General features: G+C 41.0%; 5 protein-coding genes and 3 long non-coding RNA genes across 22 annotated transcripts in view; 4 read left to right on the top strand and 4 right to left on the bottom strand.

Annotated features, from left to right (window-relative positions):
• LOC111946404 overlaps positions 1-1,884 on the bottom strand; it is a 3,332-nt gene extending 1,448 nt beyond the window's left edge. The window contains exon 1 of the long non-coding RNA XR_002872113.1: positions 1,589-1,884. This is a non-coding gene — a long non-coding RNA (uncharacterized LOC111946404). The remainder of the gene's footprint in view (positions 1-1,588) is intronic.
• A 15,523-nt stretch (positions 1,885-17,407) lies between these two features.
• LOC105353799 lies at positions 17,408-28,517 on the bottom strand. 9 transcript variants are annotated; one of them, XR_002872159.1, is made up of 8 exons: positions 27,239-28,517; positions 23,099-23,287; positions 22,557-22,715; positions 19,405-19,472; positions 19,180-19,325; positions 18,362-18,564; positions 17,975-18,028; positions 17,408-17,825 (listed from the first exon to the last, which is right to left on the bottom strand). XR_002872159.1 is itself a non-coding variant. In XM_023949650.1 (2 exons), the coding sequence occupies exons 1-2, from the start codon at positions 28,263-28,265 to the stop codon at positions 23,261-23,263; spliced, it is 417 nt and encodes a 138-aa protein (XP_023805418.1). In that variant the 5' UTR covers positions 28,266-28,517; the 3' UTR covers positions 23,211-23,260. The 9 variants fall into 9 exon arrangements, 1 of the variants encoding a protein (XP_023805418.1); XR_002872160.1 differs by having other exon boundaries at positions 17,949-18,028; XR_002872156.1 differs by having other exon boundaries at positions 17,975-18,182.
• Positions 28,518-31,814: 3,297 nt separating this feature from the next.
• On the top strand, positions 31,815-85,456 carry fmn2 (formin 2). 5 transcript variants are annotated; one of them, XM_023949328.1, is made up of 22 exons: positions 31,822-33,457; positions 36,175-36,416; positions 57,304-57,482; positions 67,012-67,162; positions 67,755-67,810; positions 68,049-68,947; positions 70,115-70,259; positions 72,136-72,223; positions 72,322-72,383; positions 72,719-72,810; positions 73,222-73,351; positions 73,876-74,022; positions 74,163-74,222; positions 74,319-74,439; positions 75,160-75,252; positions 76,379-76,430; positions 76,510-76,659; positions 76,819-76,900; positions 82,649-84,309; positions 84,661-84,809; positions 85,213-85,294; positions 85,387-85,456. In XM_023949328.1, the coding sequence occupies exons 1-19, from the start codon at positions 32,058-32,060 to the stop codon at positions 82,673-82,675; spliced, it is 4,176 nt and encodes a 1,391-aa protein (XP_023805096.1). In that variant the 5' UTR covers positions 31,822-32,057; the 3' UTR covers positions 82,676-84,309; positions 84,661-84,809; positions 85,213-85,294; positions 85,387-85,456. The 5 variants fall into 5 exon arrangements, with proteins under 5 accessions (XP_023805098.1, XP_023805097.1, XP_023805096.1 ...); XM_023949327.1 differs by having other exon boundaries at positions 85,213-85,290; positions 85,387-85,436; XM_023949329.1 differs by having other exon boundaries at positions 31,821-33,457; positions 68,052-68,947; positions 85,213-85,449.
• Positions 85,450-87,085, top strand: LOC105353802. Its single transcript, XR_908530.2, has 2 exons — positions 85,450-85,500; positions 85,586-87,085. It is a non-coding gene; the product is annotated as an uncharacterized LOC105353802 (long non-coding RNA).
• An 18,285-nt stretch (positions 87,086-105,370) lies between these two features.
• LOC111946463 lies at positions 105,371-106,308 on the top strand. The gene is made up of 3 exons (XR_002872185.1): positions 105,371-105,420; positions 105,783-106,093; positions 106,220-106,308. It is a non-coding gene; the product is annotated as an uncharacterized LOC111946463 (long non-coding RNA).
• Positions 106,245-109,452, bottom strand: LOC111946462. Its single transcript, XM_023949821.1, has 4 exons — positions 108,698-109,452; positions 108,051-108,269; positions 107,707-107,932; positions 106,245-106,351 (listed from the first exon to the last, which is right to left on the bottom strand). Exons 1-3 carry the CDS (start codon positions 109,189-109,191, stop codon positions 107,722-107,724), a joined length of 924 nt encoding a protein of 307 aa, XP_023805589.1. The 5' UTR covers positions 109,192-109,452; the 3' UTR covers positions 106,245-106,351; positions 107,707-107,721.
• A 1,108-nt stretch (positions 109,453-110,560) lies between these two features.
• LOC110014870 (zinc finger BED domain-containing protein 4-like) lies at positions 110,561-113,083 on the bottom strand. Its single transcript, XM_023949780.1, has 5 exons — positions 112,824-113,083; positions 112,445-112,568; positions 112,093-112,232; positions 110,939-112,004; positions 110,561-110,859 (listed from the first exon to the last, which is right to left on the bottom strand). The coding sequence occupies exons 1-5, from the start codon at positions 112,920-112,922 to the stop codon at positions 110,837-110,839; spliced, it is 1,452 nt and encodes a 483-aa protein (XP_023805548.1). The 5' UTR covers positions 112,923-113,083; the 3' UTR covers positions 110,561-110,836.
• A 986-nt stretch (positions 113,084-114,069) lies between these two features.
• LOC110014869 lies at positions 114,070-122,138 on the top strand. Of its 3 annotated transcripts, XM_020702034.2 has the most exons (8): positions 114,070-114,412; positions 115,442-115,479; positions 115,613-115,667; positions 118,207-118,299; positions 118,445-119,492; positions 119,576-119,731; positions 120,550-120,642; positions 120,960-122,138. In XM_020702034.2, exons 5-8 carry the CDS (start codon positions 118,455-118,457, stop codon positions 121,269-121,271), a joined length of 1,599 nt encoding a protein of 532 aa, XP_020557693.2. In that variant the 5' UTR covers positions 114,070-114,412; positions 115,442-115,479; positions 115,613-115,667; positions 118,207-118,299; positions 118,445-118,454; the 3' UTR covers positions 121,272-122,138. The 3 variants fall into 3 exon arrangements, 2 of the variants coding, with proteins under 2 accessions (XP_020557693.2, XP_023805500.1); XR_002872178.1 differs by having other exon boundaries at positions 115,613-118,299; positions 120,960-122,137; XM_023949732.1 differs by lacking the exon at positions 118,207-118,299.
• The last annotated feature ends 22,041 nt before the right edge of the window (positions 122,139-144,179 follow it).

The following is a 144,179-nucleotide window of genomic DNA, read 5'->3' on the forward strand; positions in this document are numbered from 1 at the left end:
TGATCAGATAAGGTGGTGAGGTCCGGGGAGAGAAATAATTTTGCTAGAAACAGAAACTAAATGTCCCAAAAAATTTTAACCTGTGCTTGGGCCAGCTGGAGGTTAGCCTACTGCACTTATTCCCCTGAGAGTTAAAACTTCGAAAGATTAGCAACATGTCCATTAAAAAAAATGTAAGGCGAGTTAGTGGACCAGATATCCTCAGGAATGCTTTTAAGGGGTCAATCCTGATTTACAAGCAGAAATGCAGGGACCTGATTAGTGGGGTCAGAAGGCTGCAATCAAACTTTTATGAGCAGGGAGAGTGAACTAAAAAAAAGGAAAGGCTGCACCAGCCATCCGAGTCTGATCATGTTTATACAAGTGGGAGGTGTGTCCTGCACAAACTGATCCACATCTGCTTTGTAAGAAATGATACTTTCTATAGCTTTTTTCTGAACATCTACCTTAGTCCATGTCCTAAACACTAAAATACACACTAAAATACACACTAAAACACGTCCTATCATTATTCTGAGAGCATAGAAAGCCGTTACATCTGCTTACAACGGAGAAATCACCCCTCCTTTCTGCAAGTTTTCATCCGCCTGTCTGCAGGCTCGGGCACGCGCACTCTGATCTGTGAAGCTGTTCCCCCTCCTTCTACTCTGTCCTGCACTTTGAGGCTGCTTAACTTTCTATGAAATCCATAATCTTTAACCCATTTATCCAAATACTTGATTAATGTCTGATCCTGACTTTCCACATACTTCCAAACTTTATGAAAAGCTTTCTGGACCTGAGCAATGTGCCATCTTTCTTTTTAGTGAGATTTTGAGAATGAGTCCCACCCATCTTTTTGAGGTTTTTTGATCGACGATCAGCCACAACGTTCTCAATTTCAATCACAAACCAGAGTTCCCACCCAAATAACCCGTTTTATGGATTCTCCAGCGCTGAATCTAATCAGCAGAAAAAGCTTGGAGAATCAGAAAAGAAACCTAATTATTTGTCAACTGAGTCACTATTTTGTTTTAGAACGAGGCATTAATCAAAGTGAGCACACACCACAGGGGCTGTCGAAAAAAGGGCAGACTCAGACACAGACAGAGAGACATAAAAAGCGTTTACACACACATTTTCCCCGGAGCTCCGTTTCGTCTCAAAAATCATACTCAGCCATCCCAAGGCTCTATTTCTTCGGCCTCACTCGCCGCGGCTGCACCTACACTTATGCCTACACTTCCGGCCTACACTGACGTCCCTACACTTCTTCTCCTTCCCTGGAGGACTTATTTCCCTACACTTGTGCCTACACTTCCATCCCTATTCTGCCATTCCTCCGCGGAAGGAAGGCGGCTACAATGACGGCCTCGCGAGCCGAACCACACTTGTCCCGTCTGCGCAAGATGACTCGTGCACGCGCAGCACCTTGCCTGCAAGCGGAGCCTGCAAGCGGTGCTCTGTTCAGCGTGCTCGCGCAGCGGACTGCAGCCGTTTCTCTATTCTTCCCCCAACATTGATGCACGCACATACAAAGACACAGACACAGTCAACATAAAGCCCTAACAAGTAAAGAGAGGACAGACTTTCTGTGTGGCGTACTCACTTCAAGCAATGAACCTCGTTATTTGATGAGGGTCAGACATCACCGGGGGCACCACCGGACCCAAGGGCGAGGGCCGCCGATCCTGTAGGCGGATGTTTCAATGCTGAGGCTGTGATCTCAGACCGAGCTCGGTTTTCGGGCAACCCCCCCAGGGGCTCCAGCGATGTCCAAGGCGTGCCGGCCAGCTCGAAGGACCAAATGTGAAGAAACTGGATTTTCTAGAAAGGACTGTATTAAATTTTAGTTCGTAACCCCGTCAGTTTCTTACACACAGAAATAATGAATAATGACTCAGAGACAAAACTTAGCTTTTGTGGAGGTTTTACTTCGCACAAACACGAAGGGGACAGACAGATGAACATGGTACATTCAAAGTCCGAACCAACGAGCTCAGGGATGGGCTTTGGTATAAAAACCCTGCATTTGCATATTCAGATCGTCCGATGGACCTCGTGTGAAAAACACGCCCACAGGTTACTGCTGGAGAGAACCTCCAAGGCTAAAGTGAAGATAAGTCTGAGGCCTGCTCAGCAGAAAACATGCACAGAAAAGAGGGAGTATGGGAAGAAACTGTTAGAACAATAGTTTGGCTGTGCTTTCTTCAAATGTAATATAATTTTGAGATGACAATACATGCTCAGTGAATAAAGTTTAAACCATTAGTGTAATAAAAGTTAAAGGCAGTTTCTAAATATTCTTCACACTGGTATCCATGAATTACATGAAATCCTCTTCACCTTTATCCACCTTTGTCATGGTAGAAAGAACACGTCAATGTAAGGGTGGGGTCATGTAACATAGCACAAGGGTTAAAGAAGCATGTTTATTTACAATTTGCATAAAACTTGTCTCAAAAAAGTCCAGGATTATTCTACATCTGGCAACAGACCTGTATTCCTCCAGTTAACTGCAGACAAATCATGGTGATATGCTTGTTGATTAAAAAGTTTGAGATTTTTCTTATAAATGATGTGTGGTTTATATTTGGGGATTTTGGTGTTCCTAACAGCAGCTACCACACAGTGGTCACTCAAATCATTGCAGAAAACACCTAAAGATGAGAATTTATGTGGTACATTTGCTAAGATTAAATCAATTAGGGTGGACTTATCAAGACACTTAAGATTTGGCAAAGTGGGTAAATTGACCAACTCAGTAAGATTAAAAGAATCACAGAAGGACTTAAATTAATCAGAAACTGGATTAAGCTAGTCCCAGTTCAAATCTCCCACCAAAACAAGCTCACTGTAATTTATTTTGGCCAAAATATGCTTTAGGGATTGTAATGCATCCTTGGAGGCAGATGGAGGCCTATAACACCCAACAACAGTTATGCAAAGGCCCTTTGCTATTTCCACATTCAATATCAAAAATTCCATACGTTTACAGATATATTCTGACAGACCTATTGATACATCAAATCTTGATTTAACAAAAACAGCAACACCACCACCTTTTTTAGGTCTGTCAGTACAGAAAACATTGTAACCATGTATATTAATAACCTCATTAGATATAGGTTTAGACAGCCAAGTTTCAGAGATTATTGCGACATCAGCGTCTGTTTATTTAACCCAAATTTTGACCATGTCCATTTTAGATAACAAGCTGCGCACATTAAGATGGACAAATTTGAGCCCTGACATGGCTTTAAAGTCGGATGGTGTCAGCGTACACTCTAGCTCAGGACCAGGGTTGGTTGCAGATTGCCAGACAGAAGTAAAAGCAAAACAATCAACAATCTCTGCCTCATTGCCTTACATTTTGAGTCTGTCTTGTGGGAGGATGATACCAAACAAAATCTCTTGTTAAAAAGATGCAAAGCTAAAACACTTTGAAGTTTGGGTAAATCTTTGGGCAGAACAGATGATAAGTTCATGTCCTGTGCCAGGTAAATTGGTAATTGCGCAGGTTGAACAGCAGGATTAGCTTGAGTGCATCCAGGACCAATGTCCCACAGGATAAATGCATTGTTATTAGTACTCACCCAGGGATGATAACTCACCCTCTAATCCCACACAACCAGGAAACAAAATAAAGTTGTAACTAATGCCATTGTCCACATCTGAACAGCAGATGTTTGTCTAGCTTCAACACCTTCCACCTGCAGTTAGCTGTGGTCTTTGAAAAGAGGTGGAAATAAGCACATCTAACACATTCTAATACCTGGATCTACTGGTCAGTCAGAGAGGGGAAGCTCATTCTTGGCCTACATCATAAAATTGTCTATTTATTTAAAAGTAAATTCTGCCCTACTAACATTATATGAATGAAGGAATAAATGAATGAATGAATGAATGAATGAATGAATGAATGAATGAATGAATGAATGAATGAATGAATGAATGAATGAACGATATAATAAAAAATATTAAACTCTGTAAAACTGAAACAAGGAATGTGGTGTATAATTGTGTGAAATGTATGATGAAAATCAAGCAAATTTGCCAAGCAAATATCAAAGAAATAGGTTGCAGCAGTTTTTATTTGGACTGAACTTGGGAAATCTGCGATGGGATTGAGCGAATAGCTTCAGTGATTTCTTATAGGACAGAATCGCTGTCAGTCAAAAGGAGATCCAGTCTTTCGACAGACCCTCCAATCATCGCGCAGAAGCTCGGAGTCCGGGCCAGCCCACTCCCCATTCACCCCCAGAGACGCTGGGCAGTACATAATTGCAGCGTTTATCCAATGACCGTCTAGTTTCGAAGCGCTGAAAAAAAAACTTTCAAAGTAGTCCCATTTAAGTCAATGGACGCTGGGCTTCAATGCACTTTGACGCTGCAGGAATGAGAAGGAAATCGGGTCAGCTATCTCTTGCTTGCTTGCTATATGTAACTGATTCTGAACAAACTTGTCTTTGAAATTAACATTTTTAACGCATTTTTAGTCAATAAAATGTTAATACAATAGTACATATTTGACCATTAATTTTGTGACATTATAAGGGAAGCTGAGCTTCCCTTGCAGTCTTAAAGAAATCACCGCTGCTGGATATGTTTATTGGTGAACCATTCCATTGTAGACTTTGCTTTTTGTTTTGGATCATTGTCTTGTTGGAAGACAAATATCTGTCCCAGTCTCAGGTATTATGCACACTCCATTAGGGTTTCTTGCAGAATGGTCCTGTATTTGGCGCCATCCATCTTCCCATCAATTCTAACCAGCCTCCCTGTCCCTGATAAAGAAAAACAGGCCCAAACCATGATGCTGCTCCCACCATGTTTGACAGTGGGGATGGTGTGTTCAGGGTGTTAATTAGTCATTTAAGTCAACATTGGATCATTCAGAGATCCTCACTGAACATCTGGAGAGAGTTTGCTGCACTAAAAGTAAAGGGGCTAAATAATTTTGCATGCCCAATATTTCAGTTTTTTATTTGTTAAAAAAGTTTAAAATATCAAATACATTTCGTTCCACTTCACGATTTTGTCCCACTTGTTGGTGATTCTTCACAAAAAATTACAGTTTTATATCTTTATGTCTCAAGGGGGTGAATGCTTTTGCAAGGCACTGTAGCTAAACTACAAGATAGACTTGAAAAAGAAAGAAAATCTAAAGAAAAATAAAAAATAAAAGATGCCACGTTTAACGTATTCTGATTCACCACGTTCAAAAGTAAAAAGGCTAACTTCAAATTGCGTCATTAATCCCCCCCCCCAAAAAAACCACGTACTTTACTTGTGTCACTCATTTCAGAAATTAGACATAAATACAAAAAAGCTACCAAGACAAAGAAAAGCAGCTGATTGCCAAAGTCATAACAGTAAAAATAATAATAAAAAATACAGGTTGCAAAAATTTGGAAGTGACTCACTTGGATTCTCGAACAACAAAATTAAAAATCATGACAATCTTCTTTTTGAAAGGAAGAGATCCAGCAGGGTTTCTTAATCAGTAAAATAAAAATCAAGGGATGCTATCTTAGAGATGATGTGAGTACAGTGATCATAGGAACCAAATAAATACTAACGAGGAAAAAATTATACATTCAGAAAAGGTACTTACTTGTGTTCATATGCTGTTGTAGTTGTTCTTGATTATTATCTTTATAAACACCATTAAACTACAATTTACATCTAATGTTGCTGTGGATGAAAACGCTCCTAGAAACTCATAGAATTGAATTTTAGAGTATGGAATTACAAGTAAATCTGTATTTGTTCCTTCAACCCTGTCGCCATGTTCAACCCAGTTATGCTTGTTTCAAACCTGTAATAAAACAATTGCCAGATAATATTTATTAAAAAAACAACAACATAATTGTTTGTTGATTTTTGTCTAAAATTAAGAGAACTATCTTAAAGTCTTTATTTTGGATTGCAAGTCTTCCAATAAATTGCTTATTTCATGAAAATGACCACAGCGAATTTCGCCTGTTAGTTACATTTTAAGATTTTAGAGAAGAAAAACCTTTATTTAAGGGAAATTTTAAGTTTGAAATGATTTAATTAGAACAGGGGACGTGAATAATTAAAAAATATTAAAATTCAGGGCTCCAGACTGCGAGCAATTGGTCGCATTTTGCGACCAAAATTTGAGAGTGTGCGACTGAATTTTACATCCAGTCGCACGTGTGCTACCAGTTAATTTGCCTCCCCCACCCTCCGTATTTTTTATACATTAAACGTGGAAGGGGCACGTCAATGATCAATGAAATAATCAATGAGACGCGAGCGCACACGCATGCAGGCAGACCACACACTCGCGCACATACTCATGAAACGCGAGCACGTACACTCTCGCGTGATGCCTGTGTGTGAGGCGGCCACTGCGTGTGAGAAGAATAGGGAAAGCCACTGTGAGTGGCTAAAATGCGTGTAGGGGGAGGGGCCTAGAGATAATCGAGTGCGCGTAAACATCTGTGTGAAGGAAACGGAGACAAATATCACAACCTGATATGTGCGTCTGAACTATGGGTAAGCGAACTATTGATTCGTTCTTCCGACCTGCGGCTAGTCTACCAGTGCCAGAGTGTACAGCAGCGGTCTCAAACTCGCGGCCCGCAGGCTATTTGCGGCCCCCAAGATGATATTTTGCGGTCCCTGCCTTAATATGAAGGTTTAATGTTTCTGCAGCCCGCCAGTTTGTATGAATGACACTTTTTCATTGTCGTGCGCGGAGCTGACAAAGCACCAATCACAGTGGGGTATATGACTCCTGGGGGCGTGACAATGACCGGGCTTGAAAGCAGGACACCTGACAGCCCCCTCCCCGGACCACATTAAGGAGTTCCTTACTTTCCTTTAGAACGTATCTATTCGCTCGTAATTTTCTACATACATGCATGCAGTCCGTGCCGGAGGAAGGTTTTGGTTACGGTTACGGCGGCGCATCAAAGGGTTATGCACGGCTGTTACGGCAGCACACCGCTCCCGCGGGAGTCGGGTCAGCTGAGGAGAATAAATGTCCCACACCTACATGCGTGACAGCTAACGGGGCTTGAACTTTAAACACGCTCGAGCAAAAACAACATTAGTTTTAGACACACTGAAAATACGTGGGGAAAATGCAACGATAGACGTGTTTGAGATGAACCGGCACCTCGCCTGGATCATTGGGGAGACCAGGCGGGGGGGTCTGCAGTAAGACTGAAGGAGAACAGGAAATTGGAGTTGTCCTTAACATTCAATTTAGTTTTAATATTCTTCTCCCCCTTAGTATGATCTGTGTTATTATATATTTCATGATTATTTTAATGTTTTGTGATGTATGTAGCCTTTTTTAATGAATTGGTATTTTAAATTATTTTAATTAATCACTCCACTACAAAAACCATCAGGACACATGTCCCATAATGCATTGTTTTGTAGTCGTAGGGCAGCTTTCAGTCAGTTCAGTTTCCAGCTGTGTCCGGGTAGGTTTGCCCCTTGCTCCCACCCCTTTCTCGCGGTATTTTTGTGATGATTGACAGTTGATGTTGGAGCAAAAACAAAAATATATGTCACACACCAGGTGATCTGCGCAGCGTTGAGTTCACCTGGGTGATCTCAAACACGCTTATTGTGCATCTTGGCTGCACCTATTTGGTGTCACAAAGATAAATTTCCATCTGTTTTCTTTGCTATTTGTACTGTCATGACAGCGATGGTGCTGTCAGTTTACCTTGTTGTTGCATCTTCAAAAGTGCAGAATAAAATGTGACACTGAATTTGAAACAGCACATTGTAATTTCTGCATCTATTATTAAAGTATTTATTAGTAATACAGTGGAAATTAGTAGATTTGGTTAGAATGTTGATTTACGGTATGCGCCCCTAAATTTTCTGGTTGTGCCCCTAAAATTTTCAGTTAGGGGCCACTGTGCTCCTACTGAAAAAAGTTAGTCTGGAGCCCTGAAATTTTAATAAACAATTTTTATTATAATATTCATGGTGATTCCATAGTGTACATAATGAGGTAGAAAATTTACTTCAACCACAACTAGAAATAAAGAAAATGTGTGAAATCAAAATAATGCCCAAGATGGGAAAATGTTATTTTGTGACCCAATAACTAATAACATATTAAAAAAAGGAAACATTTTGGTTAATAATGAAAAATCTTTCATGTCGAATTGGGCACATTTTCCTGGAATAACCCTTTTTCTTCAACACCGCTCATTCTGTCACTTAATTAAAATGATAAAGACATTTCATTTTCAAAAGGTTCTCTAGTAAATGTATACCAAATTTAAACTAGAAATATCTAATTAGACATTTAAAATGGATTAACAGAAATCCTTTTTATTTTCACAATGTAACTACATCGTTTGACTAAAAAATAAAATTGAAAATAAATCCTCCAAAATGCTTTTCCGTGTTCTACTTCAACAACGCTTTTCCTGCTCTCCTCATATGTTTCTAATGTGATTTAGCAGTAAGCCTAACTCTTGCTGAAAGACGTCGAGTCAGGGAGTAGCATCCAAGCTCTGTTTATTTTCAGCATTCAACAAAGAATAAAACTGCAAACACATAAGAATATAATTGTCAAATAAAATGTCTAAACATGAGTATAGCAATACTCAGCAATATTGTTTTTAGAGTCAACTCCAGCATGACAACACTACGACGGAGTTTTAGGGCCACGGTGAGGAAAAAAAATTCTGGCCAACATGACGAGATTAAAGTCGTCATGTCGACTTTAATCTCGTCATGACGAGAAAAAACTCGACACAAAGTTTCGAGAAAAAACTCGTCGTGTCGAGATAAAAGTCGAAATAAAGTTTCGAGATTAAAGTCGCAATGTTGCGCGAAAGCAGTGAAGCTGAGTCTTTCAGGAGTATTCAGTGTTATGGCTAATGTTAGTGAGCTAGTGGCTTTGTATTTAAGAGTTTACGACAGAGTTTTATGGCCACCAAAAAAAAAGTAATTTTATTAGGCGATAAAATCTCGTAAATCTTTGGGAAAAAATTCATAGATTAACAAGGAGAAAAACCCCGAAGTTGTCTGTTTATCGGAGCCTATCTTGAAGATGAAATATGTGGAGCGTTTTGTGAAGCTTTATTTCCGGATTATAGGTTTAAAACAAAGACATTCTGAGTCTTTTGGCGACTCAAAATCAGATTATTTTCCGTGTAGCCGTCTTTCCAGGGTTCGGTGTCAGTAAAGCGGACTTTCATCTGTAAAATAAGGAGCTCAGAGACACGTTTGGGTGTAGAGGATCGCTGCAGCCTTTATTCTCCTTTTCATTCACATAACCTGAAGTTCATCTGTCACATTACGTCATGAATCTGTCATCCGATCACCAATGCGGAAGTAAACAGTGTTACATACGCCCCCTCCTGCAGATGAAGCGACCCGTTTGATCATTAAAAAACAAAGATGAATAAAAATAGTCTGTTATATTAGCATTACAACGTTGAAAACGGCAAAAAGTGCTTCTCCTCCTCAGATGGAAGCATCACACAAACATAGAGATCTTGTCTTTGGTGGAGGAAGAAAGGATTCAAGCAAACAGCTGCAGGGACACCCGATGGCTTCATCGGGCTGCAGAGATCCTGCAAACCAACCATCAATAAATAAAACTTTAATAAATTGTAAATCAAACAAATGAGCTTCCAGACATTTGGAACGTTATCAATAAACATTCAGCTCACCTGTTCAACTGAGTTTAGTCGGTCTGCTCTGCCGCTGCACGGCGTTCACCTGCTGCTCTGCATGCTCACTTCCACGAACAATCTCGTAAATTTACGAGTTTTTTTCTCTCGCGCGCAGCATTGCGACTTTATCTCAAAACTTTATTTCGACTTTTATCTCGACAAGACGAGTTTTTTACTCGAAACTTTGTGTCGAGTTTTTTCTCGTCATGACGAGATTAAAGTAGACATGACGACTTTAATCTCGTCATGTTGGCCAGAATGGTGGCCCTAAAATTCAGTCGTACAACACAGCTGCTAATCTAACATACAAACTTGAAGAAAAGAGACAAATAAGACTATATTCAGAATTATATTAATTAACTTAAACCAAAACTTACAGACAATGAGGTCTCTGGCACAAACAGAAGCAGGATGGCGACAGTTGACAAAACTGCATGGCAAAGACTGAATTAACATGGCTGACATTGACTTCCTCTCATGAGCTCAAAAATGGCCTTCAAAATAAAAGTATGAACAAAACATGACTTCAGAATAAAGAGAAATCTAATTAAATAGAGGCAAACAAACCGGGGGCAGAAGACTCCCCGCCTGGCATCTGTAATGATGTCATATATTAACTATCATGTCAACAGTCTATTTCAGTTATTTCTTGACGAGCAATACAACCTCAGTAATGGGTCTAAAAAACATTCGAGCAGAACCATCCTGTACAGTTTTGAGTTCAATCTTGCGGACATGTCCTGACACAGTGTGGTGTTTTTTCTGTTCTGTTTCCTGACTGTCTGTGTTTTGCAGGTCAGCTGTCGCTCCTCCTGGATGGCCCCTCCCTTTCCTGCCTGGTCTTCTCTGTGGAGGAGTGCACAGCTGCCTGCACTTTGCAATCATGCTTATTTAAGTTGATGCTACTCAGTCCTCAGTGTCGGTGCGTCCCTGTTAAGTCAGTGGTTTTCCTACTCAGCCGACACTGAGGTCTGTTTTGTCCTTTGGCCTTTTTCTGAGCTTAGTTGTTCCCTTTTTTTGCCTTTTGCAGTTTTCCCTCTCTTGAGGAGTTTTTTGTGTTTTTGTGATCCCACATTGTGGCGCTTTCTGTTAGCATTAAATCGCCCCCTAAGCGCATTCCTGAGTCTCAGCCTGATTTCTATCTGCACTTGGGTTTCCGTCCCTCCAGCCGTGACATGTCCATCGCGTCCAGGAAAGGTTCTTGTCACAAGAGCCATAGACCAGTCGTTTCGGCACGTTCCAGCATCCTTCATCAAAACAACATCTCCTTCTTCAACATTTGGACTTGCGTTTTGCCATTTGCGTCGAACTTGGAGAGTCTGCAAGAATTTGCGTCTGCATCGGCTCCAAAACTGGTCTGCCAAACATTGAACTTGACACCATTGTCGCTTGTACAAATCCTTCTCTGTAAAGTTCCCCAGAGAAGGTGGTACGCTTTGTTTCTGAGTGTCACGACCCTTGTCGTATTTGTGTATGTTTTTTATTTGTATTTAATGTTTTGTATATACAGAGTTTGTGTAGGGGGGTGAAAGTACTTTTGTATGTGTGTAGGTTCTGTTCTTTTTTTTTCAGGCGACCTGGATGGCTGCACTAAGGCCTTGTGGCTGCCCATGATTGGAGGACAAGTGACTAGTGCTGCTGCTCAGGATTGGAGGGAGGATGATTGATGGCGGCACATGATTGGAGGATGAGACTTTAAAACCCTGACATCTCCACTGCCTCAATGGGGGGGGGGGGGGGGGGGGGAGAAAGAAATCTTTAGCTGGAGGTTTTGACTGTCTGTACTCCCTCTCCATTGACAAATCTGTGTGAGGCCTTTTGGCTGTGTAGACTCTTTTGGTGAAGCTTAACTTATTGGTAATTTGTATCAGGATTTTTCTTTTGAGTTAGTTCTGTTTTGTTTATTATTTTGGCCTGTGTTCACCCTGAAGTTGATGCTCCTTTTTCTTTCCTTTTGTCACCTTTACATGTAGGACAATAAACCCTTATTAGTACGGAAATTGGTTTTGGCAGCTTTATTAAATTAGGTGGGAATTGTTTTAGGGCTTACGTTTTGCATTTTTGGGTCATTTTTCTTATTTGATTCATCTTTGTTATGCCCCCACACCCTTAGACCTAGGGTGCATAACACTGAGTAAATAGCATTGTTGGTGTAAGCAACTCCGGAGCATTCGGATCTGATGAAACTGGAACGAGGGGACGAGAGTTGATGATGGCCGTCACTTCTGCCTGCAACGTACAAAGAACTTCATGAGACAAGCTGGAAGAGTGGGTATGCATCAGCATTGCATCCAATATTCTCCTTGTGACGCCTATCATGCGTTCCCATGCACCACCCATGTGTGATGAGTGAGGTGGATGAAAGTACCACGTACAACCTTGGCTGTTTGAATACATCTGGACCTTTGACTCCTTCAACACCTTGCGGAATTCCAGTTCTTTAGAAGCACCAACAAAGTTAGTCCCACAATCAGAATGCAGTTGTTTGGAAGGGCCACGAATGGTAAAGAACCTTCTCAGAGTTGATGAAAGAGGAAGTGTCCATGGATTCAATCACTTCAATATGGACAGCACGTGTACTCAAGCATGTGAAAAGGACTGCCCAGCGCTTAGAGTTGGCCAGGCCTCTGGTTCGCTTGGCTGTAACAAGCCAGGGACCAAAAACGTCCAATCCAGTGTATGTAAATGGCGGTGATACACTTGGTCGTTCCGGTGGCAATTGGACATCTTCTGAGTTTCAGTTTTTCTTTGGAGCTTCCTGCATGCAACACATCCATGCAGAATGCTGCTGATACACCTCTTTCCACCAATCAGCCATGTGCCTGCAGCTCGGATAGCCCCTTCAGTGAAGCTTCTGCCTTGATGCTGCACTTGTTCATGATAATGCCTTATCAGCAAGGGAGAAACGTTGTGTTTCCCTGGTAGAATGACTGGATGTTTCTCACTGTCACTTAGATTCGCTGAGTCCAACCTGCCTCCTATCCTCATCAAGCCATCCGGACCTTTGACAGGGTTCAGCTTGACAAGCTGACTTATTTTATTTATAACTTCTCCCTTGGCAAGAACTTCCCATTCAGATGGAAAGGAAGTAATTTGAACTGAAAGAAGAACCACTGTAGATGCTGTGGACAACTCACTGACAGTGCGAGGCTTCGGACACCAATGCCAGCCATGACAAACCTTATTCTTCACTTTGAAGGAATGCACAATGTGGATAAGGGAAGCAACTGACCTTTGTAGGGATTTCCAGGAAGAAAATCTTGTAAACTTGTCAGGATTGAGAGTCTTCTTCTCAACAAGATTAGTCACAGAACTTGTAACTTGAGGTCGAATTTAGACATCCAAGTCTGGGTTAACAAGCTCAAAGGTCTCTTGGAGCTCATTGGTTAACTGGACCTTGTAAAGAAAGGGTGAACCTGTAAACCAGTTGGTTTCAACAAGCTGCGAGGCTTGGACTGACCTGGAAGCATGATCTGCAGGGTTATGTTCAGTAGGCACATATTCCCACTGTTTTGGCTCAGTGGACTGTTGAATTCTTTGGACCCTGTTGTGCACATACATATAGAAACGTTTGGACTGGTTGTGTATGTATCCCAGTACTACCTTGCTGTCACAATAGAAGGTCACTGCACTAAGGTGGATGTCGATTTCTTCTGTGATGTATTCAGCCATTTCTACAGCTAGTACAGCAGCACACAACTCCGAAAGAGGAATAGTGGGTTCAGATACAGGTGTTAACTTGGCTTTTCCAGCAATAAATCCCACATGAATTTCACCATTTTCTTGGGTTTTTCTGAGATATGCTACCACTCCAATGGCTTTGGTTGAGGCATCTGAGAAGATGCATATCTCATTTTTCTTGGCGTTGAAAGGAATGCCTTTGTGTAGGCTTTTTTGAGCTCTTGAAGTGAATCTCTCCATATTTTCCACATGTTCCATTTGTCTTGTCGAAGAAGATCATCCTAATCACTTCCTTCCTTTGTCACTTCTCTTAGGAGGAATTTTCCCTGAATTGTGACTCGAGCAACAAGACCCAGGGGGTCGAACAGACTGTTCACAGTATAGAGAACTCCACGACGAGTGAATGGTTTGTCATCAATGGATACCTGGAAGGTGAAGGTGTCTTTCTTGACCTCCCAGCTCAACCCAAGACTTCGTTGTGTTGGAAAGACTTCCTCATCCAGAAAGAGGTCTTTGATGTTCTTTGCATGATCCTCTTCTGGGAAGGCTTTCAACACCTCTTTGCTGTTGGAAGTGATCTTATGGAGTCTTAAGTTGGACTTTGATAGAGAGGTTTGAGTTTTCTTCAGCAATGAAAGGACCTCTTTTTCAGTAGGTCTTGAAATCAGCCCATCATCCACATAGAACTCTCTTTCCACAAAGTTCCGGATGTCTGATCCATACAGTTGCTCTCCTTTCATTGCAGCTCTTCTGAGACAAGAAATCGCTACTGCTGGTGAAGGGCTATTGCCAAATACATAAACTCGCATTCTGTATTCAACAATGTCTTTGGTGGGATCATTATTGCGATACCACAAAAAGCGCAGGAAATCTCTGTGATCCTCTCTTACAACAAAACAATGGAACATCTGCTCTATGTCTGCCATGACAGCTACCTTTTCTCTTCTAAAACGTAAGAGAACTCCTAACAGATTGTTATTCAGGTTGGGTCCGGTGAGCAGGACATTGTTTAGAGAGATACCTTTGAATTGTGCGCTAGAGTTGAACACGACTCTGATCTGTTCAGGTTTTTCGAGGGTGGTAAACTCCAAACATTGGTAGGTACCAACACTCCTTTCCTTTAGGCAGTGGAGGGGCCATTTCTGCGTGGTTTTGGTCAAACATCTTCTGCATGAAAGCAATAAACTGATTCTTCATCTTCGGCTTACGTTCCAGTGTACGCACACTGGAACGTAAGCCGAAGATGAAGAATCAGTTTATTGCTTTCATTTTTTTATTGCAAAGAAGAAAGTCGGTTCTTGGCTTCTTCATGGTTGTTTGGCAAAAGTGGTCTTTGTGATTTGAATGGAAGTGGGGCCACCCAAGATTGTGTCTCGTCTTGAAAAACTTCTCTGTCCATTATTTTTAGAAATCGTTCATCCTCTGTTGAGAGGGATAGTTTTTCATCATCTACAGTTCTTTTGAAGACTGTCAGACCAAATGAGTCATTGGCTGCGCCAGCGTGGCAGCGACTGGGGGAAAAGCTGTGGTTTAAGATGGGGCTGATTGATTGGGTAATTAAAGCGATAATGGAAAGAGGGGATTGCATTCTCGTTTTCACATCCACCTCACAAAAGCTGTTGCATAAATCATTTCCAGTCAGCAGTTCCAGGGAGGAAGCGGGGCGATGATGTCAGTGCTCACTCTTCTTTTTCTGTCACTACACTGTCAGAAAAAATGTGCAAGGTCTGAAAAATGAAGGTTGGTTTTGTAGCTGTGAATGATTGGTTTATGGACTTTACCTAAACACACATCACCAACCAACACCCATCCTAGGTCAAGTCTCTGTTCAAAGGGTGAGTTTCCTGGACCATTTTTCCACTCTCTCACCTTGTGGACTTGAAGAATGTCTCTGCCAAGCAGAAGAAGAATCTTGGCATTCTTATCCAATGGAGGAATGTCATTGGCAATAGACTGGAGATGTTGATGGTGTAAGGCAGCCTCTGGTGTTGGTATTTCTTCCCGATTGTCTGGTATGTCATCACATTCGATGAAGGACAACGCTTATTCTGTGATGTAATTAAAGCGATAATGGAAAGAGGGGATTGCATTCTCGTTTTCACATCCACCTCACAAAAGCTGTTGCATAAATCATTTCCAGTCAGCAGTTCCAGGGAGGAAGCGGGGCGATGATGTCAGTGCTCACTCTTCTTTTTCTGTCACTACACTGTCAGAAAAAATGTGCAAGATTTGTACTTTTAGAGGTACAATGGCTTGTCACTGTGGCAGTACCCTCAAGGGTACACCTGTTGTACCCTTTCATATTGGTATGTATCTGTACCCTTTCAGTATGTAGCTTTCAAAGACAAATATGTACCTCTGTGGACTCAATTGTACCTTATAGTGCTATAGTACCATAATGTACCTTTAAAAAAGGTGCAAATTTGTTCTTTTAAGGGTACTACCCCAGTGGCAAGCCTTTTGTACCCTTTGATGGCAAATATGTACTAGATACAGCACATTAAAAGACCAGTATACTGTTTATCGCATTTATTAAACATTCAAAACAGTTAAAATTCTGACATTTTTCACAGTATGAATGTTTTAAGCTCCACAGTGTCACAACAGGATGCATATATTTACAAACATTTGCAATTTTACAATAATGAAAAATCTATATTTTTCCTTCAGTTCACACTGCATTCATTGTAACTATAACTTTAACATTTGATCAATTGTAAACAGTACATAGCATTTCATTAACCATTTTTCTAAACCATGAAATAAAACTTGTGACATCAACAAAAGTAGCACTAGACCTCATTTTAAGTACATATTTCTACTGCATTCTACATTTTCTAAAAACAGTTTTGAACATCAAGAGTTATAAAGCAATATTTTTTCCAACAGTACACATTTCAATAAGTTTCAAAACATTCTTGAGGACAACAAACAATTTGTCATCAGCAGAGTACGTGTCAAGGGCCTGAAAGTCCATCTCTTGTCCTGGTTTCATAACACTCTATTCCAAGTCAACTTTTACTGTGTATGCATGAAAGTGTGAATCATATGACACCGGTATTAAAAACTTGCCACACAGAAACCCTACAGTATTGACATTTAAAATGTTTTAATTTGGAAAAACATAGGAATTTCCTCTGCATGGACATAGTTAACTATGAATACGTCTTTTAAAGCGTACTTCACACTGTCAACAGTCTAATTTGAAACACGCTGAATGTTGAAATCCTCATCTCCATGTACGTTTGAAAAAATTTTCTGTAGGTCTAAAGGGAGCAATGAAAACGGTGTCTCTATACTCCTACCTACTACCATCTCAAATTCATCAAGGATATTGTGCTGGGAAAATTCCCAGCATTGTTTCATTTGGTGCCTCTCACTTAAGGTTCTGGAAATGTTAATGACATTTCTACAGCTGCTAGCAACAGTCTTAAAATACTGATGCTTAGCCTCGAAACGGATGCACCAAAGTAAGGTCCAATCATTGATGTAGCTCACTGGTATTCTCCAGATCATAGTGACAGTCCATGTTTTCAAAATCATTGTCATTGTCCATGTATTCAGTAGCATCCATATCCTCATGAGGCAGAACAAGCTTCCTATGTTTTCGATTGACGTGACACCTGAAAGACTCATATATTGTAAAAGATGACTTACAGTTATTCAGTCCACAAGTGATGCTGAAATTGGGTTCATGGTTGTGAACCAGACCAACACGTTGAATTAGTTTCATTAAAGTGAAGGTTTTTCTTCTACACCTTGTGTATCGATATATTCATTTATTCATTCATCTTCTTGACCGTTTTTCCCTTTCGGGGTCACGGGGTTGCCGGAGCCTATCCCGGCCACTTGGGCGTGGCAAGGGATGCCCTGGACTGGTCGCCAATCTGTCGCAGGGTAGAATATCCTCAATCACACGTCCATTCACTCTCACACTCACACCTATGGTCAATTTAGAGTTGCCAATCAACCTATGAAGCATGTTTTTGGACAGTGGGAGGAAGCCGGAGATCCTGGAGAAAACCCACGCATGCACGGGGAGAACATGCAAACTCCACACAGAAAGGTCCCCCATTGATGTTCTGGTTCAGGTCCCCTAGCCGGGACTTGAACCTTCTTGCTGTGAGGCAGGAGCGCTAACCACTGCGCCACCGTGCATCGATATAGTTGTGGCATTTTTAGCACAGGACATTAATTATTCTGGTGATAGTTATTGGAAGGGGCTTGCCACCCACCTCAGTAATCTTTGCAATGGCATGCTGCAGAAAGGTCAGTGTATTTTTCATGTAGGGTGGATAAGCCAAGTTGAAAACATAGTAAGCACTGAAAGGCTGCAATTATCCCTTCTTCAACTCCTATTGCCATGCATACCTCCACACCATCCACTTTGACAAAGCCTTGAACCCTCTTGGAGAAAGCCATTTTCCAGTCAGTTTCCACCAGCTGTATGGTTGGGTATGGAGTATCTGCATCACACTGTGAAATGAAAAGAAAAAAAAAGTGTTGACATCCATCAGTAAAACAATGCAACATCTGTCAGAAATGCATAACTGGACATGTAGCAGAGCATTACAAAGTGAGAGTTAAACAGTTTCATACCTCTTCAAGTCTGATAAAGCTCTCACCTTTCTCTTTAAAGATGTGGGGCAGCAGAATCATTGCTGCACGAAATTCAGAATCTATTGTAAAATAAAATAAATAAGTAAGTCCTGGCCAATAATTACATTAAAAATAAATAAATAATCATAATAATATCCAGCACAGGAAAAAACATGCTTCTCTTGTGACAGTTTGTGGATGACTTTTCTTTGAGGTGCCAGTCAGGTCTCTCTCCTGACATAAGATACAAAAAAAATCCATTGTCACAAAGGATGTTATCCACACCCTCTGCTCTTTACACACACAAAAGCCCAAAGTTCGTTTAAATTCTTTTATTGTCACTGTTACTTTAGGAGGATATTGCTGAAATGAAGTTAGAAAGCAAGGCCACACAGTCTAGTTCTCCTGAGTACCTTTTGTTTTCTTGTTCAGTCCAGTACTCCTTAGAAATCCGTTCCGGGTTCCTGGGACGTTGGACGTTGTTTCCTATATCCAGTCCTTTGTGGAGGGGATCCGGTCCAGGTTTTCCAACCGTCTTTGTTTTACAGGAGCAGTGCCGTGTTTTCTTTGAAGAGTTGTGGTTTCTTGGTCCGGTTTGCTGTGTTGCAACTTTAATCTGATAGCCAAATTATAATAAGCCACCTTATAATAATGATAATAATAAATATTTAATACATTAATAGGAGAATGAGCCTAAAATTGCCTTGACTATCGACAGACATCTGCTATCTATTATCGTTGATACACAATACTATCATCTATCGCAGTGTTTTTCAACCAGTGTGCCGCGGCACACTAGTGTGCCGTGCGAGATGGTCAAGTGTCCCGTGGGAAATTGCCCTCATTAACTGATCTAAAAACATTTTCCATCTCCAGGAAATCAGCTCTTTGTTCATCCTAACAGGCCCTGTTAAAACACTGAGTAGTTAGGAATATAAAAGATCATAAAATTATTTTTTCTTTGTGTTTATTTGATTCTATTAAATATGTCATGGTCCCTGTCAGACTCCTCCCCCTCCAGCTCTGCCTGCTGCTTCCCTGATTACCACCAGCTGACTCCACTCTCATCATCTGCCTTGCTGTTTTATAAGGAGACCTCATCCTTCAGTTCAACGCCAGTTCGTTGCCCCTTATGGTGACTAGCCCTGGTCAAAGTCATGCTCAGTAACCTCATGCTTTGCTTCGTTCTCGCTCTAACCTTATGCTCCTTGTCCCAGGATCATCAACCTACCACGAGTGAAGTCAGCGTGGATCATCCACTCAGCCGCCCAGGAACCTGGAAGACACCACGGCAAACGCTAACTGCATTAAGCCCTCCAGCCACGCCATCAGTCACGTCCACGTCCGGATCGCTTCCTGCCTCGATCAACCTCATCTCTGGAGAAACAAACAAAGTCTTCTTATCCCAAAATTCACCTGTCCTCGTTCTGGGTTTCAGCATCTGGGTTCCACCCACCTGCAGTATCATGACAGAACGAACTGGCCAACTCCCGGACGCAGCTGACCCAGAAGGACTCCGCCTCGCTGTTAACGAACACGGATTATATTTAGAACTCCTGTACAGCGCCATTACCCGCATCACCTCTGTCCAAGAAGATCTTATTTCTCGTATCAAAGGTATCAACAAATCTTTCATGGATTTAATCGGCCAAATGGCTACTCCTGCATCTCCTATTCTAACAAAAATACCAGCCAAAGCTCGTCTTTAGCGGTGTAGCTTTCCACTGGTACCAGTGAAAATCCACGGTTCTCTGTACCAATTTCGGTTCCAAACCAGATCACAAAACTCAAATTAAATGGTTAAATGCTTGTGAAGTGACTCAGAACAGTTCTGGTGATGTTGTTTATGTATTGTATATCCTCCACAGTCATTCCATCTCTTATCTCCCTTCTTCGCCATGCAAAGGTTCGCTGCATTCAGTCTTTGACCACCAAGGTGTCTGGTCGCACCTTGCTGTACTGGATATGCAGGACATTCACATGACCCTCAACGGATGATGCACCAATAACAGCAACCACCTATTGGATCAAATTTAAAAGTCCATATTAAAAATGATAAAAAATACAACTGCAAGCAGTGATTACTGGGGTTAAAGCACTTTAAGAAAATCTTGGCCAACCTGGATGTATGACTGACAGTAAAACACATCACACTGACTTGCACAAACGCGCAATTAAAGCCATATTACTTTCCATTAAACACTCCTCTCCTTACAACACAACAGCAAGTATTGTACTTGTGTTTGTTTCAAGTTGTATTTTAACTTTCAGTAAAAAAAACAATAATTCTTTAAGATTTTTTTTATTTATAGTTTTATGATAGGTCTTTGTCATGAAAATCATTAGATTGATGGCATGTTTATGAATATTGAAATGACTCAGCTTGTTCACCCCAGAAGCAAAGACACAAGTAGACACAAGACACCTGCTTTCTACTAGCTCAGCATTGTACTTACTTGGATTCAACTGCCAGTACCCAAACACCATGAACCTCACTTCTGCTCATAGCCACCTCACTAATGGTTTTACACCCAAGATTCCCCAATTCCCATGAGGGGCTGAAGGCGGGGCTAACCCCCTGGTCGCCACACTATTCACACAGGCATGCTCAGTCAGGTGTCTGTGCACTTTGAAAAGCTTCAACTTGTTAAAAAGGGAGACAATTTTTGTCAGATCAGGAAGAGTTTTTAATTTTCCCCAGGATAAATCTCAATTTGTAAGTTGAATAAAAAAATTGAATATGAATAAAAGATTTCAACATTTAACCCATTTACTAAGGGTTAGATATTTTTTCTTAAATCAAGACATCTTAAGTAAAATTTACACTGGCAGATAATTTGACTTATTTCTAGTCAATTTCTACTAAAAACAAGTACTTTTTTCAAGAATTAAGATGGTGGTTTTTTGCAGTGTACGTTTTGTTCTTTTCTCCCATGAACAATTTTACTGCTTCCAAAAACTCATGATAATAAACATGGTGACACACACATCAACCGACTTTGCACGATAACAAAAAGGAAAAAGCGAAGTCATGAGTAGTTTGAATTGCCCCTTTCCAACATTGATGCTTGCATACGTTACTACGCCCAGAAACAGTTTTTCAACGAAAACATCTTTGAGATTCCGAATTAAATAAGACGCAAGTAATGTAAGTTATTTATTCTTTCTCTGCGGCCCGGTACCAGGTGACCCACGGACCGGTGCCGGTACGCGGCCCGGGGGTTGGGGGCCACTGATTTAGAGTCTTAGCATTAATCCGTAATACTTTTTTAGGACATTAAATTAGCCTATTATTGGTCTTCCACTGCCATCTAGTGGTTATAATTGCAATTTGTACAACAAAACTGTGTTTTTAACCATTATAACCATTTTAGTGTTAGTTTTTGCCCAATCGCTCTTAAATTTTTGCATGCTTGTTTAGAATGAAATTATGACTAATTTACTACAGTTTTGACAAGTTCTGGGCTTTTTTTTAGGGTTTATAGACTTTTGGGTCCACTATGTAAATGACATTAAAAAATGACCAGTTTAAAAATTTAGTCATCCAAATGCAAATGTTTAACGTTTTTTTTTGAAACATTATTGTCCTAGAGACTCTAGATAATAGTACTGCACTGACTAAAAAACTGATGACTAGTTCACAAAACTAAGTTATGAATCAATCTCAGTACTTATAGAACAGTGTAAACTTCATAGTTACCTACACAATCTGTATATGATATCAATAAAAACGTAGTCAGATTATATTTGTAAGGATCATTATAAACATTTCCTTAGACATCAGCATGTATTTTACAAACTGTAAATGTATGGTTTTGCTTGTACTTATATGTATTTAAATTTATGAAAACTAAAGTAAGCAAAAGGTTAAAAACACTTAGTATTTGTGATGATGACAAACACAGCCCTAATTCAATTACTTTTCAGATGTCTTATTGAATTTGGCTCTTGACTAATAAACGGTTTGAACTACAGGAATCCACTTACCCCTAACTCAGATCTGCGACAGGCTGCTGGAGATTGTCCAGAGAGTCTCACTTTCTTGTGCCCAAACTTCTCCTTACTCATTCTTACCTCATGATCATGGACCAGAGGTGCACGCTAAGCTTTAAATTTGTGTTTGAGGGACTGATCCCAAGTGTGCTAACACATGAGGGAAACATCCAAGAGACTTTGACGTCATTTTTGTGAACGCATATAAACAGAACCACCAATTTTTGATATTTAAAATTGTTGATGTAAACTATATTTAGGATCATATCATTATTGGAACAATGACCTTTTGTAACTCTTATTTACAGTGGTAAAATAATTTCACATGATATAAAGTCCATTGCTTGTAACTTACATAGCCATTCCTTTCAAGATCCTTTAGGAAAGGATATTTCAAGATAAGTGATTTTGCCACCTGCACAAATTCTGCATTGGTTGGATACCTGAACGTTTTAATTAAAAACCAGCTGGCCCATTAGGAACTTCTTTAAATAATACAATTATCTTTAATTTGTATTACTTTTAAATAACAAATACTTTAAATGCATGTCAACAAAGAATTGCTTCATATATGCAGTCAAATTATTTATCTTGCTTTTCAAGTTGCTGACTTACATTGTGTGTTCTATCATGGCTTCATGAAGAACTCTAATAATTCTGTGTCTATCCTTAGAGGACTTATGGCATGGTTCTTTGTTATCAAGCTTGGCCTGAAGATCTCTAGGAAATGGTGGAATGGCAAATCCAGAAGGCAGTCTACCACTTGTTGCATTTCTGCAGAGAGGATGGGGTAGTAGTTAAGAACTTGCATTAGTATTAATATTAATGATTAGCCACCATAAGGAACATATTTTTTTGTAATAACAGCTGAATATAAACAGCGGGATGAATAGACACATTTCTTGCAAGTCCGTTTACATAACCAATTACATTTACACATTGTTCCAGCCTAACCTTAACTGCATCATATATTATAAATATAAAACCCCCACATTTGGAATGTTTAGCACAATATGTTAACTGAGTTTCTTTCTGTGTGCTGCTTGGCCAGCCTACTTTCTAAGATATCGGCATCAGGCATAAAAAAAAAAATCTATATCGGTCGACTAAACATTGGACCAATATAATAAATACATAATACTCAATGTTATACTTACATTTCTGTAGTCGAAGTTTTTTGAAAGGATTCTGCTGGCACGGTTTCTGGTGGTATTGTTACCACCTCCCTCATTTCGTGTACAAATTTTTCAAACTTGGCCTGTTTTTTTAAAAGGAGCTCTGAAATAAATATGAGATCATGTTCTCTGTGAGGCCACATTCTATTGTTTACCCATCCACTTCATTTTCTGAAAAAAGAAGAGAGAAAAAAAGTATAATCATTGTTGTTCAAGTGGCTGAGTTTATATATTTTTATATCACCAACACACTTCACACAGGTTCCGCTTTTATTGCTCTTCCCTCCAGGTACAAATCCACCCATACAAAGGTTCCTACCCCTTTGTGTCACCTGATACTACATCCCCCTTTCTTAAATGAAGAACGTCAGGGTAACATAACAAAAAGATTTCTCAGCAGTAACACTGCACTGCTCCTCTGTAAAGTGTTCATACACATAACCAACATGAAGTGCACATCCTAGTGAACCCATTAACAACTCCATGCATTTCAACATAAAACCACAAACTTCTATCTATGAGGAATGAGATAGACTACTCAGATCCTCAATCTGAGTGTGGGGATTATTCTGCCCCAGAACTCACTCAGTTCCTATTGTTTGAACAAACATAGTCCTTTAGGTACGCTGGCGGCGCCCTGGCTCTTACTGGAAACCGTCTCTCAGACACTGAAGTCTCCTGTTCCAACTCGTTTTCTTCAGGGGCCACACTTCCTCTCGTATCTTGCGGGGGAGAAAGAGCAGGTGTTTCTGGAGCCACAGGAGTTGGTGAAAGGTGGTATCTGTTCCTCCGCAGGACCCCCTTTGGTGTATCTATGACGTACGACCTTGGAGTATTTGCAGCAGAAACAACCGTGCCCCTCTCCTGCAGACCTTTAACCCACACATGATCTCCAGGCTGTAACTGAGACAAATCATGTGCTCTGTGTCTGCTGTTATAATCTTGCTGAAGCTTTTGTCTGTACTTCTGCTCAATCTTCCTCAGCCGCTTCATATCCGCACCTTCTGGATTAAGCTGAGAAGAAATCATAGGAACAGTCGTCCTTATCCTTCTGCCCATCAGAAGTTCTGCAGGGCTGTATCCATTTGCTAGAGGCGCAGAACGATAAGCCATGAGAGCAAGATATGGATCCCCAGACTTCTTGAGAAGATTCTCACAGCTCGTTCCGCCTCACCGTTGCTCTGTGGGAAATGCGGGCTTGAAGTCACGTGTTTGAAGTTCCAGCAGCGCACAAAATTACGGAAGTGCTCAGAACTAAATTGTGGTCCATTATCCGTGCGCACCTCATCCGGAATGCCGTGTCGTGCAAACACAGATTTAAAGTGTTCAATAACACCTTCAGATGTTGTAGATGTCAGCTTGGCCACCTCAAAATACCTGGAATGATAGTCCACCACAATCAAGTAATGCTGTGAACCAAACTGAAACAGGTCTGCTCCTACTGTGGACCATGGTCTTGTAGGAAACTCAGTAGGAATTAAAGTTTCCCTCAGGTTTGTTCTCTCACGAGCACAGACATCACATTTTTCTATCATTTCTGTTAACTCTTTACTGAGACCTGGCCACCAAACTGACTGCTTGGCTCTTGCTCTGCATTTGGTTATCCCCAGATGTCCTTCATGCAGCTTTGAAAGAATGTCCTTCTTCAGTGATGCAGGAATCACTATTCTGCTACCGTAAAGTAGCAAACCGCTGTGAACTGAGAGATCTCCTGAGTACTGCAAGTAAAGGCCTGTTCACACCGGGACGAATTTCGCCGGCGATTTTCGCCGACGTTTAACGCCTCGTGACTAAACAAAGGGCCCCAATGAGAGTGTGCACACCGACGCGAAAAAACGCCAGGCGTTAAAGCGTCAAAAAAAAAAAACGCCTCGGGTACGTTTTTTTTTTTCGACGCGTCGCGTCGAAATCTACTCGACCAATGAGAACGGCGCTTTTGCTCACGTGTCTGGAGCTTCTGAAGTTACAGTAAAACACAACTTGGGGGCGCTCAAACACAAAACTGCCTTGCTGAGCACACATACCAGCGAAGAAGATAGACGCCAAGTAGCGTCTACACAGCCGCGAAGCAATAATGACGGACATTCTAAAACATCCCCGAACCAAGCACCAGTTGGAGCTACTGGTGCTTGAAATATTCATGTTTTCTTTGTTTGGTTCTGACAACCGTGTAAATACTTGCTGTCTTCTTCTGAGTGAAAAGCGACTTTAAGAAGCGTAAAGTTGCGCAGCGCCACCTTGTGTACAGGAGTATTTCTGTTTTACATTAAGCGCCATCTAATGTCAGGGAATGAAATTGCATGTTCACTCCACTCATCGTCAGCGAAAATCGCCTGGGTGTGAACACAAAAAACGTGGCGAAAAACGCTGGCGAATAACGCCTGGCGAATATTCGTCCCGGTGTGAACGGGCCTTAAGGCTGCAGGGATCTGTCAGCTGAGAACTTATCTGGCCATCCTTCCACGCAGCACTTTTTGAGTTGCTGAACCATGACGTCATTCTCCTGATGAGTCTTAATTTGCTGAAGCCTGCTCTCAGTAGCTGGTAGGCTGCTTATGACCGCGTCCACATACAGGTTGATATCTTCCTCCGATAAGTCAGAATCATTCCCTCCAACAGGAGCTCTTGACAGAACGTCTGCCGTTGCGATGTTTTTGCCTGCGACATGAGAGATGGTAAAAGAAAACCTCATCAGTCTCATACGTAAGCGTTGTATGCGGGGTGGCAGCTCATCCAATCTCTTTGATCCCAGCAGTGGGACTAACGGTTTGTGATCCGTTTCCATGTGAAAACATTTCCCGATGAGAAACTCTTGAAACCTCTCACATGCCCACGTCAAGGCCAACGCCTCCTTCTCAATTTGGGCGTAGCGCTGCTCTGTTTCGCTCAAAGCTCTGGACGCATACGCGACCGGTTTCCATCCTCCATTTTCTTGTTTTTGGAGGAGAACCGCGCCCATCCCATAGGAAGAAGAATCTGCAGACACCAGCGTTTCAGCATTTGGGTTATACAGAGCGAGTCCCGGGGGTGTCGTCAGATCAGCTCTGATACTCTCAAAGGCTTTCTGCTGCTGTGAACCCCAGTTCCACATGTTAGACTTCCTCAGCAGGTCTCTCAGAGGGCGTGTCTTTTCTGCTAGGTGAGGCAAAAACTTTCCAAGGTGATTTGCCATTCCAAGAAAACGTCTCACCTCGCTCACATTGGTAGGCTCCTGCATGCCTGTGATGGCTTTAACCTTTTCAGGGTCTGGGCTGACTCCTGATCCTTCAATAATCTGACCCAAGAATTTAATCCTGCTTTTTGAAAACTCACATTTGTCATTTAATGTGACACCTGCCTCTTGGAGACGAGATAATGCTCTTCTCAGTCTCTCATCATGTTCTTCTTGTGTGGTTCCCCAGATGAGAACGTCATCCATCTGACACAAAACTCCGTCGAGACCCTCCAGGATACGTGACATTCGTTTCTGGAAGTGCTCGGGTGCAGACGAGATCCCAAAACACAGACGATTGTAGCAGTATCGTCCAAAAGGAGTTATAAAGGTAGTCAACAGAGAAGAGTCTTTAGATAGTGGAATCTGCCAGAATCCAGCATTAGCATCCAACTTTGAAAATACTTTGGCTCCAGCCAGCTGCCCTAATGTGTTTTCAACAGACGGAAGAGGATGTTTTTCTCTTAACACAGATTTATTCAGTTCAGTTAGGTCAGTGCAGATCCTCACCCTGCCTGTGCGTTTTGGCACCACCACCATGGGTGCACACCACTCAGTTGGCTGGTCTACTTTTGAGATGACCCCCTGCTGCTCCATTCGGGTCAGCTCCTCCTTAACCTTTGGCATAAGGGGAAGAGATATGCGTCTTGGTGTGGACAGAGAGAAAGGCTGAGCGTTCGGTTTCAGCACAATGTTGTACTCTCCCTCCATTTTTCCGAGTCCACTGAAAAGCCTAGGGAACTCCCTTTTAACAGTCGCTGTGGAGTCCAGAATGATGTTCTCTACTCTGGCAACCAGCTGTAGAGCAATAGCTGCTGTCCCACTCAGGAGCGGCATACTCAAACCTTTCACAACATAGATGTCCTCCTTTGTGTTTTTGTTATTTTTGTGAAGGTTAGCTGTGAACATACCTTGGACTTGTAACCGTGAACCTCCTGGTCCTCGTAAGACTTTTGTTGGCTTCTCCAGCTTGCCAAACTGTCCTTTGTACAACGTCTCTGAAACTGCAGTCACATCAGCTCCAGTGTCAATTTTAAACACTGTGCTATGGCTGTTCACATCCACTTCTGTGATCCAAGGACTTATTGTGTTTTTATCAGACATTGAACCTAAAAAAGCAAATCCATCATTTGAGTCCTCTGTCACCATAGCAATTTTCATGTCTTTCCTCTGTTTGGTTCTGCAGACTCTTGCATAATGTCCCTTTTTCCTGCACTGATTGCACACTGCTTCACGTGCTGGGCATTGCTGCATGCTATGTCCTCTTGAATCTCCACATCTTGTGCACTGAATTACTGTGTCCTGTGTGTGTGTCATTACTTTTGGCGGTGCTCTTGTCTTCGCTCGCGCGCCGCCGTGTTGACGCGCGTGCACGCCATCCACTTGCACATCCGCTCTGAAGTTACTGTGAAGCATCTCTTGCTGCCTTTTAACCTGCTCACTCTGTCGTGCTCTATTAACTGCGTTTTCTAACGTCAGCTCTGGATCCATCTGTAGTTGTTCCGATAACCGTTTGTCTTTCAAACCCACAACAAATCTGTCTCTCACCATCTCGCTGTGAAGAGCGCCGTAGCCGCAGTGCTCCGCCAGGCATTGCAGCGCAGTGTGGAAGCTGTCGACCGTCTCTTCCATCTCCTGCTGTCGTTGGTTGAACTTTGCTCTTTCAAAAATTATATTTCTGCGAGCCACGAAATGAGTGTCCAGCCTTGTCTTGACTGTGTGGAAGTCGACTGCCTCCTCCGGACTCAGGTGCAGCGAGACCAGAATATCCTCGGCTTCCTCCCCCATGGAATAAATCAGCGCGTTCACTTGGTTCTCCTCGGCTTGAGTCTCCAAACCAGACGCAATCCGGAACCTTTCAAAACGCTTTATCCACTTAGGCCAGTCATCTGCCTTGAAGGAAAACTTCTGAGGTGGGGGTACCTGGAATCGACTCATGGCGGCCGTCCCGGACTTCGATGGCGACTACGAGCGGCAAAATCCACACTATTATTTTTATCCTGAGTTCTTCAGTTCAAACCCCTCCTGGGTTCACTTCTGACACCATGTTCAAGTGGCTGAGTTTATATATTTTTATATCACCAACACACGAGACACGCTGGTAGCTTCACACAGGTTCCGCTTTTATTGCTCTTCCCTCCAGGTACAAATCCACCCATACAAAGGTTCCTACCCCTTTGTGTCACCTGATACTACAATTGTGAGCTTGGGGGTTTAACATAAAAAAAGCAATGTATTTTTCAATGGACATTTATAAGTGTAAAAATAGCTTTAATTGAAAAATATTTAAAGAAAAAACTACTTTTACAACAGGGGCTCTCACCCCTGACCGCGAGATCCATTTTCCTGCAGAGTTCAGCTCCAGTCCCAATCAAACACACCTGAACAAGTTAATCAAGGTCTTTAGGATCACTAAAAAGTTTAACGTTACAGGCAGGGAAGTTAGATAAAGGTTGGAGCTAAACTCTGCAGGAAAATGGATCCCATGGGCCAGAATTAAGAAACTCTGGCATACACTCTCAGAAAAAGGTACAAACGTGTCACAGGGGCAGTATCCTTAGGTACAAAAGCTAAAAGGTACTAATATGTACACTTAATGTAACGTACTAACGGAGAAATTTACTTTTTTTATGAGAATGTATGATTAGAAGGAAAAAAAACAAAAATTAACAGCTCAAAGACAGAAATAAATTTATTGTTATGAGCTTATCAAGCATGATAAATAATAGTAAAATGTTGCTGCTGTTGCTGCTGTCCTTGGAAGGGCTGTATGCTGACGTAAGATACGTTATGCCTCGATCTGACAGGACACATGACTAGGACTCTCCTGGACTTACGTTTAGAGCATTATTTAAATATGTTCGTTACCTTTCCAAAATAAAACTGATATAAATCATGAAATTCGTAAATTATATAATTCCAGACTGACTGGGAGAGTCGTTAAAATAAAACAGGACAGGAGTTCGCTCGCCCCAGAGTGAACACTGTAGGTAAATAAATCCTCCCGAACCTACAGTGCGTGTTCAAAAATCAGAGAGATCGGAATAAACGGATTTTCAAAACCAACGTTGTCTCTGAGTTGGTATTTATTACAGCCAAGCAATAATTCCATTAACTAGTCAATCAACAACAATAATAATACAGAGCTCTGGGTCCTCCTATAGATTCACAGCTGCATGGAAAAGACGCATGTCTGACCGCTGCGGCATCCAGGGGCGGAAGGAAGGACAAGGTGGGCTTCTCACGCAGGGTTCTTAATGCTCTTCGCTTCGGCCCCTCCCGTTCCTCTGGTACGTCTGAAGGATGCGTCTTCCCACAGATCTTGTGTGAAACGTGAGGGGGGTGGCTCTCCGGAATTCTCACAGAAGAAGGGAGTTATTTTCTTGATACATAGGTTTACAAAAGTCAGGCAACCTTCTTATGAATAGCATCATTCTCCAGCCGGTCCTCAAGGCCAGCTTGCTTCATTCTGTGTGCTCCGTCAGGTTTCAAAGCTGCATGTGCCTCCTAGCTGCAAGGTAAACTCAGTGACCTAAAACACAGGCCTATAATGAGCATACATATTTAAGCAAAATCCACATCTAATTATAAGATAATGTAGAAGTAATATAAAAGTTCTTCAACACGTAATTACGTTAGCGCAACTTAGTAAGAAAATTATATAAAAATGAATTCATAAATATGTGGTAAAAGCTGATTAGCACAAAACTCGACATGTTTGAACAGATTCTATGACCGCTTCACTTCTGTTTTGTCAGCGTCTGAGTACGTTAACCTATAAGTTATGCGAAAGAGTATAAGTTATGCGAAAAGCTATCTTAATTTCTGGATAAATAATTGTAATTATAATAATAACAATAAACGTTAAAATGTAATAAGAATGGATTGGTTTCGTCAGGTCAGTGTTTTCGAAGAAAAGTGTCCCTCACGCCCCACAGGTAACGTTTTCACAGGTCTAGTGTTAGCTAACGTTTCAGATGATTTTCACAGTACTTAAAACTAAACTTACCTCTGAATTTCTGTGCTTCGTCTTCAGTGACATGTATTCCAGCTTCTTCTAGTTTTTCAAGAAGATCCTCCGTCGACAATGTCTGAAGTGAGACAGCCATGATGTCGAATAACCGTCGTTCACAATCTTCTCTTATTCTTTGCGCGCACGACGACATGAATTTAAAGAATGCCTGCTGTGAAGATGCGTTCTTGAACTTAGGCCAAGTTAAGGTACACCATATAAGGTTAAATAAACGTCAAATAATTTTGTCTACATTGTGCTTTTGCTCTAAATTAAAAGCGAATCTTAAAACAGCTCTTATATAAGTTAAAAGAAATACAGGCTCACACTAATTCATGTTTAAGAGTTATTATCTTGATGCTCTGCATAATCAATACAATATAATGTGCTTGTGTACTGTTCAGAACTAGTCATTAAAGATGTGTGGGCTCTTAAATATATTTGGTTATTTTGTGCATCTTTTCCAAATAACCAACAACTCATTAAATGATTTTGGGTGACGTTTCATACACTTTGAATTACCACTTTTGTCACACAAGTGATTGTACCGTTGTATGTGGAATAAATGGTCCAAACAGTTGGAAACATCCCCTTTTTTATCCTTAAATGGTACATATGAGTACCCTAAGGTGTAACTATGACTCACTGAGGGTACAAATTCACCATTTGTACCCTAAGTGTTCACAAACAGACCCCAACCGTACCCTTTTTTCTGACAGTGTACAGGGACTGGTGCTCAAAGCACAGGTTTTAAGAGGATAATTCAAAATACTGCTGTGGGGTTTCTTTTTGTGAGGAATTAACATTATAATACACAAAAAAGCTCAAAATCAATGGCACAAGCCCTTCAAAACATAATTTTAAAATGTATTTTAAATATACTTCAAAATGCATTGAGTAAGTTAGTAAGTTGAATTGTGTTTGCAAAAAGAAAACTTCCTCAACTTGTAGGACTCATTATTATTGGTCTAAGGCTGTGAAGTGTTTTGATAGTAAAAAATAAAATTTAAATGTAATAAAAAGTGAGAATTTTAAGTTTCTGAAATTGTGTGAAAGATGAAGTGTGAAACTCTGATTTAGTTGTGAATTTTAGTGAAGCTCCACCACTTAAAAATTTGTGAGTGAGTGATGGCTTTCGTTTGGGTGGGGCTCAAGATCAAAGTGCAAATGTGCTTAAGAGCAATGAAAGCAAACATGTGAACCTCTGTATTCATGCAGAAAAAAACAGAGCAACCTGTTTTGAGGATCATGGGAAATGTAGGCAAAGAATCTGGGGATTGTGGGAAATGTGGTCAGCATGGTGCATGATTTGCAACAGACAGGCTTTCAACTCCAACAAAGAAGAGGTTGTGCTGGCTCTGCCCCCCACAGCTGCAGCTGAGATGCTGGCAACCTCTCAGCTACTTCTAATCTGCCCCCTTTCAGAGGACCAGTGTGCGCACAGTGCCTGCGTCACCCCTTTTAGCAGATGGAGGGTTTTGGGGGAGGGTAGGAGGGGGGATGGTGCATCATCATCACTGCCTTCGTCACTGGAAGACAGCAAGGAAGACTGTCGCACAGCAGATCCTGAAAAACAAACAGAAGGTCCTACTCCATCAGGAGTCTCAGCCCACAGCGCCACAGCCACACCAACCACAGCCATCACCCTCTAAGACACCCAGACAAGACGAGCGCCCCAGGCATGATTTGAGCAGCTAAAGCGGCAGCTGTCAGCCTACATGGGCAACCAGGAGGCAAAGCAGAGGAAGGCTGCAGCGGCATCAGGTAACGGAAGCTACCCGTCATTGGATGAAGGTTGGAGAGAAGGAGGAGGGGAGGTGACCAAGAAGGGGGGGAAGAAATTCCACAGAAAGCATGGAGGAAAAGGAGCAGGCAGCATGGGCGGAGGGGGGGCCATTCATGGCACTGGACTAGGTAAAAGGAAAAACAATTCTGAATCCAAGTCCTCCGTGTTTTCCATTCGGAAAAGGAAAGCGGACCTGAGGGGAAAAGCGAACCCGTCCTCCTCAGTGGGGGGGTCAAAGGAGAACGTTTTGGACTCTCAGCATGATGAAGACACTAAGACGCCTGAGCTGTCTGCTGACGAGCTGGAACAGTCAGACACTGACACTGCGCTGTCTGAGAGCAAGAAAAAACAAGATCCTGGGAGGGGGGATGGAGCCAGGCGAGAAATGCTGCAGGAGGCAGTCACCTCTCCCATCGAGGAGGGGGGTCCCAAAGGGGGCAGTTCGGGCTCTGACACCGACATATACAGCTTCCACTCTGCTGCAGAGCATGAGGACTTGCTCTCAGACATCCAGCTTGCCATCAGGCTGCAGCATCAGCAGCATGGGGGTTCCCAGTCCGTGGTGGAGACACCAGGAGGGAGCTTAGGGACAGGTGAGGGGAGGAAGGAGCAGTGGAACATGCAGCCAACTTCACTGGAGGTGCTTGACTTGAACATTGAGTTGGAGCTGGGCTCTGATGCCCTGTCATTCCTGGAGGCAGGAACTGAGCTCAGAAACTCAGACCCACCCACAGAGCCACACCTGCTAGCTGAGGGGGGCGACAATAAGATGACAGATGCCAGTCTCACAGACATCTCCATGGTTACCCCAGTCACCCCCTTCACCATGGCAACCTTTCCCAACAGCCTCCCAGATGATCTGTGTGGGAGTACAGAAGGTGAACAAAAAGCGAGACATGAAACTCTCCAGGAGGAGCCAGATGTGGAGGCAGACATTAGCCCCCCTTCTGTGGACAGCAGTAGAAGTCCTGAACCATTGGGCGGAGTAAACTCTACCTCCGTGTTCAAGGAAGAGGGTGGTCAACTGGCCTCTACGACCAGTGCCAAGTTCCTGAAGGATGGTCCCAGCATCAGCTCTGAACCCATACAGCCCACAGCTGTCCACGCGGACTCCCCCATATCTGAGCAGCAGTACACAACTGCTCCTCAACAGAGCCCCAAATCAGCTAAAAGCATCCTCAGGTCCACTCACTCTCCAATCCATGTGGTGAAACCTTATCCGCAGATATTTCCCTCCTACATCAAGACCACCACGAGGCAGCTCAGCTCCCCAGGTCTGTCACCCTCGCACAGCCCCCTGTTCCCCCGCAGAGCTCACCATCACCTGCACAGGTACCTCTTGTCCCCTCTTTTTTTCATACCAACACAATATCCTCACAGCTCCAAAGTCCACACTGCACTTGTAATTATATTAGGTTGTTGTAATTTAGCTCAGCAGATCCGTAAATTGGAAAAAAGGTCCAGTCATTCATTTATTTGAATTTTAAAGTGCAAACATTTTATTGAAAATGCAGTTCCTTTCTTATTCTGTGACAGAATATTTATGATATTAGAAACATGACAGAAATGAACAAAGGATGTGTTCCCTTATCCTTCATAGGTGAGGGGATACAAGGTGAGGGGAGGTGAGGGGATACAATTGTGTTAAAGCTGTGAAAAAGTAAAACATGGAATCCTGACAGTACTTCCAACTCAGACAGACAGCAACCAATGTTTGGTTAGCAGGTAAACTGCAGGGGGTCTATGGATGGGGTGTGGGAACCTTCCTTTCTTTTGAATTTATGAAGCACAATGCTAAAAGCCTGTCGCAGCTGAGGTCAAACATCCAGACAAATCTGGATGTTAACAACTGGCCACTGACAGACCCCACCCAGCTTCCCTTATATAAAGCTTCCAAAGAATTCTCCGCTCCTGTGACATTAGGAGATCTTAAGCTGTAAAGTAGTCAACTTCTGCTCTTCATCTGTCCTTGGGCAAGATAATTAACACCATATGGTGGTTTAACACCCCCAATCCAATGAGTGGCATTGGGTTCCATTTTTTTTGGTATGTATTTGACCTCACAGCTTTATAGTCACAGGGTGGACACTCTTGCATGGCAGCTCCATCTCCATCAGTGTGTGAATGTGCAAATTAATGTGTGAGGGTGTTTTTGAACGTGTATGGTAGTTTGTGTGTGAATATGTAAATGCAGTTTACCTGTATAGTGCTTTCCTACCTTCCTTGAAGTTTACAGTCACAGTCCTATTCACCCATTTACACACATCCACACACTAATGGTGGCTCCGGTGCCGAAGACTGGCGCCAAATTTTCAGCATAGGCAAGGACACTTCGACGTATGGCCGGGTAAGGCAAGAATTGAACCTGCAATCTTCTGATCAGAGGTCGACCACCTATGAAGTGCTAGTGTGCAAATGTGTATGTGTGTATGTATGTGTTTGCATGAGTACATGCATTCGTACAAGTTTTTGTGGGAAGGTGTGTTGATACTAGTGTATGAAAGTGTGCGAAATTGTGTGTGTAAATGTGATTGTGTGTTTGAACATGTGCCAGAGATTGTGTAAGAATGTGTTTGTATGTTACAGTCCAAATGTATGTGTGTAGGAATCTCTGTGAGTGACAATGTGATAATGTACTGTATGTATGAGAATGTGTGTGATTCATGAACTGAATAAGACTGGACTGAGTGTGACATCACCCATCAAAAATGCCTTACTTCCAGCTCCAACGAAATGAAGTCAATTCATTCAGATGCAGTGATTGGTCCAAGTCTGTCTGAATCAATGTTCAATGGCAACTACTGTCGCTAATTAGGACTGAGCTTGTTGGAAGTCCACACCCCTTCCAGTGAAAGCTGGAATCTGTCAATCAAATGCTATGAACGTTCGAGGGGGGGCCCAGTGGGCCACACATACTTTTATTAAGGCATCTGATTGGCCAGTTTATAACCTGAAAAACTTGCAATAAGTAAGGGATAATGCCCGACGAAACATATTATAACAGAAATGCACGCCGTGGAAGCCTGAGCTGTCCAACGCAAAGTGGATGGTTCAGTTCTCTTCGTGCATTATCAGTCCAATTTCTGATAATGCACACTTCAAAGGGCATTATCCCGCTTATACCATGGTCACTTATAAGTATTCAATCAATTTTTAGTACTTTATTAGTGTGGATTTTTCGGTTTAGATCACCTTTTTGCATAAAGCGGTCTATTTGACGTGGTGTGGATTTGTGGTGTCATTACAACGCGCTGCTGAGCCAGCTCCGACCTCGACTGCAGCGGTAAAGTATAGCAATATGCTAATAGTCACGATAGGTCAAACAAAGCATCATTTCAGAGACAAAATTTACCTCTCACCGCTTGTTTTTGTTCAGATGATGAAGTAAATGTTTGTTTAAAGTAGTTACAGCAGCGATATAGAACATTCGGGCTATGTGACCACAACTTTTTTTTTCAGATGTCGTAAATCACCCAGCAGTCAGTCAGAATTGAGTATTCACCTGGACCATGGTGTAAAGAAAGAAATGTAATAAAAAAATATTAGGATGCGCAAGATCATGCTAAAATGTATCAGAGCAAGAATGGTTATTCTGCTAAATATGACTGGGTAATAGCATATTATTTCTCTATGGAAGTCCATGGGATTTTGGCTTCTTGAATCCAGCAGATCATTCCTGTTTGGAATGTTAAGGGGGAGTCTAGTTCTCATATATAGTCAATGCTGTGAATGTTAGAGTGTGAATGCATTGAATTGTGTGTGAATGTTAGAGTGTGAACACATGTGTGAGTTTCAATGTTTCTGTGAGTGTTTGTGTGACTGGGGGATTAGGGCTGTGTCTCTAAATTGCGCCGGGCCTTGAAGAAGGTAGATACTAACCACATGCTTTAAAGTACATAAAATTAAGAGAAGGTTCTAAATGTCTCTATTTTGAAACATGAACACAATCTTATTGAGGTACAATATTGAAAAGATTTCATTCTGATGTAAAGATTTCTGTAAACAAAGAGCAAAGCCGATAAAAAGCTCATGTTCAGCTGAACCCACAGGACGACGGCTGAAGGTCCCCAATACCGAAGACAGCGCTCCAGGAGCCTCGCTGGGCCTCTAAGTCACTCTGCTGACTGGACGGAGGAGCTGGAGAAGAGGCTGAACAGTGGAGAGGAAATAGGAGGCAGCTCTGGAGAGCATCTGCTGGGCTACGGAGGAGGAGGTAGTCAGCCGATCTGTGCCACCAGGAGATCCTCCTGCAGTCAGGCGTCTGTATGCAGCTTCCAGGACATCTTTTCAGGTGACTATACCGCAGGCTGGGGCTGGGGTAAGTTGACCTCTTACAATTCACTGACTCACTTGTTCTAGTCCAGGGGTCGGCAACCTTTCCCACCCAAAGAGCCAATTGGATCTGTTTACCACCGAAATGAAAGCACAGGGAGCCACAACACTAGAGGTGTTAGAAAAAATTGTTTTGCCGATTAATCGCGATAGTCCATTTAGCAATACTTGTATTTATTCAAAATGCTGTCAGGATATTTATGTATTTATTTTAATTATTTATGAGCGTGATGTTTCCTTTGATCTTTTCTCCATTTCCCACAACCTTGAATAGACTTTTCTGTCTAACTCTGGGTGTCAAACACACAGAGTAAACATGAGGGAGATGATGGAAACAAAGTCACTTTGATGCAGACTCGTTTCTATTTTTATTTTTTTCCTTAAATCCAGTAAACCCAATAGAGTATATTAATTTTATTTATGAAAACTATTTTTTACTAGGAAACAGCTGTTAGCTTGTTGGGTCTGGAATCATAAGCGGTGAGTCTAAGCCCCTCCCCTGCCTCTCTACCTGTTCATTGTTTTCCCCCGCGTGCGACCCCCCCCCCTCTAGCATGTTATTCTCATATAACTGCTTTTGCTGTGGCAAGGGATAAGACTAACACACTGGCAGGGAGAAAAAGGTGACTCAGGCTATTTAAGATATTAGGGAGGGAATGATGGGTGGAAACAATCAAGGAGGCTTAGACAATGACACCAGTAGGGAAACACACCAGGGCAGGAAGTGACAAGGCCTTGACCAAAAGTGCACAACCGACACCAGACGATCGAGGACCACAGGACCGTTCAGGAACCCGTTGCCACTCCTCAGAACAATACCACTCCCAGTCCAAGGGTTCGCTAAGCTGTAAAGAGATCGTTCGGTCCGTCTGTTGCGAGGTCTGAGGTGGGGTTCCAGTCTCTGATGTAGACTTCTCTGCATCATTTTTCGAGGCGGAATACTCAGAGCTTCTTTGTCTGCGCCGTTACTGGCCTTGATTGTCTGTTGCCTCCCCATACTATTTGGTCTTCTCGGGAACAGGTGGGCCCCAGATGGTGGGGGGCGAGGGCTGAAAGATCTCCGTTACGGATACAAGAATCTCTGCCTTGGTGGTGGTTGTTGCAAAGTTTGACCACCTTCCTCAACTTGCTCTTCAACTTCACCGTCTGCTCACTAAGAATTTGTCTTCGCAGTCTGTGAAAATGCGCTGCTGATTACATCAAATTCTTGGTATTTCCTGGGACTGTTATGCTTGATTGACATCTGATAAACAAATACATCTTCTTTTGTGTCGGTTTTTTGTTTATTGACGAAGATTAAACCATTTCACTGTGCTTTGAACAGCTGTGGGGATAACTTTACTCTTGGGTTGTTTCCAAATGGGGATGTGATGACGGTGTTTGTCAAATTCTGGTCCCATCCCAGAATCTTTCCGGTACTCTAGTTAACCTGGGGGCTATATTTGCTATATTTGCACAACCATGGGTAACCCAGGACCAGAGTCTTAAAGGGGCATCTGAATGAGTAGAAGTTCATGATTTCTCTGTATTCATCTATAGATAGCTGGAGAGGTTCAGAAATGTAAGTTATGGTGAACAGCTCTTTTTCATTAAGAGCGCTGACCTGGATAGGTTTTTCTAGAAGTTGTGTTTTCCATACAAATCTATTAGCCAGCTCCCAATCCATCAAATTGTCCTCAGCGCCTGAGTCTATGGCTACATTCACACCGCAGGCTGAAATGACCCAATTCTGATTTTTTTGCCCCTATGCGACCTGTATCTGATCTTTTCATGACAGTCTGAATGACACAGATCCGATCTTTTGAAATGCGACCACCGTCTGACCGGCCAGGCCACATGAATCCGACCCGTACGTCATCGATACGCTACAAACTTCATAATTCTACATTGAAGTAAGTGGGAACGAGAACAAAAACATCAACCACGGCGGACGATGCTGCTGAGACAAGTCAGTGGAAGGGACGCGAGGTCACCGATTTGATTAATATTTGGGGTGACAGCTCTATTCAGGCCAAACTCGGGGGCTCTTATCACAACCAGGTGGTTTTTGAAAATATTTCCAGCGAAATGACCGAGCGTGGTGTTGAACCTTCCTCGCGATGACTGTTTTTTCTCCCTTTCCGACCGTGGTCAGAAGCGCTCGGGATCGAAGGCGGATCTTTCTCCGGGTTCACTTCCCCGTTCGGACCCTTAGATTCTCCAGGATTCTCCATAACGGGTTCATAAAGAGTCCATAGCATTCATTCTGGGGGAAAACATTTTTTATTACCATTCTCCTTCCTCCGTAACACACGACATGAATGCGCGCCCCCACTGCCCCCCCCCCCATTCTCTACCTCGCTGCACGGGCTCTTTTCGTCTCTCTTACACGCACGCGGCCGCAGCACATAAACATCCCCATTCCACAACACTGGGTCCATTGCCTTCTTAAAATGAGAAGATTATTATTGTGCTGGCTCCTTCGTGTAAATAAATTTATTAAAGCAAAAAGAGCTCAGCTGTTGACAACACTGTTGTTGACATCCATTGTTAACGTTAGCTACTTTCGCAAACAACGAGTGACGTCATTCACCGTTGAGTACTCTTCTGCGCTTGCAGGTCAATTCTGGGTCATTTCACGGTCACACAGGAGATCACAAAAGTTCAGATTTAATTGGAAATCTGAACGGCCTTTCAAAATAATCAGATTTTTTCAAAAAAATCGGAATTGAGCATTAAGCCCTGCAGTGTGTATGTAGCATTATATGAGTACTGTGAGGTTGCCGTGGTGAGTTACCTCTATGGGCGTGATGCTCTGTGTGGGGCAGAAATGAATGGCGAATTCACACACGGTTTTTTCACCTTCTCTTATATCGGTGAGTTCTCACGCTTTCTCTCGGCTGGTTGATTCCTGATCAAATTTGGTCTGTAGGGCAGCTTGGAAGGCAGTGAGGGATGAGCAGAGAGAAGACAAGAGTTGCAAGCCCATTCTGCCATGCCCATGAGCCCTCCATGACAGGTGCGCGATCATAAAGGCAATCCTTGCTCTATCAGACACAAAGACAAGTTTTCAAAATGAATCGAGCAATCCGTTAGAGATTCCTTACACAATCCTGGCTCCCCAGAGTGAAGTTCTGGCAGGGCGCTCTTATTCTCCAGTCTCCTGGCAGGCATGGTGGAAGGAGGAGCTGATGAGGAGAATTCCGGTGTGGTGAAGGTCCGGGGTTGGCACAGATGGAGTTCCCGAACTTGGGTGGCGAGCTCTACCATAAGGGATGCCAGAGCCATCTTGAAGTCCTCCTGCTGGGAAAGGTGGGCTTCCAAGCTTCACAATATGGCTGTGAGTTGACTGTTCTCTGCTGGGTCCATACTGGCCAGTGTGTACTGTCAGGACAGAATTCAGGGCTGGACTCAGATGCAGAGTTTAGAGCTTTTATTCTCAGGTAAAGGCTTTTGCTGTTGCACGGGATAAGACCAACACACTGGCACAGGAAAAAGGAAGACTCAGACAATCTAAGACACGAGGGAGGGAATCGCAGGTGGGGACAACCAGGGGGGATTAGACAATCACACCAGTAGGGAAACAGCTTCGAAAATTTCAACACCAACTTTGTTAATAAAGCTCTTAAAAACTCAAAATGGTAAACAAGGAGGCAAGAAACTCCTAAGTAAAGCAAGTCTAATATGAACATTTTAAACTGCAGTTTTAATCAATGGAACATTCACTCGTTTGTAGTTGTACACGTGTTTGATGCAATCCTTCATAGATGTTGTTTTCAGGTCATCAGCCCGACACTTCAAGCAGGAATCACGGCTCCTCTTACAATCCCCAAGACATCCTTTACAAACCAATCAGGCTTATGCAGCATGCCAGGAAAAATATGCTTTTTTAAAAGAACCTGCAATTACAAAAAATTTTGACCTTAAGGGTAAATAATAATTGTTGATTTATAATGCACATAAATCTGTATTCCCTTGTAGAGCTGCCATCTTAACCTGCAGAAATAACCCAATTGGGTTCTTTTTGCGCATGCATAACTTTCAGTTAACATTAGCTACAGTTTTCAAATTAATATATAGATGGGAAAATCAACAAATGATTTGTTTTTGATTTTAAGTTGAAAAACGAATGAAAAAATAATGCACAGATTTAATTAATCCTTCTACGACCTTTCCACATGCACACCAGAGTTAAGGCCCGTACACACCGGGACGAATATTCGCCAGGCGTTATTCGCCAGCGTTTTTCGCCACGTTTTTTGTGTTCACACCCAGGCGATTTTCGCTGACGGTGAGCCGAGCGAACATGCAATTTCATTCCCTGACATTAGATGGCGCTTAATGTAAACAGAAATACTCCTGTACACAAGGTGGCGCTGCGCAACTTTACGATTCTTAAAGTCGCTTTTCACTCAGAAGAAGAGAGCAAGTATTTACGCGCTTGTCAGAATAATACAAAGAAAACATGAATATTTCAAGCATCAGTAGCTCCAACTGGTACTTGGTAAGGGGATATTTTAGAATGTCCGTCATTATTTCTTTGCGGCAGTGTAGACGCTACTTGGCGTCTATCTTCTTCGCTGGTATGTGTGCTCAGCAAGGCAGTTTTGTGTTTGAGCGCCCCCAAGTTGTGTTTTACTGTAACTTCAGAAGCTCCAGACACGTGTGCAAAAGCGGCATTCTCATTGGTCGAATAGATTTCGACGCGACGCGTCGAAAAAAAAAAACGAACCCGAGGCCTTTTTTTTTTTTGACGCTTTGCCGCGTGGCGTTTTTTCGCGTTGGTGTGCACACTCTCATTGCTGCCCTTTGTTTAGTCACGAGGCGTTAAACGTCGGCGAAAATCGCCGGCGAAATTCGTCCCGGTGTGAACAGGCCTTTAGTGGTCTGTCTCCCAGCCGATGTTACCACGTGCACTGACTGAAAAATTTCACAGTATTTATCATCAAATAAAACACATTTTTGTGACAAAGAAAAACAAAAAAAAAAAAAAAAAAATCACAACAAAAGTTGGACGTTTTTGTGTTCTATTAACCTGTGTCAATAAGAAGATAACAGGAAGATATGAAGCATTAAATACGCGCCTTAAATAAATGTGCAATGTAATAGTGTGTCCTTTGCATTTTTGAATATTTATTTTGGCTTCTTAATGTAAAAAATTGTTTATCAGATTTGTAAGTTCAACAATGAAATTATTGAAATAACAGTCATGTAGGTGCAAAACATTTTAATAGTATCAGCTTATTAGAAATTGTGTACACAACAAAAAAATGAATTCTACTAAAAAAAAAGGTCAGTCTAACTGAAATTATTTGTGTTGGGACAACTCAAAGAAAAAATGCAAATTCAACCCAAAAAGATTGGGTGGAACGAGTTTCCACTATTTAATTGTGTAGCTCTAACTGAAATGATTTGTGTTAGGACAACACAACAAATTAATGCAAATTCTACTCAAAAAAATAGTGTAGATCTGACTGACCAAAATTGTGTCGAGACAACACAACAAAGAAATGCATATTCAACTCAAATAAATTGTGTAGGTCTAACTGAAAGGATTTGTGTTGGGACAACACAATAAAAACATGCAAATTCAACAAAAAAAATTGGGTGGAACGGGTTTCCACTATTTAATTGTGTTGGTTCTACTAATAAATTCTCAGATAATACTTTTTCCACCATGAGAGGGTGATAAGAGCACGTATGGATGTTTTATAGATAAACTTAAATTATTTACTTCAGTTAAGATAAATACTTTTTTTTAGTTCAGTCAACTTTAAAATAACACATAGTTATCAGACATTTATTTTACTTTCATTCAAATTAATTCAATTAAGTAGGTGTAACTGTGATGCTGTTGTTAGATCGGCAGCACGAGGAATTGTGGGATACCATTCCCTTTTGCCTGTCTGGACGGATTTGGGTACAAGTGTGGGTTTTTGTCTAAATATGTTTAATTGTAGCTGTTTTACTGTGTTTTGCCGAGTTATTTTACCCTGTTAGGTTTAATTCTTTCTGAACCATGAGTGAGAGGCAGGGAGAAGATGATGCGTTTATTTAGCACCCCTAGTGCATCAATATGGTATGTTAACTGAAATGACAGTCAGAGTAGTAATAAGTAAAGGCATTGTATAATTGTAATTGTAAAATCACACTATCATTTATTTTTATTTTATAAAAATGAGTAAATCTGCAGCCTCTAACTTAGACATATGAGAGTTCATGAAGTACAATAAATTAATATGGAAAAACATTTAATTGAATTGGAGTAATATGATATTTAGGAAGATAAATATGTAAATTTGAGTTCTATAATCAACTGAGTTGGATAGACATATGAAATTAGGTTGAATAAATTTAACTCACTTGTTACCAATTGAATCACTTCATTTAAATTTCACAAGTTGTGTATATATATACAACAATGTAATTGGAAATAAGATCAGAAACTCATGCGTTTACTCTGTCCGTTATTTTTCTTCAAGCAGAAAGTCTTTCTTTTGCTGCTGCTGCCGTATGAATTTTTTGATGGGAGTATACTCTTCATATGCCGTAATTAAAATCTCCGCCTCAGTCTCACTGGAGTATAGCGCTCTCTTTTTTTCTCTACCCGTTTCCATGTTGACTCGGCATATCGGCGCTCCATTAAGAATGCCTTTATGTACTGGCCGTGCATGCGCGTTAACCCAGGGTAACCAAGTCGAGCGTAATTACGCAAACTCATATCCGGTCTTTTGGAACAGACATACCCAGACTAAGCAAGTTCAGGCGGACCTCAGCCAGAGTTCAGGGTTAAAGTCAGGGTAGTTTAATCTTGCTTTCTGAAATACAATATACTCTACATGGATATGTCCATTAAATGCATGATAAAAAAGAACATAGAAAATATACTAGAACCCCTTTAGTGCATAGTGAAAAGATCATAGAAAATATTTTGGAGCCCCTGTTCACCTCCACACTACCCCTGTTTGGATCCCCTAAGAGATCCAAAACACAAATGCAAACCTAAAAGAAGAAGTACCACCCACAATATCAACACACACAAACAAAGCACCAGAAATACAAAACATCACAAACACACTGCCACCGAATCCCTCTCACCCTCCTCCACCATCAAACCAGGACCCCCTGCTGCGAACAAGGTCATCATTCCCTTTGGGTCCCGGCTGTCAATGGTAGAGGAAAGGAGGTGCACCACGAGTAAACCAACAAACAAACAAACAAAAACGAAACCAAGCGAACAAACAAAATAGCAACAGACACAAAACATGAAATCACAACAGACATAATCACACCTGGCCCAACTCACCTCAAGCCTGAAAAGGCATTCCACAAAACACCTAAAAACGTATGAACTCACAAATGCTGAAATCCCCCAACAAAGAAAAGTGCCACCTGTGGGGGGTTTGTAAGGAGAGTCATCCTTCCCTAAGGGCACAACTCAATTATCCCATAAATACCTGAAAAAGGTGAGGAAGACAGATAACTGATGATGCAGCTGCTTGGGTCAGCTGGTTCCATCAGAGATGAGAAGAATATGGGAAAGAAAGCAAAGGAGGGGAAGGGAAAGGAAAATCCTTTCAGAAAACCGGTGCCCTAGATTCTGCAACAACTAGATTCTGTGGAAGAGGAACCAGAACAGACAGGAGGTTTTGAGGAGTTAGAAAAAGAAGCCGCCTAGAGAGGATGGAACTGCTGCAGATCAGGAGGACAAGGAGGATAATATAAATCAGGACAACCTGGGGTTAGAGGAAGCAGAAAATCTGCTGACGTCTCTGACAAGCCAGCCTCATTGTGAAGATGTACTGCCCTTCACTGTGCCCAGATTTCCAAAGAAATCAAAACACACACAAATCACAACAGTTTTGCGAACTTTACACCATGTGGCCGCTATATGGCTAAGAATTACGCCTTTGGCATCTAAACATGCATCAACTGTTTCAGCTGTTAGCAGAATTTCATCCACATACTGGATGAGATCAACGTTGGCTAGCAGGGGACATTCAGAAAGCACCTCCCTTAATACCTGATTGAAAAGTCCTGGGCAGAGTGCGAACCCCCATTGAAAACGTGTGTAACGCATGTACTGGGTGTCACACGTAAATGAGAAGATGTCTCTACACTCAGGATGTAGGGGCAGACAAAAAAAAAGAAAAAAACATTAGCAAGGTCAATGCATGTAAACCAGGAGTGCGAGTGGTCCAGTTCGGCCAGGACTATGTATGGATTATGTTCATACATATACATCATAAATATTTTGTGTTGCAAACTGCTATTACTGTCCTTCTGTTAAGGCCTTGGTACAAGGTTTTCTCATTTCTATCATAAAACAAAGTCACGTGAGGGGGGTCAGGCGGGGACACATAGGGCTCAAGGCTGGAGATCTAAGGTTTCCACACCAGAAAAACTAACATAATACCTTTATGTGCTGTGATTTCTGGATCTAGCAACTCACAGTACAATCTGCCAGTGGCTCCTCTGTTGGACAAACCATGTACTGAGCTTCGTGAGTGAATTCATCCGCTTGGCATTGGAGTAAAGTTCCATCTGGTAGAGTGACCACCAGGGCTCCGTCCATAGGTGGTCCACCTCTGGACCCATGCCATCCATAAGGCTGTCAAAGTTCGTATGGACAACCCCTAGTCCAGGGGTCGGGAACCAATGAGTTATATCGCTAAAAGAGACACGCCCGCTTGGGAAGCCTGTCCGACGGTGGCGGAGAGCGACGCCATCTTGCTGAGGTCGACGTCGCCAACATTTCTATAGACTTTGATGGCATCTAAGTAGCTTTTATATAAATTTATGTTTATATATATTTACACATATATAAAATATATAATATATATGTATATCATTTAGATATATACATCATTTGTTGTTGTTAAATAAGAGAAACAGGCAGCCTTAAAAGCTCAAACTTTAATGAAAAATGCATAGTTGCAGGACTTCTTGCAAAAACAATTATTACAAAGATTTTTTTTTAAACATGTAATTTCAGTTATTTAGAAAAGCCCAACAATAAGTCAATAGGAAGTCAATAATAATAAAAAATAATAACAATATATACATAAGTAAATAATAATAATAATAAATAAATAAATAATAATAAATCAATAATAATTCAATAATAATAATAAATGATAAGAATAAATCAATAATAAGTTAACAATAAGTCCAAAAGTCAATAACAGATTTACCCTTAAAAAAAGAAGAAAAAAGAAGAAAAACAATAGATTTACTGATTCATGTGAGTGATCAATTTGGTGTTACATAGATGGTATTGTGTCGGGTTTCAAGTGAACAGTCTGGCCAGTCTTATCAAAATCTGTTTCCACAAAATGTTTTGAACATAGCCAGAATGTATTACTAGTTGGTAACCACGGTGATCCATCTGGGCTTGCTCTTTTTATTTCTAAGGAACACTTTTTCCTTAAGTCTGAAAGTTCAGTCACTGAGTCAGAAATGTATAAATCTATATTACTATAATAGCCTAGTCCTAGTATACTTATTATTATTATTAGGTTTAACAAAATCAAATGTACATTTATGTCAACAGCAAATTATACGTACCTCATCCTTACATGTTGATAATAGCCCTGCAGCATCATGCATGTCACATGCATGCACTCCAGCAGAGAGTTGACCTCACCAAGATGGCGGTGCTCTCCTCCCATGAGGAATCACGTGATGACTCCTCTAGCGATATAACTCGTTGTCGGGAAGCTGTGGCTCGCGAGCCATATATGGCTCTTTTGATGGTCACGTCTGGCTCGCAGACAAATCTTTAATTATAAAATCTTTTTTTCATTAGACCAGTCCTTTTTGGGCGCGATGCCAGAGGGGCGCGCAGTAGTAGCTGTGCTCAGAGAAAAAAAATCTGCGCCAGCACTATCAGTTTACTATTATCTATTATTTCACAGAGTTTGTACCAGCCGGAAAACAGTGAATTGCTGTGGCTGCAACTGCGCGCTCCCGTCTCTGAGAAAGAGCGCGCAGGGATGTGTGAGGAAGAAGGGGGGGGGGGGGGGGTTGTGGGCACATTGTCATAACTTAAAACACACAACCTGTCACTCACTGCAGCGTGAGTGTGTGTTTGGCTCCACGTCTGCATGTGAACATCAAAGTCAAAGTCAAAGTCAACTTTATTGTCAATTCTTCACATGTGCATCACATACAATGAATCGAAAATCCGTTTCTTACTCTTTCGTGTCTGTTCAGTAGAAGAAAAATAAAAACAAAGTATACGTTTAGAATAAAATAAATAAGTAAAAAGAAAGAAAAAGATACAATTTACAATATACAACATAGGCAATTTGCCATAAAAAGTGCGAGTGCACTTAAGGCAGTGTCTCAAGGCAGCGGGGGGGGTTCGTTTGAGCACTGTTCATGGGGGGATATGGGTGGTGGGTAGGTGGAGAGGGGAGAGGGTGTTTAGCATCCTGATGGCCTGGTGTGTGAAACTGTTTCTGAGTCTAGTGGTCCGGGAGCAGAGGCTCCTGTACCTCCTCCCTGAGGGCAGAAGGCGGAACAGGTTGTGTGCAGGGTGGTGTGCATCCTTGATTATTGTTAGTGTTTTTCGGGTGAGGCGGGTGATGTATAAGTCCTGCAGGGAGAGGAGTGGTGTTCCAATGATTCTCCTGGCTGTGTTGACTATGCGCTGCAGGGCTTTCCTGTTGCTGTGTGTACAGCTGCCCCCCCACACAGTGATGCAGCTGGAGAGGATGCTCTCGATGGTTCCTCTGTAGAATGTGGTCATGATGGCTGGTGAAGCACCTGATCTTTTTAGTTTCCGCAGGAAGTAGAGACGTTGTTGTCCTTTCTTTGCCAATGATGTGGTGTGGGCGGTCCAGGAGAGGTCCTCACTGATGTGAACCCCCAGGAATTTTGTGCTGCTCACTCTCTCCACAGCAGTACCATCAATGATCAGTGGCAGGTGTTGAGTGTGGCCCCTCTGAAAGTTGACAACAATCTCCTTTGTCTTGCCGACATTTAGCAGGAGGTTATTGTCTCTGCACCATTTTGTCAGCAGATCCACCTCTTCCCTGTAGTTGGTCTCATCGCCCTTGGTGATGAGACCCACCAGGGTTGTGTCGTCTGCAAATTTCACAAGGTGGTTTGTGCTGTGGGTTGTTGTGCAGTCATGTGTCAGCAGGGTGAAGAGCAGCGGACTAAGCACACAGCCTTGGGGTGCCCCGGTGTTGAGAATGATTGTGTTTGAGGTGTTGTTGCCGGCTCGTACTGTTTGTGGTCTTTGGCTGAGGAAGTCCAGTAGCCAGTTGCAGATGGGGGTGTTAACACCCAGCTTGTCCAGTTTGCAAATGAGTTGCTGTGGTATTATTGTGTTAAATGCGGAGCTGAAGTCTATGAACAGCATTCTCACATATGCGTCCTTTTTGTCTAAGTGAACATGTCTAAGTGAACATTCAGACCAACCTACGATTACGTTTAATGGATGGAAGTCTCAACCCCTGCATGAAGCTTAAACTCACCACGTATTAGAGGTAAGATCAGGCTTAAAAAATCCAGGACGACCCGATACAGGCATCGAAGCCGAACTCGGCCCGAACCCAACCAATTAACTTGATTTGCATGCCCGAGCCGAAGCAAATCCGAAATTTCAATTTATCCCACAGTATTTTTGGCAGAAAAAAACGCCAGATTTCTTAAAGTTAAAAATAATCTAAATATTTTTATGATCATGATAAATGCATTTGCACAACGAAAGAACGCTGGAAAACAGAATAAGAGGCCAGACAAAGAGAGTGAAAGAGAGATCTTGATGCACACTCACTTAATTACACTGAGAAATACTGCAGCCGCGTCGGTGCGTGTTTGCCTTTTTAGTTCCCCTTTCTTAAGTTTATCCTCAACTTCTTGCGAAATTCGAGTCGGGTCGGGTTCTGACTCGGGCTTAAGATCTTACCTCCACCACGTATCAATCGGACAAGACCATCAGCAAAACTACCACGCAGCACCAGAAGTCACATTAATGCTAAGAAATACTCATGATTTATTAGCAACAGCATAACAATGCTATTAAAAAGAATCCACAGACTTATTGTACTTTAAAAGAGTTGAAATTACAACAAATGCACACAATCAATTGTATATTTAGTTTTAAACATATTGTAGCGGACTAAGTTTAACTGGGTGGCTGTTGGGTCGCGTCATATGTTCCAGAGTTCATTGAAGGCATCATGCAGAGATCTGATTGCCCTCAGTTCTGTCACTCAGCCTGTCATTGGGGAGTTTGGACCAGTGGGGTTCAGCTATTGGCCAAGTAAGGGAAATGGGAGGGCTGTTGCGGCAGTGAGGGAAAAGAAATTTGGGAGAAGCGCTCTCATCTCTGCGGGAGTGATTGAGGAGTTGCGGAATTAATTGTTCGGCGCTGGTTGCGGTCTACAGTAACCAGAATAAAGAGCCTTGAAAAGAGGTTAAGTCTCCGTGCCTCAGTGTGGGAAAGAGACACTACATTATTGTATTGCTCTTTCCAAATTAAATTAAAAAATATGTGGCTCTCTCGGCCAAAAAGGTTCCCGACCCCTGCCCTGGTCCAATGGCCGGGTTCCTCGCAGTAATAGCACAGTCCAGCATCAATCAGTTCAGTGTACCGCCCTGGAAACCTCCGCCTCTCACCCCACCTCTTCCCCATCATTGTCCCCTAAATCCTGCGGCGCGAGGGCCGGACTGATAGCCGTCACCACCAAACCTGTTCGTAGGTGAGTTATAGTTAGTAAAAGGAAACCAGGTCGGACCTGTCGGAAATGAACCAGACAAATGTGACTACTGAGCTTCAGTTGTGAGCCTGAGAAATTTTATTTATATATTTAATTTCATTTTTATTTTTGTTTATTTTTTGTTGTTTGCTTTCTGCCTAGGCTCTGCCAGCTGCAACTCAATTAACTGTTTATTGACTTCTTCCAATTTATTGTCTTCTTATTAACATTAAACGTTTAATCCACAATTGTTTCTCACTTTCAGGTAAATGCAAATGTTATGGTTTGGCATTGTCAAGAAAATCTATTTTCATATTCAATATTTAAATTTTGTTATCCACATCTCTTGAGTTTGTTAGTTTAAATCAGGGGTCACCAACCTTTTGGGCCTAAATCCAAAACACACTTTAGGCTGCAGCCAAACAAGATAAACATTCATTGAACACACTAAAGCTAAACTTTTAAACCTTTAAAACTTTAACTTAATTTTAACTTTTTAAACATAAATGTAAATGAAAAAAGACAGGAATATTAATTCAGAATAATAAATAATAAATAAAATTATTCTGTTTTCTTTGCTCTTTTGTCATTTTCTTAGCTCAACTCCTGACATCATTTTTAGCGATAAGTTCATTTCTGCTTGGTGTGTGAGGATCTGTGAGAGTCTCTGGTCTTGTGTGTCTTTGGTCCTGTGTGTGTCTCTGGTCCTGTGTGTGTCTTCTTGGTCCTGTGTGTGTCTCTGGTCCTGTGTGTATCTTTGGTCCTGTGTGTGTCTCTGGTCCTGTGTGTGTCTTTGGTCCTGTGTGTGTCTTTGGTCCTGTATGTGTCTCTGGTCCTGTGTGTGTGTCTTTGTTCCTGTGTGTGTGTCTTTGTGAAACGTATCGGAGGGATTTGATTGTTTAAAAACCTGTCATTGTGAAAATCATGTTTAGGTCTCATAAAACATTAAAAATTAAATAACAGAGCTCATCGCTGGGATTACTCTAAAAATATTTGGCATTTTTCTAATTTTGGGCAACACCAACATTAAAAATCCTCCAAAATCCTCAATACTTTTATAAATAAATGATCTATTGTTTATTTATGGTCTGAAAAAGTGCAGCTATTTTCCAGCCTGCATTACCTGCTGTCTTTTATTTATAAGTAACTATCACCAACTAAACAACCGTAAAAATAATTTAAATGGAAAATACAGACAAGTATGAAAAATGTCCGCAATAGTTAGTAAATGATGACATTATTAGAATGAGCTGAGTCATTTAAGCCACCCCATGATCCAGGTGTTGCGCAATGGTCTCCGTGCGCCGTTCTACTTCGCAACCTGTGCCCACTACCCCTCCCCTTCTTCTCCTCACACACACGCACGCGCCTTTTTCTCAAAGGCGGGAACGCCGATTTGCAAGTTTCAGGCCATTCCATACTCTGCCATATATTTCACGAAGGCAGAACTAAAGTGCATCAATTACCAATTGCAAGCACTCAATCACCCCCCTACTATCCAGGCCAGTACCATTGGGCTCAATTCTTGATTCATTATCCTCTTACTTAGAAGCAGCTCCACTGGACATGTCCGAATCTGCTACCTGTGCCTCATGCACAGCACAGTTTGTCGAAAATAACACTCACATAAGTTAGCGGACAATCATATCTGTTTGTTTATTTTGAATACCCCCACCACCAGCCAAACAGCATTGACCTCACTTCTGCTCATAGCTCCCTCACTTATGGTGAGTGATTTAACACACCAAGATTCCCCACTTCCCATGAGTCTTAGAGGCTGAAGGCGGGGCTAACCCCCAGATCGCCACAATATATTGATTTGCTATATGAGCAGTGCTATTTTTGGAGAATTCCCGTTAAATGATATTTACCCTTCCAATCATTTTTTACATTCTCGCTTTAACTGGGAAAGTGATCTTTGTGTCTTTTGTGGAAATGATGAAGAAACTGTGGAACATCTTTTCTTTAATGTTTGCATGTAAAAAGGTTTTGATCTTCTATTCATAATTGGCTTAAATCCAAAAAAAATCATCATTAACCCTTTAAATTGGAATACAATTAAAATTCGATTACAATTAATTGACAAAAATCTGAAATTTCTGATTAATGCACTGATTGTAATTTCAAAGCATTTTATTCATACTTGTAAATTCTTAAAGGTGAAACCTGACATTATTGGATTTCTCAACCGTCTCAATCTAATCTCTAAATCTTAACATTACATGTATACTTTACCTTTTCAAAAGGCTGTTTTCTTTTTTATAAACGCAGGCTGCGTTTTATTGCACTCTATTTAATTCCCAGAGGGGCACGTCATCATGCACGTTCCATTTTGTTGCCTTTGTTCGAATCCTCAAAATAAAAATGACATAAAGAATCGGATTTCTTTATTTAATTTCTTTAATTTTATCAAAACAATGAAACATAATTCATTAATATTGTAATGAAGTTAAACTTGCGCAACAGAGCAGTCACGTGACGCGTCGTTCTCTGCATGAATGCACTGCAGGGCAAATAAACATTTGATCGTTAATAATGCTCATTATGTATTTGTAACTGTGACGGGGTCCCGCCGAGAAAAGATGCAGAGGAGCCAAGGTGAGGAGGACTGGTCTTTATTGCCGACACAGTTGCTGCACGCAGGGCCATGCAGCACACAGCACACTCTGTCATTCCTCTTCTCTTTTCGCCACCTGCAGTGCTCACCTTTAAGTGGGATGCCACACCCACGGGGCGTTGCTCTCAATACCCAGCCAGGCGGCACCACAGGTGGAAATCATAAATAACAATAAATAACAATAATCATCAATAAAAATAAATACAAACAGTGACCGATGCGTCACATGACCCAGGGTGTCCATGACCACTTCCGGGTTACCGGGTTACTTCCGGGTAAACAAACCAACGTTAATGTTGGCGTCGTGTGTGCTTCGTGTTAATGTATGCATGGGGATGGTGAGTCGGCAACCTAGTGTGCACCCAGGGCTACCTGCAGAGGGATAGGGACGGAATGAAAAGGGTAAGCTGATGTAAATGACGTGTTACCGGGTCCGAGCGTGCGCGTCTATGCGCACGTGTGTATGTGTGCGAGCGTGTGTGCATGCGTGTGCGCCTGCAGCGGCAGCTGACGGTTCTACGTTCGAATTCTCCGCCAAGTAAGTAGTACCTCAAGCTATCCAACGCCCACTTAATGGCAAGTCCTTCCTTCTCCACAGTGGAGTACCTTGTCTCTCTCGGCTGCAGTTTCCGACTGAGGTACAGGACTGGTCGCTCTTCACCTGGGTCTCCCTGAGCCAGGACAGCACCAAGTCCGACTGCTGAGGCATCCACTTGGACGAGGAACCTTTGATCAAAGTTAGGACTCTTGAGAACAGGACAGGAACACAATTTATTTTTCAATGCTTGGAAAGCCTGTTCACACTCATCTGTCCAGGTCACGGGGTTTTTCTGCCTCTTCTCTGTAAGGGCAGTGAGAGGAGCTGTGTGCTGCATGGCCCTGCGTGCAGCAACTGTGTCGGCAATAAAGACCAATCCTCCTCACCAACTGTCGTGGGTCCCACCAGGGAATGATTGGGCAGAGGCGCCAAGGTGAAAGTATTCTTGACTTTAATGCAAGAACAGAGCACACCAATTGCTCCACAAAGGTTAACCAACATAGACTTCTCCAATCCAACACTCCAAATTCTCCTCTCAGACTCTCCAACTTCTCCACTCAGACTCCTACACTGACAGCTGTATCTGGTTCTCTTTTATGTGGTAAGCCCCTCCTCCTGGGCGTTGCTCTCCATCAGTCCAAAGAGAAAATAGGGACAAGTGTTTACATTGTTCAAGAACATAAACATACAGGAATAAACAGTTTCATTCAACTAAACATTCTGTGTCGTGTACAGAAAAATAACAATAATCATCAATCCTCCTCACCTTGGCTCCTCTGCATCTTTTCTCGGCGGGACCCCGTCACATATGGTGTCAGAAGTGGGATCGCAGAGGGGCCACAAAAAGGTGAGGACGCAGCGGCGTGGTGGGGACGACGATTCCCCGGCAGCTCAGCGCCTCCTCCAGGTACTCCATCCTCTGAGGAAGAGGGGGTGGATCCGGGTCGCCTCGTCGGAGCGTCAGGCCTGGCCAGGGGCCCGGAAAGAAACACTACGGCGTCCAACTCGGCGTCCATGGGGAGCGGCGGACCTCGCGGGCAGCAGGGGCGGACCGCCGGAGCATGTAGACGGCCGGAGGCGGGACGGGCACACCGCCCGGTTCCACTGTCGCGGATGCAGGCGTTGGAGGCCTGCGCGGAGCTGGACAAGGGGCGGACCGACGTCTACCGGGCCGTCAGTGGAGTGCTCCGGGAGAGGCGTCACAACTCGCCTGTAACCTGCTGTCGGCGGCTCCGATTGGCTAGGGTGCCATCTGGAAGGAGACCAGCGGGGGCGTGTGGCCGATGGAAGGGCCTTTGCCGGGGCTGGGAACGACCAGAGCGGGCACCGAGGAGCGGATCGGAGGGGTCGCCGTCGTGGAGCCGCTGCAGCCTATGCATCCCACCGACGCGACGCGAGGACGTGTTTCTGGCGGATCGGCGTGGAGAATGCGCGGCGGCGGACTTCTGAGTGGATTGCCGCACATCGTCACTCCCTCAGAGGAGGGGGATGGTGTGACGGTGTGGCACCGTCAGATGACGAGGGGGACCACTGTGTTTTATTGTTTGTTGTGTATTTGTATTTATTTAATGTTTTAACATGTTTCCTGTGACCTTCCTGTGGCCTAATGGAGAACACCGCCCGTGGGAGGGGCTTAAGGTTCATAAGGAAGTGTCACAGGAAGAGGAAATGAGGAGGAGTAATGACAGAGTGTGCTGTGTGCTGCATGGCCCTGCGTGCAGCAACTGTGTCGGCAATAAAGACCAATCCTCCTCACCTTGGCTCCTCTGCATCTTTTCTCGGCGGGACCCCGTCACAGTAACAACTTAGTCATTTTGATAGTAGGCTAATATAGCTAATGTAGATACATACTGCATGTGTTGCCTTCATTAAAAGGCTTAAATAGGGCTTTTAATATTTTGCGGCTCCAGACATGTTTGTTTTTTGTTTTTTTCATCCAATTTGGCTCTTTCAACATTTTGGGTTGCCGACCCCTGGTCTAGTGGATCTAGATGACCCAACTCCCAATGGTAAAGTGCCTAGGATAGCACAAGGGTTACGTCTTATCATAACTATTCGTATGTCTGGAAAAGCTGGGCGCGAACTAACAGCATTTCTTTGCAGTGTGACTCCAGAAAAAGTTTCCTAACAAATATCCATGCCCTACAGAAATTACATCACCCGTTGTATAGTTAGAGATTTAGAAGCCCCTTAAACTGCAACTTTCTGTTAATCCAAAAGGTTTTTTTTATTTAGCATGTATGTGTGTGTTATACATCTATCATCCTCTTCAATAAACAGTTCCCAGACAAACCTGCTTTGTCACAGCTCCCTGTCCCAAGTGCATCTCTCAACGTCTCTCAACGTCTTCCCTCTGCAGAGGGAAGACGTTGCCTTTCTTCACTGCTCTATCCTGTCAGACATCATCAGTTTCTCCTTACTGCATTTCATTTGCCTTTGCATATGCTGGTTCCCCAATCACCTCTGGCCTCATGCCCCAGAACCCCTGCTTAACGTTATCTTGCTTAGCCATGTTGCCAACACATCTTCAATTTGACAAAAACACAATTCCCACACCGAACCACAAATGGTTTGTTAAATCACAGACAAAGCAAAGGATAACACAGTCCACAACTTTTAACACAATAAAAACTTCTACACGAAAGCACAACATACACAAAAGCACACTTAAATATCTTAACCCCTAAACAAAATAAACCATTTCACTGAAATGAATCTGTTAGTGTACAACTAGTATTAAGTATTAACTTTCATGTTCTCCCTTTTTTTTTTGGTTTCTTTGTCTCACACACACACACACGCACGCATGCACACACACACACACACACACACTCCGCGTGCCCGCTCCACCAGCAGACGCACGCGGGAACGTGCAGCTGCACCTACATCTCTGTGCAAAACCTCAATCCTCCGCTCCCTTACAACATAATATTCATATCAAAACGTTTAGGATAAAAGGTTGTTGCTGTTGGTTCAGACATCTGCTGCTCCTCCTTTCCCAGCAGAATTTATTTCTGTCTGTCTTCCAGGTTTTTATTTTTTAATGTTTCTTTCCTGTTGCATGACCTTACTAATGCTTTTTCTCACAGATATTCTGGAATGCTGTGGAAGTCCAGGTGGAATATCTAAAGACCAGTAATAGTACACCTCATCATGTGTTCTGCACTTTGCCACCACACTGCCACCCGAGACCACCATTTGTAACCCTTGTGCTATCCTAGGCACTTTAACATTGAGAGTTGGGTCATCTAGACCCACTAGACAGTGCGCTGAACCTTTTTTCTTCAATGATTTGTGATTTTCACTGGTGTCCATGGATTACAAGAAATCTTTCCACATTTATCCACCTTTGTCATGGTAGGGAGAACACGTAAATGTAAGGGTGGGGTCATCTAAGATAGCACAAGGGTTAATACTTCTAAAAACTGCACCCTCACGCACATCTCCGGCCCATCAGGGCCCCAACCATCATCGTGTTTCCCTGTCAAATTCTCCCTCAATATTATCTATTGTATATATATATAGCACGACAAGCTTACAATGCCAATATGTTATAGGATTCGTTATTTAGGTGTAGTGTTTATTTGTTTATTAATACAATATCCTAATTCAGAGGTTTGTGCTCCTACTTCAACAGACCCCAAACACGCATTGTTTTGATATCGTCAGGTTTCCAGCTTAACTGCTGCTTCAGAGCACAGACATGGCTTCTACACTTACGCAGCCGTGCACTTCATTCACACCAAAACCACAAAGCAAAATCTACAAAACTGCAGAACCAACATTAGCCTTATTTACAACACCATGATATTTGTTTTTGTCGCTCAGTCCTATACTGCGCGAGTTTGGTCTCTCACCAATCTTTAGTATCTTGAGACTGTCAAATTTTTTTTCCGCTCAGTCCTACTGCGCAATTTTGGTCTCTCACCAATCTTTAGTATCTTGAGACTGTCCAATTTGTTTTTTCGCTCAGTCCTACCGCGCGATTTAAACATGTGCTGTAGTAACTTGTCTTTTAGTAACAGAGCTATTAGCAGTCTCACTTCATCTGAGGGCTATCTGCTTCGAACATATCCCAGAATGCATTGCCCACAACTCATGATGCATCTCTACCAGAGTGTCTTTACAACTGAGGTGCATTCAAATACAATAGGATAAATGTATGAATATTAAACACATGACATGTACTATAGAGGTATATGGCATGAACTAGCCGAACATTATAATATGTTGCAGCACATTGTACAAGATGAGGAAACCTAACAGAAGATGTTCTGGTCTTCCTTGACTCTCAGGCTTTAGTCTTGTTGATGCTGCAACCTTTATAGACCGTAAGAGTTTAAGGGGTCAGAGCAGTGTCAAACTGACAGCAGTCATGGTCCAGTGGCATTTGTGTGTTTGGATATGGGTTATGATGTGTTATTTCCATAAAAATAAAATGAGCTGGTTAATTTGCTGCTTGTTCATTGTTGCTCATGAAAAACTAAATGAGGCTCAATCAAAATCTGAAACAGCAGCAGCAACTGAAACATGCTAAAGAATAGAACCTCAGACTCAGAAAACTCATTGCGTGATGAAACATCCTGGCTTTGTCATACATTATATTGATGGCAAGATTTGCATCTAATGATAAACAAACTCGGAACTTGTGTAGTTAGATCCTCGTTTTCTTTATATATCTGAGGGTTATAATGACAAGGAAGGTCGAAGCTCTCCTAAAGCTGGATAGTTTCCTGCAAGCAACATGATCTTTCGAGATCCCCCACCCCCTTGTCTTTACTTTCAGCAGCAGGTTCTCCTCCTTTCCTTTCTGAGGGTTTCTGTTCACTCATCCTTTCATTCTTACAAAGAGACACCCACAGGCTGCAGCATAAGCAGTAGGAGTTTAGTGGTTAAGAGTCAGTGGTTAGTATGGGCTTGACTTGCAAATCTTTGCATTTGTGCACAAAAGTACAGTTTGTTTGTTTGACAACGACTCATCAGCTGTGTTGTTGGGCAGGCCGAACTCTCCTGGAGAAGCTGTTTCTGCAGCAGAAGCAGGAGGAGCCGGAGGAGGCAGAGAGGCTTTGTGCACGGATCCTGGCCATGGGTCTCCTGCTGCCCTTTACTGACTGCTTCAGAGAGCCAATAGGAGACAGCCCCGCCCACACCTCCTCCACTGCTCCAGCAGTGTTTGACGTGAGTGCCTCATCTGCTCAGTGCTTGTTTTTATCAGGGACGTTTTAGACTGTGTGGATGTCTACAGACACAGCTACAGCAAAAGCATGACTCCTTTGGAAAGGAACACTGTTTCCTACTGCTCCAGGCAATCTTTCTTTGTGTTTCCATTTATGTTTGAGGTTTCTGCAGTTATTGACCATCTCGGCCTCTCAGGTGGCTTATGTAACTGTCTTTACGGGTGGATACTGGCTGACTGCAGATGACAAAAGGGGAAACCTCTTAGGGCCAGGCAGGTAACCCGCAAGAAATTTTAAGATTATGAACCACTCCGTGAGCCTGTATAGCAAAAATATTCATGCACATTTTGGTCACATTAAGGGCTTTCTAGAATGCGTCTCACATGTACCATTAGAAAAAAGGAAATTAGACAACCAGAGGGTACTTTGTGTGGGCACCCTACAGGCATCTTACAGGCACTTACATATCACCTGCAGCATTTGCGCATGGTCAACAAGGAGTCAGTAAGTGCACTTTACTAAAGATTAGTGTGGCGCAACAGGACGATATGACAGTCTCACCCGTACATCATATTTGCGTGCAACTTACATTATCTTGACAAATGCACTTACCACATGCACAACATTGGTATGTTCAATTTTCACAACTTTTCTTATGTTGACTGCATGAGGCTCAAGACACACCTTTGCTCCCTTTAAGATGCAGTTCCCTACAACCCTGACAACCCAAAAAACCTGCACGATGCATGTGACAAAAGATTTACCTATTGTTATGAGGTGTCACCACACCAGTAGATATTGTGATGTCAGGGAGCAACTGTGTTTCAGTCATCGCGTTTAAGTTTATTATGGAGAGCATCAGATGAGAATGGAGATGTGCTAAAGATGCAGGACTGTGTGGGACTGACACACTGCATGAGCACAAACTTAGCATATTGACTTCACTGCTCTTTCTGCCCATTGTGAACAGTGCGGTAGGGAGAAATATTTTTATGTGAACAAAATTACAGTGAATTCCAGATTTTTTTTTTTAAAGAGATCTCTTTAAGACTTTATGCTTTAGAATATAACCTCCACTGTTAAACACTCAGGGTATTACGGGGAGAAACAACAGTCTTTTGGTGCAGTCATGCAATTAATGTTTTTGTGCTATTAATTAATCGGGACCTGAAATTAACTAATCCAAATAATCTATTTTTAATCAAACCAATTGCTGTGAAAAGCATTATTTTGATGTTTTGTCATTTAAATATGTGACGTTATGGCACAGTAAAAGATCAACATACAACTTTTAAAAATGGCTTAATAAAGATGTGTTATCTGCTCTATTACCCAGTGATTTAAGCAACTGCACTTCATGTATTTCTCATTTTGTAAGTTCGATGCCAGGGCAAACACAGTGGATTTTTCGTGTTTGTTATCTTTTTCATTTTTTTACTTTTACGGACAACATTATTTTGATTGGAGTCAGTCTTTCCTCTTTATTCTTCTTCGTCTGTGTGGGAGGAGTCTGAGTGAAGAAGTTGAAGAGTTTGTGATTCTGTTTGCCTTTTTGCTTGTTTTTCTTTCTCTTTTACTTTGGTGTTAGTTTGATGTGATTGAAGTGTATTGTTAGTTTATTTATTTTGGTTTTGTGGTGTTTTTGGGGGGTTTCTGCATGTTTGTTTCGGTGGTGGGTGTGGAGTTGGTGTTGTTCTGGGGCCTCGTTTCTAAACATTGCGTATGCGCAAAAGAAGGCGAAGGCCACTCTCTATGCAATAATTGATATTTATAAAAAGCAAACTTGACGGGAAAATGTGCAGTCCTTCACGCAAGCTCTGACCCAGGCGTACGCACAAAAACGGCTGAAATGAGAAATGGCAATACTGCCTCTCATAAATAACATGAAGACTTCACAAAGCGAGTGTTACAATTAACAGCCTACACGAACACCCGTTTGATCGATCAGCAGTGAAACAAACAAAGAAAATCAAACGAAAATTACAACAGAAATTCAATTGAACACATATTTGCAAAAAGAAAAGTAAAATATGTTCTGCAATATTGGCATGTTGTGCAATTCATCCTCATAAATAATATAGTTAACAGAACAAAAAAATGTACAAAACTGATATTCTCGTCAATGTGTCCGTCTGGCGGAGCAGATATAGGTGCAATTAGACAGACAGACAGACAGACAGACAGACAGACAGACAGACAGACAGACAGATGTATTAATTGTCCACTGGGGAAAGTTGTTTTCATAGTAAAACATTTCTTCATAAGCTACGGAATTATGGTATTCTGAATGTGACATGCAGCAACAAGAAATTACATTTGCGCTGAACAATTTCCCATTTTCACGTCGATTATTACCGACATCTGTAGCTTGTCAGATGCAATTAAATGATGGAAATAAAATGCCCCATCACAATGCATAATGACCCACAATGGCTGATCTTGCGCTCTTAGAAGATGTGGCAAATGGAAGAATTCGGAGTGAACGTATCTTTAGACAGCAAGAAGACTTGCTGGCAAACAAGGACGAGTGGCTTATGAGCCGGTTCCGACTTCCTCGAGCCGTCCTGTTGGACCTCTGGGGGCTTTTTATTTCGGCCACGGTCCGAAGTTGTGAGGCTGCAGCATTTACGGCGTCTGCCACCATTTGCCACTCAAGTGCATTTTTGGCATCAGTAATGCCCACGCTGTGCCCTCCAAACAACATTTTTCTCCTCTTTTCCACCTCGCCAACGAGGCGAGAACTCACTCAATGTTCTACTTCACATTGAGTGAAGTTACGTTTTTTTGATTTCCTCTCTGTGTTTGCCATGATTTCGCAATCAATGAATATTAACTTGTGGGCGTTTCACGGACTATTTATGGGCAACTATGGGCGTGTCATGAAGACGCAAAAGCTGCGCTACATTTAGAATTGATTGTGATTTATTAAGGGAAAACTCCGTAGGATGTGCGTGCGCACGGTTTTATGAATCCGAATATTTCTGTGCGTACGCACGTCCTATGTTTCATCCGTACGCCACTTCTGACGCAAATCCTACGCAAAGATTTATAAATGAGGCCCCTGGACTCCATGGCTCTCACTTTGCTTATCAGGAAACACGGCCCTCTCTCTCAAAAATAGTTTTTTTCTTCCATACGTTGTGGTAACAGCAAGAAGGAATTTTTCTAAATTAAAAGCAAAGTGTTAAGCCCTGTCAATTAATTTACAATTTATACACATAAACACTGGGTCACGGGGGTGCCGGAGCCTATCCCAACCACTTGTGGGCGAAGGCAGGGGACCCCCTGGACAGGTCACCAGTCTATCGCCGGGTAGAGTGTCCACAATCACACACCCACGCATCCTCACATTCACACCTAGGGACAATTTAGATTAACCAATTTACCTACAAAGCATGTTTTTGGACGGTGGGAGGAAGCCGGAATCCCCGGAGAAAACCCACGCATGCACGGGGAGAACATGCAAACTCCACACAGAAAGGTCCCCCAATGATGTTCTAAATATGTCTATATATACTGTAATTCTGAAATTCTGATATAGTACTATTAATAATAGTAATAAGAAATATAAATTAAACTTCTGAACTGTTGTCCAAAATAATCCATTGTGCAGACATAACCAATATTAAACTCCACATGACCTTCTTCAGTCATCTACACTAGTGTTTTTCAACCGGTGTGCCGAGGCTCACAAGTGTGCCCCAAAAGATGGTCAGATGTACCATGGGGGATTAATTTTACATACATACTAATTCATTTTATATACATACATACATACTAATTAATTTTATATACATACAAAAAACAGTACACTGACCAAAAATATAAACGCAACACTTTTGTTATTGCTCCCATTTTTTATGGTATGAAGTCAAAGAAGTGAAACATTTTCCACATACACAAAATAACCAGTTCTCTGAAATATTGTTCACAAATCTGTCTAAATCTGTGATAGTTAGCACTACTCCTTTGCCAAGACAATCCATCCCACCTCACAGGTGTGCCATATCAAGATGCTGATTAGACAGCATGATTATTGCACAGGTGTACCTTAGACTGGCCACAAGAAAAGGCCACTCTGAAATCTTCAGTTGTATCACACAGCACAATGCCACAGATGTCGCAAGTTTTGAGGGAGCGTGCAATTGGCATGCTGATAGCAGGAATGTCCACCAGAGCTGTTGCTAGGGAATTGAATGTCCATTTCTCCACCATAAGCCGTCTCCAAAGGCGTTTCTGAGAATATGGCAGCACATCCTACCAGCCTCACAACCACAGACCACGTGTAACCACACCAGCCCAAGACCTCCACATCCAGCATGTCCACCTCCAAGATCGTCTGAGACCAGCCACTCGGACAGCTGCTGAAACAATCGGTTTGCATAACCACAGAATTTCTGTACAAACTGTCAGAAACCGTCTCAGGGAAGCTCATCTGCATGCTCGTCGTCCTCATCGAGGTCTCGACCTCGTAACCGACTTGAGTGGGCAAATGCTCACATGCGATGGCGTTGGAGAGGTGTTCTCTTCACGGATGAATCCCGGTTTATACTGTTCTGGGCAGATGGCAGACAGCGTGTGTGGCATCGTGTGGGTGAGCGGTTTTCTGATGTCAATGTTGTGGATCGAGTAGCCCATGGTGGTGGTGGGGTTATGGTATGGGCAGGCATACGTACTGTATGTTATGGTCGGAGAACACAGGTGCATTTCATTGATGGCATGTTAAATGCACAGAGATACCGTGACGAGATCCTGGGACTCATTGTTGTGCCGTCCATACAACATCACCTCATGTCGCAGCATGACAATGCACGGCCCCATGTTGTAAGGTTCTGTACACAATTCTTGGAAGCTGAAAACATCCCAGTTCTTGCATGGCCAGCATACTCACCGGACATGTCACCCATTGAGTATTTTTTGGATGCTCTAGATCGGCGTATACGACAGCGTGTTCCAGTTCCTGCGAATATTTAGCAACTTCGCACAGCCATTAAAGAAGAGTGGACCAACATTCCACATGCCACAACAGACAACCTGATCAACTCTATGCGAGGGAGATGTGTCGCACTTCATGAGGCAAATGGTCACACACCAGTTGTCTGAGTCCCCTGACCCCCTCAATAAAACAAAAGTGAAGATTTCTGAGTGGCCTTTTCTTGTGGCCAGTCTAAGGCACACCTGTGCAAAAATCATGCTGTCTAATCAGCATCTTGATATGGCACACCTGTAAGGTGGGATGGATTGTCTTGGCAAAGGAGAAGTGCTCACAATCACAGATTTAGACAGATTTGTGAAAAATATTTCAGAGAACTGGTTATTTTGTGTATGTGGAAAATGTTTCCCAACTTTGAGTTCATACGATAAAAAATGGGAGCAATAACAAAAGTGTTGCATTTATATTTTTGGTCAGTGTATATATATTTTTATATATATCTACACTTCAGCAGCAGTGATCCTTGAGATGCTTGGCTATAAGAGTAACCATGGGAGAAAACAATACCCACCATGGAAGCAACGGTTAGAGGCCAAAATCAAGGCAACTCGGAAAGATGTGAGTAAGCTGACAGAGGCTCAAAGAGGTACAATGAAAAAGCAAGTACCTAAGAGATATAGCCAGATGCCTATACCTGAAGCACTGGAAACTCCCAAACAAAGGATCCTAGCCTTGAGCAGCCGCCTAAAGAGGTACACAAGAGTCAATGAAGCCAGACGAATAAACGGGCTGTTCGCAACTCAACCTGTGAAAGTGTACGCTCAGTGGCAGGGTCAAAATAGCCGAGCAGACCCACTAAGGCTGGAAACTGAACAGTACTGGAAAAGTATATTGTAGAAAGAGACAGCACATAACAGTAATGCCCAGTGGCTGGTCTGTCTGAGAAAAGAACATAGCAACCTCCCTGAACAGAATCCAGTAACCATCACAGTGGCAGACATCCAAGAAAGAGTCTCACAGGACAGCACCGGGCCCTGACATGATACATGCCTACTGGCTAAAGAAGCTTACCGCACTCCACGAGCTAAGAGATGGGACTCACCCCGGATGGCTAACGGAAGGGCGAACGATCCTGATCCAGAAGGATCCCTCAAAGGGTGCAGTCCCATCCAACTACCTGCCAATAACCTGTCTCTCCACAACATGGAAGCTCATCTCAGGCATCATTGCAACCAAGATAAATAGGCACATGGATCAGTACATGAGCAACACACAGAAGGGCATTGCTAGAGACTCCAGAGGAGCCAAACAGCAACTCCTGGTCGACAGAACAGTCGACAGAACTGTCAAGACTGTAAATCACGACACACCAACCTGTGCACAGCCTGGATTGATTACAAGAAGGCCTATGACTCAATGCCACACACATGGATCACTGAATGCTTGGAGCTGTACAACATCAACAGGATTCTAAGAGCCTTCATAGGAAACTCAATGAAGCTGTGGAAAACCACCCTTGAAGCCAATGGGAAGCCACTTGCACAAGTGTCCATCAAATGTGGGACATACCAAGGTGACGCTGTCATGGTTTTAGGTTTTTCTGCGTTTGTGTTCAAGTTGTTTTTTGTTCTGTGATGTTTTGAGTTAACTTCCTGTTTAATTTTGTAGTATTTCCTGTTTTGTTGTCGTTTCGAGTTTTACCTTGCCCCATCAGTCCTGAGTGTTTCCACCTGTGTCCACCAGGACATGTGGCTTGGGAGGATTTTTGCCAGATGGAGGAGGAGGGGGTCGAAACCCATTGGACCCCAGACGGCTTTCAGTTTTCCGCCGCCGCCTTCGACGGGCGTCGTTTGGCTGTGAGGAGGGGCCGCCGTCGTCGCCACCGCCCCTCTCGATGCCCCGTTTTAGTTCCAGAGGTGGACCTGAAAGCACCCCAGCCCAGCTGCTGGCGGTGGGAGTCCGGCCTTATTATCTGCCGAGGGAGTTCACATCGGTTGTGGTGGTGAATGTTTATGTTCCTCCATCCGCCGATGCTGAGGCCGCCGCTGACGTCAGCACTACCACCGTTTCCCGCCTGCAGACACAGCAGCCTAACTCTTTCTGCATCATCACTGGGGACTTCAACCACATCAACATGGACAGAACGCTTGGGGACTTCACTCAATATGTGAACTGTCCCACCCGGGAAAATAAAACTCTGGATCTGCTGTATGCAAATGCAAAGAATGCATAGAGAATCCAAACTCCAGCAGGACAACATGAGGGCGGTGTGGTCTGGAATGAAGAAGATCACAGGATGTGGGGGGAGAAGCAGACCCATCACATGCAGCAAAGAGAGAGCTGACGAGTTTAACACCTTTTTCAATAGGTTTAGCTCTCTGAATGCCTCAGCCTCCTCCCCCCCACCTCCACCACGCCACCCCCCCAGCTCCTGCTGCCTCTCAACTATCTGACCTCCCCCCTCGGGAACCCCCCACACCTCCTCACCTTTCTCCCCCCTCTACACCACACCTACTGGGCCCGCAGTCCATCACCCCTCCCCCCAGTCCAACCACCCCCTCCCTCCCTGTTTGACTGTAACAGCCTGCCAGGTGAAGAGGCAGCTGGAGAAACTTAACCAGCACAAAGCAGCCAGCCCGGATGGCGTCAGCCCTCGTACTCTGAGGACTTGTGCTCACCAGCTGTCTGCGGTTCTCCAGCATCTCTTCAACCTGAGCCTCAGACTGGAGAAGGTGCCCCTCCTCTGGAAGACCTCCTGCCTGTTCCCCGTTCATAAGAAGACCTCGCCATCTCACCCCGGGGATTTCCGTCCAGTTGCCCTCACTTCTCATGTGAAGAAGGTGCTGGAGAGGCTGGTGTAGGCTCTAGTGAGACCGGTGGTGAGCTCTTCTCTGGACCCCCTTCAGTTTGCCTACCGGCCGCGCCTGGGGGTGGATGATGCTGTCATCCATCTGCTGCAGCGAACTCACTCACACCTGGATGGTGGTGGAGGCATGGTGAGAATCACCTTCTTTGATCTCTCCAGTGCCTTTAACACCATCCGGCCTTCTTTACTGGGTGATAAGCTGCGGCTGATGGGTGCTGGTGCGTCCACTGTCTCCTGGATCACTGACTACCTGACAGACAGGCCACAGTTTGTCGTACTGGGCGGAGTCCTGTCTGACGTGGTGCTGAGTGGTGTGGGAGCCCCACAGGGCACTGTGCTCTCTCCATTTCTGTTCACCTTATACACCTCAGATTTTCAGCACAACTCAGAGTCATGTCACCTACAGAATTTCTCTGATGACTCTGTGGTTGTGGGGTGTATAAGCGGTGGACAGGAGGAGGAGTACAGGAGGCTGGTGGACGGATTTGTGGAGTGGGCTGGAGAGAATCACATGCTGCTCAATGTGGACAAGACCAGGGAGATGGTGATCGACTTCCGGAGGAAAAGGACTGTCTTACAACCCCTCTGCATCCTGGGCAAGGATGTAGAAGCGGTGGAGGAGTATAAATATCTGGGTGTGACTATCGACAGCAGACTGAGCTGGAGGAGCCACAGCACTGCTGTGTACAAGAAGGCCTGCAGCAGACTCTACTTCCTTAGGAAGCTGAGGTCCTTTAATGTGTGCAGCAAGATGCTGGGGATCTTCTACCAGTCTGTGGTAGCCAGCACCTTGTTCTCCTCCGTGGTCTGCTGGGGATCAGCATTGCAGTCAGTGACACCAACAGACTGAACAAGGTGATCTGGAAGGCAGGTTCTGTCATTGGCTGCAAACAGGACACCTTTGAAGCAGTGATGGAGAGGAGGTCCCTGAACAGACTCCTTTCAATCATGGACAACCCTGAGCATCCTCTCCACCCTCTTCTGAACAAACAGTGGAGCTCCTTCTCTAGGAAGGAGGCTCAGACAGCTCCGCTCCAAAACTGCCCGGTACCAAAAGTCATTCATACCCAATGCAATAACCCTGTACAACAACACACAATGCAAAAGATAACCTTTGCACATTTTTTTTTTATTATCTCTTTATTTAGTTGTTTTCTATTTTGCACATTTCTTTTGCACATTTTTTTACTTGAACTGTTCTGTAAATACCTTTTTAAATTATAATACCTTGATGTCTGTATTTATGCTAGATTTTCTTGTTCTTGCTTTTTTTTACTTAATTCTAAGTCTTTTTTTCCCTCTGCTGTCAGTTGTTATGGTGACGAACAAATTTCCCGCGTGTGGGATCAATAAAGTATGTCTGATTCTGATTTATTTATCCCTTTGGGAGGTTCCTGCATGGAAATTGACATCTTCATCGCATACAGCACTATTAGACATACAGTACATGTAGGAAATAGCAGTACAGTAATCAGAAAAGTAAAAACACAACATGGTGTATAGAGATGATTTTTATTTTCTGGTCTGGGAATGCTTTGAGATCCTCTTGGAAGGTAGAGAGAAGTCCGGGTTTCATCCCGTAAGTAGTAGATGGATGGATAGTCTAATGATGGATTTTAAGTGTCCAGAACTGCATTTGTTAATATTGCATTCATAAATGTGTGGTACTGTGACGATTCTTATGAGCCGATTGCACTGACCTAAAGACAAAACTCCAACTTTTTTCTGCAGCATGATCAGCTGTACACGTGGGCTGCTGTTAACCAGCCTTCCCACGCCCAGGATCCTCTGGAAGGGAAAATGCTGAGTCTCATCAGGGGACCCTGTCCTCCAAACAGGGCAAGTGGAGATAATCTGGCTGGATCCAAGTCCACAGAGACAGGTAGAATTAACTCTTTTAGTTCCCCTATAAAGACCTACTCCAATGTTTTTTTTTTTGTTTTTTTAACATATTTTTGTGGCATTTTTCCTGATAATGGAGGACATCAAAATTTATTATGCAATTGCAAAGTATTGCTGAGTATTTCCTTATTTAAATCATTGTAAAGCAGAGCAGATGTAAAAAAAAATGCAAATGGAACAAAGAGAATATTTGTTATGTAGAAAATACGCCGGATGGGCCACACATCCCCTTCTCCGCTCCATTCTGATGTATCCACTTGTAGATAAATAGATCCACGTGCATCTCTGTTTTCTTCGTCTAAGCTGGCATCTGACTCCAAACTGCCAGTATTAGCTCCGTTATTGCTTGCCTTTTTTGGTTGGGGTTGTGAGGTGTGAGAGGTGAATTTAACACCTTTAAAATATCTCAAAAAATTATCAGAGCTGGTCTTTAAGGTCCTGGTTAGTGTGTAAAGTCATAAAGTTGTGTGGTGATTTTAGTGCTCTGAAAAACAAAGACATCTGTGATAAGTTACAAAAATCAAGAATGTTCTTTCTTTTGTCTAAAATTTGTTTTCTTGTGCGGTGTGCAGGGCACCATGAAACCATCATAAATGTGAAGGAGCAGCTGAAGGAGCAGATGGCAGAGGTCAGTCTCTCTACTCATCTCACAAGGAGAAGTGAAAATATATTTTTAAAGACACAATTACTGTCAGACTTCAAATCTGTAAATTTGGCTTTGTTTTCTTCTGTTGCATCTCTTTTCTTTGAGATTTCCTGCAGAAGATTGTGTCTTTATAGGAACGGATAAAAAAAAAGTTTGGTTTTGTTTTCTTTTATGGGTATTTCAGATTGTTCCTTTTGGTTTATCTCTATTGGTTTATCAGCAGGAGCAGACCTCCCACCCAACAACAAAACTGAAAGAAAAACATGTGAACGTTATTCAGCAGCTTGAACAAACTATTGAGGACCTCAAGACCAAGATTGCAGAGCTCGAGCGACAGCCCCCCCTGCTTGACAAGGAGAGCATGACCCCCCCCATTCTCACGGACAAGGAATGTAGGGTTGAGGATGTCCTGCTGAGGCCATCATGTGACGCTCACCTGCAAACTGAAGCAGCTTCTTGTTTGAGCTGCTTTGAGGCCAAATCAGTTCAGACATCGCCCTTGGAGGAGGCCTTCAAGTTCACAACTGCCTCCAGTGAGGTGGTCGGAGGGTCCCTGCAGGGCCCAACCCCACGTTCATTTCTGCAGCCCCTTCCACAGACAGGCCAAGCTGGTACCCATCCACCCGCACCACCCCCGCCTCCACCTTTACATGTAGTTCCACTCTCAACTCCCCCACCACCTCCTCCATTACCTCTAGCCCCACTCCCAGCTCCTCCACAACCTCCTGCCGTAGCTGGTGGTTTGGCTCAGCCTCCTCTACCACCTCCTATACCTGGTTGTTCTGAACAGCCACCACCGCCACCCCCACCACCCCTACCACTCCTGGTTCTACCTGGCAGCATTGCACCACCTCCACCTCCTCCATTACCAGGACTTGCAGGCCCTTCTCCCCACCCTCCGACAGCTCCCCAAAGCTTTTGTCCTCCACCTCCCCCTCCTCCTCCAGGAGTCATTCCTCCAGCTCTTCCAGGAACTCAGGGTTTTCTGCCCCCTCCCTGTCCACCGGCTCTTTTCTCTCTGGGTTTATCTCAGGAGAAACCACCCAGAAAGGCTGTGGTGGAGCCCCCGAGACCCATGAAGCCTCTGTACTGGACCAGAATACAGCTACACACCAAAAAGTAATTATGGTAACACAAATTCACCACAAAATCACAAAATGTCACAGATGGTTTTCATCAAAAAGTGAGACAGGATCAATGCACGTAGAAGTAGGTCCACACTTTTGTCTCTGCTTTCCCCCAAAATGGAGATCGGAAAAAAGGTGATAGGACTAGGGGTGTATATTGGCAAGAGTCTGGCGATATGATCCATATCCCAAAATTTTACCAAAACATATTTTTTCTATTTTTTAAATATGACTTTACTCTTCCCGAATTTCAATATGTCTTCCATTGTAATAAAATGGTCAAATTCAGTTTATTTAATGATCACAATGTTAAGCACTGCAACTGTAAGTTGCTTTTACCACAGCAAATTCATAGTGCTTTTATTTTGGTAACTAAAGATATAGGAAAGGAAAAGTCAACATTGTTTGATTTCCATAATAAAATATTTTTAGTATAAGAAAAAACAAAGAATGAATGTGCCTTAACCAATAAGTTTGTATTGGGAAATAAAGTGTAGTTTATTTTCAACATGGCTTAATGCAGCATTTCCAGTGCTTTTAAACGGTTCAGGAGCCTGAATGGTTGTACACATCCCTCTGATCGATCAGGTCACTAAACTAGAATCTATTGGTGGGAGGTTCTGCAGAACTTTATCCCGCTTTGCCGATAGCATTTAGCTGATGCAAAGTGCATTAGCAGCTGTGCAGCTGCACTGCTTCTCTCGTATTTATCCGAGCCGCTAAAAAGCACAGTATTCCGCGTTTTTATATGTTACTGGCAGCAACATGGCACAAAATTCTGTATGGTACCCATCCCGAGTAAAAACGAAGTAGTTCATGTCTCATAAAAACAAAACAAGCTGCCTCTAGCTGAGGTCTTCCTGTTGTCTTGTGTGGTGTTGAACTGCTCAAAGTGGCTCCATGTGCTCTGCTGCCAACTAGCGGTCGGAGGGTGAAGTGGAAAACAAGACACTAAAGGACTTTCAGAAATAATTAGAGAAATATCGTCCTGACAGCATTTTGAATCGATACGAATATCGCCAAATGAACTATCGCAATATTTTGCCGAATCGATTTCTTTCTTACACCCCTAGATAGGACTTTGATCAAAACAGTTTTATTTTTCAAATGTTCTCAGAAGATCAGGCCTTTGTACTTTCTAAGAGCTGCTGTGTTTCAGGGAAATCACTTCTTCTCTGGTGTGGGAGACAATTGATGAACCGAATGTGGACTTTGAGGAGTTTGTGGAGTTGTTCTCCAAAACAGCTATGAAGCAGAAGAAACAGCCGCTCTCCGACACGATCACCAAATCCAAGGCAAAGCAGGTTAGTTCGGATGTCCTTTACATGAGGTTTCACATGTATACACAAAACCAATAGGCATTGGCTTAATCTCTTAATGACCTGAGTTTAAAGAATGAGAGGGATCATATAAAGGGATGTCTTTGATCCTGTCCATATTGATCTCATCCTAAAATGTAGTTAATCTCTGATTTGGGTGCCCTACTGGACATCTGATATGTCTTTTTAGCTTCAGAGGTCCAACCCTTCACTCTGCAGACAGAAGGATGTTGTGCATAAATGATGTAAAGGTTTTGAACAGATCCAGGCAACAGCAGACTTTTAAGCACATGGACTGAGAAATGAACAGTGGAGCTTTTTGTAAACCACCTGTCAAATAGAGAGGAGCCGGTTTAGCTCGTGCTGGTTTGCGGCGCCTTCCGTCCGTGAAACCAGGGTTCTACTCCGGGCTGCTCCCTGTTCCCTTCTCTACCTCTGTGCCGGTTCCAAGCCCGGTTTGAGAAGGTTGCGTCAGGAAGGGCATCCGGCGTAAAACATTGCCAAATTTACCATGCGACTTGTTCGCTGTGGCGACCCCTGATGGGAGAAGCCGAAAGTGGAAGACCTGTCAAATAGAGAACTGGTGACCTCCAATCTTATAGGTGGTGTTCCTTCAACGCTTTTCTGTTCTTATTCAGTCATTTTTGACAGCTTTTTGGGCAAGGCTCAATTTTATTGATGAAGCTAAAATTACAGGGTGTGTAAGAAGCAGTTTCTGAACAGTTTCAGTGTGAAGCTGCAATTTACACTCCAAAAGACGTTTTCTGGGGTTTTCTTTTTTTGGCAGTTGCAGCATTTGACCTTTTTAAAAAATGAAAACTCTGGTGCTGCCAAAATCATATTTATTCTGTGATGATGATGTGCAATTTGCAGACAGATGAGGTCCCACCTTCATTGTGAAATGCATATGTGTGTGTGTTGGAATGTATATTTTGAGGGGTAAAGGGTTTGTGTACTAAGGGGGTGCAGTTAAAATTGGCGGGTAAGGCACTGAGATGACAGCTGCTGCATGCTGGCAGTGATGTCCTAGCACCCTCCCTACCAAGGGTCCTACATGTCTGAGGTGCAATTAAAACCGAGAGGATGAGAAAGAGAGTAAGTTCTCCCACTTTCATTGACATTTTTGTTCTTTGTCATTAAAGCTTTATGGCAAAAGCTCAATTTTATTAATGAAGCTAAAATCTCAGGGTATGTTAGAAGCAGTTTCAGGACAGTTTCACTGTAAAGCTACAATTTACACTCCAAAAGTCCTGAAGTTTTATGGGATTTTCTTTTTTTGGGCAGTTGCAGCATTTGACCTGTTTAAAATAAAACTCTGCTGCTGCCAAAATAATATTTACTCTTTGATGATGATGTGCATTTTACTAATTTGGGACACCAAAGTATATGACAGAATTTCCACAGGTGCAGGTTTCTTCTTTTCTTTCAACTCCTCTCTAAGGCGATTCATGGGCATCTGAACTGTCCACCCAGAAAGAAACCTAACTGAATAAAAGACAGTCGTTATTGGGAGACCTCCCTTTTGCAAACTGGTAATTGTTTTTCCCAGTCATCTCCACCATCTAAAAACAATTTGTAACGTCTGCCTAAGTGTTTGATTGAATTTCACAACCAATGTGACACTTTGAATAGTATAGCACAGTCCATGTGCCTTAAATGCCCAGTTCCTGGCTTTTGACGATGTCCAAATGTTGTAGGGTTGTTGGTGGGTACAGAGAAACTTCCATCTGGAGGTGATAAGAATTCTACAATCTGATGAATGAGTTGGAGACGGCAGCACATTTACCTCAAAATGATGTTCTGTTTCCCCCGGAAGGGTTGTAGACATTGAAAACAAAAATAAAAAGACTGTGTTTTCCAGGTTGTGAAGCTCCTCAACAACAAGCGCTCTCAGACAGTTGGAATCCTCATGTCCTCCTTGCATCTGGACATGAAAGACATCCGGCATTGTGAGTGTCTCTTCCCATTAAGCATTAATACTAAAAAATGGACAGACAAAAGATGATAAAATTTTTACACCAACAATTTTTTTTTGCTTGTTTCTTAGCTGTTCTGAACTTGGATAACACTGTTGTTGATCTGGAGACTCTGCAGGCTCTGTATGAAAATGTAAGCAGAAGACAACATTTGTAAGATTACGGAGTGGACACCCTTACTATCCTGTATATACATAGTCCATAAGGGCTCTAAAATGACCTTTGTGTTAATTTCATGCCATGAGCATGGATTATCTTTTCATGAGAAAGCAGTTGGTCGCAGAAGGTGTGAAGATATTTCACCTTAAAGGGGAGCTCTGACCATGATGGGATGCTGCCTAGATCCACTTTCTACCTGTCTGTTTATACATAAAACCATAAAAAAGGAAACCATAAAAAAAGGAAACGGCTATTATCTTCTTGACTTGTATTGCAATGGTTTATCTCACAGTCTTGTCTCTGTGTCAGAGAGCACAGCAAGAAGAGCTTGACAAAATCGATAAGCACATGAAATCTTCTCAGGGGAAGGACAACGCCAAACCTCTGGACAAACCTGAACAGTGAGTAAAGGCTCATGTTAATAGGTGATTGTTCAGTTTGATGGTGTCTCTGAAAACACAACTATGTGACATTCTGTTCAAATGTGTATTTCATTAGATGAAGCTTTACAGTTCCCTGTGAACATGAAGCAAGCCTATCTGTTGGGTTTTTTCAATTAATCTGTTTGTTTGTTGAAACAATTTAAACTCAGTACCAGGTGCAATCCTTTGTGGCTGATGCGCTCTCCTCTGTGGAAGCTTACTCAGGAATGGACTATTTGAAATTTTCCAGTTAGGTTTGGTATTGCTGACTTCTTCTAAGAAAAACTTTTAGCTTCCTAGTAATGATGCTGTTCTTAAGAATACTTTGTTCTGCTTTCAGAGTACCTGCTGCCAAATTTCTTTGTGTTTTGATGTTTTTTTATTTAACAGATTTCTCTACCAGCTTTCCCTGATCCCAAACTTCTCCGGCCGACTCTTCTGCATCCTCTTTCAGTCCAGCTTTTCTGAGTGCATGACTTCCATCACCAAGAAGTTGGACACACTGCAGAAGGTGTGCAAGGTGTGTAAGAGTTAACAGGACACCACGTAATGCAGTTCACAGCTAGTTTTAAAGTGTTGCAGGGGGCAAAAAGAAGAAACATGAGGAAATTATCATTAAGAAATAAGAAGCATTAAAAAAAAACCTGTTCTAGAGAGAAAATCAGAAGATAAAATTCAGTTCTCAGCTTCTAAGGGGCAGATGATTGTCAGGTGCAAGGTCACAGTGACAAGGTGCTGGTTCAAATTCTTTCTGGGTCCAACCTGCACTGAGGTTGCAAGTTCTTGTCATGCACAGACAGCTGTGATAGGCTCCAACTCCATGAATGCACATTAGTAAAGTGCAGGTATAGAGTTGGACATTTAAAATGTCATACATAGTTATAGAATAATGATAAGATTAACACGATAAAAAAAACATGCTAATTGGTCAGTAATTAATTATTTGCTATTAGCGCAATAATTTGACACACCTAAAAAAACTTTAAAACACTTTCACAAACTGAGAACATGTGGTTGGATAAAAGTTATTTCAAACTTCTGCAGGCCTTGCAGGACAGTGAGACAGTGAAAAGGATTCTGGGCCTGGTTCTGGCGTTTGGTAACTACATGAATGGTGGAAATCGAACCCGGGGCCAGGCTGACGGCTTCAGTCTGGACATTCTGCCTAAACTCAAAGATGTAAAGAGCAGTGTGAGTAACTGTTTTCTCCGTGGGTTAGTCAATGGGTTAAGTTTTAGTTCCTGTTTGGTTTGACCGCTGCGTGGGTGTCAGTGCAGTAGGCTGCACTCATACTAAGCCAAGCTGAACCTGTTTTCCCTTTTTACTATTAGGACAGCACCAAAAGCCTTCTGTCGTACATCACTGCATACTACCTCAAACACTTTGATGAGGTAACTGTCCATCAGTGTCCCTCCTTCCACTTCATGCCTCATCTTATTACACAATGTCCCTGTGTGTGTGTTTGTATGTGTGCGTCCACGATTCAGGATGCTGGCAGAGACACATGTGTGTTTCCTTTGCCGGAGCCTCACGACTTGTTTCAGGCCTCCCAGATGAAGTTTGAGGATTTTCAAAAAGACCTGACTCGACACCGCCGAGACCTGAGAGGTGCACACACTTACACACGCACACCCACACACAAGCTTTCGCCTTCCCACATACACACACACACACACACACACACACTTGGGTGTCCACATCATTGAATGTAAATAAGAACTTGATTGAGTGACCCCTTACGTTCCACACAGGAAATACCCAAAATCCTATAGACTTCTATAGAGAATTAAACAGCTATTATTCAGTCATAATATTTGTCATACTTTCATGTCATACTTTATTGCAGGTTATTCAAGTTACAAACTAACCAATCAGGTGCTTTAGTAAGAGTATGCTGGCAACTAGGTCCAACATTCAAAACATTTGATTGACAAATATCTCTTAGCTTGCTTTCAAGTGGTAGGGATGTGGACTTCCAACAAGCTCACTCATGATTGGTGAGAGTGGTTTGCATAGAAACGCTTACTCAGACCGACTTGGACCAATTACTGCTGCCTACTGGTGGTGTTTGGTTCCAACATGGAGGCATCCATATTTTGAAAAAATGGCAACTGGATTTACTTTATTTGGCTGGAGCCAGAAGTAAGATGTTTTTTTATAGGTGACATTACACTCCCTTGATCCATTTCTCTTATACGGTCAATGGTTCTCATACACACCCACACTTACGCAATTACAAATTCTTCATTTTCATATGGTCACCTTCCCAGTTCCTCGTGGGCATAAAGTCCAGCGTTCGTCTGACTTCTGTTCTTTCTGTTGATACAGCATGTTCAGCAGAGGTGGAGAAAGTGTGCAAACTGTCTGATCAAGACAATCTACAACCATTCAAGGACAAGATGGAGGACTTTCTTGCACAAGGTGATTAAACACAGGTGTCTTTGTTTTAATAAGGAAACTTTTACACAAATGTGAAATGTTACCACCTGATGACTGGCTGTGATTACACCAGCATCCTTGTTTTGATTTAAAAAAACACAAAACGTTTTTAAGCTGCTTCTGCACAGAAGCATTAACATTCACACGAAAAAACATAAAAACATATGTTGAGAATGAACAGAATCATTGTGTTAAGCTTAACAGCTTTCCTAGTTATAAACTCAAGGTAAAAATTTTACTCTGCATTTATCAATGCCTGCAATGTCCCTTTTAGCAGAATAACCCATCACACTATATAATGTAGAACATAAGGTGAACATACTGTTTTATTTTATTGACCAGCCTTCCTTATCTATAACTTTAAGGAATTGTTTCAAATTAACTACTTTCATAGCATACTTAAATGTATATAGGACATATTGCTCAGTACATGAAATCTATTTTAGTGTGAATCTAATGCAGTTTTGAGACATCCAGAGGGTGTCTCGGTGTTCTCCTTAAAATGCTTTTAATGGTTGTCAAAGAGAATGGTTGGCAGGTAGAAACAGCTGTAGCCTTCACTGAAGGAAAGTGTATGTAGACACATGTTTTACAGGATACGATCTCAAGATTGGAAGCAAAGACAACTATGAAATGTGGAGAAAGGGCAATTATTGCTAATAGGTGAAGTTCAAAGGAGACAGAGAAAAATTATGTTATCTGCTGTCTGATTACAGTGCTGCACCTAATTTTCCTCATATAGTGCATGGAGATTTTGAGAAAATGCTGATAAGTTTTCATATAAACTTGTAACTTTCATTAAATAAAATAGAGTGTGAACTCAGCACAAATCTAAACTGGAGAAAGATCCCTCACTTCAGTCTCTGTAACAGTAATACGACAGTATTCAGGAAATTCCATTATTTCCAGGTGCTCTGTCTTCATTTAAACTTAGAGAACCTTTAATGGTTGGATATGTATACCTCTTCTAAATTTGTCAGAACAAACATATCTCTGAGGTTTGTTCTCTTCCGGATAGGAAGAGCTTTATAGAGCTTTACACTTGAAGAAGTTCTTTTAACAGCATAGATAAGTGATCTGCAGGCTCTAACCTCCTCATCATCTTCAGCTCAGAGTGACCTGCAGACCCTTGAGGCTCAGCTCAGCAGCACTCAAAAACTGTAAGATCCCCAGTCTGACTACAGTCTCCCTCTGACCGTTGTGTGCTCATTCAGTGACACATCTGCTGCTTCCTTTCAGTTTCCTGGAGCTTACAGTGTTCTTCTCAGTGAAACCCAAAGCTGGAGAGAAGGAGGTCTCACCCAACACCTTCTTCTCCATCTGGCATGACTTCTCCTCTGACTTCAAAGAACAATGGAAGAAGGAGAACAAGTCTATTCTCAAGGAGAGGTACAGTCGGCATTTGTCCTCTCCTTTAATTTCTTTGTTTTGATCATTTCATTTTTGCAGACTGAAAACATTTCTGTTCCATCTGGTATAAAATGGCCTGTCTTACTTTATGAATCTTGTTTGTTGCTCAGCTTATTTTCCTGCTCTTCTGTTATTCAGGTTAAAAGCAGCAGAGGAGTGTTTCCGCCAGGCCAAGGAGAAAGCTACCTATAGCGTTAAACCCAAGCACGCTACTGGCATTGTAAGTTCCGGTAGTTTTGGGATTTTACTGCTCCCCAGAGGCCAGAGGCCTGATTCATAAAGATCTCTAACCACAAAAAGCAGGTGGAATTGTGCATACTCAAGGCTAAAAATAAACATATGTGGTTATAATATATAAAAAAGCTGTGGAAAAAGACTTTAACATAGACACATAATTGTGAGAAACAATCAGGTTTTTTACAGCAACATTTGGAGACAATTAAGACTTGAAGCTGTGTTCACACCGTCCTCTACAATGAAAAGTCTACGTAAACATGCATAAATGCCAGTTTCAGGCTTCTGAACGCAAGAGTTTAAAACTTGCTATGCACATTTTTAAGACAATTTTAGGGCTTTACATATAGAAAATGCACATGAAGTGCCAGCCGTTTAACCATTGATCATGGAGGAGAAATGAATAATCATGGCTTCTGCCCTGCCGGAATTAGATGACACCAAGTCTTTGATATGTTGGAATAGTGAAAGGAAAAAACCTGGAGCATGATTTACGAGATTTGCACCACTTCGACATTTCGCACCAAGCCTCTTCCAGCTGTTGGTAGTGTTCTTGAATGTGCATCACATGCGCTGTGAGAACACAGCATTGGAGCCTTAGAGTTGTAAACCTGAAGGAGTGACAGTGAGCACAGTAAAGAACAGCTGTGAACGAAAACATATGTTACATCTTTTAACAGTTGTTTTAAAGTGTCATGCAAGAAAATAAAGCCACAATAACGTTTTTTGGTAACACTTTATAGTAAGATTCCTTAACAAGCTTTGTTAACACATTAACAAGCATTATAATAGAATTTTTAGGGTCTTGGCAAGACATTTATTAGTACAATTAGTCTAATAAGGTTTATTAAATTACTTAGTTAACGCATTTACAAGCATTATTATTAGGATGTTTTTAATATGCTTATGATATATTTATTGGCATTATAGATGCCTAACAAATGTGTCAGTGTTAATAAGCTTAATAAGATTTATTAACAATCTTTGTTAACAAATTAGGTAACGCTTTCTTTTACAGTACTGTACTTACAGTGTATTTAAGTGGTATTTACATGGTACTTATTGTGTAACTACTGGGTACTTACATGGTACTTTTTATGGAATTTACTGGGTACTTACAGTGTGTTTACATGGTACTTTCTATGGTACTTTACTGGGTACTTTTTGTGTCTACTCTGTACTTACATGGTACTTACTGTGTATTTATATGGTACTATTTGGTTCATACCTATGTGGTACATACTGGGTATTTATAATATTCTTACTGGGTATTTACATGTTGTGCAAAGGTGTCTTTTATGGTACTTACCACATGTAAGAACAAGGTAAGTACAAATAAAGTACCTTGACCTTTAGGTCTGCACTCGCTGCATGTTTCATGGTATTTACCATGAATTTACCACAGAAACTACCCCTTAAGTACACTGAAACTGTACTGTAAAAGAAAGTCAGCCCTATTTCCACTCAACTACATGGTACTTTCATTACTAAATACTGGGTATGTTCACTTGAATATTACTTAGTACTTACCCCTTAAGTACAATGAAACTGTACTGTAAAAGAAAGTCAGCCCTATTTCCATTCTATTACATGGTACTTTCAGTAGTAAATGCTGGGTATGTACACGTATTACCTTCCTGTGCAGTGTACATACATAAACACTTGGTATTCTGACCTTACCAAATGAGACAATGCTAACTTGTTGGTAAGGGTAAAGTAACTACATTGTAAAAACATGTTCTGCCCTGATTACTTCTTGTAACATGAGGCAAGTTTAAAGAGAAACAAGACAGCAGTGAAAACCACAATCTTTAATATGATACATGTCTGCAGCATACAAAGTGTCATCACAATGAAACATGTTTTAAGTACAAAACAGTGCAAAGGAGCATTCCAAAAAACACATTATTGGCCTGAGGGTCGTGCTTTTTGTCCATCCAAATTCTTTCAGCAGAGTTTGGTAACAGTGCAGGACTTCTTCAGGGTTTGTAACTGCAAGAAAATTCACAATAAAAGCTCAAATGAAAATAAAAAGCATAACGACTTTGATGAAATACAAAATAAATTTTACCTATTTAATCATTTCTGTAATGAGTTTGTTAAATCTCTGTGTAGTCTTTATCGCTTTGGCTGTAACACTTGAAATCAATCAATTATCCTCATTTATAAACATGATAGATTATTCACAACTTTAAATTTTAGTTATATAAACAAGAACAAAAAAGAAATCAAAGACAAAAAAATCAAAATTGCCATAAAAAATATAATTTGTTTAGACAAAGAATGACAAAAGTAATGTTTTAATTGCCAATTGCTGTATGTATTTCTTCTTTATAAATATTATTCGCACCTACAATTTGCATTAGCATGAAAAACATGGCAGTGTAAAAGAAAAGGAAAAAGAAATAAATAAGCAATTTCAAATCCAACGCAGTTATTCAAAAAAATATGTTTTAATTTTCAAACAGTTACATTCACTTTTGGGTGGTATTGTTGTCTCTATCATATTTGAAAATAAATAAATAAATAAAAATAAAATAAAAACGGCGAAAGAAAAGAAAATGCAGTTAAACTCTTCATTAATGTAAATAATATGTCCACTTGGTGGATTTAACTTACTTTAGCTTACTCTCCTGTGGCTTCACGGATTCGTCTGGGATGTCTTCTTCACCATAGCTGATCTAAAGCGGTAAAAAAACGGAAGTACGTCATCATTATTTTAAATAAACGCCTTTCTTTGATTTTCCCAGAAAGACGAGCGCTCAGTCAAACGAGCACAGAACAACAGACTTTATCATTTAGGCTACATGCTTGTTTTACAGGTGCCTCTCTCCTGGTAAGTAACAACAATGTTTGTAGATTTTCATTACAAACTTTGAAAATTAAAACATTTTGAAATAACTGAAATTATTGCAGTAACGTAGACATGCTCTTACGTCACGTTTTAAACACAGAGATAGCGGCTTGAAATCACGAGGTTAGCTTCTTTATAAAGTTTGATCAGTTTAAATATTTACATGTAATTTATCCAATATTTAAAAAAATAAAAACACTGGCTTACCTGCCAAATGAAGAGAGATTCAAACTGTTGCGCGCGCCTCGAGGCTCTCCGGATTAATGCACGTTCACTTTGGGGGAGTTGTGCTGCATTCAAGTGCGCTGGGAATTTGCAATTTTACTCGCCCCGACCTACTTAACAAAAACACACACTCTGGGTGTTTTTAGTATTAAAAGTAAATATTTAGCCTTGTTGTTTTACATATTTTCCTGACATATATAAAGTTCATTTTTAGAACAATATTTAAAAAAAGTTAAGTTTTGAATAATTTATTATCATGTTTATAAATGAGGATAATTGATTGATTTCAGGTATTACAGCCAAAGCGATAAAGACTACACAGAGATTTAACAAACTCATTACAGAAATGATTAAATAGGTAAAATGTATTTTGTATTTCATCAAAGTCGTTATGCTTTTTATTTTCATTTGAGCTTTTATTGTGAATTTTCTTGCAGTTACAAACCCTGAAGAAGTCCTGCACTGTTACCAAACTCTGCTGAAAGAATTTGGATGGACAAAAAGCACGACCCTCAGGCCAATAATGTGTTTTTTGGAATGCTCCTTTGTACTGTTTTGTACTTAAAACATGTTTCATTGTGATGACACTTTGTATGCTGCAGACATGTATCATATTAAAGATTGTTGTTTTCACTGCTGTCTTGTTTCTCTTTAAACTTGCCTCATGTTACAAGAAGTAATCAGGGCAGAACATGTTTTTACAATGTAGTTACTTTACCCTTACCAACAAGTTAGCATTGTCTCATTTGGTAAGGTCAGAATACCAAGTGTGTATGTATGTACACTTCACAGGAAGGTAATACGTGTACATACCCAGCCTTTACTACTGAAAGTACCATGTAATAGAATGGAAATAGGGCTGACTTTCTTTTACAGTACAGTTTCATTGTACTTAAGGGGTAAGTACCAAGTAATATTCAAGTGAACATACCCGGTATTTAGTAATGAAAGTACCATGTAGTTGAGTGGAAATAGGGCTGACTTTCTTTTACAGTTACAGTTTCAGTGTACTTAAGGGGTAGTTTCTGTGGTAAATTCATGGTAAATACCATGAAACATGCAGCGAGTGCAGACCTAAAGGTCAAGGTACTTTATTTGTACTTACCTTGTTCTTACATGTGGTAAGTACCATAAAAGACACCTTTGCACAACATGTAAATACCCAGTAAGAATATTATAAATACCCAGTATGTACCACATAGGTATGAACCAAATAGTACCATATAAATACACAGTAAGTACCATGTAAGTACAGAGTAGACACAAAAAGTACCCAGTAAAGTACCATAGAAAGTACCATGTAAACACACTGTAAGTACCCAGTAAATTCCATAAAAAGTACCATGTAAGTACCCTGAAAGTACCGAGTAGTTACACAATAAGTACCATGTAAATACCACTTAAGTACACTGTAAGTACTGTACTGTAAAAGAAAGCGTTACCACAAATTAAGAAGTATTATTATTGTTTTGGGGTTCTAAGACATTTATTAGCATTATACAGTAGATGCCTCACACAAGCCTAAGTGTTTATAAGCTTAATAAGTTTTATTGACTAACTTAACAAATTAATAGGCTTTATTAATGTGTAAGGTGCTAGTAAGATATTTAGCATTATAGATGTCTTGCAACTACCTGAAAGTGTTAATAAGATTCAATAACATCTAAAGTCAGACTATTGTCTTCAAAGTCCATATTACTAAACTGCTTACAAGCAGCAATGTATTAATTAACTTTGTTAACAGTTTATTAAATGTTTTGTACCTCATCTAAAGTGAGGATGGTTTTTATCACAAACAACCACAAAGCAAAAAGCTTGTAAAAAGAACTTTACAACATTAAAACAGACTAAACATACGAAACTCTTTCTGTAAAAGAAATATAATAAATTAATTCAGACAAATTAAAAAAAACAAAAAAAAACATAGGGACCAGTGTTGGATGACTATAGCATCATAGCTAATAAGGATAAAGTATTAGCATCTATCCTGAATGAAACATTCATTGCAAATTCCATTACCAGGAGACAGTTCTCAGCATTCAATGACAACTGCCTTCAGCCACTGTTGCCTCGCTTTCAAATCCACTGGAAAGTTGCACAAGCCAGTAATTTTTGAAGACTGAAGGCAATAAACCTACAGGAGCCATGCTAAAGCTAACACGCTAACGACCGACCAGTACAGAATCAAAGATGGGCGGGGCTTTTTTTGTCACCTGTGTGAAAGCTTAGAGTAAGTCCAAGAGGCCATTTAATTGGCTGAAAGGAGTCACAAAGAAAACTCTTTAGAAATCAAAAAAGAGAATCCCCCCAGAACTTTCTACTTTGACTCAGACAAAAGTGTCTGTTTTTCTTATTTTAACCTTGTACAGTGACCTTGGGTGACCTGAAAGGCGCTTGAAATAAAATGTATTATTATTATTATTATTATTAAAAGTCTCTAGAATCGCTAATACGTGGTCAGCTGGTCCTTTAGTTTGTGTCTGACATCATGCGGACCTGTAGCATTGCTTCAACTGCTGTTCCATCTTGACATTTTAATATATTTTTCCTCAAATGAATCTGTTTATACGAGCAAGGTGTCACTAAAAACATTTTGATGCAAATAAATCTGTAGTAAAGATTCACATTAAGCTGATTCAACTTCTCTCTCCACAGAAAGCCAAACTGGGCATGAAGATATGACTTGAGGACTCCATGTACCAACTACTTACTGTGGCGACCAGCAAGTCAAAATTTTAAGACAGTCACAGACAAAACAAGAAAAAATGAGAGAAGTGGGACGGAACACAAATTTCAGTGGCAGTTTACAACGGAGGTTGACTTCAAACAAATACAAAAAAAAACATATTGAACTTCGATAAATGCTGCTGTTAAATTCATTACAGTCCAGATAAGTCCAATAAGGCCAGATTGTCTTAAATGTATAGCAACCTAAATACATGCCCAATGGATTCAGTTTATAAGCGTGGTCCCCATTCTAAAAAAAATGTAGGGCAACAAAGGAGCATGAAAGAATAAGAAGAAACCTTCAATCGAAGCAATTTCAGAAAGATTGACCATCTGCAGTGGTTGGTTGGACTCAGAGAACTGGAACAAGGCAGACAAACCCCAAAAAACAAAGGTACATCTCTGGCTAGACAAACATGTGGGTTAGTGATTGCAGCGGCGAGAAAACAGGAAACATATGGGCAAAAATAAAAATCCCTAGAACATCTGCTATATGACATGGACATTTTAATTAACCATCGCAATAGTGAGTTTTAATAAAATCTTTAGTTCTTCACAGTTTAACAAATGAACAAATTCAAGCCTTGGGTTGCAATTTCCACTATTTACAGTACAGTATATTAAGATTTACAGGAAAGCATTATTGATGCAACTTCAGAGATCTCAAGAGGACAAAAGTGAAAAACAATTAGGGTTAACTGTTGTTTCCCTGTTTTGTAGTCATAGATTAATTAGTTAATGTTAGTTTGTTTCCACCTCCCTCGTGTGTCCAATATGGTCTTGTCTTGTCCTGTCTATTAAGCTTCCCCACTGTGGCAGTGAGGTGACTGAGTTTGATCAGGTCTCTTTAGCTTAATGTCCCTTGTCTGTTTCATTTAGGCTGCATTTATACTGCATGGTTCAAGTGACCCAATTCCGATTTTTTCCTCTCATGTCGCACGGAACGGATATGACCAGTGAACGTGTAAGCAGGACAAAAGCGCATGGATTCCGATTTTCTCAGATCGGAGACAGGCCTCACTCATATGTGGAAATAAATCGGATACGAATCGGATACGTGCATTTGCATGTATCATGTTAGCAGACAAGTTATATATATGTTCTCCAGTAAATGCAAGTCGGACGTCAGTGACGTCATCTCAGGTGGACACTACCACCTGAGACCACATGAATTATTACAAGTGCGATGGAGGACGAAGGTTACACACAGTGGAGCAATGCAGAGGTTTCATGCCTCTTAAGTCTGTGGGGTGAAGAGACAGTGCAGGCAAAAATGCAGGGTTGTTATCAAAACAAATTTTTGTTTGAAGAAATTTCAAAAGATATGGGGAGGCATGGTTTTAAGCACTCGTGGCTACAGTGCCAGCGTAAGATAAAAAGCTTAAAATGCAAATACAAATCGGTAAAAGACCACAACAATAAGAGTGGAAATAGCCGTGCAACATTCCCATTCTTTGATCAAATGGAAGGCATTTCGGGTGACAGGCCAAGTTGTCGACCACACGAATTACTGGATAGCCTCAGAGAAGATGATGTGCCTTGATCAGTGGACTGTGAAGAGCCGGAGTGTGAGGACAGTAACGTTACAGGTAAGGGCAAACTGAATTCCTTTTTTAATGTATTTTATGTTTTTAATGTTATTTTATTTTATTTAGATTAGAAAAATATGTAAGCAATTACAATAATACAGCTAACACCATTCATTACAAACAAAGTATGATTGATAGCTAACATGAATTTATAGTTAGATGAATGCTTCAGTATTATATAATATGCTATAGGCTATTACTTCAGTTGTTTATATAGCATTTAAATTTTATTATCATATACTCAAGACAAACGTAATCACAGTTCGTCATACTTATTAAGAGTAATCTCTGATATATTTAGTTCACGTCAGCCACTTTTTGGAATTTTAAATGTCAACATTGTTCAAATAGATGAGTCCCTGACATGCCACAGACCACCTCAAGTGAGACCAGTTCTTCATACAATGAGAGAGCCTCAACCAGCAGGTGAACCACAGAAGGACCTACAAGAGCCTCAACACCAACACCTTCCTCTAATCAACCGGACCGTAGTACACCAGGTAGAATAACTAATTATTTGTATAACTATAATTATAATTTTTGTCTTTTACAAATAGGTCATTTCATTTTCGTTCACTGTGTTAAGTACATATTTTATTTTTATAAAAATAAATATTACAGCAATAAAGCTATAATGTTATTGGTTAACACTCATAATGTAGTACTTGATAAAGCACTCAAAAAACAAATAGCTCATTATCGAAAACATTTGTCTTATTACAGGTGCACCTAGCACACGGCGTTAGCTTAAAAACAAGCTTTAATCCAAAATGGATGTTTTTGCAAAGACAATCAAAGAAGCCCTGTCTTCGGCAGATGACACTGAGCTACAGCTGAAATTGCAAGCTGCCCAGCATGCCCACGAATTGAAGATGACGACATTGTTTACACAATTTCTTGCAGGAGGACCATCGTGCCAGCCATCACCTCACCCAGGCCATGCCACAGGTTCAAGCTATTTCCCAGATCAGGTTCACCCACGTAGGTTCAGTCAAAATTCTTCGCACCCAGGTCGCTTTACGCATGATCACACACGCCCAAGTGTCACGGTGCCTGGCGGTCTCCTCCCCCCTCCAGCTCTGCCCTGATGTTCCTGATTGCCACCAGCTGCCATCACTCTCCTCATCATCTTCTGTGGATTCAAAAGGAGATCCAACGCCACTACTCGACGCCAGTTTGTTACCCCTTATGGTGACTGTTCTGGTTCTAGCCTCGTTACAGCTTTGTTCCAAGTCTCTGGCTCTGACTCTGACTAATTCTTTGTTCCTTGTCTCAGGATCCTATCGCTCACGAGTGACGGCAGCACGGACCTTCCATTCTACGCCTCAGGAGAACGGAAACCCTCGGCAACCGCTAACCGCTTCAAGACCCTCCAGCCACGCCACAGCCACGTCTAATAGGGACACTCTTCAAACCAGCCATCTTCACATCTGGACAAAACAATAAATCCTTTCTCATCATCCACTTACCTGTCTTCCTTCTGGGTTGCAGCATCTGGGTTCCTCACCCTTGTGAAATCATGACACCAAGTTATTACCAAAATGATGGCCACCCCTGTCCCCCCTTTTACCAGGATTATGTTTCTGCTGTTCCCTCTTACTATTCCAGATAATTCTCCATTCGTTTCAGAGAATTGTTCACCACTCCTACCTGCTGATACACAATCTCCAAATATCTTCACCACCCTTCAACCTCCACCCTCTAAACAGGGCAGCATCTGCTCTAAGCCTGTCAGTCCCCCCAATCCAAATTCAACAATACCAGAGTTACAGTTTACATCCCCCCTGCCTTCAGAGGATGAATAGTAATTTTGAAGTCGTCTTGTACTCTTTTTCTAGTTTTTGATTTGTCTGGATTATGTTATACGTTGCTTACAGAATGTCAAGTACAGATTAGATTATAGTTCTAATTTATTTATCATTTGGAAGAGCATTTGTTTCTTATTGTAATGTGTATAAAATGTTTAGTACATACACAGACTGGAAGATTTAAATTTTTTTGAACAACAGTGAAAAATAAAAACAAGTACAGCATTAGGACTGTTGTCTTATATTTTATTGAATTGTTTACATTTATTGTTGAGCAAAATATTGGGTCTCCCTGATTCTTAGGGGCTGGATGTCTGCAATGCCCAATGGGTCAACATCACCTGGTGGTACATCAGGGGGTCCAGCTGCACTAGGATCTTCACTGTAGGCCTCATTGTGTTTTTCACAGATGTTATGCAGTGTGCAGCATCCGGAGATAACTGTGGGGACCAGTGATATGTCCACATCAAGACGTTTTGACAGGCACCTCCAACGACCTTTTAATCTTCCAAATGCACACTCCACCGTCATTCTAGCCCCGCTTAGTCTCTTGTTAAAATGGTGTTTAGTCAGATCTCCAGTTTCCGGGTAACCCTTCATTAGCCAGGACCGAAGTGGGTAAGCTGGATCCCCCAACAGCATGATAGGCACTTGTGTGCCCTGGATCTCCTAAGTGGTCTTTGGTCATGGAAAAAAACAAATTACGTTTGCTGAAGAGAAATACTGTGATGATGACATTACTGTGCAAATCAAGGTAAATGTTTGTAATTATATAATTGCACGTCTATATCATTGATCCATACTTCATGACAATAACCTTCAGCAATATTAATAAATATGTTTGTAGATAAAACTGGGATAGTTCAGTAAAGTGTATGGACATACCTTTCTGTACTATGTATGCTTTGCACACAATGAAGGCTGAATTAGAGTTTATGAGAATAAATCACTCACGTTTGGAAAGAGGACTCCTCTTTCTGCCTTCTCGTAGATAACAGAATTACAAAGAAACCTGGAGTCGTGAACACTTCCTGGCCATCCGATGTAGATATTTGTGAAACTATTGGGGTGGAAGTATTAATTGTACATTAAAAAAGAGAAAAACACTATCTCTGAGTAAAGACAGTGACAGATACAAATGTAAAACAACTCGTAATAACGCAATAACATGGCAAAAGGCATAGCAACAACAAGGGAGACAAATCGATATGAATTATGTATGTACTTACCAGTATTTGTGGTCCACAACTGCTTGCAAGATCACAGAATGCCATCCTTTGCGATTAAAGTAATCCGCATGATTCTCAAGTGGAGCGATGACTGGGATAGGACTCCCGTCTATAGCCCCGACACACTGAGGGAAGCCCCATCGATTTTTTAAATATTAGAAGTACGGTTTGGAGCTCCTCACCTTCTGGGAGCTTGATGTACTCGCGCATCATTTCATTTCTTACAGCATGGCAAAACACCCGGACTATTAGGCATACTGATGCGGCACTTATGCCACACAGATGTGCCAGTGTTCGATAACCAGCTCCTGTCGCGAGCCACCATAGTCCAACTCCAACGCACTTCTGCACTGAGATTGGTTGGCGAAGTGTCGTATCCTCGTAAGAGAGTATTGGTGACAACCGCACACACAACATTTCAAAGGTTTCTTGTCGCATACGAAAGTTGCTGACCCACAGTTCCCGACCCCAGGTTCCAACAACGCGATCCCACCAGTCTTGAGTCCGTTGATGCATCCAAACCTCCCTTTGAACCGATGTTGCTGCGATCATCGCTTAATTCGCCCAGGCTGCAACAAGTGCTCTCCTCTTTTTTTCTCTGCCGCCGCATGAGATCAATGATTTGCTGATATCTTTGGTGACAAAATAGTGTAGAAAGCAAAACACTGTATCATACTACTTGCATCGGCATCCATTATTGTTGTCAGTATCCATTGGAGACGTTCTGACCCGGAAAACGAAATGCGTTGTTTTACTTCCGTTTCCGGGTCAGAACGTCTACGTTTGATAGTTTCAGCATTGTATAGTGTAAATGCAAAAACGGATACGGGTCACTTTTAAAAGATGATGTAAGTGGGTCATCAAAAAAATCGGATATAGCCAGAAAATCGGATTTGGGCATCAAGACCTGCAGTGTAAATGAAGCCTTAGTTAATTTTCTGTTGGGCCCAAGGTACTTTTGTCTTTGGAAAGACTCTGTTTTTGTACTTTCTATCTTTCTTTCCAAGAAAAAAAAAACACAATAAAAACCATAAAACATCTTGCAAGTAGCCCACGTTTTCCCACTTACTAATTGTGTAATTCTGAATTATTCCAGGCTTGGGAGCGACACAATGATACCCTGGCTTGGGCCCCCTCATGACTACATTGTTGGGGGGTCCAAATCTACGATTCCATAATCCAGTACCCTGGAAATTTCCAAGAAATCTCTGCAAAACAGATTGGCGCAATGCTCACTAGATTGGCGAATATAGATGTCACAATAACTGGCAGATGGTCAGATCAAAATGCAGCAGCTTTATGAGCTCAGCTAAAACTACACAAAACTTAATCAGGGTCAGGCAGGCAGGAGTCAATGACAGGCATGAGCTCATCAGAAGAGAGACAAGGTGGTCAAGATCCAGGCAAGAGTCAGCAAACAAAGTCAGAAACAAGGTCAGAAGACAGAAGCTCAAGTCCAAATATAACACTCAGTAAGGAAGGCAGAGTGGCACAAACAATACTTGCACTGAGTGTGGCTCAGTACAGTGCTTAAGTAGACTCTGATTAATTGAGAGAATGAGAGTCAGGTGTGTGGCATCCAAGAAGTGCATGCTGAGGTTTCTGGGAGATGAAGTGCTTTCAGTACTCTGGAGACTGTTCCGGTGACAGTACACCAGAGAGGGAGACAGAGTTCTGACTTCTGACAATTATGATGGTCCACAATAGCTAAATGAAGGTCCAACACAGCATTATGAAGGTCCACCATAGCCTTGTGAAGGTCCACCATAGCTATAGGAAAGTCCACCATGGCTATAGGAAGGTCCAACCTTATCTATACGAAAGTCTACCATAGCTATATGAAAATCCACCACAGCATTATGATGATCCACCATTGCTCTATGGTAGTTCTTTGAAAGTGCACCAAACCTGTATGAAGTTCCATGACAGCCTGAAGCAGTTCCATGAATGTCTACTACCAATATGAAAAGTGTGGGTGTTGTTTTATTGAAATCTATATAAGAGGAGTGAACAATTGTAAAAGAAACTTTTGATGCAGATGTAAATAAATTACTTCTTAACAAAACAGCTTTCTTTAATATCCTTACTCCTCTGTTTTCATGTTTTAGCAGCAGCTTGCTTTAATTATTTGTCTCACATTTTGATTTTTTAGCAAATCTTCTTTGTTTTCTGCATTTTTTTTAACTATGTACATTTCACGATCTTCAGCCTGGGTTTCTGTTTTGTCAGTGCATGTTTGAGATTGTTCATCAAATATTTCAGTTTCCCTTATGCAATCACAGTATTTATTTTAATCTCTATTTCAATGTCTTTCACGCTTGTTTCTGTGTCTTCAGTGTACCTTTAGAAACTGAAAAATGTGTTACTAGAGAGAAACACATCATTCAGTTTCTACTAGAGAGTAACACATTATTCAGTTTCTAAAGCTTTCTAAAGCTCAGGCTTCCTTTATTTCACTGTAATATGTCCCAGGACTCAGTGGCGGACCGTGCATTACACACCTGGGCCTTTAGTCGGGTACGTCTGAATCACTCAACCCCTCATTAACCATTTTTATGCCGCTAAATTAATGGAATAAACAAAACAGTAAAGAAATCTCACTATGCAGCCAGCACTAAACAATGAAGACAACCACATAAATTAGAAATATTATTTATTATTATATTTATCATTTTACTCATCAAAAAAAGCATTTTGTTTGAAGACAAAATTCATCCTCCTCTCTTACCTCAAAAACAGTTCGATCACCCTGTCATGTAGATTATCACGCTTCAGTTCCGTCAAGAAGTCCTCTTCTATTGCCTTCAAGGCTAGTGCAGAGAGCCGAGTCTATACAGTTGTGTTTCTGTGTATGTTTTAATTCACTTTAGAGCCGAACATGTCCGCTCGACAGACGCAGTGGACACGGGGATGGCCAGCGCCAAACAGACAAATCTGTACAGCTGCTTCATCTTTTCACTCAGATTTGATGAAGGACGTCAGGGAGAAAAGTGGGAGATTTTCCTGTAAAATTATCCATGGCGTACATTACAGTCAGCTCTGTTTTTAACTGAGACAGGTTTAAAAGTGCTCCGCGGCTCTGTGTCAAACTGGACAAGGCTGAAACTTCTGTCCAATCAGAAAGTCTGAAAACTGTGACAATGCCCAAGCCTGCAAGAAGGCCCTGCTGACACAAACTCAAAATCCGATTGGTTGAAACAAATTAATGACCAACATTGATTTTTCATCAGGAGGCCTTTGCAACTCATGGAGAAGACCCTAACCCTGCCTGGCAACATAGTACAGCTGAAATGTGATTGGTTGAATGCTCCAATGTGAAATATGTCTGTCTGGAAGCAGCATTATGAAGGTAAAAATGCTCCAAAAAGAACGCACTTGTAGATTTGATTTGAAAACTTGTAATATAGAATGTGAATACTTGTGAACTGACAAATTTACATTTGCATGTGTTCATTTTGAGTTAGAACTTCAAATCTGTGATTACAACTGCTCAAATGTGCTTCTGCGTGTGCTCGAAATTGCTGGCGCAAATCACAAGTGCGCTACAACTGCGCTCTGAATTCTGACACATTCCTTGCGAGAAACTTGTGTCAAAACTGATCTGTGTCCGAAAATGGAACTAGGGGGGGGCGGAGTCAACCAGTCAGAGTGCAGCACTTAGAGGACTTGGTAGAGTTAGAAAGGTCCTCACAGATTCGGACTTCCTGCTTCAATAATTCTTCTGATAAAAGTTTCAGCGTTTGGCCGCTGAGCGAGGGCGTAGCGCGGTGTCACGTACCCAGCGACACCGCGGCCAGCTGCCGAGCTCCGCGGAGGAAAGAACAGGCGAGGATCCCGCTGAACAACGGCTGGGTCCACGGCACCGCGCTACGCCCTCGTCCAGCGGGATCCTCAGCCTCTCCTTCCTCCGCTGAGCTTGGCGTGTGTTAATACAAAATGACTGAGAGACTTTCTATCACATTTGAACGTTTATATTTATTATTCAACAACAGTTCAATGAATTTTATATTTTTCAGTATATATATATACCACTGCAAAGACAGGAGCAAAATAATAAGTCAGCAGGCAGCATTTGTCATCCAGATAACATCTGTGAGGTGGACATAACCACTCAATACAAGACTGCCTAGGAAAGGCTTTTGCAGCTTTATTAGATGATGTTGGTTTCACCCAAAGTGTGAATGAACCCACTCACTGTCATAAGCACACCCTGGACCTTGCTCTAACCCATGGGATAGAGATCAGCCAGCTGAGTGTCCTTCCTCTTAACCCCATCATTTCTGATCACTTTCTGATTACCTTCCAGTTTACACTGGAACATCCTTCTGTCCCAGTGAATAAGAAACAACTTAGAAGAACCTTAACTGACCGTTCTGTGTCTGAGTTTAAACACACAGTTCAGCCAGTACTTAGTGATATTCTGAGAAAATACTCTGAGACCAGCTCCCATAGTATCAGTCCTAGTATAAATGACCACTTTGTTAATGATGCCTTACAAGCCCTCAGGAGTACACTCGATGTTGTTGCCCCCTTGAAACCTAAGTTCGTCAGACAAAACCGAGTAGCACCGTGGTTTAACGCTGAAACTCGTTCTCTTAAACGAGAAACCCGTAAGTTGGAAAGAGAATGGCGCCGCTCCGGTTCAGAGCAGTCTCTGGATATCTGGAAACATAGCCTATTAAATTATAAAAAAGCTCTGCGTAGAGCTAGAAGCCAGTACTATTCAACCTTAATATCAGAAAATGGAAACAATCCAAGATTTCTTTTTAGCACTATAGCTAAATTAACTCGCAGTCAGAGCTCAGTAGAACCACATGTTCCTGTTTCTCTCAGCTCTGATGATTTTCTTACATTTTTCGATAGTAAAATCTCAAATATTAGACATAAGTTAAATCAAGTTATTCCTATTATCAGCCCAGAACAGGCTGAAGCGGTAGAAATGGAGGCATCCATAGAAACCTCTGTAACATTAGACTGCTTCACTGCTGTGGATCAAGCGGAAATAACATCAATTATTACGTCCTCCAAATCCTCAACGTGTCTGTTAGACCCAATTCCCACTAGACTTTTTAAAGAAACTTTTCCCCTAATTAATGATCCCATATTAACAATGATAAATGCCTCTCTGGAAACGGGTTACGTGCCACAGTCTTTTAAATATGCAGTTGTTAAACCTCTTCTGAAAAAGCCCAGTTTGGATCCTAGCATCTTGGCCAACTATAGACCGATATCAAACCTGCCCTTTATTTCTAAAATCCTAGAAAGAGTTGTAGTTAAGCAGCTTTACTGCCACCTACAGGACAACAGCCACTTTGAAGACTTTCAGTCGGGGTTTAGACCTCACCACAGTACGGAAACTGCACTAGTTAGAGTCTCTAATGACTTGTTATTGGCCTCAGAAAAGGGACTACTTTCTATTCTGGTCCTGTTGGACCTCAGTGCTGCCTTTGACACTATCGACCACGGTATTTTACTCCATAGATTAGAGCAGGACATAGGGATCAGAGGATCTGCTCTCCAGTGGTTTAAATCCTATCTGTCTGATAGGTATCAGTTCGTTAATGTAAATGGCCATTCCTCTCAGTGCACTCGAGTCAACTATGGAGTCCCACAGGGCTCAGTCTTGGGACCGATCCTGTTTACGCTTTATATGTTACCCCTAGGAAACATAATCAGGAAACACAGCATTAATTTTCATTGTTATGCCGACGATACGCAGTTGTATTTATCCATGAAGCCTGACCAGAATGACCAGATAGAGAAACTGAACGCCTGCATCAGTGACATCAAGACCTGGATGACAATTAATTACCTCCTCTTGAACCCAGAAAAAACTGAGGTCATTATACTTGGTCCTAAAAACCTCAGAGATGCTCTGTCTGCTCAGATAGTCTCCCTGGATGGCATAAGTATAGCCCCCAATTCCACAGTTAGAAACCTTGGGGTTTTACTTGACCAGGATTTATCATTTAAGGCTCACATATCTCAGGCATGTAGAACTGCCTTTTTTCACCTGCGAAATATTGCTAAGATCAGAAATATACTTTCTAAGAGTGATGCTGAAAAACTCATCCATGCATTTGTTACGTCGAGGCTGGATTACTGTAACTCCTTGTTAGCAGCGTGTCCTAAGAGTTCCTTAAGAAGTCTCCAGCTTGTTCAGAACGCAGCTGCTAGATTGTTAGCTGGAACCAGCAGAAGAGATCACATCACTCCTGTGTTAGTTTCGCTCCATTGGCTCCCAGTTGATTCTAGAATTAAGTTCAAGATCCTCCTGTTAACCTATAAGGCCTTACATGGAATGGCCCCGTCCTATATTAAGGACCTCATAGTCCCTTACCAACCAATCAGAACACTTCGCTCGCAAAATGCAGGACTGCTTGTGGTTCCTAGAATTAGTAAAAGTACGGTTGGAGGTAGAGCGTTTAGCCACCAAGCCCCTGTCTTATGGAATAAACTCCCAGCTCATGTAAGAGAGGCCGACTCAGTTTCTACATTCAAAGCTAGACTGAAAACATTCCTCTTTGGACAGGCTTATTGTCAGACTAGCTAGTATTCAGAGATTATTTAACTTAATGTTAGTTTGTTTAAATTAAACTTAATAATAACTATTTCTTTTAAAAGGCTGCTAGAAGTTGAAGCTGGGGTAACTATGGTGCACTGGGGTTCTGTCCTCTTTCCTTTTTTACTTCTACCCTTCCTCTCCTCTATTCTTGATCATAATTTATCATTTAGTTCTCCATGCCTCTGTTTGGTGCAGTGCGATTCATGTATTGTCCCTCTTTTCCTCTCCCCTCCTGGGGAGTGGGAGTGCTTCCAGACTCCAGTTGGCTCATCCGTGCTCCAGTTCCTGACCGTTTACCTCGCCTTTGCTCCTGCTCCTACACCTGGCTGTGGATCCTGCCTCTGGCTCATCTCTGGCTCGTCTCTGCTCTGTACCTGACCGAGTACCTCGTCTCTGCTCCTGCTCCTACACCTGGCTGTGGTTCCTGTCTCCGGCTCGACTCGCGCCTTTGACTGTCCCCACAACCACGGCTGGATGAAGCTCGTCTGCTGGACTTTTATATATGTAGTTGTAGATTTAGATAAGTTAATTCTTCTCTAAGATTTCTGGTAAATCGCCTGTCCGTCCTGGGGGAGGATCCCTCCTTCATGTGGGCACCCCTGAGGTTTCTTCGTTTTTTCCGGAATCCGGTTTTTTTGGGAGTTTTTCCTTACCGCGAAGGGGGGTCTAAGGGCAGGGATGCCAGTATAGCTTAGTCAGTTTGTTAGTTCATTTTAGTATTTTTCTATTGAACTCTTTGTATTCGTGATCCTTTTGATTTCATGTTTTACTTCGAAGCCCATCGAGACGACTGTTGTTGTGATTTTGGGCTATACAAATAAAATTGAATTGAATTGAATTGAAGACAAACTGGAAAGCAGCAATTTCGGTGTCAACAGTTTGACTTTAGTGCTGCTGACATTAATTTCTTCCATCATACATATGAACACATAGGAAAACCGTTAATTTAGTAATTAGGCAATTTTACTTAGTTGTTAGGTAACTTACATAAATATTTTCATGTAAAGTGCACATTTTTTTAGAGTAACACACACAACCTAATACAACAGTGGCTCCTGATACTACAGAATATTATTCATCAGCTCTACTGGTAAATTGTGGAAGACAATTACAGAGCAGAGGATGACCTGGGCAATCTGAGAGTTGCCCAAACTGCTCAATTATGGTAAATGGCTGTGAAGGAAATTGTTTTATTATTATCATTGTTTAAATGTATTTGTTTAAATGTATGTTTCCCCGGCCGGTCGGCTGCCTCGGTCCCGTCGAGGCCTGACCAGAGCTCTTCTAGGGCTGGCGTTTGGGGGTGGGGGCCTGGGCTTGCTCCGGGGGGGGGGCAACGCTTTCTGGCTCCTCTCTCTCTGTGTGGGGGTGGTGGTGCTGGGCCTGGGGTGTCGGCGCCTCCGGGGGTGGGGCCCCTGGGCTGGGTGGGCCTGGCCCCCTTGCTAGGGGGGGGGGGGGGGGGGGGGGGACAGCTGTTTGACCACCGGGGGACAGTCTACCAGCTGTCCCCAACTTACCCCCTTCCTCATATAACCTCATAATAGGGTGAGGGGGTGGGGGGCTTAGCCTGCGATGAGCCTTGGGGGGGGGGTTTACTAGGCAGTGGCCCCCCTCCTATGGTTGCCGTATGGAGTGGGCCCCCCCTCTTTCGGTTTTATTTGCACCTTAGACATGTAGGGCCCTTGGTAGGGGGGGTGCTTGGACATCACTGCCAGCAAGCAGCGGATGTCCTCCTAGCACCCTACCCGCCAATTTTAACCACACCTTAGACATTTAGGGTCCCTTGGTGGGGAGGGTGAGGGGACGTCACTGTGAGTAATCAGGAGATGTCCCCTCAGTGCCCTACCCGCCAATTTTAACTGCACCCCCCTTAGCACACACACCCCTCCCCCCTCAATATATACATTCCAACATAAACACACACACATGCACACACACACCCTCTCAAACACACATACACGCACACACATTTTGCAAGGAAGGTGGGACCTAGGACCATCTGTCCCCTGCCTCTTCCCTGGTGGGGGGTACGGGCCCCTTTGCGACGGCGGCCGTGTCCCCGGGGTGCCGGCTTCCTGGGCCCGGCGGTGCTCTCTCCGCGCGGAGGGGGGGTTCACATTACATCTGAGCCGGGAGTGTTCGTGTCCCTGGGGGGTGGGTTCTGGTCCTTGCTCCTGAGCGCTGGGCCCCGCCAAATTTCCAACTGTGGCCGAGCCTGGTCGGGCCATATTTACAACACCCCATGTGGGCCCTCTTTTTTCCCCGGGGTTCCCCCCTCTTGGGCGGGGGCGGCGGGCCCCTGCCTCGCTCCTCCCTGGACCAACCGTGGGCCGGGCGGATGGCTGCCTGGAGTGCGGGGCGGGCCTCCCTCCTATTATCACCCCCTACCCCCCCTCTCTCTATCGTCCCTCTCTCTTCTTCCCCTCTTTCCTTTTCCGTCCGGTCCAACACCAAAGATTTTCAGACATGATTGAAATTAATAAAGTTTGGCCTCAATTACAAAAGGGGTTTATCCACCTAAAGGGGTCATTATACGACACCCCCTAATGAATTTTTCACTTTGTCTTGAAATTGGAACCTCCTACTTGTGATCTTTATAAAAGCAGCATGAGAAGAAGCAGAACTTTCGAGAAGAGAAGCGTGGTGGACGTTTTCTGTCACACTTGCTTTTCTCCCTCGTGCATGAGAAACTTAATTCTTGTTGTGGTCTGTTGTTTATAATTGTGTTTTGCTTTAATGTCTAGATGCATTTATCTGACATTCTTTGGTCCTTCGAGCCGGATGACAACATATCTGCATCCTTCGGGGGAGGACCATGCCGATTGAAGTCTGTACACAGCCCGTGAGACTAGGTCTCTGGAGGAAAGTCTGTCGTAGTGAATTCTACGCCGACCAATCGATCCCTGGGATCGATCCCTGGGTCCAGATGAGCAGCCCACCACCACCCAGGAGTTCTGAGCATCCCCCCACCCTAATTGACAGATTTTGTGTAGCCTTCTTTCAAGCTCATTCCTGATTTGTTGAGAGTGGTTGCTTTAGAACAGTGACTCAGACTGACCAATCACTGCTTGCTGACGACTATATTGCAAAAAAAAATTTGTGGGAACTGGTAACAAGTCGTGTTCCATGGGTGATGTCACATCGGTCCAGCGCTCATATGCATTCAATGCCTGAAACCCAGAAGGGACAGCTTTACCCAGGTCAAGGGTCACCAACACAGTGCCCGTGGGCACCAGGTCGCTCAAGGGCCACATAAGTTGTGCACAGGCCTGTTCTAAAAATAGCACAACTCACCAGTGAGCTGCGTTGAAGGTTACCTTTAATATGTTGCTATTCTTTTTAAATCACACTTGCATTTATATAGATTTAAAAAAAAGATGATGTCTTAAAAGTATGTTGATCATACAGTGTTCCCCGTTTATTTGCATTTCAATTTTTGTGGTTTCACATGCACTGATTTTTTTTTCAGTCACGTGACACTGGCTCATCACAAAAGGCGCAGACAACTCAAGACACATGTGTGAGACTTTTGCATCTGAGGGAAATGCTGTGCAAATTTCTGAGGAAGGGGGGGAGGAGATGACTAGCTCGCCGGCCTGTCGGTTCCAACAGCTGGTTCCAGCGGTTCCAGCATGCTTTGTTTTAACATTTTCTGTCTTGGCATTAATGCAGCAATGTCTGCTTTTGCGATCATCTTTTTATTGTTATCATTATTATTATTATTATTTACAAACAGTTTTACTAAACTCAATCGATTAATGTTGAAAAATTACATTTGAATGGATGTCATGACAAGAAAGGATGCATGGGTCCCTAGAAATGTTATTAAAAGTAAATATTAAACCGCAATCAATCTTTTTTGATTGGATTTTACAGAGAAAAAAGAGAAACTTACTTGTCACATGACCCAGCTTAAGCCCGCAGATATGAATGGAAAAGATCAAATATGGTTAATATATGGTTTCAGATCTCTTTTGAGGAAAGGTTGAACGAAACAATCAAACTACGAACTGCTTGTCTACAATGAATGGATGTTTTAAAAGTAAAGGGTATATTTCTTGCTACAAATATTATCAAAATAAATCTTCGGAAGTCATTGCTGAAGGAATCTGTTTCTAATGACGACAACACTTCCAGATGCACAGCTCTTATTGCTAGACAAGTAAAGGTGACTCCATTTTGTTTCACATACCCCTTCCTTGTTTGACCTCGAAGGGGCCAAAACAATTAACTCGAGTAAAGGGATGTTCATCTGGACATACCCTCTCTGGGGAAAGATCTGCCATCCTCTGACAGCCTGGAGTGTGCAACAGGTAACACACTTGGATAAAATCTTCCTGATAGGGGTGCTAGCTCCTGGAATCCAGAACCTTTGGCGTGATTCAGCAAGCATGTGATTGTGTCCACCAGTTCCTGTCTGATGATGCATATATTGTAAAATAAGTTCAGAAATGTGAAGGTCGTTGTCCAAAATAGCTGGATGTTTTGCTTCAGCTGGCAGCTGCTCTAATACTCTTAAAATTCCATCCTCGCCCAGAGTAGGATTAAGATTGTAGAGGTGACTAGTCTTTTTTATGTGTCCTTCTTTCTGTAAACTTGTAACCTCTTATGCATATATTTTCCACTGAAATTAAAGAATTATAGCAGTTTCTGCCTCGGTAAACTCTTCCAGCGTTAAGGAACCGAATTCATTCTGGCCACTCTTGATTGAACTTACTTCCTTCTTTTGTTCTTGACTTCTCACCTCATCAAAGCTGGAACTTGTTGGATTGGCTTTTATTCGTTTTCTTTTTTGAACATGCATTTGCAACAGGCGCTTGAACCTGAGTAGCCAACCAACCATTCTTTTCAGTTTGACAAAAGAAGAAAAGTAATTAATGAAACTCGTGACTGGATCCACGTTCTCACTGGCATCTACAGCATTCACATACAAAGCTCTTAACCTCCGGATAATCTGAAGAGATTTTATGGAAATTATCTGGATTCAGTGGCCAGTTTCTTTCAGATTCCTGCAGAAACTTTGGTCCTGACACCCATGTATAACTCATCAAGAGACATTCTACACTGGCTCCTCTGGATGCAATGTCTGCCGGGTTACTAAGATAAGATAGGTAAAATAAGATATTCCTTTATTAGTCCCACGATGGGGAAATTTCCTTGTTGCAGCAGTCCAGGAACAGAGAGCAATACGTAAAGAAAACAGTAAAAATAAAAATAAAACAATGGAGTCAATATACACATACATTTCCCAAAAAAAAGCACAAAAAAAAAAAGATTGCACAGGATGACCATATATTGGTTATTGCACAGGGTAAAAGAAATAAAAGAAAAATGACAGAGCCGATGATGTTGGTTAACGTGGTTCATTGGGAGCAGCTAAAGTTGTATTGTCTAACAGCAGCAGGTAGAAACGACCTGCGGTGCCGCTCCTTCAGACACTTAGGATGTCTCAGTCTGACGCTGAAGGAGCTGCACAGTGAGGACACAGCCTCATACATGGGGTGGGCGTCATTCTCCATCATGGATGATAGTTTAGCTACCATCCTCCTCTCTCCCACCTCCTGAATTGGGTCCAAAGGCAGCCCCAGAACAGAGCTGGCCTTCTTCACCAGCTTCTCCAGCCGCTTCCTGTCTGCTGCCGAGATGCCGCTGCACCAGCAGACCGCTCCATAAAAGATGGCTGATGCCACCACAGAGTCATAAAAAGGAGTCTTTAGGAGTGATCCCTGCACTCCAAAAGACCTCAGTCTCCTCAGCAGATAAAGTCTGCTCTGTCATTTTTTGTACAGTGCTTCTGTATTGTGTGACCAGTCCATTTATTGTTGAGGTGAACACCCACTTGTACGGATCTACTCTCTCAATATCCCTTCCTTGGATGTTCACCGGTGCTATTGTGTGCCTGCGAAAATCTACCACCAGCTCCTTGGTTTTCCCTGCATTAATCTGGAGGTAGTTCCGCTGGCACCAGTCCACAAAGTTCTGAATCAGTTCTCTATACTCTCTGTCATTGTCATCCATGATTAGTCCGACAACGGCAGAGTCATCCGAGAACTTCTGCAGGTGACAAGATGCTGAGTTGAACATGAAGTCTGCGGTGTAGACAGTGAACAGGAAAGGAGCCAGAACTGTTCCCTGCGGTGCTCCTGTGTTGCAGATGATCATGTCAGACTCACAGTGGCGGGACCTCACATACTTCCGTTGGTTTGAGAGGTAGTCCAGCATCCATGCAGACAGATGCTGGTCCACACCCATGTGCACCAACTTGTCCCTCAGCAGCAGCGGTTGAATGGTGTTGAAAGCGCTGGAGAAGTCGAAAAACGTGACTCTCACAGAGCTCCCAGTCTGGTCCAGGTGTGACAGAGCTCTGTCCAGGAGGAAGATCAGAATCAGAAATACTTTATTGATCCCACACGTGGGAAATTTGTTCGTTACCATAACAACTGTCAGGAAAAATAATATAAATTGAAAAAAAAAAAAAAAAACAAGAACAAGGAAAATGTGGTATAATTTAAAGAGCTATTTACAAAACAGTGCAGGTAAAGAGATGTGCAAAAGAAATTTGCAAAATAAAGAAAAAGAGAAAAAAAATGTGCAAAGGTTATCTTCTGCATTGTGAGTTATTGAACAGGGTTATAGTATTGGGCAGGAAGGATTTCTGGTACCGGGCAGTTTTGGAGCGGAGCTGTCTGAGCCTTCTAGAGAAGGAGCTCCGCTGTTTATCCAGAACAGGGTGGAGAGGATGCTTTGGGTTGTCCATCATGGATAAGATCTTGTTTAGTGACCTCCTCTCCATCACTGCTTCAAAAGTTTCCTGTTTGCAGCCAATGACAGAACCCGCCTTCCTGATCACCTTGTTCAGTCTGTTGGTGTCACTGACTGCAATGCTGCTTCCCCAGCAGCGGAGGAGAACAAGGTGCTGGCTACCACAGACTGGTAGAAGATCCCCAGCATCTTGCTGCACACATTGAATGACCTCAGCTTCCTTAGGAAGTAGAGTCTGCTGCAGGCCTTCTTGTACACAGCAGTGCTGTGGCTCCTCCAGCTCAGTCTGCTGTCGATAGTCACACCCAGATATTTATACTCCTCCACCGCTTCCACATCCTTGCCCAGGATGCAGAGGGGTTGTAAGACTGTCCTTTTCCTCCGGAAGTCGATCACCATTTCCCTGGTCTTGTCCACATTGAGCAGCATTCATTCATCATTGTAACCTGTGTACTCAGAATGGTATTGTTGGTCTTTAGTAAATCTCCTTTGTAACATCAAAACACGCTGTTCTGCCACTGTTGGCATCCTCACATCTCAGAGGAAGTCCAATGACATAGTGGTTATCTTTCAGCTTGATGGATTCTGAAACCATCTCCATGAAGCGATGATCTTCCTTTTACCATCCAAGCTCCTCATCTTGAGAACATTCAGGGAAATCCAATTTCATCTGATGTTGCCATAGATCATCAAGTCTAGACATAGAAATTCTGTTAACAGTGACAATTAACTGTTTATTTCTTGTTTATTTCTCCACCAACTTCAACTCTTAGAGGTCCATTTACAAGGATTGTTTTGTCTGTGTATGGACTACCACCTTCACTTCGTATGACATGCCATGGTTCTAGTGCTTTAGGGACATTTGCACCAAAAAGCAAATCAATTCCAGAATTGATTTCTGAGATTCTCAAGTCTGCCAAATGTGGCCATTTTAGCAGATCGTCTTGATGGGAAATATTATCACGATGTACAGGCATGCAACTCTCTGTGTATAATTCGGGGAATTTGCAAAACATATTTTCATCCAATCCAGCTGTCTCCAAGTCTGAAATGATCTTTCTCCTAACCATCTTCTCCTGACCCATTTCTCATTTGTTGGCACTTCTTGGATTTAACTCAAACTGGTAAAATCGGCAGAGTAATATCATTTTCGCTGGCCCCAGTTAAACCACTAGATTAGACAGAAAGTGAAGCCATCACACATGCACTCTCGGTATTCTCCTTCCTCTGAATTGGACCAGTTTCCTTTTCTGCGGGAAAGATATGCAGCATTGTGGGATGCTTCAAACAACACAGTTTACACTCCAGTCTTCTATTGCAGTCTTAACTCATGTGACCAATGCACAGACAACCAAAACACAGACCCTTTTCTTCTCAAAAAGGTCATCTTCTCCATGTGTTCTCTTTTTCAATAGAGGGCACAAATCCAAATAATGTCCTGATCCACAGAAAAGACAGCTTTTAACAACAGGTAAGTCTCTCTCTCTCCATTCTAGGGTCTACCTTCTTCTTTGTAGTCCCAACAGTGGTAGCAAAACTACTTTAAACTTTGAACATGGTTTTAATTTGGAAGCTCTAACGACCTTCCTTGGTGTAGATAAGTCTTGAATGTCGCCTAACAGTGGGTCATTTTCAATCTTCACCTGCTTCTCAATAAACTGAACAATTTTAAGAAGGTTGACTCTTCTGTAAAACCTTTCCTGTATGTCAGAAACAACATTGTCTCCATTTATCCTTCAATTTATATGGTAATTTCCTGATAATAGCTTGCATATTGCCAGGAACATCCAACTCGTGCATGAATTCAGTGTCCTCCATAACATTACAGCATTCTCTAAGTAGGAAACTATATGATTGTAAAGCTTTTACATCTTCTTATTTATTGCATGAGAGATTCCAAGAGAAACTTTATCCATATGATCTTGATTAAGCAGCAAAAATTTTCTTCAAGTAATAACTTTGCTTTAACACATCCAGAATCGCTGGGCATTAGATACAACTACTTACTAGCTCTCGAGGTTGACCTCTAGTGTACTGTTCTAAAAAATACAAACAATCATTTACACTGTTTGTTTTTGCTTCAATGCTGTCTTCAAAAGCACTATCGAAAGACTTGTAATGAAGAGGATCGCCATCAAATACTGGAATATCTCTACTTGGGAGAGAAAATAAAGACTGTTGATGGACCAACAAAGACGTGATTTTATTTTGTCTTTCAAACACTGACATTGTTTACTTTCACCAGCTGATGATAGATGTGTTTCATGTTTTGGTTGAGGGTAAGAATGATTCATAGGATGAACTCCATCTTGCTGAGTCTTTGAATTCATCTGACCTACAGTACACCTGTATTTTGAGCCATCCACTCGATTGACTTTAGTACTGACGACTGGCTGTGAACAAGACTGACAAGCTGAAACACTATTGTCAGATTGTTAGGGATGGCCCGTTCATGAAGCGGAGTGTTTCGGCACAATGTTTCGGGGCGTGTGTCAACTAGCGCAGATCACGTGGTTGATGACGTATGACACGCCAAATGCATCGTTTGGTCGAACCACGGTTCAGATGTCACTTGGGTTTTGAACAGTTGAGCGCGCTATACTTCAGAAATACGAAATGAATCCCGAACGCTCCCTGACCAGTTCTATTGTTTCCCCTGTATTGGAATCAGCGTCAGTTCATTGCACTTTACCATGGTTCCTGGTAAAAAACGTACTGTGGCTCAGGATCGTTTCAACTCGATTTCCCCTAATAAAACAATACACAACGTTGTGTAAAAAGAAAACTACTTCAATTAAAGTATGCATCCAGATGTCCTGGGTTCAAGGTCAGCATTTTACAAATTGTTTTTTTTTTGCTTTGCGTTTATTTTCCTCATGTGATGTGTATTTTGCTGTGTCAAGCACTTCTCACAGAAAATGTCAGATGTTGTGTTGTTTTACGTTGTTCTTTTTAATCATCATTATCAACATTGTTTTGTTTTACGTTTTTTGTTTTACGTTACAAGGAGCTTAGTTGAACTATATGATATACGTCCAGTCCACCACCAGATGCCGCTGTTCTGTATGGTTTCGAAGCCCTGAATGGGTGGTTCATTTTTCCGGCACAATTACATGAACCACAAGGGAAGCTTCATGGGGCTTCTACTCCCATCCCTAGAGATTGTTGTCCAATAACTTTAGGCTCAAATGATTTAAGGTTTGTGTTTTCTTTTGTTCTCTTTCAAAATAATGCATCCATCAGATCTGTTATGTGAAGCAGCTGTTGCATGAGAACAAACTGAGCTCTGCTGGTACACCTTTATTTTAGCCATTGATGCTGCTATTTCGGTCTCCAAATTCAGTTCCTCCTTCCTTTTCCTGAGCTGTTCCTCTTGCTCTTCTAAAGCAAATAAATAATTAAATAAATATCCTGACAGCATTTTGAATCAATACAAGTATTGCAAAATGAACTATCACGATATATCGGCAAAAAAAATGTTTCTAACAGACCTAGTGTTGCGGCTACCTGTGCTTTTATCTCAGTGGGAAACTGATCTAAGTGACTCTTTGAGAGGCACAGGTTGCCGACCCCTAATCTAATGGAAGTAATGGAATGACAGATTCATGAAGCTGACTTACATCTTCCATTAATGTCTTTAAGTTATCAGAGTGAGACTGAACAATCTTAACATTCGCTTGAGTTTGCATAAATTCTTTTTTTTTATTAACTTTATTTATTGAACATTTTTTGTATTAAACAGACATACAGAGTGTATAATGAAATGTCAAAAAAGGCAATGTGTAAAAATAAACACTCAAATGTCAACCCATCCTACCCACCCACCCAACCCCTTCAACAACCCCTAAAGGCCCGTTCACACCGGGAAGAAATATTCGCCAGGCGTTATTCGCATGCGTTTTTCGCCACGTTTTTTGTGTTCACACCCAGGCGATTTTCGCTGACGATGAGCCGAGCGAACCTGCAATTTCATTCCCTGACATTAGATGTCGCTTAATGTAAAACAGAAATACTCCTGTACACAAGGTGGCACTGCGCAACTTTACGATTCTTAAAGTCACTTTTCACTCAGAAGAAGAGAGCAACTATTTACGCGCTTGTCAGAATCATACAAAGAAAACATGAATATTTCAAGCACCAGTTGCTCCAACTGGTGCTTGGTTCGGGGATATTTTAGAATGTCCGTCATTATTTCTTCGCGGCTGTGTAGATGCAACTCGGCGTCTAGCTTCTTCGCTGGTATGTGTGCTCAGAAAGGCAGTTTTGTGTTTGAGCACCCCAAGTTGTGTTTTACTGTAACTTCAGAGGCTCCAGACACGTGTGCAAAAGCGCCGTTCTCATTGGTCGAATAGATTTCGACGTGACGCGTCAAAAAAAAAAACGAACCCGAGGCGTTTTTTTTTTTTTGACGCTTTGACGCGTGGCGTTTTTTCGCGTCGGTGTGCACACTCACATTGGTGCCCTTTGTTTAGTCACGAGGCGTTGAACGTCGTCGAAAATCGCGCACGAAATTCGTCCCGGTGTGTACGAAGTTCCTGGAACATCGGGAGGGACAATGACAGCCACATGCTACAGGTGCTTTGTTCAGAAAATTTCAGATTATTTCATTTTAACACTTCATTGTAAAGATATGGTAATTTATGCTCATTTTCAGCACATACACAGAACTCTATACACCAGTTGTAATAGAGGATGAGGAGGAGTCAGGCAGTGATGCAGAAAGCCTTAGCATTTCAAAAGATACAGAGTAAGAAAGCTATTCTGTTTTCTTTTCTTTTTTTATAATTGGTTGAATGCTTGAACTTTTCATGAAATTCCAGGATTTTTGCCTCCATTGAAATACATGGGGAATCTTTGGTGCAGAAACTAGATTGTTTGATACCCGGCGCTCAGATTCTTTACAAAAATATATTTTTATTGTGCTGTTTTCACTTAATTTATTGTCAACTTTTATATTTTTTTCATTAATTTTATTTTATTATTTTTGGCTAATTATACCCTTTAAGTTTCCTTTTAATTCAGCAATGTGGCATTCAAACATTAAGCTCCTTTTAGTTATTAATGTGTCTTGTTGCGTGCCACATTGCATAAATTGTCTGTGTCTTGGAGAATGGAACAACCATCAGCAGCCAACATAATTGCAAATCTGGCATCCCAGATTGATCACCGTGCCATCAGCAGATTTAACATCTGTCGTTCGGACATTTGGGATGGAGCTGTCAGAGGGTTTAAGCGTGGAACCTTTTCTGAAAAGAAGGATCTTTATGTAAAGTTCTCTGATGATGAAGGGAGGTTGGAAGAAGGTATCGATATGGGTGGCCCAAAAAGAGAATTTCTCTCCCTACTCATGAGAAGGCTAAACCAGAGACCCATTTTTGATGGACCTCCAGAAAGCAGATATCTTGTCTACAATTCAACAGGTACTGTTCAGATAATCCATGTTTTAAAAAAATAAAAGATTTTTTTTAAAGAACTTTGCCAAACAACACTGCAATGTGTATGTATTTATTGAAGATTAATTAACAATTCTGAATTTCTATGAGCAGCTTCAAGAGACAATGAGTACAGGTTGGCAGGGCAGATGATTGCTGTGTCTATCGTGCATGGTGGACCTGGACCAAATTTCCTCTCAAAGGATCTGGTCAGCTACATGTCAGGGCAGTCCAGCTTCAACTCATCTGTAGAAGACATCAAAGATGAAGTTATAGGGACAGTGCTGCAAAAGGTACAAGGGTCACTGATGTTGGTAAAGGCAGATCTGAGGAAGCTCTTAAAGGTCGATATGTAAGGGTTAATGGCAGACGAAGTGTGCATGATCAGAAATTAATGCATGCCGAGGAAGCCTGACGTTCGTGTCGGATGGTTGCTTCCGCGAAGTGTGTTAATTTCTGATTATGCACACTTTGTCTGAAATTAACTTGCATAACTTTTTAAACATTTGAAATGAGAGTTGTCATTTTTCAGATACTGAATGCATCCTCGCTGGAAAGCCTGCAAGACCTAATGCTAAGGCACAGCACAATGCTGCAAAGCGTAGCATCAGTACAGGAAAAGCACTCAGTTGTGAGGGAGTACCTCAGGTGGGACATAATTGAACGGAACCACAGTGCAATTGCAAGGTAGCTTGGTTTTTTACTTTCCTATTTGTAAGGGAACATCTATCAAAACTTTTGACAAAAGTGCTAGTTTCTATCCATATGTGAAGTCATTCTATTCAGTTTTATGTGTGTTTATAACTGGGAAAGGCAAATGACTTAATCCATTTGGGATTTGAACTTTGGTATAAGATATAGTGTGAAACCTTAATGCTGATATTTTAATTATTTGTTACACAGACAGGAAAAAATGGGAATGCTCACTCATTACTTTATCAGATAATCCTACATTTAACCTTTTCATGTGACCTGTTTTTGTATTCCAGATTCAAAGATGGTCTTTATTGCTTGGACTTTTTAACAGCACTGCAGCAGTACCCTGCGGTCATGGCCCCTCTTCTCTGCCATGTGGATAAACGGCTATCTGCTTTGGATATTGAAAATCTGTTCAAACCAGACCTCAGTGAAGCTGGAAGCAACAAGAGAAACCAGGAGGAAAGAACAATCAGCTTCTGGGCAGACTACCTTCTGGATTGTGAAGGTTAGTTTTCTCTCGAAATGTAAAAATCTTATTTCTACAAATTTGGAAGCAAAATTTATGTCATGAATTCTTTTTACTTTTAGAAAGTGACAGCGTTATAACGCTGGAAGACATCTTCATGTTTGCTACAGGAGTGTCCGGCATCCCTCCTGCTGGCCTGGAACCTCTGCCAAACTTCAATTCCTTGAAAGCTCAAGGTTTCCCATGGCAAACACGTGCCAACATTTTAAAGCTCCCTCTGCTGGAAAACTACAACACGTTTAAAGAAAATATGACTTTTGGGATCAGGAACTCTTCCGGATTTGGATGCATTTCATCATAAACCATCAACCATTTCAAAAGATTTAAAAATTCAAAGTATTGTTTTATATATTGTTTTATATATTGTTATACGTACCTTAGTTAGGCAATGTTACAAATTAGCCATGTTCTTAAGTCTTAAGTAGTTCTCAATGGCAGCTTCCCAGTTGAGAGGAGTTGGCAATCCACTTTGTCTCTGCAGCTGACATAGGCGAGCTTCCAGATCCTCATCAGCATCCAGACTAGTTGCAGGTGCCATCTGGCTGCTGAACCGTCTCACAGCCTCTGCGGATGTTGGAAAGCCACAGTTCCTTCCATTGAACCTTGGAGGAAAATATCAAGTGACAACCTTTTGCTGTAATCACACCACAATTTTTGTTCAAATAAATAATTACTTCAAATAAATCAGTTGACTTTGTCATAGTGATATTCAACACTTACCTGTGAGGCACATGGTACATTGCCTCTGGTTTGCCAGATGGGCACTGGGACTGACGAACAGTGCAAATGGTATGAATGTTCCAGAACTGCTTATATTCGTCCAGTTCTTTCTGCAGGACATCCAGGAAGCAGAATCTGACTAAACAGGTGTGCAGATTGCTGCCATTGAAGAGATGTCGCTCCCTCAAGTCACCAAAGAGATCCATCCAGAACTGACTCCTAGTTAAGAGTACACATCTTTTTAACATCACAATAGCCTTTTAAAACGGTGTCCTATTTAAAGAGGTGCTGCAGAAAGAGTGTTTAAATCTTGTGCCCTACTTAAAAAAAATCTAATGGTTGTGTAATGGGACAATTGTGTTTACATCCAGTCTTCCACAGAGGCACAGTGTATTTAATTTAATATATCATTAAGCAAAAATAAATCATATTCAAAAAATAGTTTTAAGAATACTAGATTTCCTTGATTCAGGTCCAACTGTCTATAAAATTATGTTCCAACAATGAAGGAGTAGTGGCGTTAAGAGAATATGGTCAATATGTTTTTAAACCTCAAAAAAAAAAAAAAAAAAAAAAAAAGAAAAGAAAATACAAGATGTCGGCTTAAGTAAAGACAACATAAGTAATTGAGGATAGGGGAGTAGAACCTTTGCTTTCGGAAATAGGACCACCAGCTTTCAACGCGTTGGTTGGATGTAGACGTTCCATACATGTGGCTTTTGGTTCCTGCAAATTCATCTCCATGCTCAGATCTCAGGGAACAGTGAAGGGCAGCCATCAGACCATTTTCTGTGCCACAGTCAGTGCGGAGGCGCTTAGGAATAACACCAAACTCAGCTGCACACTGTATGTACATTTGAACAATGATTGTGGGATCATTGTTGGACTTTCCACATTTGAGCCACACAATTTTTCTGTAGTAGCCATCAATACACCCAGTTATTGCTATTCCAAAAGGTTTAAGTTTATCGTAGCCATCAACGTGCCAGACTTCATTAGGTCCCATTGATCGATAAACTCTTCGAACAAATCTGCGCTTAAATCGGTTTTCCACTCGGATTGGATCAATTTCTGCCATTAGGCGCATGACATCATCTCTTCTGACTACAAAACCGTATTTCTGCTTAAGAGTCTGCCACATTGCTCTGCAGCCAAAAAGCTGGCCTGATCCCTTCAGTTCATCTGTAATTGCTGCCTGTACAATTGAAAGTGGAGTGTAGTTAATCTTCCTGGTCAGGCCAGCATCTTGTAATCTTCTCTTTAGGCTGCTAAGACTCAATGAAATGCTGTGCTTGGTGGCTAGAAAGTCCACTATTCATAACTGTGGCCTTCAGTGAAATACTTGGCAATAAGTTCTTCCACCATTGTAGTGTCAGGGCCTGAGGAGAAGAATTGAGAACACTGAGAGCAACATCTACTGGATATATGTTAGTGGTTTTAAATTACCACCTAAGGTGAATAAAAAGTGTACAAAACAGTTTATAATGTATGTGGAAGTTCTTACTTGACCGTGTTATTAGATGTAAACAAAAAAATTAATAAGTTAACTCTAGCACCATGCAAGAACTATTGACTCTTTGTCATTTGGGTGATATAATAACTCAATTAAATTTCCGTTCTATACCTATGTAGTAAATGCATATATGGTAAGCTTAGTAAGTAAATCTTTTTAAAAAAGAGGACCAAAGTTTAGAGCATTACCTTCACTTGTTGTTCTGGCTTGTTGAGTATCAACACTGTATAGGAAGCTGATATTTTTCCCACATGAACTACAGAATGTCCTTCCTTGGGACACCACTGCAGATGCGCAAAATGGGCAGTACATTGTCACCTATAATAAGACAATAAATTATCAGACTGGCAAACACACAAAATCACTTAACACGACTGGCACAGTATGAATATCATGAATATCATTTGTAGCGTCGATGTTAGTTATTGAAGAAAAATGAGAAATCTGTCGCTTTGAGATTTCTTCCATGCGTGTTCGTATGTCGGGAGAATGACCAGAAAATGCGAACGGAATAAAATTAAGAGGTTTTATTGTCCAAAGAGCTCTAAACAGAATAAAACAGATCGATCTGGGTGTCCAAAATCAAGGCCTGCAATACGTAGGACATTACAATCCGATTCACATACAGCTTGTGTAGACACACAGCTTTTTCCAAAGCATGGCGAATTTCCACACCATAAGTGAGGGAGCTGTGAGCTGAACTTAGGTCCATGCTGTTAGGTAGTGATGGGACGATGATACCTCAAGGAGTGTATTGACACACTAAGCAAACTGTGTCGGCACTGTATTGATACTGTGTTCGTCACCCAATAGTGACCCCTGCAGTAGTTATAAAATCATTGCAGGTAAATACATTCCTTGTTCGTGTAAATGCTAAAACTGAGTTGGTATGTAAAATATAGCAAATTAGAGTGAAAATTTAGAGTTACAATTTTTAAATTTATGTGCACATTTGTCAACTTAACTGTTAAATCATATGAAATAAAAGACAAAAAAGTGATTAGTTCATGAATTTTTATTGAGAAACAAAAGTTTTTGGAGTGTCTTTGCTCCAAGGCGATTTCTCCTCTTACACACCAGCTCCCCAGCCTTGGAAAATGCTCTTTCGCATGGTACAGACGATGATGGTGAGCAGAGAGTTTTAAGTGCAAGTTGATGAAGATGTGGGTATATTTTCTGGTTCCTTTTCCAATATTGCAAAGGTAGCGTTGGACTTCAATAATGGAGTCAGCTGTTGTGTTTCTCGTCTTCTGGGTCTCTGCAACCTCCATATCTATGTTTTCCAGAGATTGTGCCCTAAAAAAATAGTTAATCATTACTTTATTATCACGTGATATATCATTTCACAAAGTGCCCCAGAAATGTATTTTCATACCTGAACTGGGTTCTGACCCATGTGAAGAGCTAGGCTCTTCTTCTCTTGCGTCAGGCTCTTGGCTCCTCATTTCCTCTGCACATTCTGACTGCAGTCTCTTCACCGCTTCACTTGCCTTTTGCTGGCTAACAAATCCATTTTTTTTAAATCTGGGATCTAACAGAGTTGCCAGAGTCATCACACTGAGAGATTCCATGCCGCAAATAGCATCAGTTAGCCGCTTCCTCAGGTTTTCAGCCAGTTGCTGAGCAGCTGTTTTTGTCACTGTTGTGGCCTGACGTTGAAGCTCAATGTGGAGCATTCTCATCATGGGAATGACCTTCGACCCAGAGACCCTTTTTTCCTCAGACAGTTCTCTTGTAGCTTGGTCAAAAGGAGCAAGAACCCTGAGCATCTCTTCAATGATCTGACATTCTTCTGGAGTCAGTGGAGTGATGTCAGGTTTTAATGAGGCCAGTGACACCCAGACTGCCTCCTTCTGCTCAGTCATTCTCTCAAACATTTGGTAGGTACTGTTCCATTGTGTTGGCACCTCATTGATTAATTTATGGCCCTGTGTTCCCAGCTGTTGCTGTATTTGAGTGAGCTTCTCTTTAGCAGTCACGCTCGATCGAAAGTATGTCACGATGTGCCGTGTTTTGTTGCGTATTTCAGTTATTGCTGGGATTTGATCACATGATTTTCTCACAATTAAATTCAGGGAATGGGCTATACAAATGGTGTGCCGTATTTGCAGCATTCGAGCACATGCAGCCATGTTTGCTGCTGCATCAGTGACAAGACACCTGACCTTTCCTGCTATGCCCCACTCCTCCATGAGGCTCCTTTTAACCGTGGCGATGTTTTCTGCTGTGTGTTTTTGAGGAAAATGCTGCACTGCCAAGACTGATGAATAGAGTTCTTGGCTTTCTTTGTCCACATAGTGGCCAGTAACAGCTAGATATGCCTCCATATTCATAGACGTCCACATATCAGCTGTTAAAGTAACAGCAACGGCACTCTGGAGATCCTTTTTGGTTTTCTCCTTTTCCTCCTCATATCTCTGGCTCACCAAGTCCTTGATGGTCTGAAAATAACCATACAAATAATGTTACACTAATAAAATATAGTTATATATTTATTACAAACATATAATAAAAATTTCTTAAACATACCTTTCTGCTTGGTAGAGCATACGAGGGTAAAATAAGCTTCAGGAGCTCCCTGAATCCCTCATTTTCAACAAAGCTGAGTGGCTGACAGTCTTTGATGATCATATTGACGACTGCCTCATCCACTGCTTGCTTGTTAGGAACTGCAAGCAAAAAGGAACTATTTTGTCAAAAGCTTAATAAAAGGAATGTCATTTTACAAACAATTTCAAATAGACATAAGACGACATGGTGGTGTAGTGGTTAGCACTGTCGCATCACAGCAAGAGGGTTGGAGGTTCGACACCAGGCCTTGAGCCTGTCTGTTTGCATGCATGTTTTTTTAGCACAATTTTTAGAGAGAATTTCAACATACCTGGGGTACTGTCACGAGTATCTGCCAATTCTTCATTGCCATGCCGAGCTCTATAATGCCTCAGCATTGATGAAGTGCTCTTATTGATGTAAGATAGCTCTGTGGAGCAGAGCCGACACTTCACCTACAATAACATAAAAAGTTAATTTATCTGAAAACAATTCAAACCTCTTACCAGAACATTGCATTCACTTGTTAAAAAAATAGACACCCTATCTCATGATTACGAGATCAAGATCTCATAATTAAATGATAACATGAATAAAGCAACTGTAAGGCTCTTTAACTGACTATCATATGTATCACAGGTCATTCACTTGATAAACTGATAAAGTGAGTGAATCCACCTTAAAAAATAGTAAAGGAGAAAAAGATTTACCTTGTTTGGCGTCACGAGATCAAAATTATTCCACACCGGGGAAAACTTCCTAGGACGATCCATGATCAAGCAAAACTCCATCCGACAAACCCACGACATGTTGATACAGTTTGTGTCCTTATAAACACACTTTGGCGCGGCACATCCAAACAATACAGTTCCTGTATCGGTCACGTGATTCTTTCTTAAAGCAATACACGCACCGATACGAGGTTTCACTCTTGAGCTCTCGGCACTGTGCTGATGCACCAGTGTCGCTCGTCCTATCACTACTGTTAGGCAGATGTGGGTGTGTTCAAATAAATAGGCTAAATAGGCTCCTCACACTCTGAGACAACCGTGGTCTCTTAGTATTCGGGTCAAGGTAATCAGTGACGTACCAGTTGAATCGCCACAACGTGCGGCTTGTATACAAATGCGGCTTGTGTGTAGAAAAAGTGGTTAATCCTCATTAAATTGGGAGGGTGCAGCTTGTAATCAGGTTCGCTCTATAGCCTGGAAATTACAGTAATCCTTCTTTGACATTCTTTCTGTAGATTTTCTATCTTGTTTTCCAAAGCTTTAACAGTGACTTTGATTGTCTTTTTTCATCTTTATCTTTAACACCAGAGTATGATTTAGAGTTGATTGGCTCCATTTTATTGTTTAAACGTGAAGATAAGTTGATTACTGTCTGCCTTCAAGCGCATACATCTGTTGTGTGTGCTTCCATATCCCAGGTCCAACAATTTTCTGAATGAATCCAATCACTTCCAGTAGTTTCCAATTTCAGAAGTGATCGAATAATCTCCAAGTACTCCAGGCTAATAATTCCACTGATGTCTCTGAGAGTCATAAATTTGTTGATTTCATTGTTATGGCTAAACAGCGTTGAGGGCCGCCGTGGGCTAAGCACCGGCTTCTCTGTCAGACGCGCGTTCCAATAAAAGTCCAAACTTCCGCCTCGCTGCAAAGTATTTATTTCCTTCTTCTGCAGGTTTCCAATCCATACAGCCCAAACTATTGATAAATTAAATACACTAGAAGTGACAAACGTCCAAATTCACACAAGTCAACAAATTATATGATCACCGCAGGGCTCACCCCACTTCCTCATCCATTCATTGTGCGTCACCAGTGAGTCAGTGAGCACCTTTCAAAATGTGCACCACACGTGCCCACACTGACACACCCACAACCTGGCTGATGACGCTGCGCTTCACCTGTGCCACCTCCATTATGACTCCTACACATACTGTTTACAGTCACACACTGAAAAAAAGGAAACACAGCGTCTTTGAATTTACTAAAATAATGCCAGTACATGCAACGCAAATTTATTCATGTTTTTTCTGTTACTTTAATAGAAACAAGTTAATCCTACGTGATTGAAAAACTGTTTCATTTTCTTGTTTCTATTGTGTTGCCTTTAAGTAATTAAATAGAAAAAGTGAACGTGATGTAATCAATTTCCTTCAAAACCGGAAACGGAAATACATTCAAACCAAAATGGTACGGCCCTAACTTCAGCAGAAGAAAACGTGTCTGTGGAGCGGGAACTTCAGCTGGCTTGTCCTTTCACTGCTAATCAAGAAGCAAAAGGTGAAAAGGTAAGTTTATTAACAATGATATACGCAACTATACCATTCCTGTCGATTATATAATCCCGCGTTTTTATTCTTATTTTTATTTTACTACTTTATAGTTCTATGGCTAACTGTAACACGTTTTGCCGTGGTTAGCATAGCAGCAGCTTGTACCTTCCCACAATACACACACCCGCGGCGCTAGCTAAAAGAAATTGAAAAAGCTATTGGTTTTGTCTCTCGTCGTGTTGCAAAAATCATTTTTACTAAAGGGTGTTGTTTTAGACTTGTGTTAAAGTCGAGCGTGCACAAACTCTGGGCGCTAAGAGAGCAACGCTTAGCGCGAAAAGTGTAAAGAAGAAGAATCCATCAGCACTTGGAATAAAACGTGGAGAGGTGGGGGGGGGGGGGGGGGGGGTTCGTGCGGCAATCAGTTCTGTGCCTGGCGGGGGTTGGGGGGCTTCTGGGTGATGAGAAAAAAAAATCTTGCGCGTGGAGTTTTTAGCGTGTGTGTGTGTGTGTAGTCATCAGATGTAAAAATGCAACAACATATTTAGAGTGAATTATTTGCTTTAGGTGTGGTTGACAATGAGAAGTACTAAACTAAATTTTAGGAATGGTTATAAAACATTTGTTTAAGTGCACTGGGGAAATATTGTTTGGCGAGAAATGGTTCTTAAAAATATTACATTTCTAGTCTGCAAAAAACAATCATGGAAAATAAAGGTTACTCGCTATATCAACAGAGAGTAAGTTAAAATTGTTTTACTTTGAATCATTACCAGAAGAGCTAAAGTTTCAGCGTAGCTTTCAGCGTTTTAATCAATTTAGGCTAAAACATCAGTTAATTCCATGAAATAAAAAAAATAGAAGCAAACAAATGTATATTTGAGGAGTAAAGATATTTTAGCAAAGGAGACATGTTTTGGAAGCATTTTTTGGTCACATGTTAAGCAGAATGTTGTATTGTTTTCTGTCTACTTTGACATGTTTTAGTTATGTACACAGTTCCATGTTCAGTGATGTTTCTAAAGAAAATGTCCTTTTGCACAGGTCATCTTCTGACACGTCCAACACACAGACTTGTAAGGGTAAGTGTTGTTGCTTTCTTCAAAGCTTCTTTTTGATAATTCTTAATGTGTGTGTGTGCATGCGTGCAAATACACTGTTAAAGAACAAATTTGGTTAATTGTCATCTCAAAATTGTCATCTCATGTGTTGCAGGTTGAGGTAGTGGGATTCATGTGGCGTTGTAAGGGGTGCACAGAAACTAAAACAAGTAGGTCTGAGCTTTTACAGCACTATAAATTAAAACATCCACATTTTGGGCGTAGTTGTCGTTTTCCATGTACATACCAGCAATGTCCTTGTACATTTCAGACATGGAATGCCCTAATTGTTCACCAAAGTAAAATACATTGTACACCTACCTATCAAAAGGATGTAATATTCAGCTGTCAGCATTGTGCTTGTTGTGATTTAACATCAGAAAGGGATTATTTTGCTCATGTAAATGCTCATCTCAAAAGAAATGAGACGGTTGTTTGTATGTTTTTAGGCTGTGACTTTAAAACAAACATTTACTGTACTTTTAAGTCTCACAAAAACCGTAAACACAGCCATCACACCTTGGTGGATTTTAAACCAGGTGTTGTTCTAAGTAGAGTACCCTCTGTGAATGAGTTAGAGACAGACAGTCAGGAACTGCTGGATCAGTCAGATAGTTCTATTCCTTCAACTAGTCATCAAACCAAGGATTTGGAGAAGGAAATAGAGCAAGGTTTTGCTGCTGCTTTGCTTAAGTTGGAACACCTGGTCCATGTGCCAAGCACAGCAGTGGATGTGTTTCTAGAGGAAATCCACAGTTTTATTGGTTCGACATCTATTCCACTATCCTGTGATGTGCTCCGTGACATTTTGCATCAGAGAAACCTTTCTGTGGATGAAGTCACAGTTGGAGAGATTGTTAATGCAATTTACTCTACCAATCCTGTGCAGAGATCCATACAAAAAGGTGGCCCTTTGAGTACTGCTTATCTACGTAAGCAGTATTACAAGCAGAAATTCAATGTTATTGAACCAGTTGAATACATTCTTGATGCAAAAAACAAACACAGTTTCCAATATGTCCCATTACTCAAGTCCTTAGAGCAGTTATTGAATAAAAAAAGAAATCATTGATAAAGTTGTTGAAAGTCAACAAAGTCAGGATGGCACACAATCTGGAGTGTCAGGTCAGTACATGTCATCAAAAGATGGTGCCCTATTTGGAGCAAACAGTTTCCTTGCTGGAGAAAAGCCAAAGATTATCCTAAATCTATATGTGGATGACTTTGAGGTCTGCAACCCTCTTGGCACCTCCAGGAAGAAACACAAGCTTTGTGCTGTTTATTGGACATTGGCTAACCTGCCTCCTGGGTCTCATTCCTCCTTATCATCCATCTATTTGTCAGTTTTGTGCAAAACTGACTATGTTAAAACCTACGGTTACGACAAGGTTTTTGAGCCTCTCCTACAAAATTTGAAAACACTGGAGGAGCATGGTGTTTATGTTCCCCTGTTAGGTGAGTCTCTTAAAGGCACAGTATTCAGTGTGGTGGCCGACAACCTGGGAGCGCACCGTGTTGCAGGGTTTATGCAGAGCTTTTCGGTGGAATATTATTGCAGATTTTGCACTGGGAAAAGCAGTGACATTCAAGTACACTCTGTTGCATCTGGGGCTTTCAATCTTAGAACTAAGGAACTTCATCAAGTTCACGTGAAACAAGCCCAGGATACAGGGACAAGTTGTTATGGAGTGAAAAATGAATGCGTCTTCACAAAAAATCTATCTCACTTTCATGTCATTTTTGGAAATCCTCCTGATCTTGCCCATGATCTTTTCGAAGGTATCATCCCAGTGGAGTTGGCTCATTGTTTGAATTTGCTTATTTCCAAAAGGTTTTTCTCATTGGCTGACCTAAACAATGCTATTCTAAGTTTTCCCTATAAATGGGCTGACAGGACAAACAAACCACATGTTGTGTCACAAAGTTTCTCCAGCACGAAGACAGTGGGAGGGAATGCACATGAAAACTGGAGCTTGCTCCGCTTTTTGCCCTTTTTGGTTGGGTCACGTGTACCTGAACATGAACCTGCGTGGCTTGTGCTTATGGATCTTAAAGATATCACAGAGCTTGTTGTTGCCCCTGTTCACAGTGATGACTCAATAGCATTTTTGGAAAGTAAAATAATTGAGCACAGGCACAGACTTAAAGAACTTTTCCCTGATTTGAGATTGTTACCAAAACACCATTACTTGGAGCACTATCCGCAGATGATCAAGCTGTTTGGTCCAGTTGTTGGGCAATGGACGATGCGCTTTGAAGCTAAGCATAGCTTTTTCAAACAGGTTATGAGACACACAAGTTGTTTCAAGAATGTCGCCCTTTCTTTATCCTTAAAACATCAGATGATGATTTCTTACCATCTGAGTGCACCACATCTATCTAAGCCAGACCTTGAGGTTTCAGCTGTATCCACTCTGCCTGTGGACTTGCTCAATGAAAACATAGCACAAGTCATCCAGCAAAAGTTCCCTGGCACACATGAAGTCCACTTAGCACAGTGTGTGACAACCAAGGGCTTTACTTACAGAAAAGGGATGTTACTGGCTCACAGAGCAGCAGGTGGATTGCCAGAATTTTCTGAAATTGACCAAATATGCATTGTACATGATTGTGTGTTCTATGTTGTCAAAGAGCTGTTTGGTTGGTATAGGGAGCATTATAGAGCCTTTGAACTCAGCCCAGCACCTAAACGAACATTCACTCTTGTAGAAATCTGTGACATCCTTGATGCATATCCGCTTGTTGACTACAAAGTTGGATCAGCACGCATGGTGGCTTTAAAAAGACATATAGAACTAAAAGGTGGGTCTTGATCTGTGCATTAATACCATGTTTTTAGTCTGTAAAACATTTTATTAGCAAATATGCATGTCAGTAGTTGTTACAATTTATAATGAAATTCAAACTTTATGAAGGTGTGATGTTATTTATTTATTTATCTGTGCAGAGTAAAAGACATGAACATGGCGACTAACATCCCAAAGGCTGTGATTCTGAAGATTATTTTGCCTGATGATAGCTGCCAGAGATTGACTCTTTCCAGAGGACTCCCTGCATCTATTGAAGACCTTATCGATGAAGTAAAGAAACAGTGTGGACTGGATGGCAGCCTTAAACTTCAGTTTATGGATTCTCTGTTTGGAAATGAGTTCCTCAACTTGACTTCAGTTTCTGAAGTGGAAGACAAAGGTACTCTCAAAGTCATTCGTGTGTCAAAACCCACCGCAATGCACAGTAAGGAAAGTTCTGTTTCCAACCCACTGCAAGGATCCAGTCCTCCCTCTACAAATCATTCATTCCCGTCCAGTGGATCTGTGGACACAGATATCTTGTCATCCAGCGAGTCTTCAAGTTCACGTTCTTCTTGGCCTGCTTTTTTTCATGTGCCAAAGTTTTCCTATGATGCTGAACTACAACTTCAGCAGGCAGGCTTTACTTATGTTCAGAGTGGTACTGTGCTTATTCCAGATCCCAAGCTGAAGTCTGCCATCCTTGATGGCCTGGTGCAGGAAATTGTGCAGTATAAGGTCTATGTGAGTGATAAAGAGATGGATCAAGTTGCCCACAGTCTTATCCAGAAGCATCCATGTTTAACTGAGAGGGGATCCTCAACTGGATATGGTGGGTGGAAGACTAGTTTAAAATATAAACTGTCAAACTATAGAACCCAGCTGAGAAAACTAGGTTGCCCAGAAGTGACTGTGAACACTTTAAAGAACAAACCTGCTGGAAAGCGCACTGCAGCCTTTGGGGTTAAAAAGGCTAAGAGAGCAGAGGTGAATTTTTGCCCAATGTATCCATCAGAAGAAACTGAGGACAGTCTGGAGGCCATGCAGAAATCTCTCCTCTTAGACATGAAGAAGAAGAACAACCGGGACGTAGTAAAAAACAAGATGGAACGCACGTTTGCCCATAGAAGACATGAAGTTGTCCGGGATGCACCGATGGTGAAAGATTTCATGGCAAGGTGGCCTGCTCTGTTTGATGTCATTGAGGTAAGACTTTCTTATATCTATGTCACATGAAAGAAAATGTATTTTTTTACTTTGTATTCATAGGTGTGTTTCTTCCCTGACAGATTAATGCTGAATTCAAAAGAATCACCACGGTTCCACTACAGTCCCAGTTTATGTCACAACTAGACATCTACTCTGAAAACCTGACGGGTCTGTTTAAAAAAAGAGGTGGTCAACTTGGACAAAGGCTCAAAACAGTTTTAGCAGAAATGGATCAAGTAGGTGGAAATATTTATCAAATTTTTACAATGTTATATGAAATCTTAGTCAAGTCATATAATTTCTTAATTGTAAGCAGCCTCACTAATTTCATTCTTAGATTTGATGTATGTGCATTAAAGTTGTCAATGATTTGTTTAGTTTCTTTTCACTTTTACTACTATGCATGTTCTACAGTTAAAAGACATAGTCTCCCTCCAACTATATATTTTATGTTACCAGTGGTCTTTTAATTATGATTATGCTGTTTTCAACAAAATACAAAAAGCATGTGTTGATTTTGAGTCATGGTTTCTGCAGAGCGGCAGGGGTTCTTTAGAAATTCGGCTCTGAGTTTTGGGCTGGACTGGGAATTCACTTTCTCTTATTTCCCTTCAACCCTTTGTCTGCAGTCTATTCCGCTAATTTATAGCACTTCTCAAGCTTACATTAGCAAAGCAAAAAAAATGGCACGCAATAGTGGAGGTATTGAGTAGTACAGTTTTAGCCAGAGACCAGCTAGGATTAGGAAAACAATTGATCTATTTTTATGATTTGCAAGTGGATGCATCCGAATTTTAACAGAGACTTTGGTCCACCCATTTCAGTGGATGCATCACAAACCTGGGATTTTTCAAACTGCTGGTTTTTATCTGTTCCTGATCAATCACGATTTCAATGAAGAAATACTAAGAAATGCAGTTTCTAATCTTAAAATATTTTATAATTGTCCTTCATAATAGAAATGCTGTGAGAACATGTTAAAAACACCCAAAACACAATTTTCATTGGAGTGGTTATTTCTAAAGGTGAATAACAAATATATCTCCTTTTCCAGTGTAATGATATAGATGCCAGACGAGAGTGCATTATTAAAGGAGTCTGCATTTACATGGGTGAAGATCCAGAAAACCTGGTCCAGGAATATGAGGTATGTATATCTTTTGTTTAGCTAATAAATTTCTTAAGTGCTGGACTTAACAAAATGTTCTTTAACAGTCCTTCATTTTCTATCCAACTGCTTAAGGCCGTGTTGCAATGCCACCACCTACAATCTTTTTTCACATCGTGAATGACCAGTTTTCGTCCATAGACAAGTTGTACGTGGCGGCAGTGCGACGCGGCCTTAAAGGAAGTGTATGTCTTCCTGTATTTATTAACTATCTACCACTGTAAAATATTGTGTATTTGTCAATGTAAATGTAATATTTCTTTTTGACTAACATCTTGCCCGTATATTTGGCACAGAGCATGGATGAAGACTCTATTAATGATGCCATTGAGGAAACCTGCGTGGGTATTTATGTCCTGAAGGAACAAGCTTCGAGTGCCGAGGGTAAAGACATTGGAGTTGTCTTGGAGGGCATCAAGTTGCTACAGAATCTGGAAAATGTGCCAATGGCCGTCGCCATGCTGTTTGGATTGATGTATGCCCTCAACCTCAGCTATCCGCAAAACCTCCGTTACACGTTTGAGGTACTTCAAAAGATAATAATGGAACTGAACGAAGGAGAACTTTCCAACAAGGTTCGTGCTCTGAAAAACAGACTCTTTCAGTGACAATATCAGAGGCCCCGGACAGTGAGCAGTGTCTTCAGACATTCACCACAGAGGGTGTTATGTCCTCACCTACCAGTAGTACTTCTTTTCCATTGTTAAGCATTTGTTACCACTGTTAAATGCATTTTGTGCAATGTTTGATTCTATGGTTTAAAAGCTTTAGATTTTAATAACAAAACTGTTTTAAATTCCTATTTGTTTACAATTCTTTAGGAGTATTCTTTTTCCACTCAGGTATATTTTCATGGCACTTAACAGTGTTTACTTTTAAGAAACATACCTGACAATGCACTTTGTTTTTTGTCTTGATACAAGGTTCAACCGTCTTAATTTAGAAGTTTATCACAACTGTGAATGTTCTGAATACAGAATTGCTTTGTGATGCCAGTCTTTAGGTGTGAAACGGACAAAGGGTCCGGAAAACGTAGCATTTTCTTTAGAATTGCACTACTAAAGGTGATATGCCCTTATTTGCCAGCACTACTTAAGTTCCATATTTAACATTTAATTGCATGGTATGCAATATTTTTGTGTTTTCTCAGGTAAGTTTAAAGATTTTAATGGAATAACTTTTGAGATTCTTCATTGATATATTTTTAGTTTGATATTTTAGAATGCACAGTATGCACATAAAAAATTGATTTATGTACAATCTTAATTGTTTGCAATTATGATGATTTTGTTTTTCCTTTGGTATATTTGCACTGGCAACAGTTGTTTACTTTTGAAATACCTGACAATGCATTTTCCATTTTGGTTTTACAGCTGTCTTAATTGCTGGCAACTCAATTTTCTGAATACAGAATAGTTTTGATACCATCTCTTTGTGTGATTGCAAGTCATTTGAAATGTCATATCATGTACACTTTAACATGTAACCATTTAAAAAAAAAAACTATTTTGATGGGGAGTTTAAAAAATTGCTTTGGTATAGGACATAATGAAAACACTAGTTTTGTAGCTTTAAATAAGAAACAACTATTTTTAAAATATCAAGTTGGAGTTATTTTTAAGAATTAAGTTTGCTGCACATGGTAAAATCATTCTAACAATACACAATAAACTGGGTTTATATTTTCAACATTTAACACATTGAATGAACATGATTCTTTTGAACTATCTAACACAATTCATTCAAATAATCTAACATGATTCCCTTAAAATATCTAACATGATTAAAATGATTTGGTTTTACAAATAAATATTAATTGTGAGAAAGAAGAAAATTGTGTTGGTTCTACACATACCAATTGTGTGGGACCGATGTACACATTAAAATCATGTAAATTCAAAGAAATATTTTTTTCAGTGCAGTCATTACACTGTTTCTAATTATATTTCCTCCAATTTCAGGATTCCTAAATGTGACTGAGTGCTTTGATGGAATACACATTCCTATTGAAGTTCCTTCAGTCAATAAAGCAGACTATGTTAACAGGATGTCAATGCATAGCATCAATGTGCAGGTAACAATATATTATAGTTGTTAAATCTTTTTATCATACTTTAAATCATACTGATTACTGTTTGTTACTATCTGGGTAATATGTGATGCCACCCACATCATCACAAACATTGAAGCCAAATGGCCAGGATCTGTTCATGATGCCAGCATTTTTAGAGAGTCATCATTGTGCCCAAATTTCACCAGGGTATAATTTACCTTACTTTCTGTTTTAATACAATGTCATGCATTTAAATGTTACGCAAATTATGCACTTTAACTGCCATTATAGGACATTTCAAAGTATACCTGCTTGGGGACAGGGGGTAAGCCTGTCTGCCATGTCCAATGACCCTCTACCCTGAACCCCAGCCTGGACAACACGTACAATTCAACCTGGCCCACAGCAGAACCCGGGTCAGGGTGGAGATGACAAACGGCATTCTGAAGGCAATATTTCAGTGCCTACATGGGCTCTGGGTCAGGCTAGAGAGGGCATGCGATATTACAGCTGCATGTGTTGTTCTTCACAACATCGCCACAATAAGAGGTGAGAGGGCCCTGCCACCACTTCTTGATGAAGATGGCCAAGTGGATGCCCCATTGAACCCAGCTGACCAAAGAGATGGCAGGGTGGTACAGGACATGATTAGCCAAAATTATGTAAAAATAAGATTAAGGGTCAAAGGCTCTTTATTTGCTGTAATAAAAAAAGTTAATTTATTGCTTTATATTCTATTCAACAAATAACAGAATGTTAACATACTGTTTCTAACCTTAAACTGGTGCTCCAGCAATTCAATTTCAAGACTGGTCTTTTTGACGTTAACTTGTAAAACGTCCATATCAAGGTCACATTTTCTAATTTGCCTTAGAAGCTGGACTTTATTCAGCTCACTGGTAGGCAGCTACAAAGAAAAATCAATTCCCAGATAATTGGAATTTGACAGTTGCAATATAAACCAAATATTAACATGAGTTGTAGCTGCAGAAATGTTCTTACTGTCATGGTGCCTCTGTCAGACTCCTCCCCCTCCCCTCTCTGCTTGGCTCCTGATGCGACTCAGCTGCGGCCACTTACCTCATCACCTGCCTGCTTACTTAAGGAGCTCCAGGATCAGCATTCCTCGCCAGTCCGTTGCCCCTGATGGTGGTTAACATGATCGTCACGTTCTTAGCCCTTGTTTCAAGCCTTTGCCTAAAATCTTGCTCTTACCTGTCTCCAGGAATTCATTGCCACGAGTGGTCGCCTGAGTCTGCAGCCCTTCTGGAACACAGCCTCGTCATAGCCTCCTGTCAAGCCACGAGCCTCTGCCGTTCCCTTAATCCACCACGAGCCTCTGCCGAGCCTTCAGCCCTTCACAAGCTGCGGTCGCAACCACCAGTGACGTCACAAGCCGACGAAAACCCAACATCTTCTTCGTGGGTCCTCCCCGGAGTCTGCCGCTTCATCAACAGCCCTCAAAACAAAGATCTGAATATTAAACCCTTTTCAAACCATTACAGAACTCACCTGCGTCTTCTTCTGGGTTCCAGCGTCTGGGTCTGTTTAGTTCCGTTAGCCATGACACCTACACTGCCAAGATTCATGGTGGAGGTGACCCTCATCTGCATTTACATCTATAGCAATATTCTGTAAAATTGCAATGACTATAATTATCTCTTGAAAAAATAAAAATTAGGGGGGGGGGGGGGGCATCATATACCTCGATGGGTCTCGCTGTGTCAGTTTTTTGTTACAGCAGAAGTGGTCTCTTCACCTTCACCCTGCAGTGAAAATATGTCATTATACTTTATCTAGCAAACAGAAAAATAAAGATCTAAAAACAATTATAACTTACAATTATGACTGAGTGTAGTGGTGCAGGAGGCTCCAGTAATACAAACTGACCATCAGCATCTGCAATACAATAAAACGAATAGAATTTTCAATGTATATTGTCAAACAAACACCTAGTAAAGGAAAATTAGAAAACAGTATACATTTTATGCAGTGATATAAAATCAAATATAAAATCAAAATGCATTACATATAATAAAAAATATAAAATCAGAATGCATGACTCATTGAAGTAGGGACTGTAAAATGGATTCCAAATGCCTTATTTAAATTGTAAGTGTATTTAAAGTGTAAGATTTATTTCTTATACTGTTTATATTCAGTCAGTGTAAGTTAGCCTTGCTGTCTTGAATATCCCTGTGGGTTATTGCCTGAAATACAAAGTATGTTTTAGTTATTTATTCATTTCTGTAATGATTTTGATAAATCTCTGTGAATCCTTTATTGCTTTGACTGCAATGCTGGAAATACATCAATTATTCTCATTTATAAACATGATAGATTATTCACAACTTCACTTTTTTGATGAAGTACAAAGTATATTTTAGCTACATTAAACAAAAACAACAAAAAAGAAAATAAAGGAAAAAATAAAAATTGCCATAAAAAATCTACTTTGTTTAGACAAAGAATTACAAAAGTGATCCTTAAACAGGCAATTGCTGTGGGTTTTTCTTCTTTAAAAATATTTGCACCAACAACAAGTATAAAACACATGGCAGTGTAAAAAGAAAATGTTTTCAACATACAGACAGTGAGTTACCCTCACTGTTGGGTGTTATTGTTGTCTCTATCATATTTGAAAAAAATAAAATAAAAAAAAAGAAGAAAGAAAAGACAATGGGGAAAAAGCAGTTAAACTTTTCATTCATGTAAATAATATGTCCACTTGGTGGATTTAGCTAACTTTTGCTTACTTTTCTGTGGTTTACCGGATTCGTCTGGGATGTCTTCTTCACCATAGCAGCTCTAAAGCGGTAAAAAGACGGAAGTATGTCATCATTATTTTTAAATAAACGCCTTTCTTTGATTTTCCCAGAAAGACGTGCGACTCAAACGTGCACTGAACAACAGACTTTATCATTTAGGCTACGCGCTTTTTTTACTGCAGCCTCTCTCCTGGTAAGTAACAAAAATGATTGTAGATTTTCATTACAAACTTTGAAAAGTTATACATTTTTGAAATAACTGAAATTGTTGCAGTTTAAAGTAGCAGACATGCTCTAACGTCACGTTTCAATTCAAACACAGAGCTGCTTGAGATCACGAGGTTAGCTTCTTTGTAACATTTGATCAGTTTAAATATTTACATATCATTCTTCCAATAATTTAAAAAAATGTCAATTAATGTAAAGGGTTTAATAAAAAGCTTAGTGACCGGTCATGTCGGCATCATTGATTGATCAAAGGTTGTGAAAACAGTAATCATTAAGGTAAAGGACACAAGTCACTCACTGTGCATGTATATTTTTGACTGAAATTCAAACTGTTGCGGCGCAGCTCAAAGCGCTCTGGATTAATGCAGTCGTTCACCTTAGGTTAGACATACTACATTCAAGTGCGCTGGGAATTTGCAGATTTACTCGGCCCGACCTACTCAACAAAAACAGACACTCAGGGTGTATTCAGTATTAAAAGTAAATATTTAGCCTTGCTATTTTACATCTTTTCCCGACATTATATTAAAATAAGTACATGTTTGGAACAACAGTTACAAAAAAAATAAAATAAATAAGGTTAAGGTGTGAACTGTTTGTATGTTTAAAGCATGAGCAATATTATGCAAAGGAGTATGAATCATTCCTGAAACAACACAAAACTCGGAAAGAAAAGATAAATAATATGAACAAAAATCTGTTCTTTGGAATGCTGCTTTTTACTGTTTTGTTGAGAACCTAAAACAAATTTGTCATGACACTTTGTATGCTGTAGAAGTGTATCATATTAAAGATTGTTGTTTTCACTGCTGTCTTGTTTGTCTTTAAATCTGCCACATGTTACAAGAAGTAATCAGGCCAGAATATGTTGTTACAATGCAGTTACTTCACCTTTACCAACAAGTTAGCATTGTCTCCTTTGATAAGGTCAGAAGACCAAGTGTGTATGTACACTGTGCGGGAAGGTAATACGTGAACATACCCAGCATTTACTACTAAAAGTACCAAGTAATAAAGTGGAAATAAATTCAAATTCAAATTAATTTTATTTATAAAGCACCTTTCATGTCAAACAGACAGCTCAAGGTGCTTTCCATAAAAAACAAACAAGAATACAAAAAAAACAAACCCCACACATGAAGTAAAATAATAAATAAGCCCCTCAAAATAAAACACACAAAAACAAGCACAAGTAAAAGAGAAATAACAGAGCTTAAGAAAAGAGAACCCAGAAGGCGCCGTCCGCCCTGTCCTCCTGTTGGCCGGGGTGTCAGCATCTAAGCAACACAAGCACAACTCATCCCCAGCACCCCCCACCCCAGAGACCCCCAATCCCCAGGCCCAGAGCACCAAACGTGGGCGCACCAGGCCCGTCAGCCCGGGGAGTCGGAACAAGAGGTGCCAGAGGGCAAGCATGGACAGAATCTCTTCGAGCCCGAACATTAACACCCTGGCCAAGGGTGAGAAAACACTCAAACAGTCTAAAATGTAAAAGTAATAAAATAAGAAAGTTAAAATATAAAAACAGGTAAAATATGCAAATATTAATTAAAATAAGATAAGATGTTTTAGTGCCTAAAAAAGTCTTAAATATAAATTAGAATAAGTTAGAATATAAAAAGACTAAAAGACATTAAACAAATAAATATTTGATAAAACAGCATATAAAATATAAGAGTAAAAATACCACATATAAGATCTAATTAAAAGCTAAGTTAAATAGATGAGTCTTTAGTTTCTTTTTAAAAACCTCAACAGAGGATGAGGTCCTCACATCCTCAGGCAGGCTGTTCCACAGACGAGGTCCGTAGTGTCTAAACGAGGCCTCGCCGTGGTTTTTTGTCTTGACTATAGGGACCATCAGCAGGCCCGTGCCTGAGGATCTTAGGCACGGTTCATAATCTAAAAACAAATCTGATATAAAAGAAGGACCTAGGCCATGGACAGTCTTAAAAACTATTAAAAGAATCTTAAAATCAATCGTGAAGCTGACAGGGAGCCAGTGCAAAGATTTTAAGATCGGTGTAATATGTTCCCTCTTCCTGGTTCTCGTTAGAAGGCGTGCAGCAGAGTTCTGGACTAGCTGCAGGCGATTGAGAGTGGTTTTCTTTACCCCAGAAAAGAGGGCATTACAGTAATCTAATCTTGATGAAATAAAAGCATGAATTAAGATTTCAGCACTGGCTCTAGAGAGAAAGGGTCTCACTCAGGCGATATTTCTGAGATGGTAAAATGCAGTCTTGGTTACTTGATTGACGTGTTTTTCAAAGCTAAGATCTGCATCTAAAATCACACCGAGGTTCCTTACTGTATCACATATTTTCATAAAGTGAGTTGACAGATAAAATTGGACCCTATCTCTCTCAGCTTCAGAACCGATAACCAAGACTTCAGTCTTGTCCTGATTGAGCTGCAAAAAGTTCTCTCCCATCCACATTTTAATATCTAAAATACAGTTTAAAAGGCTATCCAGGGGTCCAGTGTCATCAGGAGAAACGGCTACATATAGTTGTGTGTCATCGGCATAGCTATGAAAGTTAATGCCGTGTCTCCTGATGACATCCCCGAGTGGAATCATGTAAAGATTAAAAAGTGTGGGACCCAGGATGGAGCCTTGAGGCACCCCACAAGTCAGTTTGTGCCTTTCAGATGAGAAATCATTTAAATTAACAATAAAATCTCTGTTTGTAAGGTAGGATTTAAACCAACTAAAAGCTGTCCCGGTAATTCCAACCATGTCATGAAGTCTGTTTAAAAGGATTGAGTGGTCAACTGTGTCAAAGTCTGCACTCAGGTCCAGCAAGACTAAAACAGATACTTTCTTCATGTCAGCATTGGACCTGAGATCATTTAAGACCCTGACAAGTGCCATCTCTGTTGAGTGATGAGATCTAAAACCAGACTGAAACTTTTCTAAAATGTTATTTTCATTAATAAAATCATTCAGTTGAGTAAAAACAAGCTTTTCTAAAATTTTACTTAAAAATGACAGGTTGGATACCGGCCGGTAGTTGTTTAGATCGGATATATCTAAACCACTCTTCTTCAGACTGGGTCTCACTATAGCTGTCTTTAGGGTTGCAGGGAAGACTCCAGTCTGAAGAGAGCAGTTCAAGATATTTAGTAATTCCTCCTCACACTATGTGAAAACTGACTTAAAAAGTGAGGTGGGGATGGGATCAAGAGAACACGTTTTTGTTTTCATTTGGGACATCACTTCTCTGAGTGCTGCACCGTCAATCAAGACAAAACTGTCGAGCGTTTTCTCAATGATAGGAGGACAAGCAGTAGAAAGGTCAACACAGGGTCGTTGATTCCTTCCCTGTAGGATAGATGATCTAATGTCATCTATCTTAGTGGTGAAGTGGACTGCAAACTCCTCACAGGTTTTACTGTCAAAGTTGGATGGTGGGCCAGAGGTTGGGTTTATTATTTTATCAATTGTGGCAAAGAGGATTTTTGGCTTTGACTGGTTTTCTGCTATAAACTTTGAAAAGTAGTCTTGCCTTGCCTTTTTAATAGAGTTATTTTAATGTATTAGAGTGTTTTTAAAAATTTGGTAATGTACTGTGAGTTTTGATTTTCGCCAATGTCGTTCTGCCCTTCTTGTCATTCTTTTAAGTCTCTTAACATCTTCTGTTCTCCAGGGAGGTGGAACTTTCTCTTTAACAGTTTGTAGTTTAAATGGGGCGACTTTGTCCAGAATTCCGGTGAGTTTATTACTGAAATGCTGTACTGATACGTCCAATGATGGATATGGAAGAGTTGGTTGCTGATTTTCCAAGTGTGAGATAAAGTTTGCAGCCACTTCAGGGTGCAGACGGCGCCTTCTAATGGTTCTCTCAGGGGGTTTCTCAATCATGCAGTCGTGTACTTTAAAAAACACACAAGAATGATCAGAAATGCCCACATCCACAACAGAAGTCACTGAGGCTTTCAGGCCATGAGTAATAATGAGGTCCAGAGTGTGTCCTCTGTTGTGGGTGGGCACACTCACATGTTGAACAAAATCCATAACTGTTAAAATGTTCATAAAATCATGGACATGAACTCCTGAAGGGTCATCAATGTGTAAATTAAAATCACCTAGAACCATTATTTTTCTAAAATCTATGTATACTGAAGAAAGCAGTTCAGAAAAATCAGAAATAAAAGATGAACTAGAAAGTCTGCATTTCCAGAAGAAAATGCAGGGTTGAATGCTGTACTGCTGAATGAAAGCTGAATTAGCTCAAAACAGGGCTGAATGGACAAAAAAATGATGACGAACAAACTCTTTTATTTAGGCTCCTTAGGCTCTTTAGGTCGGGATTCTTTTTGGCTGAGAGAGCCATGAACACCATACATTTTTAAATGTAATTACATGAGAGCCATACAACATGTTTAAGTGAATGTGTGAATTTTATGTAATTTCAACAATTTTAAAGTACAAAACATCTGTGGATTATTTCTTAATATGATTGTGATGCTGTTGCTATTAATGATAAGTATTTCTTATGCGACTTCTGGTGCTGCATGGTTTTGCTCATGGTCTTGTAATCTGGTTCATCCGTAATAAAAGCTCAACTCAAAAGACGATTTCAGAATTTGATTCGCAGATTTGGGGTTTTGATTCCTGGTTTTACAGTTTTAATGCCAAATAGTTTAGGCATTAATTTGACACCATACCTACATGGTGAGTTTAAGGTTCATGCAGGTGTTGAGACTTCCACCCGTTAAACGTGATCGTAGGTTAGTCTTAATGTTCTTTAGATGTGAGAAATACTGCTCACGTGCAGACGTAGAGCCAAACATTGTCAGTACAGCAATACTCACACGCTGCAGTGTGTGGTATGTGAATGATGGCTGGCTTGACCGCAGTTCTGTTGTGACCCACATTATTTTAAGAAAGGACCGGGTGCTGCCGAGCGGTAACGCCGTGCAAACACCCAGCCTTTCATTGCGGAGTGAAAGCGATCAGCGGCGTGGGGCTTTTTGCAGCGCATTAAGCGGTGGAAAGCCGCCGGCACCGCGCGATCCGCCGCGGATGCGCTGCGAAAAGCCCCGTGCCTCGGATCGCGCGGTACAGGAGGGCATCGCTTCGCACCGCATGATCCTCTCTTGAAATAATGTGGGTCACAAGAAAACTGCAAACAAAGTAGCTCTCATTCGGATCTGCGGTGTCAAATCAGCCGTCAGTGTGACAGGAAGCGCGTTTCAAGTTTTGACGATCAAGTGGTCTGCGTGTCAGCTTTTTCATTTCTTCCCACTGTTGGCTCGCCAGCTCCGCTTGTCGCCGGCGACACAGTCACCGCTGTGTGGTGTTATTATAGACTGTCATTCCAAAACGGAAGAAGAAAATAAATGATGGATCTTGTTAACTGAGCAGGTCTCGACATCTCGTTCTTACAACTCGACCGACAGAACACGCTGACACGCTCCGGTGAAACGCTCCGGAGAAACCCTTTGTCTACGACCCAGATCAAGTGGCCATCAAAAGAGCCAGTTATGGATCGCGAGGGTTCCCGACCCCTGGTCTAAACGGTGATAATTTGTGGGGGGAAAAAGGTTTAAATTAAGAAATAATCAAAGTTGACCATAAATAAAATTAAAAAGAAAAGCAAACTAAAAATATATATATTTTTGTAAAAGCTGATGAGCCGGGTCTTGAACCGGCGAGCTTCTGCAGGGGGTGGTGGGGGGGTTTCCTATGTATTTCTATGGGGTAAAAAATCCTGGACAACCTGGAATATCTTAAAAAGTACAAGGATTTGAAAAACCAAAAGTCATAGCTGGAATAAGCTGAAAGAGCTGAACGTTTTAATAGTCTAATGGTTAAAATTGGATAAAAACTGTAGGAGGAGTTAGGTGCCAAAAAATGGCGGAAGATACCATAAATAAATAAATAAACTAGAAGGAGCTGCATTTCCAGAAGAAAATGCAGGGTTGAATGCTGTATTGCTGAATGAAAGCAGAAATATGATGAAAAAGCTGAACATTGTAAAAGTAGAATGTCTAAAATAGGTCAAACATTGTAGAAGGAGTTAAGCATGAAAGCTAAAAAATTGTTGAAAAAATGGATGTACTGTTGAAAATTTGAAGATGATGCTAAAATGGCTAAAAGTGCTAGCATCAGCATCATCAACTGACTCAAAAAACCACATTGTTTAAGAGTATCATATTGGTAAAAGCTACATGTTCTAAGTTGACAGAAAATCCACTTTTTTCAAAATGGCGGCTTTTTTATTAATTTTATCTCCATAGCAACCATTTTACATTTGGGTCGGCATGAGATGACGAACAAATCGACGTCAGTTTCAGACAAATCAGAAAAAGTAAACCTTCGGACGTCCTTAGCAATGAAGTTTGTTGGCTAACCACGCCCACATTCCTTATATGTCCAGATCCAGGGAATTTCAATCTGTTCAGTTCTAGCCATGGATGAAGTTTATTGCAATATGTGCTTCAGATTTTGTCATAAAAAGGCCACCAACATTAGGTTGTGTCGACATCCCATAATGATTTCTAAGCGTATTTTATAGTCCAAAGCCTTGTGATCATTTTAATGTTTGAACGGTGTCTCTAGCGACAAGTATGTTGAAGTTATATTCGTTTAAAGAAACAAAGGCTTCAGATTTGAAAAACACAAAATGGCTACCAAACAGCCTCCATCCCATAATGACTACAAACCTTGAAGTTGTAATGCAAAGCTTTGATCATTTGACAGTAAAAGTGGAGCCACATGCTGCAGCAGGTGACATCATGTCATATGATGAACCTCAAGATCAATTCTCTAAACTATGTATGTGCCATTAGTCTTAACGCACTCATCCATATATAATGGAAAGCTATATTGATCATCCGCTAGCTAGCTGAGTGACACAGCATAATATTTTCATTTAACCACTGTCTTATGTGGTGTAAAAACATGATATTTACTTCTCGCAACAGCCACCTAACTCATGGTTTGGGAATCAACACTTTCCCATGAGCCTTAGCGGCCGTGGGCGGGGCTAAGGCCCGGGTCCAGACGCTTGTCCACAAGATGGCTGCGGAGCACATGTTTGAACTGCAGCTTCCAGCTACGTGCAGGAAAATAAAAAATACATCAAAACTAACTTAGATTTGCTCCCACTGTTTTTTGTAACATACATTGAGTGTTTGTGTGTGTGCTTTAAGCTGCTCTGATCGTTTTAACGTTTGAATGGTGTCTTTAGCTAAAATTGTGTGGAAGAAGCAAAGGTTCTTGAAAAGATAAAGGAACAATGAATGAAAGCTGAATTTGCTGATGAAATGGCTGCACTGTCCTGGAAAATCCTGAAAAATCTTTAAAAGTAAAAGGATAAAAAGTCAAAGCTTATGAGTAACCCCACCTGAAAGAAAATGTTTCCATGTAACGAAATATAATTGAGTTAGTGGAACTGAATTTTATCAAGAAAGGTAAGGTAAAAAAACATGCAGAAAAAGTCGGATGCTGGAATTGAACTCTGAACCTCAGTATTATAAGCCCGCTTTCGAAGCCATTGCGCCAACACTTCTGTGATCACACAATGCAGCCGGTATATATTAATCAGGCGTGTCGTGTATCATCTTATTGGAAAAAGCCGAGTTGAAACGATTTCATGCCACAGTTCGTTATTTACGTGGAAAAACGAACGACAATTTTCACTTTTGAAAAGTCAAAGGATTTGAAAGACCAAAAGTGGTGGTAAAAAAGGATTCTCAATGTATTTAAATGGAGCAAAAATCTTGGAAAATCCTGTACAAGCATGGAATATCTTGAAAGGTTCAAGGATTTGAAAGACCAAAAGTAATAGCTGAAAGGATTAAGCTGAAAGATCTTAACATTGCAACAGTAAAATGGTTAAAATAGGTAAAAACTGAAGTTAAAAATCGCCTCACATTTAGGCACAAAATGGCCGCAAAACCGTAGTTGGTGTTGCCATCCCATAATAATTTCAAAACTTATATTGAAATACAAAGTCTTATGAGCAGTTTAATGTTTGAACGGTGTTTCTAGCTAAAGGCATGTTGAAGTTACAATGGTTGAAAGAAACAAAGGTTTCAAGGATTCTCCATGTATTTTAATGGAGCAAAAAATCCTGGAAAATCCTGGAATATCTTAAAAAGTTCAATGATTTGAATGACCAAAAGTAATAACTGTAATAAGTTGAAAGAGCTCAACATTTTAAAAGTAAAATAGTAAAAAAAAATTTAAGGGTCCGAACCGGGTGTCGAATCCAGAACCTCATGTACCATAACTTCCCAATGCATTTTAATAGGGCAAAAATTCCCGGAAAAACTGGAATATCTTAAAAAGTACAAGGATTAGAAGTACCAAAAGTCATAGCATTAATAAGATGAAGGAGCTGAACATTTTAAAAGTTGAATGGTTAAAATAGGTTAAAAATTGTAGAAGGAGTTAAGTGCCGAAAAACGGCGGAAGATAGGTGGAAGAATAAACTAGAAGGAGCTGCATTTCCAGAAGAAAATGCAGGGTTGAATGCTGTATTGCTGAATGAAAGCAGAAATATGAGGAAAAAGCTGAACATTGTAAAAGTAGAATGTCTAAAATAGGTCAAACATTGTAGAAGGAGTTAAGCATGAAAGCTGAAATTGTTCAAAAAAATGGCTAAACTGTCCTGCAAAATCCTGAAATATTTTGAAAAGTTAAAGGACCACAAGTCAAAGGTGAACATTGTAAAAGTAGAATGACCAAAACAGGTCAAAATTTGTAGACGGAGTTGAGCATGAAAGCTTAAGTTGATGAAAAATTGCCGAACTGTTGAAAATTTAAAGATGTTGCTAAAATGGCTAAAAGTGCTAGCATTGGAATCAGCATCATCAACTGACTCAAAAAACACATTGTTTGAGAGTATCATATTGGTAAAAGCTACATGTTCTTGGTTGATAAAAAAATCCACTTTTTTCAAAATGACGGCTTTTCTATTGATTTTATCTCCATAGCAAACATTTTATGTTTGGGTCGGCATGGGATGACGAACAAATCGACGTCAGTTTCAGACAAATCGGTAAAAGTAAACCTTTGGACGTCCTTAGCAACGAAGTTTGTTGGCTAACCACGCCCACATTCCTTATATGTCCAGATCCAGTGAATTTCAATATGTTCAGTTCCAGCCATGGATTAAGTTTATTGCAATATTTGCTTCAGATTTTGTCATAAAAAGGCCACCAACATTAGGTTGTGTCGACATCCCATAATGATTTCTAAACGTATTTTATAGTCCAAAGCCTTGTGATCATTTTAATGTTTGAACGGTGTCTCTAGCTACAAGTATGTTGAAGTTATAATGGTTGAAAGAAACAAAGGTTTGCAAGGATTTTTTTTCAATGTATTTCAATGAAGCATAAAAACCTGAAATATCCTAAAATATCTTAAAAAGTACAAGGATTTGAAAAACCAAAAGTCATAGCAGTAATAAGATGAAAGAGCTGAACATTTTAAAAGTTGAACGGTTCAAATAGGTTAAAAATTGTAGGAAGAGTTAAGTGCCGAAAAACGGCGGAAGATGGCATAAGAAGAAAACAAATGTAACACTAGAAGGAGCTGCATTTCCAGAAGAAAATGCAGGGTTGAATGCTGTAGTGCTGAATGAAAGCTGAATTAGCTGAAGAAATGGCTGAACTGTACTGGAAAACAAAAGGTAAAGGTACAAAACTCCTAGCAGGAATAAGCTGAAAAAGTTGAACATTGTAATAGTAGAATGGCTAAAATAGGTCAAAGTTTGTAGAAGGAGTTAAGCATTAAAGCTGAAATTGTTGAAAAAATGGCTAAACTTTTGAAAATGTGAAGATGTTGCTAATATGGCTAAAAGTGCTAGCACTGAAATCAGCATCATCAACTGACTCAAAAAAACACATTGTTTAAGAGTATTATATTGGTAAAACTACATGTTCTAAGTTGACAGAAAATCCACTTTTTTGAAAATGGCGGCTTTTCTATTAATTTTATCTCCATAGCAACCATTTTATGTTTGGGTCGCCTGGGGATGACGAACAAATCGACATTAGTTTCAGACAAATTGGAAAAAGTAAACCTTTGGACGTCCTTAGCAACAAAGTTTGTTTGCTAACCACGCCCACATTCCTTATATGTCCAGATCCAGTGAATTTCAATATGTTCGGTTCTAGCCATGGATGAAGTTTATTGCAATATTTGCTTCAGATTTTGTAATGAAATTGCCACCAAACAGTAGGTTGTGTCGACATCCCATAATGATTTATAAACGTATTTTATATTCCAAAGCCTTGTGATCAATTTAATGTTTGAACAGTGTCTGTAGCTAAAGGCATGTTGAAGTTATGATGGTTGAAAGAACCAAAGGTTTTCAAGGATTCTCAATGTATTTTAATGGAGGAAAAATCTTGGAAAATCCTGGAAAACCTTGAAAGGTTCAAGGATTTGAAAGACCAAAAGTAATAGCTGAAAGGATTAGGCTGAAAGATCTTAACATAGCAACAGTAAAATGGTTAAAATAGGTTTAAAAAAACAGTTTAAAATCGCCTCACATTTAGGCACAAAATGGCAGCAAAACCGTAGTTGGTGTTGCCATCCCATAATAATTTCAAAACTTATATTGAAATACAAAGTCTTATGAGCAGTTTAATGTTTGAACGGTGTTTCTAGCTAAAGGCATGTCAAAGGTAGGAAAGTTAAAAGCAAAAAAGGTATCAAATTTGAAAACACAAAATGGCTACCAAACCCTCCCTATCTCTTAATGATTTCAGACCTTGATGGTACAGTCTAATGCATTGATCATTTAAAACTAAAGTAGACATACAGTAATTTCATCCAGTAGGGGGCACCATGTACAATTCTGTGTCACATGATTAAATTTCCCAACTGTGCGTGTATCATCAATCATAGCACAGTCATCTATGTATAGTGGAGAGACATATTGATCATCAGCTAGCTAGCTGAATGACACAGCATTATATTGTCATTTAACCAGTAACATATGTGGAGTAACAACATGATAGTCACTTCTCGTAACAGCCGCCTAACTCATGGTGTGGGAATCAACACTTCCCATGAGCCTTAGCGGCCGTGGGCGGGGCTAAGGCCAGGGTCCTGACGTTTGTTCACAAGATGGCTGGAGCACATGTTTGAACTGCAGCTTCCAGCTACGAGGAGGAAAATAAAAAATACATCAAAACTAACTTAGATTTGCTCCCACTGTTTTTTCTAACATACATCAAGTGTTTGTGTGTGTGCTTTAAGCTGCTCTGATCATTTTAACGTTTGAATGGTTTCTCTAGCTAAAATTGTGTGGAAGTTGTAAGGGTTGGAAGAATCAAAGGTTGTCAAAGATTGAATGCAGTACTGCTTAATGAAAGCTGAACTTGCTGATGAAATGGCTGAACTGTCCTGGAAAATCCTGGAAAATCCCTAAAAGTTAAAGGATAAAAAGTCAAAACTTATGAGTAATACCACCTGAAAGAAAATTCTTCCATGTAACGAAATATATTTAAGTGAGTGGAACTGAATCTCATCAAGAAAGGCAAGGTAAAAAACCATGCAGAAAAAGTCGGATGCCAGAATCGAACTCAGAACCTCAGTACGATAAACCGTTCACCTTAGCCACTGAGCTAACACTTTAGTTGCAATACAATGCGGCCGGTATAACTAAATAAGGCTTGTCGTGTACAGTTCCAGTGGGCGAAGCCGAGTTGAAACGGTTTCATGCCACAGTTCGTATTTTACGTGGAAAAACGAACGAAAGTTTTCCCTTTTGAAAAGTAAAAGGATTTGAATGACCAAAATTGATGGTAAAAAAATTGTGGAGGTAAAAAAATTGTAGAAGGAGATGCATTTCCAGAAGAAAATACAGGATTCAATGCTGTATTGCTAGAAGAAAGTTTAATTTGTTAAAGACATGGCTGAACTGAGCTGAAAGAGCTCAAAATTTTAAAAGTAAAATGGTTAAAAAGGGTAAAAACCTGTAAAAGAGGTTAAGCACAAGAATTCCCTATGCATTTTAATGGAGCAAAAATCCTGGAATATCTTAAAAAGTTCAATGATTTGAATGACCAAAAGTAATAACTGTAATAAGTTGAAAGAGTTGAACATTTTAAAAGTTGGTTGGAAGAAAATTTTAAGGGTCCAAACCGGGTGTCGAACAGGGCGCCTCGTGCACCATAACTTCCCAATGCATTTTAATAGGGCAAAAATTCCCGGAAAAACTGGAATATCTTAAAAAGTACAAGGATTAGAAGTACCAAAAGTCATAGCAATAATGAGCTGAAAGAGCTGAACATTTTAAAAGTTGAATGGTAAAAATCGGTTAAAAATTGTAGAAGGAGTTAAGTGTCAAAAAACGGCGGAAGATAGTATAAATAAATAAAGAGAAACAGGAAAACAAAGGGTTGAATGCTTTACAGCATTCAACCAACTAGAAAGGAGCTGCATTTCCAGAAGAAAATGCAGGGTTGAATGCTGTATTGCTGAATGAAAGCAGAAATATGATGAAAAAGCTGAACATTGTAAAAGTAGAATGTCTAAAATAGGTCAAACATTGTAGAAGGAGTCAAGCATGAAAACTGAAATTGTTGAAAAAATGGCTGAACTGTCCTGGAAAATCCTGGAATATTTTTAAAAGTTTAAGGACCAAAAGTCAAAGGTGAACATTGTAAAAGTAGAATGACCAAAACGGGTCAAAATTTAAAGACGGAGTTAAGCATGAAAGTTGAAATCGTTGAAAAAATGTATGTACTGTTGAAAATTTGAAGATGATGCTAAAATGGCTAAACATGCTAGCATCAGCATCATCAACTGACTCAAAAAAATCACATTGTTTAAGAGTATCATGTTGGTAAAAGCTACATGTTCTAAGTTGACAGAAAATCCACTTTTTTCAAAATGGCGGCTTTTCTATTGATTTTATCTCCATAGCAACCATTTTATGTTTGGGTCGGCATGGGATAGCGAATAAATCGACGTCAGTTTCAGACAAATCGGAAAAAGTAAACCTTTGGACGTCCTTAGCAACGAAGTTTGTTTGCTAACCACGCCCACATTCCTTATATGTCCAGGTCCAGTGAATTTGAATATGTTCAGTTCCAGCCATGGATGAAGTTTATTGCAATATTTGCTTCAGATTTTGTCATAAAAAGGCCAACAAACAGTAGGTTGTGTCGACATCCCATAATTATTTCTAAACGTATTTTATAGTCCAAAGCATTGTGATCATTTTAATATTTGAACGGTGTCTGTAGCTACAAGTATGTTGAAGTTATATTTGTATAAAGAAACAAAGGCTTTAGATTTGAAAAACACAAAATGGCTGCCAAACAGTCTCCATCCCATAATGACTTCAAACCTTGATGTTGTAGTCCAACGCACTGATCATTTGACAGTAAAAGTGAAGTCACCTCCTCCAGTAGGGGGCATCCTGTCAAATGCTGAGCTTCAATTCTCTCAACTATGCATGTCCCATCAATGTTACCACGCTTATTCATATATATTGAATGAGATATATGGATCATCAGCTAGTTAGCCAGCTAGCTGGATGACACAGCATTATTTAGTCATTTAACCACTAACATGTATGGTGTTACAACATGTTAGTAACTTCTCGTAACAGCCACCTAACTCATGGTGTGGGAATCAACACTTCCCAGGAGCCTTAGCGGCCGTGGGCGGGGCTAAGGAATGGGTCCTGACGTTTGTTCACAAGATGGCTGGAGCACATGTTTGCACATGTTTAAAGGAACAATAAATGAAAGCTGAATTTGCTGATGAAATGGCTGCACTGTCCTGGAAAATCTTGAAAAGTAAAAGGATAAAAAGTCAAAGCTTATGAGTAACCCCACCTGAAAGAAAATTCTTCCATTTAACGAAATATAATTGAGTTAGTCGAACTGAATTCTATCAAGAAAGGCAAGGTAAAAAACCATGCAGAAAAAGTCAAATGCCAGATTTGAACTCAGAACCTCAGTATTATAAACCCACTTACTTAGCTGCTGAGCTAACACTTTTGTGATGACATTATGCAGCCGGTATAAATTAATAAGGCCCGTATATAACTTCCCAATGCATTTTGATAGGGCAGAAATTCCCGGAAAAACTGGAATATCTTCAAAAGTACAAGGATTTGAAAAACCAAAAGTCATAGCAGTAATAAGCTGAAAGAGCTAAACATTTTAAAAGTTGAACGCTTTTAATAGGTTAAAAATTGTAGAAGGAGTTAAGTGCCGAAAAACGGTGGAAGATAGCATAAGAGGAAAACAAATGTAACACTAGAAGGAGCTGCATTTCCAGAAGAAAATGCAGGGTTGAATGCTGTACTGCTGAATGAAAGCTGAATTAGCTGAAGAAATGGCTGAACTGTACTGGAAGAACCATGAAAAGTTAAAGGTGCAAAAGTCCTAGCAGGAATAAGCTGAAAAAGTTGAACATTGTAATAGTAGAATGGCTGAAATAGGTCAAAATTTGTAGGACTTAAGCATGAAAGCTGAAATTGTAGAAAAAATGGCTGAATTGTTGAAAATTTGAAGATGTTGCTAAAATGGCTAAAAGTACTAGCATTGGAATCAGCATCATCAACTGACTCCAAAAAACACGTTGTTTGAGAGTATTATATTGGTAAAAGCTACATGTTCTAAGTTGATAGAAAATCCACTCTTTTCAAAATGGCGGCTTTTCTATTGATTTTATCTCCATAGCAACCATTTAAAGTTTGGGTCGCCTGGAGATGAGGAACAAATCAGCGTCAGTTTCAGATGAATCGGAAAAAGTAAACTTTTGGACGTCCTTAGCAACGAGCTTTGTTTGCTAACCACGCCCACATTCCTTATATGTCCAGATCCAGTGAATTTCAATATGTTCAGTTCCAGCCATGGATGAAGTTTATTGCAACATTTGCTTCAGATTTTGTCAAAAAATGCCCACCAAACAGTAGGTTGTGTTGCCATCCCATAATAATTTCAAAACGTATGTTGAAGTCCAAAGCCTTGTGAGCATTTCAATGTTTGAACGGTGCCTCTAGCTGAAAGCATGTTAAAGTTATAATGCTTGAAAGCAACAAAGGTTTTCAAGGATTCTCCATGTATTTAAATGAAGCAAAAATCTTGGAAAATCCTGGAAAATCTTGGAATATCTTGAAAAGTTCAAACATTTGAAAGACTAAAAGTCGTAGCTGAAAGGAATAAGCTGAAAGGGTTGAACATTGTAATAGTAGAAGGATTAAAATACGTGAAAGTTTGAAGAAGTTTAAAATTGCCTCACATTTTGGCACAAAATGGCCGCCAAACTGTAGGTGGTGTTGCCATCCCATAATAATTTTGAGCCTTGTGTTGAAGTCCAAAACCTTGTGAAAATTTCAATATTTGAACGGTGTCTCTAGCCAAAAGAATGTTAAAGTTACAATTGTTTAAAGAAGCAAAGGTGTGGCCAATGGAGCAAAAAGATTGGAAAATCTGGGAATATCCGGGAATATCTGGAAAAGTTCAAGGATTTGAAGGACCAAAAGTCATAGCTGAAAGGAATAAGCTGAAAAGGTTGAACATTGTAATAGTAGAATGGTAAAAATAGGTGAAAGTTTGAAGAAGTTTAAAATTGCCTCACATTTTGGCACAAAATGGCCGCCAAACTGTAGGTGGTGTTGCCATCCCATAATAATTTTGAACCTTATGTTGAAGTCCAAAACCTTGTGAACATTTCAATATTTGAACGGTGTCTCTAGCCAAAAGAATGTTAAAGTTACAATTGTTTAAAGAAGCAAAGGTGTGGCCAATGGAGCAAAAACATTGGAAAATCTGGGAATATCCGGGAATATCTGGAAAAGTTCAAAGATTTGAAGGACCAAAATGTCATAGCTAGAATAAGATGAAAGAGCTGAACATTTTCATAGTCGAACGGTTAAAATAGGTGAAAAATTGTAGAAGGAGTTTAACTGTGAACTTCTGAACGAAAAATTCTCCATGTATTTCAATGGAGCAAAAATTCCCGGAAAACCTGGAATATCTTAAAAAGTAAAAGGATTTGAAAAACCAAAAGTCATAGCAGAAATAAGATGAAAGAGATGAACATTTTAATAGTAGAATGGTTAAAATAGGTTAAAAATTGTAGAAGTAGTTAAACGCCAAAAAACGGCGGAAGATACTATAAGATACGATAATAATAAATAAAGAGAAACAGGAAAACAAAGGGTTGAATGCTTTACAGCATTCAACCAACTAGAAGGAGCTGCATTTCCAGAAGAAAATGCAGGGTTGAATGCTGTATTGCTGAATGAAAGCAGAAATATGATGAAAAAGCTGAACATTGTAAAAGTAGAATGTCTAAAATAGGTCAAACATTGTAGGAGTTAAGCATGAAAGCGGAAATTGTTGAAAAAATGGATGTACTGTTGAAAATTTGAAGATGATGCTAAAATGGCTAAAAGTGCTTTCATCAACATCATCAACTGACTCAAAAAACCACATTGTTTAAGAGTATCATATTGGTAAAAGCTACATGTTCTAAGTTGACAGAAAATCCACTTTTTTTCAAAATGGCGGCTTTTCTATTAATTTTATCTCCATAGCAACCATTTTACATTTGGGTCGGCATGGGATGACGAACAAATCGACGTCAGTTTCAGACATATCAGAAAAAGTAAACCTTTGGACGTCCTTAGCAACGAAGTTTGCTGGCTAACCACGCCCACATTCCTTATATGTCCAGATCCAGTGAATTTCAATATGTTCAGTTCCAGCCATGGATTAAGTTTATTGCAATATTTGCTTCAGATTTTGTCATAAAAAGGCCACCAAAAGTAGGTTGTGTCGACATCCCATAATGATTTCTAAACGTATTTTATAGTCCAGAGCCTTGTGATCATTTTAATGTTTGAACGGTGTCTCTAGCTACAAGTATGTTGAAGTTATAATGCTTGAAAGAAACAAAGGTTTTCAAGAATTCTCCATGTATTTAAATGAAGCAAAAATCTTGGAAAATCCTGGAATATCCTGGAATATCTTGAAAAATTCAAGGATTTGAAGGCCCGAGATTCATAGCTGAAAGGAATAAGCTATAAGAGTTGAACATTTCAATAGTAAACTTGTTAAAATAGGTTAAAAACTGAAGGTTAAAATCGCCTCACATTTAGGCACAAAATGGCCGCCAAACTCCAGGTTGTATTGCCATCCCATAATAATTTCAAGATGTATGTTGAAGTCCAAAGCCTTGTGAGCATTTCAATGTTTGAACAGTGTCTCTTACCAAAAGCATGTTAAAGTTATAATGCTTGAAAGAAACAGGTTTTCAAGAATTGTCCGTGTATTTAAATGAAGCAAAAATCTTGGAAAATCCTGGAAAATCTTGGAATATCTTGAAAAGTTCAAAGATTTGAAAGACCAAAAGTAGTAGCTGAAAGGAATAAGCTAACATGGTTGAACATTGTAATAGTAAAATGATTAAAATAGGTGAAAGTTTGAAGAAGTTTAAAATTGCCTCACAATTTGGCACAAAATGGCCGCCAAACTGTAGGTGGTGTTGCCATCCCATAATAGTTTTGAGCCTTATATTGAAGTCCAAAGCCTTGCGAACATTTCAATGTTTGAACGGTGTCTCTACCTACAAGTATGTGGAAGTTATATTGGTTGAAAAAAAACTACATTTTCAAATTTGAAAAACACAAAATGGCTGCCATGCAGTTTCCATCCCATAATGATTTGAAACTTTGATGTTATATTCCAAAGCACTAAGAATTTGACAGTGATAGTACAGTCACTTCTTCCAGAAAGGGGCATCCTGTCTTATGTTGAATCTCATGACCACTTCTCTCAACTATGCATGTGTCATCAATCTTAGCATACTCATCCATGTATAATGGAGAGGTGTGCTAACCATCAGCTAGATAGCTGGATGACATAGCATTTTATTGTCTTTGACTAACTAAAATGTGTGGCGTAACAACATGATAGTCAATTCTCGTAACAGCCACCTAACTCATGGTTAGGGAATCAACACTTCCCATGAGCCTTAGCGGCCGTGGGCGACGTTTGTTCACAAGATGGCTGAAGCACATGTTTGAACTGCAGCTTCCAGCTATGAGGAGGAAAATGAAAAATACATCAAAACTAACTTAGATTTTGCTCCCACTGTTTTTTCTAAAATACATTAAAACGTCAAAGCTTATGAGTAACCCCACCTCAAAGAAAATTCTTCCATGTAACGACATATAATTGAGTTAGTGGAACTGAATTTTATCAAGAAAGGCAAGGTAAAAAAACATGCAGAAAAAGTCAGATGCCGGATTCGAACTCAGAACCTCAGCATTGTAAGACCGCTTTCTAAGCCATTGAGCTAACACTTCTGTGATGACACAATGCAGCCGGTATGTCCAGATCCAGTGAATTTCAATATGTTCAATTCCAGCCATGGATTAAGTTTAATGCAATATTTGCTTCAGATTTTTTCATAAAAAGACCACCAACAATAGGTTGTGTCGACATCCCATAATGATTTCTAAACGTATTTTATA

This window comes from Oryzias latipes, chromosome 19 (genome assembly GCF_002234675.1).
Source record: "Oryzias latipes chromosome 19, ASM223467v1".
Taxonomy (NCBI): Eukaryota; Metazoa; Chordata; class Actinopteri; order Beloniformes; family Adrianichthyidae; genus Oryzias; species Oryzias latipes.

Coding starts and splice junctions, on each gene's coding strand:
- LOC110014869 (XM_020702034.2), top strand. CDS start 118,455: ATGAACATGGCGACTAACATCCCAAAGGCTGTGATTCTGAAGATTATT. Junction 119,493..119,575: donor CTCTGTTTGATGTCATTGAG/GTAAGACTTTCT, acceptor CTTCCCTGACAG/ATTAATGCTGAATTCAAAAG. Junction 120,643..120,959: donor ACCTGGTCCAGGAATATGAG/GTATGTATATCT, acceptor TATTTGGCACAG/AGCATGGATGAAGACTCTAT.
- fmn2 (XM_023949328.1), top strand. CDS start 32,058: ATGGGCAACCAGGAGGCAAAGCAGAGGAAGGCTGCAGCGGCATCAGGT. Junction 68,948..70,114: donor ATACAGCTACACACCAAAAA/GTAATTATGGTA, acceptor GCTGTGTTTCAG/GGAAATCACTTCTTCTCTGG. Junction 76,901..82,648: donor CCAAGCACGCTACTGGCATT/GTAAGTTCCGGT, acceptor CTCTCTCCACAG/AAAGCCAAACTGGGCATGAA.
- LOC110014870 (XM_023949780.1), bottom strand. CDS start 112,922: ATGTCGTGGGTTTGTCGGATGGAGTTTTGCTTGATCATGGATCGTCCT. Junction 112,569..112,823: donor ATCTCGTGACGCCAAACAAG/GTAAATCTTTTT, acceptor ATGTTATTGTAG/GTGAAGTGTCGGCTCTGCTC. Junction 112,005..112,092: donor ATGCTCTACCAAGCAGAAAG/GTATGTTTAAGA, acceptor GGTTATTTTCAG/ACCATCAAGGACTTGGTGAG.
- LOC105353799 (XM_023949650.1), bottom strand. CDS start 28,265: ATGAGTCGATTCCAGGTACCCCCACCTCAGAAGTTTTCCTTCAAGGCA. Junction 23,288..27,875: donor GCGCTCTTCACAGCGAGATG/GTGAGAGACAGA, acceptor TTCTTTTTTCAG/AAAATGAAGTGGATGGGTAA.
- LOC111946462 (XM_023949821.1), bottom strand. CDS start 109,191: ATGTGGCAGACTCTTAAGCAGAAATACGGTTTTGTAGTCAGAAGAGAT. Junction 108,270..108,697: donor TCCTATTTCCGAAAGCAAAG/GTTCTACTCCCC, acceptor ACTCTTAACTAG/GAGTCAGTTCTGGATGGATC. Junction 107,933..108,050: donor ATGTACCATGTGCCTCACAG/GTAAGTGTTGAA, acceptor TTTTCCTCCAAG/GTTCAATGGAAGGAACTGTG.